This window comes from Acartia tonsa, chromosome 8 (assembly GCF_053477335.1).
Source record: "Acartia tonsa isolate MP-2025a chromosome 8, ASM5347733v1, whole genome shotgun sequence".
Classification (NCBI taxonomy): domain Eukaryota; kingdom Metazoa; phylum Arthropoda; class Copepoda; order Calanoida; family Acartiidae; genus Acartia; species Acartia tonsa.
In genome coordinates this window covers 7,990,519-8,119,377 of record NC_137267.1, presented here as the reverse complement: position 1 = coordinate 8,119,377, position 128,859 = coordinate 7,990,519, and the positions used below count along the sequence as shown (strand labels likewise).

The following is a 128,859-nucleotide window of genomic DNA, read 5'->3' as shown; positions in this document are numbered from 1 at the left end:
ATGATTATCTCTACTGTAGATTAAAATTATTGGTTGAAACATTTGGACACTAAGCGCAGACAACAGAAAGAAATGCCTCGTAGGATTTAAACAGAGTATACAACTTAGGAATTAAAAATTTTGAAATAATCATTTTAGCCATTTGTATAATGTCTAATAAAGCTCTAAAAAGATGCATTTATTAATATACAGCAAAAAACGATTTAAGATTATTTATTTTTCTTCTAAAAAAGCGAAATAATTAAATAAATAGTTGCATACTCTGTTTAAATCCTATGAGGCATTTCTTTGTGTTGTCTGCGCTTAAATCAATCAATAACTTTATGAAAACCCATCTCTGTTTTAAAGTCTTAGAACACACACCCTTACGGTTAATAATCATAAAATACTTCCCCACCCCCTTTATTGATTTTTAGTGACATTTTTAAGAGCGAAGCTTTCCTATGATAGGGCCTGTCCGTCCATCCGAGACGGATAGCTCTTTTCGATGATTTAGGCATGTTAAAAATGTCCTATAGATTTCAAACTTTGCATGGTGATTCCTGTAGTAGTTAGTAGTACCATTTAGTGTTATTGTTCGTTTGTCCTACCGTTTCAGAGCTTTTTATGGATGTTGTCTTCCTTGTTTATAGGTTTTTCCATTATGTCTACGAAAACCCATTTGTAATAACCGTTGGATTAGTACTGCTTATATAAATTATGTATTGTATCCTATTATACGCAGTTCTCTACGAATAATAAAATAAATATAATACCAGTTAAGTTGGCCCGGCCGAAACTTGAATTAATTAAATTTTTTTTTATATTTTACTATCCGTCGTAAACTATCTATAATACGAGGCGATAATAACTATTCACACTTACTTCAGGTTCTTTCATAGTTATTTCTCGCATCGTACTATAAACAGCTTTCCACGGATATAAAATGTAAAATTTTGGTAACTCGGGGATAAAAAAAAACTGGTTTTAATCTTATGAATGTACATTTTTAAATTCGTAGAAAACTGGACATATTTTTTTTGTGTGGATGAGAACCGGTTCTAATCCAGCGGATATTAATCGGTTTCGAATGAATAGAGAATAGTTATTTCTTTCATCGTATTATAAACAGCTTTCTACAGATATAAAAATGTACAATTATGATATTAAAACCAGTTTATTATACTCGTAGAAAGCTGGATATAATACGATACTAGACATAGTTTTTTTTTCTTATGGATGAGAACCGGTTCCTATCCACCGGATTCGAATGAATACGAAAAAAGTACTTCTATTTCCCTGGAATCCAAAACGCTTTTAATATTGTTCAAGTTTGAAATGAAAACAAGAATTAGAACATCCATCACGTACATAAAAATTAAACACAAAACACTACAGAGCTGGATCTTTAAATCATTTTAGTGGTGAGCCAGATCGGGGTGAGCCAACTTTCCACCAATGAGAGCACAGCCTTTTATGAAATGCCGCGCTGTGATTGGCTGAAATTCGGCGCACCCCGATCTGGCTTACCACTAAATGATTTAAAGATCCAGCTCACGGATGATGGTGGCTTAGACCCCCCCCCCCCCACTCAACATAAACTTGTATGTTGACATAAGAAAAAAAGAAAGGGGAAATTTAAGAAACCTTCCTAGAACCTACTAGAAGCTACATTATAATGGAGAACCATATCGGTCAGCAAGGTCCTTAAACTATTTCTTTTTAATACGGATAAAGAAAAGCCTTACTCTGAAAGAAGAGAAAAGAAAAACGGTAAAAGTTTTATTCTTCTATTGTTAACTTCCAATAAGCAGAAGTGCTATAACAGTGTTCAAATCAAACAGCTATAAAAAATCGAAATGTTTTATATCCTACTACCCCTAAAAAAAATTAGCCTAAAACCACCACAGGACCAGTAGGTATATTCCCTGAAGAGTAGAATCCGTCCAAACGGTTCAGTGGTTACCGAGATCTTAAGGGACAGACGGACGGACGGACAGACATACATCGTTCTACTTTGTAGTATTTTAAATATTTATTTTGGTCGATTTTTAGAACGCAGCCCCATTTAGCTATTTTATTTTTTGGGAGCAAAATCGAAATTAAATAGCCTTTCCGTAGTAATCTTATACAACTGCTGGAAATCGCAGCCGTCTAGTCATCCATTAAGCTACAACTAAATCCCTAGCGCCTTAAAAGTTTGGCGGTTACCGAGATCTTTTGCAGTTAAATGAGGATTTCTTATCTATAGATGAAATGTAAATTAACAAAATGGATATAGAATATACTTAGATTGCTAACATGGACATCATTTATTAGACAGTTGGAGAAGAGGGGATGGGGTAACGTGGGTGGATGGATTGTTATTTTAGCCAGCTACAAGTTTCACTTTATTAGAGTACATTATAATGTGGTGTAACATCCAAGTAATAACAAATCCATTGTTAGCAACATCCAGGAAATGAATTTTACCAGAAGTGAAGAGTTTCAATTTTAATAGGAAATTCATTGGAAATTTAAATTTGTTTGCTATAAAGAACAGAAAGACAGGGCTCAGTAGCCGCGCGGCAGCCGCCTGAAAGCCTTTGGTGAATCATCATATTATAACCTTAAAATATTGCTGAATGTCTTAACCTTTTCCTAAACATACACAATCCATCTTTTCCTAATTTTATTTTTTTTTTTTGCCAAAAAGTGAGGCTTATGCGCGGCTATCGAGCACTGGAGAAAAGGGTTGTTACAGCAGAGGGTTTTGTGGGACATCCCCGTCCCCAACCACAACCATTCGAGGAGACCAACAACTCGAGCAACATCTGCTACACCAAAGCTCCAGAAGGAGCAGATGAATCACTTCAGCCAGGAGTTCTTCAATCTTTTTAATTTACTCGACAAGGAAGTATGCTAGTCGGAAGCTACTTCTGCTATTGCTTATCATCGCCGGCATCGAGCAGAACCCTGGACCTTGGACATGCCCACCTTGTACCAAGAACATCACAAGAGCTCACTATTCAGTTCAATGTACCTGCTGTTTATCCTGGCTTCACCTTAAATGTTCCCAACTTAAATCATTAAGAGCAAGGAAGGCTCTTAAGCAGTGGAAAGGCCCTTGCTGCACCCCCCTCCCACCTCCACCCCCTTCTTCCACACCCTCACCACCATCCTCACCATCAACTACACCCCCCACACATCATCAACAACAACCCACCAGCAGTGAACAAGAACTGAATATATGCCAAGTCAACATCAACGGCATCAAGAGCAAGAATACAGAACTGATGCACCTCATGACAACAGAGAACATCCATGTTGCCATGGTGCAAGAGACCAAGCTGACAGATAAATCTAAAGACATCAAAACACCAGGTTATACTCTTATCAGGGAGGACAGACGGAAAGACAAGGGAGGCGGCCTTGCCTTCCTTGTGAAGGAAAACATCCCTTTCCACAGCAACACCATCCCCAACAGCATCAAGAACAACGATGATGTTGAATTCCAGAGTATCTCCATCATAGGGAAAAAGGTCAACATCACCTTAAACAACATCTACATCCCTCCAGTCTCTAGCTGTCAGCATGGCTCCAATCTTCCACTCCAGGATATCCTCTCCCACACCTCTGGCAACAGCCTCACCATCACAGGCGGGGACTTCAATGCCCACCATGCCAACTGGTACTCCAAGGGGGAAGAAGATGCCCGGGGACGCAAATTGGCTGATGAAATCAACGACTCTGACATGGGTATTCTTAACGAAGACCAGGACACCAGAGTCACCAGCCAAAACAACAGCTCCCCTGACATCACATTGGCAACATCATCCATCCTGCCATACACATCCTGGAGAGTGACATCCAGTCTTAACTCAGACCATCTACCAATCATAATCAAGCTTAGAGCAGACATCTCCACCAACTCCAAGTCTGACGACAAAGTTTACATTAACTTTGCCAAAGCTGATTGGACTGGATTCACCAAGTTTACTGAGACTAAGTTTTCCAGACTCCCTAACCCCACGTCATCGATAAAGGGGGAGAAAGCGTTCACTAAGATCATCAACAGGGCGGCCAGGAAGTTTATTCCCAAAGGTCGTATTGTTGATGTACATCACAACATCCCTTCCAGCACCGCAAACAAAATCAAGGAACGTGACGAGCTCCGTGTGCGCCAGCCAAATAGTGATCGCTTTCACCAGCTCAACAGGGAAATCCAACAAGAGATCAATGAACACCGGAAAACACAATGGCGAGACCACCTTGATAATTGTGAAGCAGGATCTCAAAAGCTCTGGAAAACCATTAAAGGCATCAGCCAGCCGCAGAAAACACCTACCAACACAGCTATTAAGTTCAATGGTAGGATAGTCTCAGCAAACGGAAAGATTGTAAACCTTCTCAATCGGCAGTACACCCCTGCAGCCTCTAAACTACCATCCAAAAAATTTCGCCGGACCATCAGGCAAATCAAGAAATTAAAGGCTGACAAAGTGTACAAATACACCCCTCAACAAGTCAAAGAGGCCATTAAAGCCTCTAAGAGCTCCAAGGCCATTGGACCTGACGGAATCTCTCCTGTCATGCTCAAACACCTTGGGGACAAGGGTGTAGAATATCTTGCCCTACTCTTTAACACCACCATCAACACTTCCATCATACCATCCATCTGGAAGACAGGCAAGATCATCCCGCTACTCAAGCCGGGTAAACCGATTGATGAAGGCAAATCCTATCGGCCAATCTCCCTCCTGTCTCCAGCTGCAAAGATCTTAGAAAAGCTCATCCTTCCTGAGCTCTCAGCAGCTGTAGACCTGCAAGATCATCAACATGGCTTCAGAAAGCACAGATCAACAGTGACAGCTTTACAGGAAGTAAACCATCACATTGCCAGCAACCTGAACAGACGGAAACCCTGTCACCGGACCATCCTGGTTGCAATCGACCTGTCCCGTGCCTTCGACACTGTTGATCATGAGTTGCTCCTGAATGATATCTTGCACCTCGAGTTGTCTGGCACCCTGATCAGATTCCTCTGCAGTTATCTACGCGGCAGACAACAATATACCGTCTTCCGTAACTGTAGAAGTAAATTCAGGGCTGTCAGACAAGGAGTACCTCAAGGAGGTGTACTTTCTCCCCTCCTTTTCAATCTTTACATGAGCACCCTGCCTACACCACCAGGCAACATCAAGCTCATTTCCTATGCAGACGACTGCCAGGTACTCAACTCGGGGCCCCTCATTGACCCAACCTGCCATGAAATAAACCCCTACCTGGACCAACTTGCCACCTGGTTCAAGGGCCGCAGTCTTGAAATCTCCCCGGAGAAATCAACGGCCACAGTCTTCACCACTTTCAGCAATGAAATGAGTGTCACCCTCCCTATCACCATCCAAGGGAAAGACGTGCCGACTGTCAAGCATCCAACCATCCTTGGAGTCACCTTCGACCCGATGCACAACTTCGGGCAGCACGCCATCAAAACCAAGAAGAAGGTACAGCAGCGCACTAACGTGCTAAAATGCTTGGCAGGGACTGACTGGGGTAAGTCAAAGGAGATTATTGTAAATACTTACAAGGCCATAGGTAGATCAGTTCTGAACTACGGATCACCGGTCTGGACGCCATCTCTGAGTAAGACGAACTGGGACGAGCTGCAAAGAGCACAGAACAGTGCTCTGAGAGTAGCAACTGGTTGTATTAAAATGTCACAGGTTAGTCATCTTCACCAGGAAACCAACATCCTCCCTGTGAAAGAACACAATGACATGCTAACGAACCAGTTCCTTCTCTCCATGCACCGCCCAGTTCACCCTAATCACCACCTTCTACATGAACCAATCATGCCTAGAGACAAGAGAAAGACCATCATCAACAATGTACCTCTTGTCAAACCCTATCTCAGAGATGGTGAACCGGTTGAACGCAACTACAAGAAACGGCTAAAGAAGATTCATGACGACGCTCACAGAGACTGTAGAAATAAATATCCTGCAAACAAAGTTTTAAACTCTCGACCCCCTGTAATTAATGTCCAGGAAGAAAAAGGCCTCACACGTATGACGCGGTGCACACTTGCCCAACTAAGATCAGGATATAGTTCTTTTCTACGGTCTACAACAAGCAGATTTGACACAGCACAGAGCATACGATGCCCAGATTGTAAATTAAATGACCACACAACTGAGCATCTATTTAACTGTACAGCTAAGAACACCACACTCACCCCCTCTGACCTCTGGACGCAGCCCAAAAAGTGCGCAGAATTCCTTGGCATATGAAGTGACAACATCTGACCTCCAGATGGCTAACAACAACAACAACTGGAGAAAAGGATCTAAAAGAAACAGTGAGTGGCATTTAATTAAATCCTACAGGTTTTACACAAGAACAATTGAATACATAGTCCGAAAGAGGCAGTGTAAAGGGTGTGGTGTTAGTTGTTTTATTTAAACGATATCCCCCCAAACTTTTATCATAATCTTTTGCTTAATCAAACTTTGACTTTTGAGAATATTAAATAACTTAGGAATATTTATTTAAAAAGTCAGTTACAAGAAAGCCACTATTTAAATTGATAAAATATATTTAGCAATGTAAACAATGTAGCGAAGCTCAAAAATTATGGTTAGAAATCCGAAAAAATGAACTATAGAGCTGGGTAATAATAATTATACTAGAATAAATCATGAAACCTTTTAAAATGTATAATGAGAAAATCATGAAAATTTAAAAATCTAGTAATCGAACTAGCACCCCAACCAATAAGCAAATCTCAATGAAACTTAATAAAAGAATATGAATTTATTTAATCCCTAAAAATTACAGCCGTCTATTTTGAATAGGAGTTGAGAAAATCATGAAAACTTAAAAATCTAGGATTCGATCTAGCACCACAATTAATTGTCCAATCTTAATGAAACTTCGTGAAAATCACGCTTCCCCAAAAAAGTTAGAGACATACATACGGATGGACATTTCAAATTCTAGAGTAGCTTCGCTACTAAAAATAGTCAGGATTTGATATGAAAGTTATATTAAAGAAAAATGTTTCTGTAAAAATAGGTTAGGTTATAATTATGGGTTGCCTTGATCCTAGCTAAAGCCCTATAGTTGCAGATCATAGCACTCCACAGATGCTAAATACAAGTTTTATGAAAACTAATGTTAGTCACATTACTATTAGAGTAAAACACTAGAGAGGGAAGGGGTTAAATAACTGTATGTCCTCATTCCAAGGACCTTGTGCTGACTCTCAATTGGGTCGGTGGAAATAGTGCCGAGAATATTAACACAGCCAAATTGCAGAAAATAATTTAATCAGACAAATGAGATCCTTGAGAAAAGAGAACAGGTAGTATACATCTATACTATAGATCTAATGCATTACTACAACTTAAGAGGTGGAGGGGGGCAGAACTTTTTACCATGCAAAATTTTGGATTATTGTAATTTTACGTTTGAAAATTTTCTAAAAATGTTCTAAACAAAGACGTCATAAGCATTACTGTTGGAATTATGACGTCACCGTATGAATGAATATTCTGATGACGTCATAACCAGTAATGTTGGAATTATGAAGTCACTATATGAATGAATATAACGATGACGTCATAACCAGTAATGTTGGAATTATGAAGTCACTATATGAATGAATATTCTGATGACGTCATAACCAGTAATGTTGGAATTATGACGTCACTGTATGAATGAATATTCTGATGACGTCATAACCAGTAATGTTGGAATTATGACGTCACTGTATGAATGAATATTCTGATGACGTCATAACCAGTAATGTTGGAATATTGACGTCACTGTATGAATGAATATTCTGATGACGTCATAACCAGTAATGTTGGAATGTTAACGTCACTGTATGAATGAATATTCTGATGACGTCATAACCAGTAATGTTGGAATTATGACGTCACTGTATGAATGAATATTCTGATGATGTCATAACCAGTAATGTTGGAATTATGACGTCACTGCAAGAATAAATATTCTGATGACGTCATAACCAGTAATGTTGGAATATTGACGTCACTGTATGAATGTATATTCTGATGACGTCATAACCAGTAATGTTGGAATGATAATGTCACTGTATGAATGAATATTCTGATGACGTCATAACCAGTAATGTTGGAATTATGACGTCACTGTATGAATGAATATTTTGATGACGTCAAAACCAGTAATGTTGGAATGTTGACGTCACTGCATGAATAAATATTCTGATGACGTCATAACCAGTAATGTTGGAATTATGACATCACTGTATGAATGAATATTCTGATGACGTCATAACCACTAATGTTGGAATGTTGACGTCACTGTATGAATGAATGTTCTGATACATGAATATAAAAATCACATGGATCTAAAGGGATAAGACAATGAATGATAAATTATAATATATTCCAATGAATGACAAAAAAGATAACTTCATTTCTAGATAAAAATTATAGGTTGAAAAGTTTGGAACTAAAAAATCAAAACTCAATTAAAGTACCCAAAGTTTTAGTGGTTATAAAACTTTGGGTACCGTTAAAATTTACAGTTCAATGTCCCCTCCCTATTACAAAATCTTTTTTTTGCGATTATAAAAACTTTTTCCCAGCTAAACATGTATTTTTTTCTGTATCATCATTTTTAGATGGAAAAAAATGTTATATGTATGTAGATAAATCATCTTTATATGTTAATGTAATTTTTATAAAAAGGTTTTTCTACATGTGATATATTAGATTTTTTTTTTAAAAGAAAAAAATCGTAGCTAATTAGAAGGGAATTATATTTTACAAATTTCTTCCCATAAACAGCAAGCTTAACTTGGTATACAATAGTATGGAATCCCCCCCCCCTTCTTTTTTTGAACAAGTATTATGCCCGGTAAATTTACTTTAAAATTTCTAAGCCACCCTTATAGTGATCATTGCATCAGTCCGATTCAAGATACCTCGCTTTTAGCTTGAGAAATGACTGAAACACCACCCTTTTTAGGTTTTTTAATGAGCAAAAATTTTGAAAAATTTTCTAAGATATTAAAGATATATATGAAATCGGACTTTGATTATAAAACTATGTATTATACTTGCCTTTCTTTTTCAGCAGATAGCATTGACTTGATCAAATTCAGATAGTCCAAAGCTTCGTATTCGTCCATCTATAACAAAACAAGGATGACATCCATAAGTAGCGAAGCTCAAATATTATGAATGGATATCGGGAAAATTTAATATACAGCAGTGTCATACAATAATTATTAAAATTGATAAAATAGGTAAATCAAAAAGCCTTTAAAATCACTCAATCTTTTAATTACAAAAACTTAAAAATCTAGGAATCAATCTAGCACCACAATTAATAGACAAATCTTAATAGCGTTACGGACGGACTGATTAACGGACGGGCGGACGGACGGACGGACTGATAGACAATTGAAATAGCTAATCTATAAAGTCGGTCTGCATTTTGGTGGTAGGTCTCTAATGTAGAGGTGGTTATTAAGAATTATAGAGGGAGAATTGTTAACCTTGTGCATCCCTCATATTGGGCAATTGAAAATCAAACAATTGTGTCGCTTATATTAACACAGACAAGTAGCAGAAAATAATTTAGAAGCAGACGAAGAAAGGGAGGTAGTTGTCTGTATATACATCTATAATACTATAGATCTGTTGGCGTAGAACCCCCATCCACCCGCTTGTTTTAAATAATTGGAGGGGGGGGGGGGAAGTAGCTTTTCTTTTTTGTTAATTACTTTATGACATGTTAGGATAGGTTATATCGAGTACTTAGTAGTTCTGAAGGGTTAGGACACAGCAGGTAAAGGCCCAGCAGGGTTAAATACCCATGCAAGGGTTATGCATAGGCAAAAAACTAACAAAATTTAAAACAATTAAATGCCATGTCAAAGAGGGAGGGGAAATTGGACTTTTAATTTTTCTGTTTGTTAAGAATACAATCTCTATAATACAAAGTAGAATGTTGTCTGTCCGTCCCTTAAGATCTCAGTATCCACTGAACCGATCGAATTCTTCTATTCAGGGTATATACCTATTGGTCCTGTGGTGGTTTTAAGCTATATTCCTGGGGGGTGAGACACCCCCAACCCCCCAAAAAATGAAAATTCCCCCCTCCCCAAAAAAAATTGTTTTTAGGCAGTTACTTCACCATTATAAACTTCACTTTATAAACATAAATATATGGTTTGATCATATCCTGATTAGTTGGTTTAAACAACAGTTAATACTAATTTAAATCTGAAATGATAACGTACATCAGTTTATTGTTCATTGTCTTATCCCTTAAGACCCCTGCATTTGTTGTTCAACTGCTTAGGTGAGGTCAGTTGAATTTGAATTGCCGAATGTGTACAAAGTTTACTCTGTGTTTCCTCATCCTATCTCAATATTTACTATTAGCTATAAAAGTTTAAACTTCCCCCCCAAAAAATTGGAAAAATTTAAATTTTGAATGTTTAATGTATAAATCGTCTATTCATTCAATTTTTTAAAGTTTGAAGTTTTGTAGCTAGTATTAAATATTGAGATAGGATGAGGAAACACCGAGAAGAATGTGGTCACATTCGGCAATTTAAATTCAACTGACCTTAGGTGAGTCTAGACACACGATAAAGTGATTTGAAACGGAGCTTTATATGTATAATAACAGGGATCTAAAGGGATAAGACGATGGCCGATAAATTAAAGCATATCCCTAATTATGATACACAAAACTACCCCTTCTGTAGATTACAATTAGTGGTTGAAACATTTGGACACTCAATTAAATGAACCAATTAATCAAAAGTTTCTAAAGTTGTTAAACCAAAAAATAAGAAAACATTTTTATAAAACTAATAAAAAAAAGAAAACATTTTTATAAAACTAAAAAAAAAAGAAAACATTTTTATAAAACTATGGGGACTAGAGCAATGTCCCCTTCCACCCTGGTATAATCCACACAAATTGAAACATTAAAGACCTGTCAGTTTTACCTTTTATTTAGTGTTCCATCAAAACATCTAAACATATATTCTCAAAATATTGACAAAAAATCAATGCAGCCTACAAATTAAACAAATTGAGCCAAAGCACTGTGGGGCAAGTCAATAAAAATATAGGAAACTATTCTTAGGCTTATTTTAGGGTTAAATTATTATTTTTTAAAACCTAAAAACATCTGAGCTCCTGTATTAGTCACTTTTTTCTACAAATTGAAGAAAAAAGCTGTAAAGTATTTTTTGTCTATAAATGAAGGTTTAAATCAAATATTTTTTTTTCTTCAAATTCTTTTTTAATGTAATACGTTTTAGAAAACCTTAAAAATTATTATTTAAATAGATTTTTTATAACATATTTTTCCATTGTTAGCAGATATTGGGGAATCTTATTCTAGCCAGCAGTAAGTATCACTGGTGTAATATCAAATCAAGCATATATCGAATGTCCTCATCACAGCTTATCATTGCCATTGGATTTTCCTATTATTTTTTGTTGCAAAAATGCCAAAATACCATTTTTTTCTACCAATATAAAAGGAATTACATTTACACTTTTTTATTCTAGATCTCTGGAGATCAATTTAGCACCATTGTTTTTCTTAATTTGTTTTCTCTGTAATTTGTAAATTCATTAGTTTTAAATTAAAACAAGGATGACACCATCCATAAGTAGCAAAGCTAGAAAAATATGGATGAACATCTGAAAAAAAGTGTCATAAAAAGTGTAGATATCGAGCTAGCACCCCAACCATTTTGCAAAGCTCCATGAAATTTGATAGAAGTAGGCAGAATTGGGACTTACTCAATCCCTGAAAATTTCAGCCGTCTTTCTTGAATAGGAGTTGAGTATTTCATGAAAACTCAAAAATCCAGGAATCGATCTAGCACCCCAAGCAATTGACGAATCTTAACAAAATTTAGTGAATATATGAACTTATTTAAACCCTGAAAATTTCAGGCGTATATCTTAAAAAGAAGCCGAGAAAATCACGTTTTCCCCAAAACAGTTTCAGACGTACAAACGGACATTTCAAATTATAGAGTAGCTTTACTTCTAAAAACAAGGGAATTTACGTTCAATAGATAGACGGTTTAAAATGTATGCGATTCTTGGTTCGTTATATCCCATTTAATACACATCAACACAGCTAAGTGGTTCTTTTAGGACGTCGATGTTAAAACATTCCATTACTAACAGACAGACAGACGGACAGACACAAGGACGTAAAAGCTTTTTTTTTTGGGGGGGGGGGGGTAGACAAAATCTCAATAGGGGAGAATAAGTGGGGAGGTATAAGGAATTAATACTAAAAACCTGATTCTAATATTGACATATTGTTATTGTCTGTTGATAAAATTGCAGAATAAAGTGAACTGTGCAGAGGGCAAAAATACCGATCTCTCCCATCCCCCTCCTTTATCCCCTTACCTTCTACTAGATAAACGGCCCGACCAATAAATGCGAGGGGATAATGCAACCTAAATTAACGACAATTTTTCTCCTGTCATAATATCCAAGTATATTCTACATCCATAGTAAAACGTGAATTTCTAATATTTTCATTATTCTCTCATCCTTTTCTTGTTTCATTAAACATTCATTTCTTTTTTCTCATCTGTTAGGAAAACAAGTTTTCATACAGAATCTAGTTGTGCAATCACACCCGAAAAACTTGAAAACTGTCAAATAGTTAAAAATTAATAAAATCGTGGCAGTTATGTCTGTAGCAAGCCAGGGATCTAAAGGGATACACAATGGCGGATAAATTGATGTGTATCTCCCATGATGATACCCTAAATTACCCCTTTTGTACATTAAAATTAGTGGTTGAAACGTTTGGACACTCAGCTTAATTTATTAACCAATCAAATTCATTAGTCTTCAAAGTTATTATTTCACCGAATAAGAAATCGTTAATACAAAACGTTGGGGACCAGCGTAATACAACCCAATGTCTCCTCCCTCACTGTCAACTACCTGTCTCAAGTGGCGGAAACCCTTTTTTCGTCTGCTAGCCAATTTATTTTTGTAAAGACTCAGCTGTGTTTATATTTCCGGTGCTATTAGCTGACTTCAAAGACTTAATACAAAATCGAGACAGGGTCTCCGCCCTGTGGGCAAAGTCACATTTAGATCATGCCCCCTCTATTCCTTTACTTTAATGGTACTCTCTGTCTGTCTGTCTGCCTGTCTGTCTGTCTGTCTGTCTGTCTGTCTGTCTCTCTCTCTCTCTCTCTCCTCCATTTTCCATTAAATTTGTTTAAAAAACAAGACATTTTGCGAAAGTAATATAACACTCAAAATGTCATTTCTCCTCTTATCTTTATTCATGATGAAACATACTTTCTGTGCAGGGATCTAAAGGAATAAGACAATGGCCGATGAATTTATATACATCCCCAATGATGTTACACATAATTACCCCTTCTGTAGACTGAATTAAAATATAGCTGTAGGACGTCTAATGGGGGGTTAAAGGGGTGATTTCCCCCTTCCAAAAGGAATTTTGAATTTTACCCTCCCCCCCTCCCCAAGTGAAAAATTTTAATCCTTTAAAAAAACGTTTCGGACATTTGTCATTTTGGTGTAGCTTTGGGACTAAAAGAAAATTTTCATTTTATTCATTCATTTTGAACTTTAGGAAGTTTTAAATTATTAAATTGAGTAAAACTCATCAATTATGGATATTGGTTTTAAACAGGGCTCGACAGCCGCACACCAGCTGCGTGCTAGCCATTGTGGTAATGATGACGAATTTTTATGTCATCAGTACTGCAGTTACTCCTTTTATTGCTTTCTAATTTAAGTCTTGTGTTTTATGTCATAGAGTGTGGACCTCGTCCTGCTGGGATTTGACACAGAGACTACTGTTGCTGATATTTGTTGTGGATCAAGTATGAGTGGTTATCAGACTTTATTTTATTGTATTTTATATTAATCCTATTTATCCATATTTACTCTCATATTATTAATTGTCATTATAAATAAACTTGAAGTAATTTGTAACATTTGTTTGTTGATTGGATGCGACACCATAATGAAAACGTCATATTAAAAATTCAAAATTCACATTGATGTCTAAACTTGTTCCTAAATGGAAATCCATCTTTTCAGAAGTTTAGTTTTGGCACACAAGCGGTTATAAATTTAAGTCATATGTGTGGCTGAGGCGCGGCTGCCGAGCCCTTGTTAAATCATGAATGCATAGAACTATTCAAGTTAATAAATGTACAGTTCAATAAGACAAGATTAGTTGTTATGAAAACTTCTGCAATGAGAATAGAATAATCAAACTGTTACTTCATTTATTTATTTTAATCTCTGATATCTACAAAAAAAATTGAGAATCAGATAAAAAAGGTAAAGCAAATTTTTCCGTTAAAGATTTCATCATTGTCATAGATTAATTTTGAAAAATATTGAAAGATTTAATTGGTTTAAAACTACTTTACAAAAAGCTTATAAAAAAAATTAAAAATCGGAGCTGAGAGGGGTAAAACAAAACTTTCAAGGTAGTTTTAAGCCATAAACGACACAAAAGAATATTTTTATGTTTTAAAACTAAATCTTACAAGCTTTCCTCACCAAATAGTGTTAATATTTTTTTTTGGGAGGTCATTTTTTAATGTGTGTGTGTAGGGAGGGGGGGGGGGGTTAGTCTTTGGTTAGGTTCGGGCCCCCTCAGCTTTAAACCACCGCAGGAATACAACCTGAGATGCCCAACCCCATCGGTTCAGTTATTATCGAAATCTTAAGCTTCAGAAAAACAGACAGGCGTATGGGCAGACATCGTTCTACTTTGTATTATAGATGATCTACCTGGCCCTCCAGAATTAGTTGCTGGAAATAGTTGGCCACCCCCTCCTCGTCTCCTGTGGACAGGATGTATCTTGTTAACTCCTCAGCTGTTGATACTTTGTCCTCTTCAACCTGAAGAACATCAAGTCAATTAAACATTCAGAAATTGAGCTCCCTTTCAAACATCAGAGGTGTGTAGGGGGTGTATCCACCCATCTGGCAAAGTCCATCCCCTACCCCCCCCCCCTAAAACAGTTAAGGTGGGTGCCAGGGTAAAAATTCTCACCCTTCAAAATTTTAGGAGGGTGGGGGGGGAAAAAGGTGTGAAACAAATTTTGTTCAAGTGGGTTTTAAAAATCTTAAGGGGATCTCGAAATTTTCAGGTGCGCTTCGCGCAACCCCCTAACAAAATCCTGTGCATGCCATTGCTTTTAAATAATACTCTTTTGTTCAATATTTACAATCTATCTATGGCTTTAGCTAGATCCAATTATAATTTTCCTTCTTTTATAACAGTATAACCATACAAGAATGATACAAAAACAAAATCCTCACCTGATTACGTTTCTGAATCTCATTGGCTGCCTCAAACTGAAGAGCTTTCTCATTGGCCAGGGGCATGTAGTTGTACAAAGACTCAAGCTCATTGGCTGGTGCGAACTGGTGAGCTCTAATGCTATTGGCCGCTCCGAACAATGGGGCTGGCTCCTGATTGGCTGCGTTAAACTGCGCCGGGCTCAGGTTGGCTGGATTGTATTGGGCTGAGTTGTCATTGGCCTGAATATGTTAAATTTTCACAGCAGCTGTATGGCCAGGCAGGTGACATTGATGGCAAAGAATAGGAAATATTTTAGGGGGACAAAGTGTATAAAAGAATCTGCCATGTGACGTCATAAAAATGAGGGATTATTCATCTCTTTTTTAGGGGTTTTCTTTCCCACTTCTTCTCTCACCTCCCTCATTTTCATGACGTCACACGGCTTATTTTTGAGGCACTTTGTCTTCCTACAAATATTTTCTTGCCTTGAGCTATTTAAAAAATACATTTAGAACTTCCTGACAAATGTTATTCAATCAAAGGTTTAGTTTGGCCAACTATTTGTAATACCTGATCAAATTGGAAGGTTTTTCCGTTCTTGTTAAAAATCTTCTTGTGGATATTTTCGTTGGGGATGTCCAATTCAGTCAGTTCCTGAAAAACATACAAATTTGATAATAGTTATTTCTCGCATCGTATTATAAACGGCTTTCCGCTTTCGGCACCTCGGGGCTAAAAAAACTGGTTTTAATCTTATGATTGTAAATTTCTATATTCGTAGAATGCTGGATATAATACGATGCTTGACATAGTTTTTTAGTATGGATGAGAACCGGTTCCTATCCACCGGATTCGAATGAATACGAGAAAATGAAATCAAATTAACTTTGCTTATGTTAATACAAAGTTATGTGAATATGATGATAAACCTACAATCAATTAACCTAAAAGAATATTATAAAGTAGCTTTCTTTCTAAAACTGAAAAAGGAAGACATGTTCATAAAACAAAGTAATATTTTTTTTCGTATTCATTCGAAACCTAAAACCAATTAATATTCAGTGGATTAGAACCAGTTCTATAATTCATACGAAAAAATTATACAGTTTTCTACGAATATAAAAAATCATAGATTAAATCCATTTTTTTTAACCCATGCCTATCTCGTGGCTTAAAAAACTGGTTTTAATCTTGTAATTCTAAATTTTATATCTGCGGAAAGCTGTTTATAATACGATGCGAGAAATAACTATTAAAATATGTACAACAAGGGGGTGAATTTTTGTTTTTAACTTTTTAAAAACTTTTCATGAGTGCTGCCGTAATGCTGTGTGAGTATAACAAAGCAGTTACCTAAAAGGATAAGACAATGGACGATAAAATGATGTACAGCCCCAATGATGATACACAAAATTACCCCTTCTGTAAATTACAATTCGTTGTTAAAACTTTGGGACGCCAAGTTAATGAACAAACCATTAGATTTTTTTAATAGTCCCAAAATTTTTTGAGCCAACGAATAAAGAAGAGTTCCTATAAATCTTTGGGAATTTTCTTAAAAAACAGCCCAATGAACGAATGGAATACCTAATTATAGGACAGCCGTAGTACCAAAAAAGCTTTTTTTTATTTCATGAAGGAAACTATATGATAAAAAAAGTATAAAAAGTTTGCTACCCTCCCAGAATATCTATTCTGTGCGCATTTTCAAACAAGGATGACAATATTCATAGAAGCAAGGCGTCAAGGTAGACAATCTGGTATACAAATATAAACAACAAAAAAGAGCTGCTTGTAATAGTTCTCGGAATCATCATTAAAAAAATAGGATAAAATAAATCAAATAAAAATTGCGTGTCAAAATAGGCAAAGAAATCTACAAGTTTTAAATGAGTGAACAGACTTTCTAGTAAAAATATAGAGTTGCTACGCTCTTAAGATTTCTTATTGCGACAGACAGGCATCCCCGGACCCCAGGCTAGGACGATTCTAACAATCCGAAATTATGATTATATTTATATTATCATATGGAATAGTTATTTCTCGTATCGTATTATAAACGGCTTTCCGCGGATATAGAATGTACAATTATAAGATTAAAACTAGTTTTTTTTAGACCCGAGGTGCCGCACCGGCTAAAAAAACTAGTTTTAATCTTATGATTGTACATTTCTATATTCGTAGAAAACTGGATATAATACAATGCTAGACATAGGTTTTTTGTATGGATGAGAACCGGTTCCTATCCACCGGATTCGAATGAATACGAGAAAGAATTTTTCCCTTCCCTAGTTTGGCTTCGAAACCGATTAATATCTTCTAGATTACAACAGGTTCTCGGCTATGTTGAAAAATCATTTAAAGCATTGCATTGTGTTACAATTTACCACGAATATTACAATAAAACATAAAATTAAAACAAATTTTGTAAGACTAGGCCTTCGGCCCCTCGGGGATAAAAAAACTGGTTTTAATCGTTTTAATATCCGCGGAAAGCTGTCTATAATACGAGGCGATAAATAACTTTTCTATATTGATGAACGAACAGAGAGTATTTACTAAAAGCCGAGCTTCAAATAAAGCTTAACTCTGTATGAGAAAAAACTGCAACTTTTATACACGTTAAAAGAATTTTAACTATCCCAGGAATAAAGAGTTGTAGATTCAAACAGAGTATAAATAAATTGTAAAAACGAATTTTTAGTAGGTATTGTAAGCGGGACAAAGTGTCTCAATAAACAAGCCATGTGACGTCAAAAAAATGAGGGATTATCCATATCTTTTATACGGGTTTTCTTTCCCACTTCTCCCTGATTTTTATGACGTCACCTGGCTGATTTTTATGAATATTTTGCGGAATTTACGTTGCTAATGCCGCTAATCAACAGCCTGGGGATGGGAATAAAATATATATAATTTTTATGATTTAATTTCATATCTCGCGATAAAAAAGATTGGATTACGTTACAATTCATGATTTTTTATTATGTCTCACAACTGGTTTTAGTCCAGCGGAAATAAAACTAGTCATTAAGAAAGAATACAGAAATTAAAAATCCTAATTCCATTTTCCCTAGGTTTTATACTATGCATTGAGTAGATAGATCTATTTTAAACATTGTTTTCAGTTTAATACATTTTTCCTGTTTAAGTAGTAAAAATAGTACGTCCAGTACAAATTGTATTTAGAAGCAAAGTTACTCTATGTTTTGAATGTATGTACGTCCTTCTGTATGTCTATAGACGTCCAAGGGGGGGGGTAATGGGGCGATTACCCCCCCCCCCAAACGATTTTGGGGGTGCCTATGGCACCCCCAAAATTTTTTTCATTTTATCCCCCCCCCATTTAAAATTTACCCCTACCATTTAGGAGGGGGTATTTACCCCCCCCAAACAATTTGGGGGGGGTAAATACCCCCCCCCCCCAAAATAAAAAAAACTCATATAAAAAAAAATTTTGCGCGCTTCGCGCGCATTTTTAATACTATATATTCAGTAAAATTAAATATTTAGTACATTTTGGGGGGGGTAAACTAAATTTACCCCTGCCAACAGATTTCATGGGGGGTGTTTATCCCCCCAAGCAAATTTTACCCCCGGGGTAAAAATTTTGGGGGGGGGGTAAAAAAAATTTGCGGCGCGCTTCGCGAGCCATTTTACCCCCCCCCCCCCCAAAAAAAAAAAGAATTACCCCCCCCAAAAAAATTGTTTACCCCCCCCCCCCAAAAAAAAAAAGCTTGGACGCCCCTGTGTATGTCCGTCTGATTTTCTCAGATCCTATAAAAGTTAGACGACTGAAACTTCTTGTCAACATTCCCAAAATTATAGAATACTAGTGACAAAGCGGCCTTAGGCCGCCTTAGGGTCCGAGTTATTAGAAAAAAAACAGAGGGACATTTCAAATTATAGAGTAGCTTCTCTACTAAAAAATATTTTAGCAGAAAATCTTACATAACTTTATATGTCTGTCTGGTACACAATCAGAATTATGATTTACTTTAAAATAAAAATAGAAAGCAAATTTGTCTGTGAAGATTTCGCTGACTAAAAAGCATCATATATTCAATTATCTTTGTCAGTCAGTCCGTCCATTATGCTAAAGTTTTAGTAAATAGATTTTATGGTTTTAGAGATGTATGTTTAAAGTTTACTGTATATATTTCTATTGAAATATAATATTTTAACCACATTGTCTATCTTATTAGATTTTTATTAAGTTCACTAAGTTTATGGATGTTATCATATGTTTCTTTGTACTCTAATTGAAATGTCTGTCTGTCAGTAAGAAACCGTAAAGGAGTAATTGTGAATTTCTCTTCAGTTATTAAAGATAAATGACTGGAATTAAAAAAAAACATCCCCATACTGATGAACATCCAGTATATAACTTACTTTGTCCGTCCGTCTGTTGGAAAGCTTTGATATGCATCTACTATCAAAGATTTTGTATAAATCTATTGTAAACCTTTCCATGTTTTTTAGCTTTACTAAAGACTTATAAATAATGTTATCCTTTTAAGCTTTAAAATTTCTTAGAAATTCTTATCCTTATCCTATCAAGAGTAAAGGCACATCAAGTGTAAACCTTGGTGGGTTAGGGCCCCTTGCAAGAATTAGGCTTATGGTAAAAGCCTATCCCTTCTAATTTACAATCCTATTATATAAAGTAGTAAGCGTTTTTTGTCTGTCCCAAAGGATCTCGCTAACCACTGAACCGATATTGTTCTCCTTTACAGTGAAGCTTCTTATAGGTCCTGGGAAGGTTTTAAACTATTTTTGGGGAGGGTGTCTTCACCCCCCCCCCCCACAAAAAAAATAATCTTTTTTTTACTTAAATTTAAAATGAGACGAGGTCGACTTTTCCCCCTCCTACCTTAAGTGCCACTAGAGGCTTCTAGGGGCGTAGCCGCTAGTCTTTATAATAAAGTAACAGGATATACATTCTACATGTGTCTGTGTGTACTAAGGGATCTCACTGACCACTGAAACGATATGGTTCTCCTTTACATTGTAGCTTCTCATAGGAACTGGTAAGGTTTATAACTATTTTGGGGGAGAGTACCACAACCGCCCTAGGAGAAATCACCCCTAGAAAATAATAAACCCCTCTCAAAATTTTTTTTTACTTTTTCTTTAAAAAACTGTACTTGAAAGAGGTGGTTTGACTCCCCCCTAACCCAAGGGTCCCTGGATGCCTCTAGGGGCATAGCCGCTGCTAGTTTATCTATAATACAAAGTCTATAATACAAAGTAGAACGATGTCTGTCTGTTTGTAGCAAAGGATCTTGCTAACCGCTCAACCGATCGGGTTCTCCTTTACAGGCTCCTCATAGGTCCCGGGAAGGTTTATATCTATTTTCTTGGGGGGTGGGACACCCCAAACTCCCCAAAAAAATGTAAAATACCCCCCCCCCAAAAAAAAAATATTTTTTTTTCTTTTTAAAACTAAAATTAAAATAGTGGGGTCAACTTCCCCCCCCCCAAAAAAAAAAAAAAATACGAAAAATTGGTTTGATTAAACCTCTTGGGGCGAAGCCGCTAGTTTATAAAATATGGAAGTGTATTTTCAATGCTTGATATGTACTCGATATGGGAAAGCACCCTAAACATCACTTGCTTAATTATTATTAAATATATTTTTTACACGAAGCACCTCTATAATTAGAAATGTCCGTCTGAGGGTAAAACATAATTCTTCATCTGCTATTAAAGATAGACGGCTTTAATTATAAATTAAAAATGTATTTTTCCACTTTATATGCCGTCGGTCTGTCAGTATAGCTTTTAGTATTTCCAGGGAAGACTTTATTATCGTATCTTATCTTCTATTCAAGTTTTGTATGATTTACAACATACAACAATAAATAACTAATAAAAATATTTTTATTTGTAAATACATTGTCAATTTGATTTCAATGTCTCATTCTTAATATCTAATCTACTTAACTGATTGGGTTCTCTATTTTATATAAACTTAACATCGGTCCCGTGATGGTTTTAGGCTATTTAATTTTTAGATTTAAGTCTTGGGATAGGTTTAAGCTTTTTTTCTAGTCCGTAGATGATAAAGGGGCAAACGCTAATAATATATAAAGTTTTTTTGTCTGAAGGTTAAAATCTCAATAACTACTAAAGCAATTGGGTTCTCAGTTTTAGGTAAGCTTCAAATAGGTCCCATGGGGGCATTAGGTTATTTCATTTTTAAATGGTTTTAAGCTATTTTTTCTAGCCTGTTTCTGCCCCTTTAATTACAGAGCCCCTGGATGCTAGGTATGCAGCCGCTAGGTATGCATTTTTTTATTCAGAATTCATCATCATTGCCTTTTAGTTCTCGGCAGAACGTAGGCCATGCACAATGGTTCTCCAATCTTCCTTTGTTTGGGCACGTTTTGAGGCAGTGCTGAAAGATGGAATTTTCTTATCTTTCAGTTCACTTAAGAGTTCCCTCCTCCAAGTTGTTTTTGGTCTACCTGGTTTCCTCTTTCCTATGTGGGGGTTCCAAGTCAAGGCTTGATTGGTTATATCATCATGCCCTTTCCTTAGAGTGTGCCCCAACCATCTCCATTTTCTCTGTTTTATTGTCAGTTTAATGTCTGACATATCACTGCGCTCTAGAAGCTCAGCATTTGTGATCTTATTTGGCCAAAAGATCTTGTGGATTCTCCTGAGACATTTATTGACATATGTCTGTAGCTTGGAGACCACTGCTGTGTTTAGAAACCAAGTTTCAGCCCCATACAGCAAAACAGAGAGAACATTTGACTTGAACAGTCTTAACTTAGTCTTTATGGAGATGTTGTTGGAATTCCAAATTTTGTTCAGGCTGGCAAAGGCTGTCCTAGATTTGTTAATTCTAGCTTTAACATCTGTTAAAGTGCCTCCAGCTTCATCAATTTTACTTCCAAGATACTCAAAACAATCTACATCCTCAAGAATTTGGTCTCCAATAGTAATTGGTTCTTGGGAATTTGCATTTAATCTGAGTATTTTGGTTTTAGGAACATTTATTTCTAGTCCAATTTTCTTGGAGGTTTCAGCTATCCTGTTAGTCCTTCTTTGCATTTGACTTCTATTGCTTGTTAACAAAGCAATATCATCAGCAAAGTCCAGATCTCCTAAATATTTGGGATTGCCAAATAGCTCCCAGCGAATGCCATCATTACTTTCACAGTTCTTCATGATCCAGTCAATGGCAAGGAGGAAAAGGAAGGGAGAAAGAAGGCATCCTTGTCTGACGCCTGTTACAATCTCAAAAAAGGTTGATAGTTTACCTTTATACATTACATTTCCACCTCCTTTATGATAGATAGCTTTAATGATATTGATTATCTTTTCTGGAATGCCATAGTGTCGGCAGATTTTCCAGAGAGATCTTCTGTCTAAAGAATCAAATGCTTTTTTGTAGTCAATGAAGTTTACAAAAAGCTCAGAGTTCCATTCCTTGGATTGCTCTATGATGATTCTTAGAGAGGTTATCTGATCAATAGTGGAACGGTTTGGTCTAAATCCAGCCTGATTAGGTCTTAGCTTTTCATTAACCTTCTTCTTTATTCTATTAAGAAGAATCTTACTAAGGATACGGCCAGGTACTGAAAGGAGCATTATCCCTCTGTAGTTTCCACATTGGGTCAAGTCTCCTTTTTTGGCTAGTATTGAGATATGTCCATTCTTCCAGTCCTCTGGGCATAACTCATCATTCCATATCTTTGTGATCAAAGGTAGGAATGCCTCAGCAGACGTATCTAGGTCTGCTTTTATGACCTCAGCTGGGATGTTATCAGGTCCAGCGGCCTTGTTATTTTTCAAACTTTTAATGGCCTCCTTGATTTCTAATAGATTTGGCGCTCGACAGTCAATGTCAAGTGCATCTGAGGGTGGAATCTCAGTTTCTTCCTCTGGAACTGGAAGATTCAGCAGTTCAGTGAAGTGCTCTGCCCATCTATTTAGAATATCTTCATCAGTTTTAAGGAGTGAACCATCCTTGTCCCTGATATGTGATCCTGATTTGTGTACTTTACCTGCAATGCTCTTAGTAATCTCATAGACATCTTTCATTCTATTTTGATTAGCAGCATTTTCTGCTTGCATAGCAAGGTTTTCCAAGTGTTCTTTTTTGTCAATTCTGACACTTCTTTGGATTTCCCTGCTAAGCATCTTATACAGGTCTTTATCTTCTGGAGAGTTTCTAGAGAGTGTCTTTTGTCTTACCTCTCTTCTTTGATCCATGAGATCAATGGATCTTTGAGTGATCCACGGCTTTTGGTTAGCCTTTTTGAAACCTAATTTTTCTTGGCTAGTATCATTATAAACTTTTTTAATACCTTGCCAAATATCTTCAACTCCATCATCCTCTTGAAGAGTCAACAACTCAAATCTGTTCTTTAGAGTGAGCTTAAACTCTTGTAGCTTTTCAGAGTTTTGAAGGGTTGTTAAGTTATATTTTTTCCTGGGGTTAGGCTTTGTGTCCTGCTTTTTAAATCTAAGCCGAACTTTAGAAGATAGAAGATAATGGTCTGAATTAACATCAGGTCCTCTTTCAACCCTGACATCAAGGAGAGACCCTTTAAAACGTCTAGATATACAGATGTGGTCTATCTGATTAAAGGTTCTTTGATCTGGTGATCTCAGATTTATTCAGAATTAGAAGTATTGATTTTGTTAAAATTTCCCTGACAATTCTATGCCCGTTTTTCTTTGGGGGGGGGGGGGAGTGGCCGGGGGGTCACTGTATATTCACAGGGGAAATATTAGAAAATAAATATAAATATATTAACTTGCACATAAAGATTACTTCAAGTTCAACTATTTACGTTAGAATTTCTGTCTGGCTGATTTCAGTTATTTATTTTATAATAAAAGCCTTTGATACTATGAACGTAATAACATTCTGCCTTAGCGTTTTCTTTTTTTTAAAACCTCTCTCTCACACTTGCTTTTTCTTCCATTTTTCTTTTGATTTCTTTATTTGATCTTCAGATACGTATTTATAATAATGCTTTTTTCATTCTTTCAAAAATGAAATTTGAATTAAGGAATTTATTTTCCAATATATATTTTTTTATATAACCGTCACGAAAGGGTTAAAATGTTTTTAATTTTTGTTTGTAAATCTGAACACATTAAAAGTGGCGCTAGAATCAATTTGTTTTAAAACTAAGTTTTCTTAAATTTACTATATTATGAATTTAAATTTTCTGTTTTAAGAATAGTAATTAAATACTTCAACATTATGTAAATAGCAACATGAAATAAAAAAGATGAATTTATTCTTAATAAAGTAAAATATTGGGTCTTATCGTTCTGGGCAATGAGAGTTTATTATGGATTATTGGAGCACTATGAGTTTTAAACATTTATCCCTTGGAAGACTTGAGCTCATATATAGACATTTATTTCCTATATAGATCTGTCATGGATCTTGATGCAATAAAGCAGGCTGTTTTGTAAATGTTAAAAATTGGAAGATTTCATTAAATAAAAGTAATCGCAAATATACTTAGTAAATAAGATAATATATAAACTGTTTAAGTATCTTGGGTCGAAAAAGGTCCGTTTTGAAAGCATTTTTGAAAAATTTATGGCCAAATACTTGTGATGTTATGATCGAACATATAAAAAAACTTACAGACTTTACAAGTAGTTGTATGTTGTGTCAAGTGGCTAATCAATGCAATGATTTGTTCAACTTTATGTAAATTTGTTTTCCACAGGTGGGGCAAAAAAAGGAATAAAATTTTATTTTTCTAGCTGAATTTTTATTTTTAATACACTTCGTTAAAAAAAAAAAACTATTATTCATTTTTACCAAAAATGTGTTTTTTCTATTTCTATTCACATATAATGATTCCTATAATGATTTATACTTGAAAACCACTTCTTATACAAGGGGCCATCAAAAAGGGCAACAAGGATGACAACATCCATAGATGTTTTAATAGTCAGTTAAGATTTATAACGATGGAAATACTGGTATTAGAGTAAAACACTAGAGGGAGAAAGGGTTAAATAACTGTATCTCCCAATCGCATCAACCTTGTGCAACCTTTCTATTGGGTCATTGAAAATCAACCAATGGCATCGCTTATATTACACAGCGAAGTAGCAAAAAATAATTTAGAAGCAGACGAAAAGGGTCTTTGAAAAAGGAAGGGAGGTAGTTGTTTGTATATACATCTATACTATAGATCTGTTTTATTGGTAAGAAGTTTTTGCCTTCTATTTCAAATAACAGCCGAAAAACATTTTCCCTATAGTGTTACAAACTGACTGAGGGACTAACGGACGGACAGACTGTGTGAATTATAGAATAGATTCCCTTATAAAAATACGAGCATTTATTTCAGGGCTCGGCAGGCAGCCACAAAAAAATTTAGTAGTATCAGCCAGTATAAATTAGAACAAGTAGCACGGTACTCCAGGGATCTAAAGGGATAAGACAATAGCCGATAAATTGACGTACATTTCCAATGTTAATACACAAAATTAAAACTTTTGTAGATTACACTTAGTGGTTGAAACGTTTGGACACTCAACTTTATGAACCAACCAATCAAAATTCAATAAAATCCTCAAAGTTATAAAGTCAGAGAATAAGAAACCGTAAAACTTTGTGGGCCAGTGTAATAAACAGCCCAATGTCCCCTCCCTCCCTCCCCGATCAGCCAGTCTACCTATATTTATTTATCCAAACATTGTAATAAGAAAAAAATTTTCTTCAAATATACGTTCTGGCAAAAAAAAACACTTAAAATTCATAAATATTTATGTGACTTTTCAAGTTGTTCAAAACAACTTTATTTTCTAGATGTTTTGAGTTTAACTCAATTTTGAGAAAATAACTAAAGCCCAGCAATAATTATTAACTTGTTTTAATTTCTATTTTTACCTCATTTTGTAATTAAGCTAGACGTCTTTAATCTTTGTTGTAACATACAATGAGCAACTACTCTATAAGTTAACTTTTTATACTTGATTTAAACCTATATTGATTTATGCAGCTACTATCCTAGATACTAGCAGGTACGCCCCTAGAGGCCTGTAGTAGCACGTAAAATGTAATTATGTTAAGATCAGCTGTTTACTAAAATTATTTGAGGTCCGCTAGGCGGCGCTAGCTAAATTTAATTGTTTTTAGTAATTTTTCTTGGGAGGGTAGTGGTATCCTCCACTAAAATAGCTATAAACCTGCCCAGGATCTATGAGAAGCTACATTATAAAGAAGAACCATATCGGTTCAGCGGTTAGCGAGATCCTGTTACTTTATTATAAGGATTGCAATACTAAGCAAAGATCCTCAACTTATTTTGTCCGTTTATCTTTGGATTTATTTTTCTAGTTAGTTTTAAAATGGACTAAAACAGCCTAATGTACTTTAAAATTAGCAACAAGGATGACAACATCCATAAACGTGAAGCACTGAAACGGTAGGACAAACGGCCATTAGCACTTGTATAGTGTCAGAACTGAATTATCAAAATATAAAAGTATAAGAGTCGAGGCAAAATGGACGTACTTACATTTTTAGGACTTGATAATAGAGTTGCTTTGCTTATGATATTGTACTTTGTTGTCCCAGAAATTAATATACCAAAAATCAGATCAATCAGATGATTAGATCACATAAAAAAATTTGTTGTTAAACAAGAAGAAAAATCAACATGTTTAAAATGAACGTGCGGATATTCTAGAAATGATTATAGAGTTGCTACGCTTTCTAAATCGTACCTAACTACTACAGGAATCACCATGCAAAGTTTGAAATCGATAGGACAATTCTAACATGCCTACATTAACGAAAAAAAGCTATCTGTCTCGGACGGACCCTAATTATAGAAAAGCTCCACTTTTTAAAATCGTGTATATTTGATGTACTATTGTAGGAATATACATTATCTTTTTATTTCCTACAAGTATAATTATATTTTCCTATAAACTAATCATCTCCTTATCACGAAATTAGATATATAACAAGAATGACAACCCCCATATGTAGCGGAGCACAAAACAATCTTGGAATGGACAAACGGACAAAGTGGGTTATAGAGCAGATGCTCAGTTTTCATAACAAAGAAAAGAAAGGGAGAATATGCAAAGGCTTAAAGAAAATCACGAAACCTTGAAAAAATAAGCATTCTTAAGCATGATAGACAGACAAAACAATATACAGGCTAGATGCGCATATATCAGAGGATTCTTTCATAAAAATTTCAGCAGTATATCTTAAATAGCAAGCGAAAAAAATAGCATAGCTTTTTCGGACTGACATTGTAGCTTCGCCGCGCTACTAAAAAAAATTAGTAACATTAAAATGATGACGTTTACATTATTCTAAATATTATAATGAGTTTATAATTACTTGGATCTTTCACCAGATTATTATGTACACTAATAAAGTGAAACCTGTAGCTGGCTAAAATAACAACCCCCTCCCCCCTCCTCTCCTTCTAGCCAATCCCCTCCCCTCCCACTTAATATACGAACGAACCAAGGGATAAGACAATGAATGATAAATTGATTTATTTCCCCAATTATGATAGACAAGATAACCCCTAATAAAGATTAAAATTATTGGTTGAAACATTTGGACAACCAGCAGGGGCATCATCTAAATTTCATTTTTTACGGAGGGGTCGTTCTTGATAGACATTTTGAGAAAACGGACCAGTACCCTTAAAAATTTATACAGAGCTGGATCTTTAAATCATTTTAGTGGTGAGCCGGATCGGGGTGCGCCAGAGGTGGTCAGGAGGTGGGCCAAAGGTGAGCCACAGCCACGGCTAAAAAACATTGATCTTTAAAAGATTTTTGGCGCATGTTGCCATATTGCTGGCAACACTCAATAAAATATCGTTCTGCGCCGGTACAACTTTATAACTTATGCCAGGTCAGTACGGTATTTTATATAAAACAATATGTCAATATATGATTTATTTTTAAAAATAATTATAAAAATGTTTTCATGAAAAAAAAATTAATTAAAGAAATACGGCTCACCCTGATCCGGCGCAGTGGCTACACCAAACGAGTGTAACTGGTGCGCCAGTGGTGCGCCACTTGGTGGGCCGGATTGCCAATGCCATTTTGATTTAAAGATTGAAATAAGGTGCACCAATCTGGACCACCTCTGGCGCACCCTGATCTGGCCCACCACTAAATGATTTAAAGATCCAGCTCAGATTTAATGGATAATGGCCGACATATTTTAAAATGCATGATAATCACATAATATTTATATGATTTTCCTTATTAAAAAAATATTTGAATTTCAACATCTAACATTAAATTCAATCAAATTTAAGAGTGGAAATCTTTTTCAAAATTTGATTAAGCTAGAAATTAATATGTATTATGATACGCCAACTTTTTTTAAAAAAAATTAATTCCTTTTTTCTACAACTTAAAATGGATTTTTAAAGATTTTAATATTTTTTCAAGTTTGTGGTAATTCCATTACGATTTAATTATTTGGTCTAGGATGTAATGGGATAAGACATTGGCCGATAAATTGATGTATATTCCCAATGTTAATACACTAAATAACCCAATACGTAGATTACATTTAGCAGTTGCAAAAACATTTGGACACTCAACTTAATAAACCAACCAATTAAAATCCATTAAAAGTCCCCAAAATTGTTAGGCCAACGAACAAGAAAATGTTATTATACTACTGTGGGGACTAGTGTAATAAACAGACCAAGTGTCTCCTCTCTCTCTCTCTGAGATTTAAAAATCGCCCCCGCCCCCGCAAAAAATTGAAATATTAAATTAATCCGTCTAATTTTAATCTGTTGAAACATATTTGGTTAAGTGCTCTACATCATGGAGTAAGGGAGGGGACAATGGGCAATTAATCCAATTTTAGAGTTTTCGCTGAAAGGCCATGAAATCCAGATTTATCCTGAAAATTTGAAGGAAATTGTAAAGGATGTGTTAATAAAATTTAGAAAACTATAAAATAAGAAAAAAGTTCCAAGAAAAAAAACATTCATTTGAAAATTAGATTACCAGTATATCAGACTGACATAATCATTCTGTAATTAATTACTAGAAAAATCGCCCTGGAACTTGTTCAACCTAGATTTTAATGCCAATATATACAGGGTGCGCCACATAAAACTGGACTTTTTCTAAATTGTAAACAAATTAACATAAAGTCGTCAATTTTAAAGATTTTATTAAATTTTAAAAACTGGGAAGCAAACTAGGTATATGACTATTAGATCATTGAATAAAATCGCCGCCAGCATCAATCACCGCCTCTACCCGCCTCCTCAACCGCCGGCAGTCCCAGGTCAAAATGTACCTGTCCAAGCTGGCGAAGTTCTCCGTGATAGTGGCAATGAGGGAGGTCTTTGTGGTATGAGCACGTCTATTGGTGCATGCTTCAAAGTAGCTCCAGGCCCAAAAGACCATTGAATTAAGATCGGGCTGCTGGGAGGCCACATTACCTTAGGATTGTGAGTAACCACAGGATCCAAATTCACCCAACTTTCAAGCTACCCTTTGACACGAAGGCCTTTATTTAGACCAATGTTGAGCTAGAACGACGTTCTATAACTTTTTGGAAATGGCATGAAGATTTAGCTATGGTTGTCAGCGCAATCCATAGTCTAAAATGAGTTTTTAAGTTTCATATGGGTCTTTAACGTCGAGAACCGAGAAATTTTCACGATTTTACACGATTTTTTGACGTTTTTGACATCTCTAAATCTGCCACGTTTCACTTTGCCGGAGTACTACAGCCAAACTATTTTAGATATAGAGCTCTAGTCTTTTCAAGTGTCTTACTTATGTATCTAACAGTATCCCCAGCAAGTTGCATAACTCTACCTCATCTACAAATGGGCTGAGGTCCGATTTAGTGGGCCCTAGTCGAGAATCCAGATTATATCACCAGCGCATTTCGAATCTGCCTTGTTGAACATAAGCGCGGCCAGCTCGGAGTATGAGCCCATCTTCGTCCAAAGATTTTTTTGTGCTTAAAGGTCATTACCTAAGCTTTAAATAGTGGGGTCAAACGTCCTGATTGGTCAAGTAGTTTTGACGCTATGACCGTTTTAAAAAAGTCCGGTTTTATGTGGCGCACCCTGTACAAGAATTAAATATATGTTGTTAGATAGTTTATTACACAAATATCACAATAATGTTTTTGTCTTTGAAATAATATTTTTTGGAGAAATTTTTTTTAAAACCAGCTATATCATAACAAATTCTTCCGTCTGCTATATTCAAAACTAACTCAGCGAATTAGCTGCATTTGATGCGCTAGTACACAATCTCAGTCAGAAACTGCTAAATTCGTGCCAGACCCAAAGTCTGTGACTCCTAAAAAATGAATTTTAGATCCATTGTCCCCTCCCTTACTCCCTTGCTCTACATATATATTAACAAGGTGTGCATTTAAATCACATTATTAAAGCATCAAAAGTAAACCGCTCATTTTATGATATACATAGAATAGCACAAACTGAAAATCGCATAATTAAATAATAAGCTATTTGTTAATGTGTTTTTTTTATGTGAATACAAAACTGTATGCGGGGCTAGGCATCGCTTCTTCTGAACTTGAACATACTCTGCGCACGAATTGCAGTGTTACACGCGCAATTGCTCAGTGTATTGTGTAAGGTAACAATGAACAGACAACCAACTCTTTGATTGCACGACCTTTTGTCTGAAAGTCCTAACTTTGCATGGTAATAAGTTGCACCTGTATTTGGCCAAAGCACCCCCCCCCCCCTTACACTAACTCTTAATGTCGCGCATCTGACACAACAGCAGTAGAATCAATTTTTAACGTCTTTATTTCTGATGCGGTGTTGAGCCGAGACTCGTTCAATCACCTCCCCTATGACGAGCAAATGTGATGAACTAAACGGGCGCGAGAATGCGAATATGATACTATGGGTAATTGATTGGACACCAATTTAACAGAATTAAGGTTTGCAAATTATATTTAATTTTATTTTAAATTAAATGCAAGGACAAAGGATAGTCTTTCTGGGCAACAATTCTAGGAAAATCACGAAACCTACTCTAAAAACCTTATAGGGTACAGAGCAAAAGAGAAGGTGCAACATACTTGTATTTTGTAGTATTGTTCAATTCAGAAAGTATAAATCATAAGCTATCACCAAACCTCACCTCATTAACCGTCTGTTTTTAGAATCAAAACAAAGGCTTCTTACTAAACAATTTAGAATTAGGGAGATTTAAAAAATATTTTATAATACTTCCTGAAATTAAAATCTTTACATTTTTTTCTTATTCATGATATTTGTAACTGTTTACAAACAAAAACAAAATATTTCAACAAATTTTTAAACAAAAGCACTTTGATTAACACCTTGATAAACCCATCAAGGCAGGTTAAAGCAAAAGTTTCAAAATGATTCAATAACTAAAAAATATCTCACTATATAAATCTATTAAAAAAGAAATTGGACAAATTCAACCCTAACGAATTGGATCTTTACAGAAAAATTGAAAATAATTAGAAAATAATCTAACTTATGCATAAAGCTTAAAATTAAATTAATTGTTCATTACTTATTAAACAAGGATGACACCATCTATGAGAACAAAGCTCTGAAACAGTAGGACAAATGGACATTAACACTTGTAGAGTGTCAGAACTGAATAATCAGAATATAAATGTATAAGAGTCGAAGCAAAATTGTAAGTAAAAACTGCTTGATAAAGGATAATGTTTATGGACATACTTACATTTCTGGGACATGATTATAGAGTTGCTTCGCTTATAATAATGTACTTTGTTGTCACAGGAATCATATAAAAATTTGTCCATGTTTAAAATGGACATACGGACACTCTGGTAACGATTATGGAGTTGCTACGCTTGCTAAATCATACCTACTACAGGAATCACCTGCAAAGTTTTAAAATGATTGGACAATTCTAACATGCCTATGGACTGACCAATCCTAATTATAGAAAAGCTTCTCTTTGAAAAAAATAACCCTAAAATATAAAATACTAAATTCTATTTGAAGATCTAAGACTTAATCTAAAATAAGCATAAAAAAGCATATATTGGGGCTTTACCACAAAGTTGCCTATCAAGCACTGTTCCCCTCCTTTTTAATTTTTTTTGGTTACCTCTGCTATACCAAAAGGAGTAGTTCCCCTTTGATCGTTTTCAATTTGCTTTACATTAATGGTAGGGAAATGGTGGGGCTCTGTGCTCTACAAGGCACTTTGGGGGAAATTACCCATATTTTAAATGATTAAAAAAGTTTGTAAGTTGTAATATTTAGAGAAGATTAGTAGTTTTTAGGTTTAATTATTGCAGTACTTAATAAATCATGATTTCAGGGAAGCTTTTTTATTTTACTTCCCTAATTCGCCACTTTCCTCCAACGTGTTTAGCCATTAGATACAAGAAGTTGCCAAGAAAGTCAAAATTAAACTACAACAAATATCATAAAATGTATGATTGTGAAAATACATAGCTATGTAGTTCAGAATTTTATTGCTAGGTGTCGTAAAAACCTTTGGGTATAGTCCTTTCCACGACATCCCTCCATAAGGGGCGATTCTTCGTATTTTTCACAGTAAGTTTTCTCCTATTTCTAGCCCCTGCGGGGGGCTCTAACCCTGCGGGGCCAATTACCTAACCCTGTGGGGCAATCACCTAACCCAATATAACCTAACCTAACCTAAAATAACCTATAAAAAGCCATTTTCAAAATACGACAAATCGCCCCTTATGGAGGGATGTCGTGGAAAGGACTATACCCAAACCTTTTTTGAATTTAAATTTGTAAATGAGATAAATATTTAAACAATCTTTAATATTTTTAAAAGTATTACAGCTTTCCACTCTTAAGAATTTTTAATAAATTTATTCACTATTTAACATGTAATTTACGAGTAGTTTATGATTTAGATAAAATACCTAAAAGTTGTAAATAAAGCATTAAGTCTGCTCATACATCTTTAACTGAATGTGCAGACAAACTCTGACAATCCTTTTAGCATGGCTTTTAGTAAACAGAGCAAAAAGTATTAAAATAATGCTTGAGTTTCTTATCAAATTCTGCTTAAAGTTGCTTTATCTCATCATCAAGTTTAAACTGGAAATCTAAGAAATCAGCTCTAAAGCATTGTTTGCCAGAATAGCCTTCCCTTGTCCCTGATTAAATGTAATTAACAAGAATTTATTCTTAAAATCCTAGGTCGAATTCAGTTAATACTACAAAACTAAGGGGGGGGGGGAGGCGAGTCCACTCAGGGCTGGCAAATATCCTGATTTTTTAAAGAAAACTACGTGGACAATTGAAATGTCCGGTTTTAACTGGTTAAATCGTGAAAAAAACAGAGTTTTCAAAACATTTGTATATTCTAATGTTTTATACTGTGTGTACAGGTGCTTTCAGAAAAAAAAAGAATAGTAATTTAGGACGTTTTTGGATGCGAAAATAGCATTTTTTTCAAGGTGGACTTTTGCTATGGAGTTTTGTTGGTTGTTAAAACCGGAAAAAAAACCATGTAGTTTTAACTGCCTTGGACTTTTCTTGCCAACTCCAAAAACACCCCCCCCCCCGGCCCCCCCACTTTTAGTAATCTGGAAGCTTCTATGGGCGAACCCATATCATGCTCAATCATATTTTCTTTGAAAGCCATCATGCTCCAAATGGAAACAGGAACTTTCTGTTATTGATTACAGAGTAGCTACATTTTTAAAATTGTACAGAACTGTTATAGGAATCATTATGACAAGTTCGACATAGAAAGGACTTCATTCCCATATTGACGATAACAGCAATCCGTTACGGACAGACCGATCTATCCTCCTATATAGAAAAGCTTCGCTTTGATAATTATTTATCGTACCATATCACAGGCAGTTTCCGAGGATATTATAATAAAAAATATAAGATTGAAACCAGTTTTGTTAGCCCCTATAGGCCTTCTAACACATCATGTATCAATTTTATGATTTTTGTTTTAAAATTAGTGGGAAATTATCTGTAATAAAATGCTATACATAATTTTTCAGTATGGCTGAGAACCGATTCTAATCCAGAGGATATTAATCGGTTTCCAAGCTATACTGGAATAATAATTACATACCTGGTGGGTTGGCAGTTGTCCGAGGTCTGCCTGCTCCATCTTGGCATTGTGGTAGGCTGCCATCAGGTTACCATTCTCGCTGGCTACAAAATACAAAAAAGGTAGGTATGATTTAAGGTATATCTAACACACGATCAACTGTTCCATAGCATGACTTTTGTCTGAAGCTAAAAAATTTTGATATCGGAAAAAATTATTCAATCCCTGAAAATTTCATCCGTCTATCTTGAATAGGAGTCGAGAAAATTATGAAAACTTATTATTGTACATTATTAACCACAAAACATTTTCTTTATTTCATTTTTAGGGAATAGTCCCTTAAGGGGCGATTCGTAGTATTTTTAAAATGGCTTTTTATAGGTTATTTTAGGTTAGGTTATATTGGGTTAGGTGATTGCCCCACAGGGTTTGGTGATTGTCCCACAGGGTTAGGCAATTGGCCCCGCAGGGTTAGAGCCCCCCACACCCCCACAGGGCTAAAAATAGAAGAAAAGCTACTGTGAAAAATTCGAAGAATCGCCCATTAAGGTGCGTTGCCACAAAAGGGACTATACCCCATTTTTGATTTATTTTCACTGAATGAAACAATCCATCCTCACAATACATCATAAAAATTAAGTTAAACTGTATATTCTAATTTAGTGCTGAGAAAGCAAGGATGTAAACATCCATAAAAGCGAAGCTCTGTAACGGTATGACAGACGAACATTAATTCTATCAGATTGTCAGAATGGAATAATCAGAATATAAATGTATAAGAGTCAAAGCAAAATTGTAAGTAAATTTTTTAGGTATTGCTTGATGCAGATAATGTTTAAGGACATACTTACATTTTTAGGACTTGATTACAGATATGCTTCGCTTATAATATATTACCTTGTTATAATAGTAATCAGTATTCAGAGAATCAGATGAATCGGATAATTAGAACACACAAAATTTGTTGTTAAAAAAGTAAAAAATAAGCTTGTTTTAAATGGACGTACGGACTTTCTGGTAGCAATTATAGAGTTGCTTCGCTTTCTAAATCGTACCTAACTACTAGAGGAATCATCATACAAAGTTTGAAATCGATAGGACAATTCTATCATGCCTAAATTAACGGAAAAAGCTATCCGCTATGGACGTTAGGACGGACGGACCTACCCTAATTATAGAAAAGCTTCGCTTTTAATAAGGATATAATTTTTTTTAAAGTGACATGTCTTTTTGGCCGTCTGTATTACTAGATTTGTATTTCTCTATAATTAGGGTAGCTTCGTCGGTCCATCCGTAACGGTTAGCTCTTTACATTAATTTAGACACTAAAGAATTGTCTTATAGATTACAAACTTTGCATGATGATTCCTATAACAGTTAGGTACGATTTAAGAAGCGTAGCAACTTTATAATCGTTAACAGAAAGTCCCTACGTCCATTTAAAAAATGCTAATTTTTGTTATTTCTTTGAGAATAACTTTTTGTATCATCCTATTTTTCTAAATTTTTTAATAATGTTTCCTAGGACAACAAGGTACAATATTATAAGCAGGGCATCTCTATGATCAATTCTTTAAAATGAAAGTATGTCCTTTTACTGTATTATGCATTTACTCAATTTTATGTACAATTTTGTTTAGACTTAAAAGTTAATGTTTCAATTACTGAGTTCTGACAATCTACATGAGTTATTTATTATTTGTTTTTGTCCTCTGATTGAAAAGCTTCGCTTTAATGGATGTTGTCATCCTTTTTTCCTATAATAGAATAGTATTATAAACGGCTTTCCGCGGATATAGAATGTACAATTATAAGATTAAAACCAGTTTTTTAGCCCCGAGGTGCCTAAGGCACGGGCTAAAAAGACTGGTTTTAATCTTATGAAAATACATTTTTATATTCGTAGAAAGCTGGATATAATACGAAGCTAGACATAGTTTTTTCGTATGGATGAGAACCAGTTCCTATTCACCGGATTCGAATGAATACGAGAAAGGTAAGTTGTAAACCATTATCTATTCAACACAACTTTCATTCATTCTTTATTTTCTAGGCATAACTTTTCTACAATTCTTTGATTCCCTAACATTTTATTCACCAAAACATTTTTTTTGAAAAGAATCTGAAGTAGTCTGTTGTATGCTTTTATGTATGTTTATAAGTGTTCAGTTAGATCTCTTAAACGTCTATACCCATTAATCAATGTTCCCCCAATTCTCTTTAAAACAAGGATGACAACATCCATAAAAGCGAAGCTCTGAAACGATATGACAGACGAACATTAACTTTTGTTGAGTGTCAGAACTGAATATACAAAATATGAAAATATAAGGTTTGACAAAATTATACGTAAATTTGTTGCAAAACTTCTTAAATACAGATTTCTGTTTAAGGACATACTGGCATTTTAATACTTGATTATAGAGATGCTTCGCTCATAATATTGTACCTTATTGTAATAGGAATCAGTAATCAAAATATCAGATCAATCGGATGATTTTATCACATAAAAAATTGTTATTAAAAAAGTAAAAAAATCAACATGTTTAAAATGTACGTACGGACATTCTGGTAACGATTATAGAGTTGCTTCGCTTTCTAAATCGTACCTAACTACTACAGGAATCACCATGCAAAGTTTGAAATTGATAGGACAAGTCTAACATGCCTAAATTAACGAATAAAAGCTAACTATCTCAGACGGACGGATGGACCGACCCTAATTATAGAAAAGCTTCGCTTTTTAAAATTATTTTTAAGTTTCATAAAGTTTTTCTTTGTAAGTTATTTCTCCTAGTTTATATGCCTCAATTTGTCACACTTATTTATATATATGGAACATATAGCCAATGTCACTCTAAGCACCAAGTGGGGCATACCAAACCCCCCCCCCCCCCCCGACCCCCAAGACGTCCAAGAGTTTTTTTTTGGCGGAGTAAAAATTTCAAAAGGAAAAAGACGCTACTTTTCTCCTTGGCTTTTTACCCTAGGGTAGGGGGGAAGGGGGAATTAACCTCTTTCCTCCTAATTTTGGTAAATTAAATGTCTAAAATTAAAGAATATTAAAGTTGGTTTTTCTAAAATAAGCCTTTGGGACGGGGGGTGTTTGTGGTCTACTCTACGTTTAACGGAAAACTACGGAAACATTTTATAACTTTTTATTTTGCGGCTATTTTTAGATTTAACACTATATTGACACGAATAAAGAGTGTGATATATACACACATACACACACACACACACACACACACACACACACACACACAACACACACACACACACACACACACACACACACACACACACACACACACACACACACACACACACACACACACACACACACACATACACACATACTCATAAAACACATAAAAATACACAAACGCAAATTTTATTGCTTTGTTTCTTTTGATCTTGACAAAAATAGATTTTTAGAATATCAAATCTCACATAAAAGTTTTCTTTTTTTAACTATCTTGTGAAGAATGTCTTTTTAAAAAAATGACTAGAAAGTTAAAGAATAGTTATTTCTCGCATCGTTTTATAAACAGCTTTCCGCGGATATAAGATGTGCAATTATAAGATTAAAACCAATTTTTTAGACACGATATGTCGCGCGAAGGCAAGGGGTATAAAAACTTACGATTGTACATTTTGATGTTCATAGAAAACTGGATATAATACAATGCAAGACATAATTTTTTCGTATGAATGAGAACCGGTTCTAATCCACTGGTTATTAATTGGTTATGAATGAATACGAAAATTACGAATTTGTATTTTTACCTTTATGCTGTTGATCAGACTTGGAGAGAACATTTCCATTAATGTTAGAATACTGGCTTACAGAGGAATGCTGCTCAGAAAAGCTTTGAACTCCGGGGGCCGACCTGTAATTACTAATATTAGAATCCTATGTATATAGAAGTCACCCTGTATTACACATAAATTTTAACTATTAGGGTAATGTGTCTCTAAAAAGAGTACAATCTCAAATAAAATTCTGAATTTGAATATGTACAAGTCACCCTGTATAATTCATTGAACTCCATTAGCCACCCTGTAATTACTAATATTAGAATTTTATATATATAGAAGTCACCCTGTATTTTACATAACTTTTGGAATATCTGCTATATTTTGTTAACAAACCCCTAGATATTGTTATCAAATGCTTTGCTAATGTTAAACATACACAAATTATTTTATATGTACATTTAAGCAAATTGATAAATAAGGTTTTTTATTTCCTTTAATCAAAGTACATAGACGTGACAATCTATGTATATAAAACCTAAACTAAAGATACATATGTATTGAGGTTCATTTAAGTAAAATAATTATTATTATCAAAAATTCAAATAATACTTAATCCTCGGTTGTTGATGTTCCAACTGTTTCCTATAAGGATGGTATGGTTGTTGTTGTTGTGGTTGTTGATGTTCCAACTGTTTCCTATAGGGGTCGTATGATTATGTTACCTTTTATCAGGTTGTTGTTGATGTGGTTGTTGATGTTCCAACTGTTTCCTATAGGGATGGTATGATTATGTTACCTTTTATCTGGTTGTTGTTGTGGTTGTTGTTGATGTTCCATCTGTTTACTACAGGGATGGTATGATTATGTTACCTTTTATCTGGTTGTTGTTGTGGTTGTTGTTGATATTCCAACTGTTTCCTATAGTGATAATATGATTATGTTACCTTTTATCTGGTTGATGTTGTGGTTGTTGTTGATGTTCCAACTGTTTCCTATAGGGATAATATGATTATGTTACCTTTTATCTGGTTGTTGTTGTTGTTGATGTTCCAACTGTTTCCTATAAGGGTCGTATGATTATGTTACCTTTTATCTGGTTGTTGTTGTGGTTGTTGTTGATGTTCCAACTGTTTCCTATAGGGATGGTATGATTATGTTACCTTTTATCTGGTTGTTGTTGTGGTTGTTGTTGATGTTCCAACTGTTTCCTGAAGGGATGGTATGATAATGTTACCTTTTATCTGGTTGTTGTTGCTGTTGATGTTCCAACTGTTTCCTATAGGGATAATATGATTATGTTACCTTTTATCTGGTTGTTGTTGTGGTTGTTGTTGATGTCCCAACTGTTTCCTATAGGGATGGTATGATTATGTTACCTTTTATCTGGTTGTGGTTGTTGTTGTTCCAACTGTTTCCTATAGGAATGGTATGATTATGTTACCTTTTATCTGGTTGTTGTTGTTGTTGATGTTCCAACTGTTTCCTATAAGGGTCGTATGATTATGTTACCTTTTATCTGGTTGTTGTTGTGGTTGTTGTTGATGTTCCAACTGTTTCCTATAGGGATGGTATGATTATGTTACCTTTTATCTGGTTGTTGTTGTGGTTGTTGTTGATGTTCCAACTGTTTCCTGAAGGGATGGTATGATAATGTTACCTTTTATCTGGTTGTTGTTGCTGTTGATGTTCCAACTGTTTCCTATAGGGATAATATGATTATGTTACCTTTTATCTGGTTGTTGTTGTGGTTGTTGTTGATGTCCCAACTGTTTCCTATAGTGATGGTATGATTATGTTACCTTTTATCTGGTTGTTGTTGCGGTTGTTGATGTTTCAACTGTTTCCTATAGTGATGGTATGATTATGTTACCTTTTATCTGGTTGTTGTTGTGGTTGTTGATGTTCCAACTGTTTCCTATAGTGATGGTATGATTATGTTACCTTTTATCTGGTTGTTGTTGTGGTTGTTGATGTTCCAACTGTTTCCTATAGAGTTGGTATGATTATGTTACCTTTTATCTGGTTGTTGTTGTTGATGTTCTAACTGTTTCCTGTAGAGATGGTATGATTATGTCACCTTTTATCAGGTTGTTGTTGATGTTCCAACTGATTCCTGTAGGGATGGTATGATTATGTTACCTTTTATCAGGTTGCTGTTGTTGTTGTTGATGTTCCAACTGTTTCCTATAGGGATGGTCAGGTCCAAAGGCTTCAATCTGCTTAACCTAAAATAATAAAATCTAGTAAAATAACAAGAACTGGAGCATTAGGGCGAAGTCTCTAATTAAATCACTCTGATTATAGAGAAGCTTCCCTGCTAAGAACGTAGTAGGAAATAGTTATTTCTAAGAAATTTGAGAGAATATTCTAGAAATGATCAGTAGCTAAGATATTTCTGTTTAATTTCAGCTAAGCTCATCAGTTTTAAGAAGTATTATTGAGATTATGTAAATATAGGGATACATACATATATATTAATATGTAATGTACTATTGTGTATTATTTGAAGTAGTAAGGTTTTTTTGTCTGATGCTTAAGATTTTAATAATTACTAAACTGATTGAGTTCTCCTTGTTAGAAAAGCTTTGCATAGGTCCTAGTTTTGTTTTAGGGTATTTATTTCTACATTCATAACTTTCGATTGTTTTAGGCTTTTTTCTTTCAACTTAGAAAACAGAGTCTCTTGATGCAAGTATTATATAAAGTAATAGGTTTTTTTTCTAAAGCTTAAGATCTTCAAAACTGCTGGTCCGAATAGGTTGTAGGCTATTTTATTTTCAAATTTAAGTCATAGGATGGTATTTGGCTATTTCTATGTCATTTTTTCCCCTGATTATTCAAGTATTGAATATTATAATGTATATAATTCCATTCTTTTAAATCTAAAAAAAAATAAATTTCAGCAAAGATCAAATAACAAAAATTTGATATATTTCCATTTTTGATAAAACTTATGAAACAATTTGAATTAGAATTAAACATTACAAGTTTCTATCATTAATTATCAAAAAGGATAATTATTTTTTTATCTTTAAAAGAAACATTATTTAATGAAAAAAGTGTACTTTATACATAGTTGATGGTTTTTATGAATAAATTATTTATTGAATTTCTTTCAGTTATGACAAATTAATTATTATCATTTTTTTATTTAGCTTTATTCATTTATAAGGTATAATCCCTTTCGTGGCAACGCCCCTAAAATTACTTTTGATAGGTTATTTTATGTTAGGTTAGGTTATATTGGGTTAGGTGATTGCCCCACAGGGTTAGAGCCTCCCACTGGGGCTAGAAATAGGAGAAAAGCTACTGTGAAAGTAGGATGCGTTGTCACGAAAGGGACTATACCCCATTTTTTTTATTGATCATTTATTGTTTGTTAAGAAAGTTTTTAAGGTCCAGACTGACAGACAATAGGACAGATTCGTAGAAACAGAAAAACAGGCACAATAATGATATTCTACTATCCTATGATATATAGAAGATTTTTTTCTCTGCAGCTGAAGATCTCGGAAATTACTTGTCCAAATGGGTTGTACTGTTCAGGAAAGCTATTGCAAACTCATGTTTTTTTTTAACTATTTTGGATTATTCTAAAACTTTTGTCTAATAAAAGTGCTAATGTTAATATTTACGCCTTTATTGATGTACTATCTATTAGTTTCTAGAATAGAGGGGTGGGAGTTGTATGTATTTTTATATTTATTGGATTTTTTAATTTGAAGAGGGATTCAGGAATGTGCAATTGTTATTTTTTTGCATTTTATTTCAAATATTGGGGTTAGAAAGCCGAGAAAGCAAATATCTTAAAGTAAAAAGTCTACAATACTCTTCAAGCAATAAAGTTAGAGTATAGAGGGGTCGATGGTATATGAGTATATAGAACTAAGGCAAAGACCTACAAACACATTCATATAGCTCGAGAAATTTGACAGCTTGGACCCAAGAATGGCCGAGTTTTATACAGTATTTTTCATTTTTAGAAACAATGCCCTAACTATAAAATTAAACATGTATTTGTGTTTGTACTAAATAAATAATGGATATATCTTAAAATTAATAAAGTAAACAAAACAATTTAAGTGTTGTCAAAAAATAATAAAAACCGTAAAAATCTGGACTTTCTGTAAGATATTTTCACTGCATGCTGCTTACAAATACAATCATTTCGGAAAGTAGATTTCATTACCAATTTTTAAAAATGGCAATATTAAGTTTCAAATTAAAAGCAATATAGGTTTAAATTGTTTTTAAAATAATTTCCTTATGAGGGGGCTTTAAAATTTTTATCCCAGTACTAGAAAGATAACTTTCTTCCTTTCCCCTTTCCGAAATATTAGAACTGTCCGTAGCTCCTACGTAAATCTTCTGCGATTGTCTGTTTATATGTTATATTAAGTAGTGAAGCTACTCTATAATTCACTTTATCAGTAAGTCCGGATTATTTTTTCAATGAATTTGTAAATAAATAATATTCTGTATTTGCCTTTTATAAAAGGATTTTACATCCTAACAATATGTAATATGTGAATTATTTTATATTTTAGCTCTTTTATGACTATATACATGCCTTTCTCTGCTTTTTACACCAGCAACCAAATGTATGTAATTATTTTCAATTCCTGAAAATCATAAAAATCTGTACATTGCTATATTTTCAATATTTTATTCATTAAATCAACTGATTTTAGAAAGACAATTTTTTTAAAATGCTGCTACACTTGATATTGACGTGTAGTAATAATAGGAATAAACAGCTAAATATTCTAATAATGTGTATTAATTCAAAAACATATAAAATAGATATTAATAATATTACAATGTAATCACTTTAGGTTCGTGCCGAATCGCAGAGCAAAAGACTTGCTCCGAGAAAGGTGACACAAGAACTAAAGCTTAATATATCAAATACATATAATGCTCTCAAGACAGAGAGAAATGTACTTTATATCACAATATTATCATCCTTGTTATAATGTATTATAGAATTTGAATAAAAGAATTATTATTTTTTGTCAAAACTTTTTAAGCTAGCTTTGTAATAATGACGTTTAAATTCTGTTAAATTTACTGATAATTATCATCTAATAATTCATCGCTTATTTTCAAGGCCTTACTATTCTAATTATATATACATTATTATGTTTAATAAGAAAATTCCGACATTCGTTCCAGTTTATTATTTTAAAAAATTAGCTGTCTTTGAATTAAATATTCAAATAAAATAACACAGAACAAACTGGTTTTGAATACAAAACACAAACAAATTAATGAAAAATATGCTCTAAATTTTTACAAAAACTAGGCAAAACATTTATTTTTTGTTGTTGATAGCAATATCTTATTCTTATAGTCCTATTTATAAATAGCTTTACACTAAAATCTTTTGATTTAATTGTTTCAACTCTTGTACAATTGGTCAGATGACTTTAATTAATAATAAAGGTCCCCCAAATCCTTATACCAACAAGTTGGTGATTTTGATTATTTCTTCAAACCTTATTCCAATGACAGCATATGAGCTTTCTAGCAGCTAAGTGAGAAAGCAAAATTTATATCGATAAACAACCTTCTGCAATGGGTTAGGTCTTTGAATAAAGAATGTTTGGTGCTATCTGTTTATACATCTATACTCTAAATTTATTAATAGATCAATAAAAAACTGCCTAATATTTTTCATGTGAAAATTATTTGGTCAAACTTACTCTTATGAATCAATTTATTATTACTTGGATGTTGCACCAGATATTAATGTCCTCTGAAAAGTGATGCTTGCAGCTGGCTAAATTAACATTTCTCCCATTCCACCCTCACCCCTCTTTCTGGATGAACGAACTAACCATTAAATTATCCACGTATATTCAATGTATATTCTTTTAAGATATTTATAGGAGGTGTTATGCATGTAATGACCATTTTTAATGGAATTACATTCCCTTTATTTATAATATGAATAAAAGAGGTTTAAAAGTACTGATAATAATATAATAACAACAATTACTTAACACTTCAAATTCATGAATAGATTTTGAAGTGTAATAATATTCAGGGAGTAAGGGAGGGGACAATGGATCAAATATTCAGTTTTTAGGAGTCTTAGACTTTGGGTACTGGCTTAAAGGGAATGTGCAAGAATTTAGCAGCTTCTGACTGACTTTGGGTACTAGCGCACAGAATGCTGCTAACTCGTTTGTTAATTTTGAATATTTGCAGACAAGTATTAATAAACTTAATTTGTTATGATGAATAATATTATGTAATATGCAGGGAAAAGGGAATGATATTCTGACAAACAATTCTAAAGGAAAATTTCCCCACAACTCCCTTCCCCTTTTCCTCAACTTCTTACCCACCCCTCCTCAGTTAAATGAAAAAAAAACCAGCTTACTTCCAAAGGTTTCGTGATTTAATGTAGAATTGATTATTGTAGAATATGTATCATTATATAATAGACAAATCTAGATGTTTCATCTGACTTCAAAACTTGAAATGGTATTCCACCAGTAGACAAACACTTTTTTTATTTTATGAATTCAAGTAATAAGACGACAAAATTTGTCTAGGATATAATTTTTAGCAAGCTAACTTTATTCTATGGGAATCAACTATTCATTATAGGTTTTGTCATTTGCCTCACACTATACTAGAAAATAAATTTTTACTAGATAATTTACCAAAGAAATGCGACTATCTATAGCTGACTCATTATAAGAATAAAATGAAAGAAAATAGCCTTTCCTTCCATAATGTGTACACAATATCAACCAATACCATGGCAAGGTTGTTCCTTAACGTATTGGCTGATTTAGAAAGATTATCTATATTTATTATATTTAGGAAATCTCTCTCTTCAGATTAACCCTTAACGGTCGGGGGGGGGGGGGCGTTGAACGCCCCCCCATCCGGTTTTTTCTATCTCATTTTCTGTGTGTGAAAGATGAAGAGCCCAAACTGCTTGACTTTTTAAGTATGGGTATGACACATAACTGAGAGTTGGAATTTTTTGAATATCTCCATCCTGGCGGGCACAGGATGCCAGCAAACCTGGCAGGGTCATCCAGGTAAAGAGCAAAAATATTTTTTTGACTAAAACAAAGCATTTTATCATACCAAAATACTAAAAAATCTTCTAGTAGTACATCCTTATATAAAATACAGGTGTTCAAGTCACTTTCAGGTTCCAGGTATGATCCTGCAGGTCCTGATCCTCCAGGTCTCCAGAAATCTTTAAAAGGCTCCTGTGGCCGCAATTTTTGACTTAGAGACTTCAAATTTTAAACTTAAGCTTTTCTTACATGTTTACATAACGTATTAAAATTTCATGAATATCCGCCGCCGTTTTCCCGCCGCCCGCCGACTGCGGCGGCTGGCAGCTGCCAAGTACAGCTGCGGCCGCTGAAATTTATATTTTGATATTTCTAATGTAAAATTTACATAAATATAAACATTTTCTGGAAAAAAAATTTTCTTCTAGCTTCAAAAATAAGAAAATTACAGCCATTTGAAATTTTTAAGTAAAAAAGGACCTTAAAACAAAGGTTGTTAAATAAAAGGGTGAAGGAAGCGAAAATTGACTTAGACTTATAAAAGGTCGGAAATTTATTATCAAACAGGGGACTTGCACAAAAAAATTTAGCCCTCTAGCTCTAAAAGGAACTGAGATAATAAGGGGGGGCGTTGAACGCCCCCCCCCCCCCCCGACTGATTAAGGTGCGGCAAGGGGCCCGACTGTAAAGGGTTAAGGTTAATTTAACAGAGATTAAACACATTTTCTGTGCATATGACGTCAATCTTACAAGAGAATATATAATACTGTAACAGGATATCTATTTGTCTGTGTGTTTGTATGTTTGTACCAAAGGATCTCGCTAACCGCTGAACCGATCGAGTTTGCCTTAACAGAGTAACCACTCATAGGTCCCAGGAAGGTTTATAACTATTTTGGGGTTGGGTATCACCACCTTTCCGAGAGAAATCGCCCCCCCCCCCAAAAAAAAAATTTCTTTTTCTTTTAAAATCTAAAATATGAAATTGGGTTATCAAATTCGACTCTCCTCTCCTCAAGCGCCCCTTAGAGGCCTCTAGGGGCGTAGCCGCTAGTTTATATATATTCTTTTAGAGAAGAATGCACATAATAAATTAAACAAAAATACATCATACATACTAATTAATCATCAAGGAAACAAGAACTATAACAACCATTAAAGCACATCAAAACAAAGATTTGAATAATAAGGATGACAACATACATAAAAGCGAAGCTCGGAAATGGAAGAACAACACTTGTAGACTGTCAGAACTGAACCAGCAGAATATTAATGCATAAGTCTTAACAAAAGTAAAATTGATGCAAGATTGGCTAAATACATGATACACTGTTTAAGGACATACTTACATTTTTATGGCTTGATTATAGAGATGCTTCGCTTATAACAATTGTACCTCGTTGTAATAGGAATCAGTAATCCAAAAATCCTATGAATCGGATAATTTTAACATACAAAAAAGTAAATACGTACGGACTTTCTGATAACGGTTATAGAGTTGCTTCGCTTTCTAAGTCGTACCTAACTGTTATAGTAATCATCATGCAAAGTTTGAAATCTACAGGACAATTCTAACCTGTTCAAATTAACGAAAAGAGCTAACCGTAACGGACTGACGGACCGACCCTAATTATGGAAAAGCTTCGCTTTTAAAAATGGAGAAAGTAAAAAATAGAATAGTTTTATTCTGAACAAAAATTCAAAGCTTATCTGTCAAAACATTAGTATAATTACGTTTATAGCATTGTTCCAAATTGTAAAAGGAATCGCCATTTACAATTCAAATTAATGGGATGATTTTAATTATCTTTTAACAAGGATTGGGACAAACATATATTAATACTTGTAGAGTGTTAGCTTCTAATATTCTTAATAAAAAAACAAGGTCATGGAAAGAAAACGAAGTTGCGGTTTTCGTCGCATTTTCACTGTAGCTTTTGAAATGTAATTTTAGGTTAGGTTAGGTAAGTGCTAATGATTGTCTTGCAGGGTTAGAGCCCCCCGCAGGGGCTAGAAATAGGAGAAAAGCTACTGTGAAAATGCAACGGAACCCGAATTCTTTATAGAAATACCTCGATTACAACATTACGTTGTTGTCTTAAGAATCAGGATAATCATGTCATATAAAAATACATGGTTTAAATAGACCTACAGACCTTTTCTTAACGATTAAAGAGTTGCTACGCTTTCTAAATCGTACCTAACTGTTGTAAGAATGATCATACCAAGTTTAAAATCAATATTAGAGTTTAAACATTCCTAAATTAATGATAAGAAATATCCTTTAGGGGCGGACGGTCTTTGATTATAGAAATTCTTTTTAAAATATTTTGTACCAACTTTTGTTTGATACGTGAATGTATGGGAGGAAAAGAAATATATATTTTGTATGAGCATGTAAAGGTACTAAAATCAATCAAACCCACACACACACACACACACAAACACACAAAATCATTCATATTCTTTAATGAGAAATTCATAATATTTGTATTGTTTAGATTGGTGTAATCTCCTTACAAGTTTTTTTAGTAGCGAAGCTACTCTATAATCCAATGTGTTTTACCGTCCATCAGTCAGTTCGTAACGCTATGTGATTTTCTCAGCTAAAGATAGACAGCTGATTTTTTGCAATTATTCCCTATACCTTTTCTGTCAGTATAAATTTTAAAAAAATATATAAATACTGGCGGCTTCGCCCCTACCCTCTAGGAGCTTTTTTCCCCATAAGGTAATTAAAAGAAATAAATAAAAAATATTGATAGGAATTTTTTAGTTTTTTTAAGGGATGGTTGGGGGTATTCCAACCCCAAGAAAATAGATGAAAACCACCATAGGACCAGTAGGTATATTTCCTGAAGAGTAGAATCTGCTCGGTTCAGTGGTTACCGAGATCTTAAGGGACAGACCGCCGGACAGACAGTCGGACAGACAGACATCGTTCTACTTTGTATTATAGATGTGAGAAAGGTTTCATGATTCTTGATTTCAATAAATACTCGTTAAATCTCCTAATGCGTATTCCAATCAATGTTTTTATGCTTTGCTACTTATGGATATTGTTATCCATGCTAAAAAAAAGAACTCATATTGCTATTTTAAACTCTTATTGCTATTAAAAAGGCTTTTGTTGTTCGTATTGTCTTAGGGCATCATCAAACATTACTAAAACTAGCTCTAAATCGGAAATGTCAGTAAAACATAGAGTATCTAAATTTCAGAACATAGCATGGACAGCTGTCTTTATTAAACATGCTTTTAAAGTCAAACTAACACAAATTTAATAAAAACATTTCTGCAGAATTGAAGCAATACTTTTAATACTACTAGAAAAAAAGAAAGGTCTTGTAAAATTTAAATATGCAGGAATAGTTCCTCTCCTCTTAAGGGGCGATTCGTCGTATTTTCAAAATGGCTTTTGATAGGTTATTTTAGGTTAGGTTAGTTTATATTTGGTTAGGTGATTGTCCCGCAATTAGTCCCGCAGGGTTAGAGCCCTCCGCAGGATCTAGAAATAAGAGAACAGCTACTTTGAAAATATGAAGAAACGCCCCTTAAGGGGCGTTCCCACGAAAGGGACTATGCCCAAATATGCTATTGTATTGTAAATTTATAATGGAAAATAACAGAGCATTTTATTATGCCTTATCTTTGCAGAAAAAAAAATATTTTCGTTGATATAGAAATGATAGCATGATAGAATGTTTGGGATAGACAAGGAATAATCTAGAATATGCAAAAGTATATAGAAAAGTTTCTTCTTAGAACATTTATATTTGAAAAAAGGTTAAAAAGCTAAAAGTTTTTAAACATAAGGGTAACAAGAGAGGGAGATAGAACAAGAGGGAGAAATAGAAAAGAGAAAGCAGGCAGCATTGTGGAGACAGAGCCGTTATTTTTATTCAAAAAAAAAAAATTGGGTTTGCTAAAAACAGAGATTTTTTACTAATCATAATTTGGTAACTCTGTTGTGTCGTGTGTAAATGCCCCTTTTAAGTCCATTTTTATCAAAAATTGAACTTTTAAAACCTTCAAAAGTCTAAAATAGACTTGATTTTAGAGTGGAGTCGAAGCTTGATCCGCTTGATCCGTTATTTTCACAGTCGTCTCAGCGGATCCGGAGCCGCACCAAAATCAAACGGCTCCGCAAAGCTGGCAGACAGACAGACAGACAGACATAGTCACTAAATAGAATAGTATCGTCATGAAAAAAACTGAATGAAAATTGATTTTTCCCTAATGGAAAAACAATGTCTAACATCCAAATAAAACTACCTACTCAACATAATATTACATCTAGACGAATAATTTCATTACACTTATAAATAGCGCGACTACTCTACAATTATGCTACGCGCTCTATATACACAATAGTTTGTTGCCGCCAGGTCCCAGGAGGCCTCTAGTGGCACATAAGGAGTGTGTGGCTAGTGTAAGGGTAGGAAGTTGGTAAATCGGACATTTTTATTTAAGCTTTAAAAAGAATAAATAAATTTGGGGAGGGAGGGACAACTCATCTTGAAAGGTAGGAGGTACTCTTCCCCAAAATAGTTATCAACCTTCGCCTTGGCATACAAAGCTTGTGGCTGCTTTGTCGTGACCGTTCTAGATTCCCAAGGATTTTATTGAGATATTTTTAAATAAAATTGTTTTTAACAACACAAACGCTCTTGTTAGTTCACATTAATTTTTACATCTCTAGTCTATTTTTGTTCCAATTAAACCAGTAAAATACAGGCTTAGATCACTGTCTTTTAGTAATGCTATATTTTTACACTTGCAGCTACGCCTCTAGAGGCCTTTGTGCTAAGGAGGGGGGGAGGAAGTCGTTGCCTCTCCAATTATATATTTTTTTTTTGGGAGGGGGGGGGGGTTCAGGCAATTTTCAATATCCGGCCGGTTACCAGATATATAACTATCCGGTTACCGGGTATCTGGCTGGTTTCTAATGCCGGTTATCCGGCCGGATATCCCGTAATTTGCCGGATATCGAACGTTGGCCAGATATCCGGCCCAAGCCTAATTGTGACCTCTTTCAAAACACCAAAATTCATTGATATGCCTAACTGTTAAAACTAAAAATACTCAATTTCTAAGAAAATAACGATTATTTTATTTTCAACAAATTAATTAGAACAAACCTAAAGCTTAAGTTATAAATATTCTAATTACATATATTATACTAGCGGTTACGCCCCCTAGAGGCCTCTAGGGGCACTTGAGGAGAGGGAGTTTAATTCAATAACCATTTTTTAAATTTTTAGGGGAGGGGATTAGTGTGTACTCTTAGGAGGGTGGTTGTACCCTCCCCCAAAATAGTTATGAACCTTCCCAGGACATATGAGAAGCTACCCTGTAAACGAGAACGTGATCGGTGCAGCGTTTAGCTAGATCCTTCGGTACAAACACGTTAACAAGCAGACATCCTGTTAATTTATTATAAGGATACTTGCAAAGTTTTGACATAGATTAAAGATTAAATGTAAAATTATGGGAAATGCCTTGGCCGATAAACAGGTGCAACTCGTAGGGACAGCAGTCTTGCCCATACAAAAAAATTGACAAGGTATTAATTGGTACAGTGCAAAAATAGCAATCATTTTTAACGTCTTAAGTTATGACACTGTCCGGGCCAAGACTCAAAACTTATCTATTCCCAGATGGCCCTTGGACAAACGCAGGAGTGTCAAACGTCGGAGTGGACAATTAACCTAAGCTAACCTATTTTAAACCATCTTCTAGGTTTTTTTTTAAATGCCTAACCACTGCGGGGGACTTAAACTATCTTGAACTAACCTAACCTATATAAAAATAAATAATTAACCTAATATATTAGACACTCCTGCGTTTGTCCACTCCGACGTTTGTCACTCCTGCGTTTATCCGGGACTCTCCCAGATCACTCATATGGCTTTACAAAGTTTTTTTAAAAATCAGCCATGTGACGTCCTAAAAATGAGGCATGAAAGAAGGGGGAAAGAAACCCCCTAAAAAAGAGATGGATAATTCCTCATTTTTATGACGTCACATGGCTGATTTACGTTGATTTATTGACAATACTCACAATAACTTCTTGTTTTGGCCATCTCTTTTGTTTCAACATCTTCAAGCTCTCCACATCCTCATCTCCAGAAATCTAAATAACAAACAAGCGATGGAATTATCCTATTGTTTTTAAATTTGAGTTGTAATTTTATTGGTTTTCCCCCCTAAATCGGTCAATTCTAGCCCCTGTGGTGGCACTAAAGAAGGATGACAACAGTAGCAAAGCAAGGTCTTGAACATTAAAATAGAATAGCAAATCAAATGATTGAAAATAATAATTTTGGCGTAATAGAATTTGAATTTTTTAAGGATGATTTGTATGAAATGATGAATACAGTTTTGAGTCGAGCGTAGCAACACTGTAATCAGGTAGTAAATATTAATAATCAAAAAGTCAAAAAGTCTCTGATACTTATAGTTATTTATTAAAATACAAGCGGCTTCGCCCCTAGCCTCTAGGGGCTCTGCCCCCAGAGGGTGGAGAAAAAAAATTTTCTTTGGGGGGCGATTTTTTATTTTTTTTGGGGGGGGAGTATTTTTCATTTTTTTTGCGGGGGGTTGGGGGTGTTCCAACCCCCCCAGAAAATAGTTATAAACCTTCCCGGGACCTATGAGAAGCTACCCTGTAAAGGAGAACCCGATCGGTTCAGCGGTTAGCGAGATCCTTCGCTACAAACAAACAAACAGCCAGACAGACAGACAAACAAACATCGTTCTACTTTGTATTATAGATATTTCGGTGAACATGGAACCCTCTTCAGTCTAAATGACATAAATCATATAAATTTGATTTGTATATTAAAAGATGAGAAATTTGTGAAACTATAAAGGCAGAAAAGAAATAAAAGTTTTAACAATATGATAAACCTTGTACTTTAGCTGGATGTTGAATGTAAACTGATGGAATTTTACTAAGAGACAAAAATCACCAGGGGAGGGGGAGAGGGGGGAGTTAAAAAATATACAGTAATATACATACATGAATATTAATATTTTAACATTTTTAAATAAAAAAATTCTTTGTCTTTAATCAAATTATCTTTCAAAATCGGTCAAACAGTTTATCTATAATACAAAGTAGCTTGATGTCTGTCTGTCTGTCTGTCTGTCCGTCTGTCTGTCCGTCTGAAGCTTAAGATCTCAGTAACCGCTGAACCGATTGGGCTCTACTTTTCAGGGATTATACCTACTGGTCCTGTGATGGTTTTAAGCTATTTTTTTGCAGGAGATTTCCTTGGATCTTTTACGAGTTTCACCTTAATTTTTTTTATCACCTCTTGGGGCAAAGCCTCTAGAGGCTAGGGGCGAAGCCGCTAGTATTTTATACACTGTTAATGTTCGTTTGTCTGTGAGTCAAGTTTCTTCTAAGTTCTGCCTTTTTAATTTAGATTTAAAAAATAAAGAAGTCCTATTACGTTATTAGGGAAAACTAAATGAATAAACTCCACTTTCAAACTTTCAAACATAATTACCTTCAATTTTGGTAACTGAATTACCAAGTTTGGAGCTAGCTTATTCAATTTTCTACTTTAGAGGTAGTTTAGTAATGCAGTTATGTAACTAAAGTATGGGGGGGGGGGGGGTATAAAGGGAGAATTTACCTTAAAGTAAGGGGAAAACAAGGATGACAACATCCATATAAGCGAAGCACTGAAACGGTAGGACAAACCGAACATTAACACAATAATAATTAGAATATAAATGTATTAGCGTCGAAGCAAAATTGTAATTAAATTTGTTGAAAAACTGCCTTATACAGGATAATGTTTATGGACATACATAAATTTTTAGGACTTGATTATAGAGTTGCTTCGCTTCGAGGAATCAATATACCAAAAATCAGATCACATAAAAATTGGTTGATAAAAAAGTAGAAAAATCAACATGCTTAAAATGGACGTACGGACATTCTGGTTATGGTTATAGAGTTGCTACGCTTTCTAAATCGTACCTAACTACTACAAGAATCACCATGCAAATTTTAAAATTATAACATGCCTAAACTAACGAAAAAACTATCCGTCTAGGACGGACGGACGTACGGACCTACCCTAACTATAGAAATGCTTTGCTTTGAAAAATTTTTAATCATACTAATTACTAACCAACAGAACTTTAAGCTTAAAACAATATTGGGCTTTTTCCCGTGGCTCAAATTTTTGTTTGCTTTTGTATTATTTTGGTTCAGGTTTTGGTTAGGTTATTTTAGGTACTGGGTAGCCCTGCAGTTATAGGAAAACCCTCAAGGGTAAAAAACTTTACAGGATAAATTACGTAACATGAGGGCAGAATGGAAACATTATTGTATAACCGACAGATAAACCGACCCGGTGAGTGAATTGTAGAGTATTTTCACCCAGGGCTCGACAGCCGTGCATCAGCCGTCTATAAATCAGCTGGATGTCTAAATCAGACCGAAATATGGCAAAACCTCTTTTTTAAAAAGATTTCTTAAGCACCCAAAAGTGTTTAGAATTGAGGATTTGTCGCGCGGCTGCCGAGCCCTGGTCTCCCCACTTCAAATCTTACCACTGGAAGATTACTGGCTCTTAGTAGTTTCAGCCAGGGCTCGGCAGCCGTGCATCAGCCGTCTGTAAGTCTCAGGAAAAAAAACCCACTTATTTGGAATATTTGTTAAGCACCCAAACTGGTTTAGAATTGAGGATTAGTCGCGAGGCTGCCGAGCCCTGGTCTCCCCACTACAAATCTTACCACTGGAAGGTTGCTGGCTCTTTTCTTGACAGAAATCCTGTCGCCCGCAGGGTTGCCAAAGCTTGCTCTGAAATATTTTTATTCTATTATATAAAGTACTAGCGGCTGTGTCCCTATCATCTAGGGGCTCTATATTCGAAGGAATGTGAAAGGGTAGAAAAATAGCCTAAAGCTATACCAACAATTATTTTTCAAACTGAAATACCCTAAACAATCTCAGGACCTATAGCAAGCTTCACTGTTCCTTCGCTACAGACAAAAAAAACTTACTACTTTATATAATAGAAAGAATATAAAGTTTTCTTTGTCTGAAGCTTAAGATATAAATAACTTAAACTAATTTGAATACTCCTTTTAAAGAAAGCTTTACATTGGTCCCGGGCTGGTTTTAGGTCATTTTGTCTTTAGATTTAAACCTTGGAATGGTTTTAGGCTATTTTACACCCATTTCTTACCCCTTTCAATTCAACAATTCAAAGCTTCTAGATGATAGGGGCGCAACCGCTATTTTATATTAAAACAGATCCTTTTTAAGTAACGCATCAATAATACCAACATTAAAAAAAACTATCTATAATACCTAGTAGTACGATGTCTGTCTGTCTGTCCGTCTGTCTGAGGTTTAGATCTCAGTAACCACTGACCCGATTGGGCTTTACTCTTCAGGGAATATACCTACTGATCCTGTGATGGTTTTAAGCTATTTTCTTGAGGGGTGGGGCAACCAAAAACCCCCAAAAAATAAAAAAAATATCCCCCCCTCAATTTTTTTAAAATTTTTCTTTTTAAATTTAGATAAAACAAAAATAGGTTGATTAAACCGCAAGTAAGTGATAAATTAAAAAGTTTTGTTTTAAAATTTATGTCAGAATAATTTAATGGTTTTTTAAGGTTGGATGGAAAAAATTTTAGACAATGGGCTGTTTATTACATTAGTCCCCAAAGTTTTTATTTTTTTTTATTCGTTGGCTTAACAACTTTGGGGACTTGCGTGAATTTTGATTGGTAGTTTCAAAAAGTTGAGTGTTCAAACGTTTATACAACTAATTTCAGTCTACAGACCGGGTAATTTTGTGTATTGGGGATGTAAAACAATTTATCGGGTTTTGTCTTATCCCTTTAGATCGCTGAGTTAAATGAATATCTGTAATACAAATAATACTAGGGCGAAGCAGCTAGTTTAATATTTGTTTTCCGATTGTGTTAAACTGTTCTGTTTCGCCCCAAAGGATGTTATCATCCTTGTTAAAAGAGAAGCTTTTCTATAATTAGGGTCGGTCCGTCCGTCAGTCCGTCACGGTTAGTTCTTTTCGTTAATCTAGGCATGTTAGAATTATCCTATCGATTTCAAACTTAGCATTGTGATTCATGTAGTAGTTAGGTACTATTTAGAAAGCGTAGCAACTCTATAGTCATTACCAAAATTTAAACATGTTGATTTTTTACTTTTTTGACATCAAATTTGTGTATGTTAGAATTATCCGATTCATCTGATTTTTGGAATACTGATTCCTATTACAACAAGTTACAATGTTATAAGCGAAGCATCTCTATAATTAGGTCATAAAAATGTAAGTATGTCCTTAAATAGTATTATGTATTTAACCCTTACAGATCGGGGGGGGGGGGTCATATTGACCCCCCCCCTCTATTTTATCAATGTCATTTTTTTGTAGGTAAGATAGAGAGTTGTGACTTCATGACTTTTTAAGTTTAGTAATTATACGTCGGCAAGAGTTGATTTTATTAAGATATCTGGTCTGTGTCGGTCGTGGTGTCCGGTCAAAGTCGGTTGGGTAGCACCAAAATAAAAAAAAAATTCTAACTAATCTTAATTTCTACATTATGACTTTGTGTATAAGGTAGAAACCTAAATTTTTTTGGTGAATGAGAAAAGTGGTGTTATGACCGTTTGACCGCACCCTGACCGACTTTATGACCGATTTTTGTCCGGCTTTTACTGCAGACATATATCATAAATATCGTGGCTTCTATTACAGCTAGAGACCTATACATTTTTTTGGTAAATCCTTGAGCAATAATTAACAGATAAAAATATTAATTGGCGCCGCCAACCGCCGTTTTACCGCCGTAACCGCCGAAAATGGCGGTTTCCGTTATTTGCCGTTTTTTGGCGATGATCAGAAAAAGTAATTTTTTTGTTATGAAAAATAAAAGTTCGTCCTAAAATTTGGTCATCCTTGCTGCAAAATTGGCCGCTCTACAGCTGTTTTAAAATTTAGCGGCTGGCCGCTAAAAAGCGGCTAAGGAGCGGCCTGATCGCTATGACTAGAAAAAGTAATTTTCTTTAAAAATACACATGAACCACCAGAAAAAAATTTTACCACTTTATCTGTAACAGAAGCCGAGATAGAGGGGGGGGGGCCGGGGGGGTCAATATTAAGGTGGGAATAGGGGCCCGATCTGTAAGGGTTAAGAAATTTTGCAACAAACTTAAGTATATTTTTGTCAAAACTAATATATTTTTATTTGTTTATTCAGTTCCGACACTCTACAAGAGTTAATGTTCGTTTGTCCTTCAATTTCAGAGCTTCGCTTTATGGATGTTGTCATCCTTGTTAATGTTAAAAGAAACTATATACAAAAAAATTATCAATAACATGTTCTTTTAATATATTACAGGGATTTATTAAATAGAAACTTTTGACGTCGTGACTATAAATTAATCGTTTTATTATTCTTTCTTTTCTTTTTTTATAATAACAGGATGTTGTTCAGTTTACTAATCTATACATTTTTTAAAACGACTTTTTGACTCCAGTGAATTTATAGAAAGCTACTGAAGGTTCTTCAACATGAGAACCAAATTAGCTCAGCGGTTAGTGAGATTTTAAGCTACAGGCATAATACCAAGCTACTTTTTATAGGATACAGTTGATCTCTTACAAATTAATTCATTTGTGTATCCTTAATACTGATATCAACAAGGATGACAACATCCATAAGTAGCGAAGCACAAAAAATCGTAGATGGGAATATGTACAGGTAGATTTAAAAGGTTTTTACTAAAATCAAGAATAGATTTATTAGATAAATAAAATAAACATGAAACCTTGTTTTATTTTGTATGATGACGATGGTAAAAGTAAATTAAATTAAAGATGCTCATAACAATGGGAAAATTATTTTGATACTGATATCCCATAAAAGTTTGAAAATTGGATCAAAATAGACAAAGATATGGAGAAAAATGTGAAAAATATAAAAATAGCCTAAAACCTGCTAAAAATCGGTCCGACCGCCAATGATGTTTTATAGTTAATTGTGCTCCTTAATGGTGGAAATGTTGTCAAAAAATTTCAGCATTCTATCTTTTATAGGAGCTGAGTAAATCCCATTTCCCCCATAGCGTTACGGACGGACTGACTGACGGACAAAGTGAATTATAGAGTAGCTTCGCTACTAAAAAAAGTCCCTAAGTCAAGAAAGGTGATAATAGCTTTCGCAAAATTCCGTAAAGTTGTGAGTAAGATTCCAGTCAAATGCGCTTATTATGTCAAACTGTTTTCAAATATGCGTTTGATTATACTATGACTTTGGTCAACATTAAGAACAGTTAGATTTAATAAAGGCATTTGACTGGAAGCTTGCTCACAATTTTACGGAATTTTGCGAAAGCTACTATTCTCTTTCTCCATTTTCTTCTATCTTTTCTATTTATTCTTTAATAGTTATTTCTCGCATCGTATTATAAACGGGTTTCCGCGGATATAGAATGTACAAAGGCACCGGCTAAAAAAACTGGTTTTAATCTTTTGATTGTACATTTTTATATTCGTAGAAAGCAGGATATAATACGATGCTAGACATAGTTTTTTCGTATGGATGAGAACCGGTTCCTATCCACCTGATTGGAATGAATACGAAAAAAACCTTTACACTTCATGATGACATTTACATGTTAGAACTTATAGAAAAGGTTATCTTAATCATGTAAATACATGTTTAATATTATTCATAGAAATTATAATTGAAAATAATTGATATATGTGACTGATTAGATATACATACACACATATATATATAGAGAAGTTCAATAATAGAAAATAAGATATAGGGGGAGGGGGGGGGGGGTTATGCAACCATCTCGTAATCAATGTATAAATGGCACTTAGAATTCGAATTTCGATCTGAAATTTTGCATTAGTAATCCTTGGTAGGTCTATTTTCCCTAAATCGAACAAAAAGTTGAAAAAATAAAAATGTTTTCAAACGGTTCTAGCCGGTAGTTGCTGGTACTAGAAATCTGAAAATGTTGTTTTTATATTTAGAGCAAAAATATGTTTCAAAAAGTTGATTTCTACGTAATTTATGACAGATTTGCCCTAAAAATAGCCAAAAAACGGCTAAACGGCTGAGCCGTTAGCCGTTACTTTTTCAACTTTTTTGTTCGATTTAGGGAAAATAGACCTACCAAGGATTACTCATGCACAATTTTAGATCGAAATTCGAATTCTAAGTGCCATTTATACATTGATTACGAGATGGTTGCATTAAACCCCCCCCCCTTAATTGTATTAATCATTGTTTATAGGGAAAGGAAAATTGACAATAATTTCTGTCATTTGCAGCTACTTAACTATTATTATGAGAAAAATTGTGGATTAATTCTTTAAGAGAAACTAGCTTCTGCGCCGCTAGCATATTTTTAGGGATCTGGAAGGGCAGAACCTAAAACCATACCAAGGCTTACTTATAAAAAAATGAAATAGCCTAAAACCACCTATGGACCAATAAGAAGCTTCACTGTAAAGGAAAACCATATCAGTTCAGTGGTTAGCGAGATCCTTCGCTACAGACAGAACAAAAGCTTACTACTTTATATAATAGGATGATACCTTTAATGATATATTTTTTTGTTTTTTTAAACTAAAATAAAAAGTTGTAAGTCTCTCCCCTCCCCTTTTTCCCACACTATAAAGAAGTAAAGCTTTTTGCCTATAGCTTAAGATTTTGTAAACTGCTGAACCGATAGAGTTCTCCATTTTAGGGAATCTTAATATTTGCCTTTTGCATTTCCCTATCCCTTTAAATTCAAAGCCCCTAAATGCTAGGGGCGCTTCCGCTAGTGATAAACAAATAAATAAATGTAACACTATACTAGTAGTAGAGTAGCTGCGCATTCGGTTGATATTAAAAAAAAAACTTGGATCATGGAAAGAAAACAAAGTCATTCCTAAATTAGGACAGAAGTCACCTTCCTAGGAAGGACATAAGTAGCCTTCCTCAAGTGAGAATTTGTTAGATGAAGGGCATAACATGCCTCCCTTAACAAAGATTTTGCAAGATTGAGGACATAAGTAGCCTCCCTTCACCTCACAAAACCTAGCTTTTTGATCCTTCACATAGCAAAATCTGGCATAAAATTGGTTTTTGGTCCATCACATAGCAAAATATTAGAAAACTTAGCTTTCCTGTCCTTCACATAGCTAATTCTGGCAAAACATAGCAAATTCTTACAAAACATAGCAAATTCTTGCAAAACATTGCAAATTCTTGCAAAACATAGCAAATTCTTACAAAACATAGCTAATTCTTGCAAAACATAGCAAATTCTTGCAAAACATAGCAAATTATTGCAAAACATAGCAAATTATTGCAAAACATAGCAAATTCTTGCAAAACATAGCAAATTCTTGCAAAACATAGCAAATTCTTACAAAACATAGCAAATTCTTGGAAAACTTAGCTTTTCTGTCCTTCACATAGCTAATTCTGGCAAAACATAGCAAATTCTTGCAAAACATTGCAAATTCTTGCAAAACATAGCAAATTCTTACAAAACATAGCTAATTCTTGCAAAACATAGCAAATTCTTGCAAAACATAGCAAATTCTTGGAAAACCTAGCTTTTCTGTCCTTCACATAGCTAATTCTTGCAAAACATAGCAAATTCTTACAAAACATAGCAAATTCTTGGAAAACTTAGCTTTTCTGTCCTTCACATAGCTAATTCTTGCAAAACATAGCAAATTCTTGCAAAACATAGCAAATTCTTACAAAACATAGCAAATTCTTGGAAAACTTAGCTTTTCTGTCCTTCACATAGCTAATTCTTGCAAAACATATCAAATTCTTACAAAACATAGCAAATTCTTACAAAACATAGCAAATTCTTACAAAACGTAGCAAATTCTTGCAAAACATAGCAAATTCTTCCAATAAGGGTCCCAAACTCAAAAACAAATTTTCAGTGTCAAAAAATTTTTGGACTTAGCCAAATTTACTAAGGTTTCGAACCATTTCCCAAATCTTACAGTCAGTACCAAGGACACCAGGTCACCGTATCTTGAGAACCGGTGGTCGGATCGCGCTGAAAATTCGTTTTTGAGTTTGGGACACTTATTGCTATGAATTTGCTATGTATTGCAAGAATTTGCTATGTTTTGTAAGAATTTGCAATGTTTTGCAAGAATTTGCTATGTTTTGTAAGAATTTGCAATGTTTTGCAAGAATTTGCTATGTTATGTAAGAATTTGCTATAATTTGCAAGAATTAGCTATGTTTTGTAAGAATTTGCAATGTTTTGCAAGAATTTGCTATGTTTTGTAAGAATTTGTTATGTTTTGCAAGAATTAGCTATGTGAAGGACTGAAAAGCTAAGTTTTCCAAGAATTTGCTATGTTTTGTAAGAATTTGCTATGTTTTGTAAGAATTTGCTATGTTTTGCAAGAATTTGCTATGTTTTGTAAGAATTTGCTATGTTTTGCAAGAATTTGCTATGTTTTGTAAGAATTTGCAATGTTTTGCAAGAATTTGCTATGTTTTGCAAGAATTTGCTATGTTTTGCAAGAATTTGCTATGTTTTGCAAGAATTTGCTATGTTTTGCAAGAATTTGCTATGTTTTGCAAGAATTTGCTATGTTTTACAAGAATTTGCTATGTTTTGCAAGAATTTGCTATGTTTTGCAAGAATTTGCTATGTTTTGTAAGAATTTGCTATGTTTTGCAAGAATTTGCTATGTTTTGTAAGAATTTGCAATGTTTTGCAAGAATTTGCTATGTTTTGTAAGAATTTGCTATGTTTTGCAAGAATTTGCTATGTTTTGTAAGAATTTGCAATGTTTTGCAAGAATTTGCTATGTTTTGTAAGAATTTGCTATGTTTTGCAAGAATTAGCTATGTGAAGGACAGAAAAGCTAAGTTTTCCAAGAATTTGCTATGTTTTGTAAGAATTTGCTATGTTTTGTAAGAATTTGCTATGTTTTGCAAGAATTTGCTATGTTTTGTAAGAATTTGCTATGTTTGCAAGAATTTGCTATGTTTTGTAAGAATTTGCAATGTTTTGCAAGAATTTGCTATGTTTTGTAAGAATTTGCTATGTTTTGCAAGAATTAGCTATGTGAAGGACAGAAAGGCTAAGTTTTCCAAGAATTTGCTATGTTTTGTAAGAATTTGCTATGTTTTGCAAGAATTTGATATGTTTTGTAAGAATTTGCAATGTTTTGCAAGAATTTGCTATGTTTTGTAAGAATTTGCTATGTTTTGCAAGAATTAGCTATGTGAAGGACAGAAAAGCTAAGTTTTCCAAGAATTTGCTATGTTTTGCAAGAATTAGCTATGTGAAGGACAGAAAAGCTAAGTTTTCCAAGAATTTGCTATGTTTTGCAAGAATTTGCTATGTTTTGCAAGATGAAGGACATAAGCAGCCTTCCTAATGTAAGAATTTGTCAGACAAAGGACATAAGTCACCTCCCTTAAGTTAGATTTTGTTAGATGAAGGACATAAGTAGCCTTCCTTAGATCAATTTCCAGTGACTTCTGTCCTAATTAGGAATGACTTTGTTTTCTTTCCATGATCCAAAAACTTTTACTTTGTAAATAAGTTTTATTAATATTTTTTATATTCGTGGAAAATTGTCTGTAATACGATTGACATGATTTTGTAGTATGGTTGAAAACCGGTTCAAATCCAGCGGATATTGATCGGTATCGAAGCCATCCTGGAAAATGAATAAAAACCAACTCACCCAATAAAGAGAAGAAAAACCAGATGAATTCTGAGCATCTCCTCCTACAAATTCAATGGATATAAGATATAATCCTTATACTAGTAAGTAACAGGATGTTTGTTTGTCTGTATGTCTGTACCGAAGGATCTCGCTAACCGCTGAACCGATCTGGTTCTCCTTAACAGGGTAGCTTCTCATAGGTCCCGGGAAGGTTTATAACTATTTTGGGGGAAGGTACCACCACCCTCCCAAGAGAAATCACAATAAAATAAAAAAAATTAAATATTTCCGCCGCATAGTGTTGCTAGCGTAGTCCCGCTGCGTAGAGACATGAATTTAACAGCTGATAACATAGACAAATAATTTCTCAAATTAGATATTTAAAATAAAATAAAAACATTGAAGATATGATACGTGGATATATTAACAGGGGAAAATTTGTCGTCTATTTGGGTTGCTAATATGGACCTCATTTATTGGTCAGTTCGTTCAACCAGAATATGGGGAGGGGATGGGGTAAAGGTGATGGTTGCAAGCATTAGATAATCTGGTGTAACATCCAAGTAATATTGATTTAGAATTCATAATTAACAATAATTAAAAAGTCATAGATACGTAAATGTTTTTAAAATACAGTGTGTTTTTTTTATGACAACTTTTTTGAAAGCAATTTTACCCCACTTATAGTTATCAGAATTTAATGATTAACGGCTTATTTTCTTCGTTTTTTATAACCATTTTTAGAACATCAAAAAAATATTTCAGTTTTTTATTTAAAAAGTACAGTAAAATCAAAAATTCAAAACTAAGGTGTCAATTCTAAAAAAGGTTTTAGCGCATTTTTCTTAAGCTCAAATCTTCTACCCTTTGCAAGAAAAAAATTGGATTTTCAGTAGTCCACTTTGGGGGGCCAGTACTCCCTCCCTGGTTGAGATATGGCCTGCAAACTTTAATATGTTCTAGTACATGTCCCCAAAAGAATTTGTATCAATTCTGTATCTCAACTTTGAAGCGTTTTGCAGCCATTCTTGCAAAGGGTAAAAGATTTGAGCATGAGAAAAAAACGCTAAAACCATTTTTAGATGTTGACACCTAGGTTTTGAATTTTATATTTTACTCTACTTTTTTAATAAAAACTGAAATATTTTTTTTGATGTGTTATAAATGGTTATAAAAAAACGAAGAAAATAAGCCATTATTCATTAAATTCTGATAACTATAAGTGAGGTAAAATTTCTTTCAAAAAAGTTCTCTTAAAAAAAACACAATGTATAAGTATATGTTTTAGAATAAAATGAATAATGCGTATTAAATATATTTAATTTTTAAAAATTGTTAGTCAAACACCTTCTTTATGTCTAAAATAATAAAATAACCAAAACTGGATTTATTATTACTTGGATCTTGGATTAGATTTTCATGTTTTATAATAATAAAGTGAACCACGCAGTAGGCAAAATATCAATTAAACCCTTTAACCCTCCCCTCCTACTGTATTAACAAAAACTGATTAATAAATGACAGGGAAAATAGCAACCTAAATTCAAAATTGGCGACAATTTTTTCTTTGTGTTAATATCCACTTATATTCACGTACATCCATTGAAACAATATATTTGCAAGTCTCATAAATCAAAATTATATTGTTTCGTGTTTTAAAATAAATATTAATACTTTTTATGATTTCAAGCTACTTTCATATACTGAACAATCTTTGTTTAGAGAACTTTAAGTAACTTAGGCAGCGTTGCGGAGCCGTTTGATTTTGGTGCGGCTCCGACCTAAAATCAAGAAAAAACTCGACATACTTTTTTTCCAAGTCTATTTTTGACTTTTTGAAGGTTTTAAAAGTTCAATTGCTGATAAAAATGGACTTGAAAAACTTAATAGGGGCATTTGCACATGACAAAACAGAGTTACCAAATTATAATTTATAAAAAATCTCTTTATTTATCTAGTCCGGAGCCGGAGCCGTTTTTTTAAAAAAAAAATACGACTCCGGCTCTAGCAAAATATGGCGGCTCCACGGCTCCCGGCTCCGCAACACAGAACATAGGAGTAAATAAATAAAAGTTTTATCTTAAGTTGAACAGCACTTCCTAAATTAAGGATGATTTCTGAACTACGAGCCTTTGGCAGTATTAGTGTTTACACCTATGCTGCTAACAACTTGGCCAGTAGTAATCATATTTTGTCTATAGCGAAGGATCTCGCTAACCGCTAAACCGATTTAGTTCTTCTTTCTAGTAAAGTTTCTTACAGGTCCAGAGTAGTTTATTTACTATTTGGGGGGGGGGGGGGGAGGAGGAAATTTCCAGCCTCCCAATAAAAAATGACCACCCCCCCCCCCTTAAAAAAATTCATTTTCTTTTTCTTTTTTTAAACTCAAATTTAAAAAGGATGGGGACGTTTCCTTCTCCCACCTTGAGTGCCCCTAGAGGCCTCTAGGGGGGGTTCATAGCCGCTAGTAAACAGTTTTCTGTATTCCCGACTTGGTCCCAAGTAACTAATCTATTTCCAATAAAAGTTTGAAACTCCTACCACACTGCTTATTTGACTAGTTTTCCAATCATGGGTTATCTATAATACAAAGTAGCTTAATGTCTGTCCGTCCGTCTGAAGCTTAAGATCTCGGTAACCACTGAACCGATCGGATTCTACTCTTAAGGGAATATACCTACTGGTCCTGTGGTGGTTTTAAGCTATTTTCTTGGGGGGTGGGACACCCCCAACCCCCCCAAAAACCAAAAAATCCCCTCATTTTTTTTGTAGGAGATATCCTTATTTTGATATTCTTATTTTTTTTTTTTTTTACAAATTTCACCATAACTTTTTTTTATCATCTCTTAGGGCAAAGCCCCTAGAGGCTAGGGGCGAAGCCGCTATTCTATAATACAAAGTAGCTTGATGTCTGTCCATGAAACGTGGATAAAAATAAAAAAAATATTTGACTAAACCCAATTTTATTAGCCCCGAGGGCTAAAAAACTGGTTTTAATCTTAAGATTGTACATTTTTATATTTGTTGAAAACTGGATATAATAAGATGCTAGACATAGTTTTTTCGTATAGATGAGAACCGTTCTAATCACGCGCAGGGGCGTCCAAGCTTTTTTATTTGGGGGGGGGGGGGGATAAAATTTTTTTTTAAGTGGGGAGTAATTTGTTTGTTTTATTTTGTTAGGGATTATTTATTTGGGAGGAGGGGGGGGGGTAAATACCCCCTCCTATATGGTTGGTGGTGCGTACGGCACCCCTAAAGTAGGGGTAAATTTTAAATGGGGGGAGGGTGTGTATGTGTATTTACCCCCCCCCCCCCCCCAATGCAAGGTCAAATTTAAAAAAAAACCTTAGGTTTGTTTTAAAAGTGAGACTCAAATTAAATAGAATTTAGTATTTACAAAATCTACGTGATAAAAAGTGATCAAATAAAAAGCACTTTTTAGACAGTGACTGTTAAGAAAACTACGAAGTTTCGAATAAAAAATGAAAATATACAGAAAAGCAAAACAAATGAGTCAGTCCTTAAATTTAAACATTTAGATTCAAAATATAAAAAAAAACAAATATACTTTACTCAGTAAAATAAACCTATTTTTCACCACAATTATATACGTTTTTTTGTAACAAAATCAATATACAAAACAAAACCAGCATCGTTTTATTATATGATAAATTAAATAGATGTTAATGCAAGTAGTTTGTTATACCTTTCTTAGTTTTGTCCTAGGAGGCTAAGCTAAAACTAATATATATACACTGGGTTAGAAATGGTTAGAAAGAGGAGAGAGAGAGAGAGAGAGAGAGAGAGAGAAGAGAGAGAATAAATATTTCTCGCATTGTATTATAGACAGCTTTCCGCGGATATCAAAATGGAACATTATAAGATTAAAATAATTTTGTTTGTCCCAAAGGTGGTATTGATTTTATTTTAATATATGTGGAAAATTGTCTGTAATACTATACTATAAATAATATTTTAGTGTGGCTTATAACCGGTTCTAATCAAGCGGATATTGATCGGTTTCGAGGCCGTACTGGAAAGGTGATGGTTACACTTGGATTGATGGAGAGTATATATTATATGCTGTTTCTATAGTAATAATATTATAATATCACACAAGAATTTTAGACTTATTTGATCTCCATTTTTGCTGTGATTGAACAATATTTCTCATTTTACAAACCGCCTACAGTTAAGGGCAATTGAGGGGGTTGGAAGCAACGGGTGGCGGCTCTTTGGCCTCCGTCTTTGAAAGAGAGAATGTGGTGTTTTCTCAATAAAGTTAATAAAAGATTATTAGAAGAGCAAGAATACCTCCACACCAACAGATCTAAAGTATAGATGTATATTCAGAAAACAACCTCCCTTTATTTTTCAAAGACCTCTTTCGTCTGCTTCTAAATTATTTTCTGCTACTTAGCTGTGTTTATATAAGCGACACCATTGGTTGATTTTCAATGACCCAATAGGAAGGTTGCACAAGATGGTTGCGATGAGGAGATACAGTTATTTAACCCTTTCTCCCTCTAATGAGATCTTAAACTTCAGACAAAAAAAACATTACTAATTTATATCATAGGAATACAAATTGTAGAACATAAAGCAATTTGTTACAAAAAAGGATAAAAATAAGCTGAGAACTCGATTACCTATAGTGGCAGTTTTACATACAGGGTGCGCCACATAAATCCGGACTTTTTTTAAACGGCCATAGCGCCAAAACTACTTGACCAATCAGGACGTTTGACCCCACTATAAAAAGCTTAGGTAATGACCTTTTTGCCCATGAAAATCTTTGGACGATAGAGGACGTGTACGCCAAGCTGGCCGCGCATATATTCAACAAGGCAGATTCGAATCGCGCAGATAAATTACCGTGGATTTATGACTTCGGCCAACTAAATTTGACCTCATCCCATCTGTAGGTGAGATGGACTAATGAAACTTGCTGGAGATACTCTCAGATACCTAGTGAAAACACTAGAAAAGACTAAAGCTCTCTATCCCAGCTGACTTAGCTGTAGTACTCCGACAAAGTGGATCGTGGTAGATTTTAAGATGTCAAAAACATCAAAAATCTTGAAAATTTCTCGGTTCTTGACTTCAGGGGCCCATATGGAACCTTGAAACTCGTTTTAGACTATGTATCGCGCTGATAACCCTATCTTAATCTTCGTGCCATTATTAAAAAGGTATAAAACATTGTTCTAGCTTAACTGTGGCCCAAATGATAGCCGCCGTGTCAAAGGGTAGCTTTAAAGTTGGGTTAATTTGGATCCTGCTGTTACTCACTCTTTAAGGAGATGTGGCTTCCCAGCAGCCCAATTCTTAATCCAATGGACTTTTGGGCCTGGAGCGCAGTTAAAGCATGAACCAATAGACGCGCCTATATAAAAAAGACCTCTCTCATTGCTCCTATTATGGAGAACTTCGCCTGCTTGAACAGGGACATGGTGACCAGGGTTGGCGGGCGGTTCAGGGGGCGGATAGAGGCGGTGATTGAGGCTGGTGGCGATTTTATTAAATAATCTGATAGTCATATACCTAGGTTCCTTCCCAGTTTTTAAAATTCAATCAAATCTTTAAAATTGACGATTTTATGTTTATTTGTTTAAAAATAAGAAAAAGTCCGGATTTATGTGGTGCACCCTGTAAATAGTGTTAGAATAGTCCGTTCACTCCGTTGTCGTCGGAGGTTTAATTTGAATTCACACAACATCCACACTGGACTAAAACCCCTTTTGCTGTTGTTGAAGGCTTAATTTGAATTTATATATTATCCACAGTGGTCTTAAAACCATTCTATTTTCGTCACAGAATTAATTTGAATTTACACAATATTCACAGTGCAGTGGGTTAAAAACCATTAATTTGTTGTTGGAGGTTTAATTTGAATTTACACAATATCCACAGTCAGTGGACTAAAAACTATTCTGTGTGGTTGGAGGATTAATTTAAATTTACACAATATCCACAGTGGACTAAAAACTATTCTGTTGGAGTCAGTGGTCAAATTTGAATTTACACAATATCCACAGTGAACTAAAAACTATCCTGTGTGGTTGGAGGATTAATTTAAATTTACACAATATCCACAGTGGACTAAAAACTATTCTGTTGGAGTCAGTGGTCAAATTTGAATTTACACAATATCCACAGTGGACTAAAAACTATTCTGTTGGAGTCAGTGGTCAAATTTGAATTTACACAATATCCACAGTGGACTAAAAACTATTCTGTTGGAGTCAGTAGTCAAATTTGAATTTACACAATATCCACAGTGGACTGAAAACTATTCTGTTGGAGTCAGTGGTCAAATTTTATTTACACAATATCCACAGTGGACTAAAACCATTCTGTTGTTGATGGAGATTTAGTTGGAGGTTTTATTTGAATAATTTTAATCTTATAAAACAGTTTTTAACCCATTGTGTCACAGTAACTTTATAAAGTTAAACTTCACAGCAAGTAAAATAAAGAGAAAATGATCTTTTTGGTCCAATTATGGTATCCTTACAAAACAAAAAATATTCTAAAATAATAAAAGTTTATCTACATTGTGTAAACACCAAAGATATGTAAAAGGAGAGAAATGACCAACCATACTAGAATAAAAGTTTAACTACATTGTGTAAACACCAAAGATATGTAAAAGGAGAGAAATGACCAACCATACCAGAATAAAAGTTTATCTACATTGTGTAAACACCAAAGATATGTAAAAGGAGAGAAATGACCAACCATACTAGAATAAAAGTTTATCTACATTGTGTAAACACCAAAGATATGTAAAAGGAGAGAAATGACCACCTAAAAGAAAAGTGAGTATAATCTTCTAGTAAAATTATATCGGTAGAGAAATACAACAAGGCAAAAATTCTATAATATAAAGTAGTAGAATGTCTTCTTGTCTGTCCGCTAAGATCTCGTATAACTATACAGCTGGACTATTATTTTCAGGCAAGTTTAGTATTAGTCCAGGACAAGTCATTAACATTTCAACGAAAGATATAACAATTGCCCCGAAGAAAAAATTGCCCAGCTTAAAATAAAAGCTGGGTAGGGAACACCACAAAACTTGAGGCTAGGGGCGCAGCCACTTAATTAAAATTACAATACGCAATTACAAAACGTTTCCACAGTTGGTATTGCTCCGAATAAGATTTATTTCTGTAATTTTCTACGTATTTTTATGATTTTTTTCTTCAAAAACTACGTTTTAACAGAAAAATTATATAGAAATTATAAACCTTTCCAGGGACCTATGAGAAGCTACCGTGTTATTGAAAACCCAATAGGTTCAGCGGTTAGCGAGATCCATTGGTACAAACAAACAGACAGACATCTTTGTACTTTGTATTTTAGATAGATATAAATCAAGTTTGAACTCTGCAAGTTAAGAATTAACCAATCAAAATTAAAAAGTACCCAAAGTTTTACAGCCACCGAATATAATAAGAATTATAAAACTTTGGGTACCAGTTTTTTTTGATATCCTATTTGTATAGTCTGTGGGGTGATCAAAGTTTTAAAGCCAACGAATATGATAAGAACTTGAAACTTTTACCATTTTTAAAAGCGAAGCTTTTCTATAATTAGGGTCCGTACGTACGTCTGTAACGGATAGCTTTTTTCGTTTGTTTAGGCATGTTAGAATTGTCCTATCGATTTTAAACTTTGTATAGTGATTCCTTAATAGTTAGGTACGATTTGGAAAGCGTAGCAACTCTATAATCACTACCAGAATGTCCGTACGTCAATTTTAAACATGTTGATTTTTTTTTACTTTTTTAACATCAAATTCGTATGTGATCTAATTATCCGATTGATCTGATTTTTGGTTTACTGATTCCTGGGACAACAAAGTATTATATTATAAGCAAAGCAACCCTATAATCAAGTCATAATAATGTAAGTATGTCCATAAACATTATCCTGTTTTTTAACAAATTTACTTACAATTTTGCTTCGACTCTTATACATTATATTATGATTATTCAGTTCTGACATTATACAAGTGTTTATGTTCGTTTGTCTACAGTTTCAGAGCTTTGCTTTTATGGATGTTGTCATTCTTGGTTTGTGTACAGTTGACAGTCCCCTCCTTCACTGGTTATCCTCTCTAATCTGTGAGAGCAACTCTACAGATGGTGATCAAAGTTTTAGAGTCAAAATTTTGGGTAACAGCTTTTTGTAGAATTGTAAGTCCCCTCCTTCCCTGAGCTGGATCTTTAAATCATTTCAATGGTGCGCAGGGTGATTTAGCGCACCATTGAAATGATTTAAAGATCCAGCTCGGGTTATCCTCTCTAATCTGTGAGAGCAACTCTACAGATTGTGATTAAAGTTTTAGAGTAAAAATATATGATTAATGTGTTATAAAACTTTGGGTACCAGCTTTTTCTACAGTTGACAGTCCCCTCCTTCATTGGTTATCCTCTCTAGTCTATGAGATAAATACTACAGTTAGTTCTCAAAGTTTTAGAGTCAAAATATATGATAAAGATTTATAAAACTTTGGGTACCACCTTTTTTTTACACATGAAAATCCCCTCCTTCCCTGTATGTCCTCTCTATCTGTAAGAGAAACTCTACAGATGGTGTTCAAAGTTTAAGAGTCAAAATATATTATAAAGGTGTTATAAAACTTTGGGTACCAGCTTTATGTAGAATTGACAGTCCCCTCCTTCCCTGTATGTCCTCTCTAGTCTATGAGATAAATGCTATAGTTAGTTCTCAAAGCTTTAGAGTCAAAATATATGATTAATGTGTTATAAAACTTTGGGTACCAGCTTTTTCTACAGTTGACAGTCCCCTCCTTCCCTGTATGTCCTCTCTAGTCTATGAGATAAATGCTATAGTTAGTTCTCATAAATTAAATTTATATGATTATAAAACATTGGGTACCAGCTTTATGTAGAATTGTAAGTCCCATCCATCCCTGGCAATCCTCTCTTTCTGTAAGAGGAACTCTACAGGTGGTGCTTTCCATCAATCAATCTTAGTAAATGGCTGCCGGAGGCTTTCACAGAGAAGAATAGGTGTAGGAAATCTTTATAATAAAGTAACTGGATGTGTGTTTGACCGAAGGATCTCGCTAACCGCTGAACCGATCGGGTTCTCCTTAACAGGGCATTTTCTCATAGGTCCCGGTAAGGTTTATAACTATTTTGGGTTAGGGTACAACCACCCTCCCAAGTAAAATCGACAAAAATAAAAAAAACGCCGCTATGCGGACATTTTTGCAATTAGCTAAAAACATAACTAATACCATATATCGCCAAAAAAATATTTTCGGTAAATAACTGATTTTCAAATAGATTGAAAAGAAACCATTTTACGTGTCCCTAGAGGAAACTAGGGGCGTAGCCGCTAGTACATTAATATTGTGCCAGGAGACTAATTGCCAATTTAGCGTGAATTTCAGAGAAGAGGATGATAAATTAGATAATTATCGCATCGTGTTATACTGCTTGGGGTATGGTCGGACCTCCACGTGGTCCAAGCGGAAACATTCATCCGGATGGCTAACCGACAAGGAGGCCAGAGGAGACAAAACTGTAATGTACAGGGCAACCTGCAGCCGTCTTTTTTTGGCAACGGAGGGGGAGATCAGTAGCCGAGTTCTCTCTCTTCTTAAAAACATGTAGGCCAGACACTGTTAGTGCAAACGCACGAGCAGTAGGCAGTGTACTATCGGTACAGAACGCCCTAGAAGAAGAAGATCATGTTATACTGCTTTCCGCGGATATTAAAATTAAAAGTTGTAAGATTAATTGCAGTTTTGTTACCTTCCAAAAGCCACAGGCCCTGCCTAACAAAACTGGAATAAATGTTATGATTTTATTTTAAAATATTCGTAGAAATTTAATATGATACAATACGATAATTGATTTATCAGTAAGCTCACCACCAGTTCTAGTCTAGCAGACATTAATAAGATTCGAAGCCCTATTGAAAAATATTTTTTAGCACTAATATCTCTTAATTATATTCTGGACAGGATAAATTATGTTTCGGAAGTTATAATTTTCAAACGAATACATAAATTGTATGTTTAATCGGATATTTACTGCTGAGGGCAATTAAGTTTTACAGTTTTTCTCTTGGGAAAGTGAGGGTAGCCTTCTCCAATATAATCATTCCTTAAACCTATAAGAAGCTTCACTGTTAAGTCGGTTAGAAAAACCTTATAAAAAAACATACAGGCATTCAGTTACTTCTATAAGTAATAGCGGCTTCGCCCCTAGCCTGTAGGGGCTTTGCCCCAAAAGGTTTGATCAAACTAATTTTTCGTAATTTGGATTTAAAAGAAAAATAAAATTTTTTTTTGGTGGGGGGAGTTAGTCGACCCACTATTTTAATTTTAGTCTTTAAATTTTTTTATATTTATTTTGGGGGGGGGGGTATTATCGAGGGTACTTAGCTGTGTAGAGTTGGCTACGCTTTCTAAATTGTACCCAACTCTTATAGGAATCATCATGCAAAGTTTGAAATCGATAGGACAATTCTAACGTGTCTAAATTAACGAAAAAAGCTGACCGTTCCGGACAGACCGATCCTAATTATAGAAAAGCTTAGCTCTTAAAAATTTGTTTATTTAAAATAAAAGTATATACTTTTTAGTTAAGAATATATAGTTCATAAAATTGTTCTTTAATAATCCAGTAATCTAGTAAAAAGCCGTCTTGGTCTGGTCATTTAAAACAGAAAATGAGTAATCAAACAAAAACTGTTATCCAACTATAAAACTGTATTCAAAGTTTAAAGATCTTGGGTTACAAAAATACAAATCTATCACATTGTGTTCTGTTAAAAAAATTTTAATTAGAAAAATATCAAAATAGAAAATTTAAAAACATCCAAAAATATATAAATTGCGCGATTTAAAGTTAGTAAAAAATATTAAATTATGCTCTTTGCAATTATATCAAAATTAAATAAATTTAGTTAGTAATCTTAAAACTCTCATAATTTGAATTTCAAAATAAACAATCTTTAAATTGTTTTTATTTTTAAAAAGTAAAAAGTTTAATACTTAAGATTAGATAAAAATATAAAAGAGATTCTAAATAATATAAATAACAGTTTCATATTACTAAAAAATTAGAAGAAAAAAAATTTCAAATATGGCGTATCATTAAAACCAGGAGAGTTGTTAATAAGTTTGATGCCGCATTCAATTTTAAATTTTGGCGCGCGCGCGGGAATGTGATGAAGTTTATTGTGTGCGCGGTTTTTTTTATAGTCCACCATTTCCGGCGAGGCCGCTGTTGACTGGATCAACAAGATTGCGGTAACGGCAGGCAACAACTCCGCCAATCAGCTGAAAATAAAAAAAATACTTTAAAATAAATAATATTCCGAAAAAACTTTTAATTGAAATAAAAAAATTATGTGACATAGAGAAAGTCAAGTAGGATATTAATTTTAACGCAGGGGTATATATTTTCTGAAATTGCCTCTACTTAGGGTAGAAGGAAAGAAAATAGAAAAAGGGAGAGGTAAGTTTCGGGTAAAATCCGTAAAGGTTATGTGTTGTAAGTTAAAAATAGTATTAGAACGATAAAAATTTATGTTAACTTTAAAAAAAAAAATTTGTTTATAGTTCTTTTCAATAAGAAATACACATATTTAGTGAATATTATCATTCTACTACTATTTTTAAGCCTTAAAACACACACCTTTACGGATTTTACCCGAAACCTACCTCTCCCTTTCACGTATTTTTAGATACTATATAAATTTTGAAAGTGGTGTAAGTTTGGAAAATACACACCCCCTTTGTGAACTTTAAACCAAAAATCAAGTCAGTGGTCCATACAAGTATTTTTATCCTTTAAAATCCATTTGAATTATCAGAAATACAATAATTATGTACACTACATATTAAAAAAGTCAAAAAAAAATCTAATCTACTTTTCCGGCTAAGACAAAAATAATCTAGAATTTACCGATTTTGATTCATAATGCTATGAAAAAAATTATATCATTAACCAATATCCCATTATTTTATAAGTGGACCACCCTAGACCCATGAACCAAGCAAACCCGGTTTTTTAAAAATAACCCAACCCATTGGGTTTTATTAATAAAATCCGTTTTTTTGGGGTTATATTATTTTCTAATGATTATTACCTGGGAATTTTAAGATATAAGGTTAAATCATTTTTATTAAGTAACAGGATGTTTGTCTGTACCATAGTATCTCGCTAACCGCTCTCCTGTACAGGGTAGCTTTTCAAAGGTCCAGGGAAGGTTTATTCCAATTTTGGGGGAGGGCACCACAAATCTCCTAAGAGAAAAGTACCCCCCCCCCCCCAAATTAGTTAAAAACCTTCAACGGACCCGTGAGAAGCTAATTGTAATTGAGAACTATATCGGTTCAGTGGTTAGGGAGTTATTTAGTATATAGGGACAGACATTCTGTTACTTATATATAAAAATAAGCAGTTAAAATGCAGTTATACAATAATTAAAATAAAATGTTTTTATAATATCAATTGTTTGTTTGAAAATAGTACTCCTTATAAGTCAAAATAGAGTTAACATTATCGACAAAAGGTACATTTTGTTTTTTTTTGAGTTAAAAAAAACAATAAAACCCAACTTGGGTTTTTTATGCTAACCCTGGAACCAAGGGATAATGAATCTGAGAAAAAATTTTTTAAAACAAATTTTAGCCAGTCAAAAATTACAAAGAGAGGGGCAGGTTTCTGGTAGAATCCGTAATGGTGTGTGTTTTAAGGTTTAAAAATAGTAGTAGAACGATAATATTCACTAAATATGTGTGTTTCTTATTGAAAAGAACTATAGACAAAAATTTCTTTTAAAAAGTTAACACCTTTACGGATTTTACCCGAAACCCACCTCTCCCTTTTTAAAATGTACTTTGGAGGGTAGGTAGGGATTGTCCACTAGTAAAAAATGTATCCTTCCGATAATTCTTCTCATCCTACATGAAAATCTTTTTGCAAGTATTGATATCATCTTGAAAATACTATTTCTCAATATTCTATTCTTAGAAAGATATTGGGAAAATATCTATACAATCAATAACAAATCATGATTATAAAAAAATGAATTAATTAAGATTTTAGTAATTTAAATCTAAAATATTTTTGTTTATTTTTTGTTCCTTAAAAAATAGATATAATAAATGTGGATATTATGGCAGAGGAAATTTTGTTGTCAATCTAGGTTGCTACTGTAGTCCTCATTTAATGGTCAGTACTTTCCTCCAGTAGGAGGGAGGGATGGAGGTAAAAGGGTGGATGGGTGGTGCCGTTCTATTATCCAGCTGAAATGACTATTTTATTAGATCAGGCGAAAATATTGTAAAATATTATATCCAAGCAATTATAGGTATAGTGATTCGGATCGAGGAAAGAAAATGAATAAGCAGGTTACGTCGCATTTTTACAGTAGCTTTTCTCCCCTGCATGAGGAGCTAACCCTGCGGGGCAATCATTAATAATTACCTAACCTATCAAAAGCTATCGAATAAAATACGATGAAACCCTCTACTTCGGTTTCTTTCCACGATCCATTGATTTTAAGAAAGGTACCCCAAAACCACTAAAATCCACACAAAAATGTTTAGCGCTTCGCGCCATAATTAAAAGAAGACAACTTTCTTACATATAAGTAAAGTCTAGAAGCCAGGGTTCCGGAGCCGGAAACGTGAGCAGCAACATTTTTGGTGGAGCCGGAGCCGGAGCCGTATTTTTCGTTAAAAACGGCTCCGGCTCCGGACTAGCTAAAACTGATTTTTTAAAGTAATATTATAATTTGGCAACGGTCTATTTCCATATAATAAACTGAAAAACTATTGTTACTTAACAAATAGACACACATCTTTCTACTTTTATATAGTGTGGTATTCGGCAACCGTGAGCCATGCCTATGGCACCCCTGATCTAGGATTCGGTGGAGGGTCAATGGCCCTCCCCCGAGTCCTGGGAAGGGGTCTAGCGACCCCCTCCCTATGCTTAAAATTAATGATTGAATCTGTCATGTTTATTATGGTTAACTGTATTCTTAATTCTCCCCCACCCTTTTCAGGGATGGGGGATCATTATTGCCCAAACTGACCATTGTATATGTATTATGATGCTTTTATGTTATGATTATTTATTCCTATCCATGTAATTATTGTTTGTTGTATATAACTTCAGTATCTTTTAAACCTTCAATAAAGTGACAACTGAAATAGATGTTGATCATTATCTAGTGAATGCTAGAGAAGCGTAGCTTCTCTATAGTAAGGTGTCCACGTCTGTTACACTGCCGTAATCTAATTGAACTCCGGTGTCTGCCATTTATCCTCGGCGGATACCACAACTTTGGTGACAGCTGTGTGAGATTACGGCGAACCACAAGTGTAGAGCAGACGCGCATCTGAGGCTAAGGTACTCCCAGCAGTGAATCTGGCAAAACTGACGCAAGCAACCTGAATTACTCACCCTGGACAGCAAAGTTTAACTCTGCATCCGGCAGTTGTGGAAGCGAGACAGCGAAATTTGACGAATAACCGCGAGCAGCGCTGATATCTAACGGAGAATTGAGCGCCAAAAGGGCTGAAACAGGCCTGCGGACCGGCTGAAACAAGCCAAATAAGTGTAAACGGCTGGAAATAGGCCAACTTTACTGCAAGAAATAGCAGGATCCGAACCAGTGGCGCTAGCAGGACGGGACATTCCCTGCCGCCATCAGCCGGATTTGGATCAGCGGCGCTAGCAGGACGGGACATTCCCTGCCGCCGATAGGCTGAAACATGCCACATAGCTGCAAACTGCGAGCTAACATACGAGTGTAGTGCACCAGAACAGAGAAAAACTACGTCAACTCCAAGTATCCTGAGAGGCTACAACGCAGCCACCCATCTAGAAAAACAGATATTATGTTACATTGCAGGGATTACCACCCTGGTGTGATGGCTAAACAATAGATTTATGAGCAAAGCTTGGCAAACAAATTGTTGTGTTGTGATAAATCTAAGAATAGAACAGGCTTGGATTTATTGTGTATTGTGATAACAGCTAAAAATAGAACAGAGTTGGTAAACAAATCTGTTATGCAATTGTGATAAGGACAAAAATAGAAGCTAGATGTAATATAAAGACCCTGATATACAATCAAAACATCTCAAGCCCACAGCACAACAACAATACACCCCTTATTCCAAGGGAAAGGGAGGAGCCCCTCTCCATTGAAGGCAAATACAATCAGGGTGATATAATAGATAAGCCTAGGATTAAGAAGAAAGGGCACTATTATACCAGCACACAGTTACCTCCCTCCCTCACAGGGGAAACGGACGGAGTTACCCCCGTCCCCTCACGCGCTTCCCCCTTCCTACCCACACTAGACTAAGTCCGTCTGTAGTGTGGGGCTAGCGATCGGACACACAGAGCGCCATTCACGGGTAGCGCAACAGAGTGCGGAAAATATCATAAATCCAACGGACGAAGCGGACCAATGAGAGAGCGAGTTGAGGGGTGAGAGCGCGTTTTCCCCGTGTGCGCGGATTTGACGGTGCGGACGCGCGTTGCAAGGACAGGAGATTTCACGCACACACACACACACCGGAGCGGAGCTACTCCAGAGCATTTAACAGGGGTATTTTTAGCAAATAAAGAATTACAAGCTTCTCTCCTTCTAGCTCTAGTGTGATAAAGGAAAACCCAATCAGTTCCTGACAGCAGTTCAGACCCTCAACATCTATCTACCCCTACCAGCCTACCCTACAACCTCAGCACCTAACTAGTGATAAGTACAGCTAAATTATATCTTTGCAACTAAACTACCAACCTAGTGATACAAACAGTGTTGGCTGTTAGGCTAGAAAGCCTCAAGTGACAAACCATTCATTTTAGTACTGTATAACTTTGTGCCCGCCGTTGAACCGTTGACCCAATGGACCAGCAGCAAGCCCCAGGAGGTGACCAAGCCCCAGGATGGCTCCAGGATGACCCTCAGCCGGCCCCAGCCGAGTACCGCAAGCTGATGCTGAGCAATCTGCCGGAGTATAGAGGGCCGCCCAAGCAATCCTGGTCGGCACATATCCGCAGACTCGAGATGTCATGGGCGGCTTACCGCGTGCCACCTCATGATTCCCTCAACCGCCGCAACGCCCTCCTACTGTCACTGGTAGGGCAAGCGGCGGAAATGGCGTCCCATCTGTTTGGCGAGGCAGGCCAAGCCTTGACCTACGAACAGGTCAAGGTCGAGTGTGAATTGCTATTTCGCCCTGCTTTTGAATCCCAAACGCTTAAACAAGCGTTTAGGGATTACAAGCAACACTCGACAGAACCTATACAAGCGTACATATCAACTAAGTGCGCCTTGTATAGGGACGCCTACAACCATGAGGATCTTGAGTTGTTGGTGGACGAATTGAATCGTGGAATTCGTAACGCCAATGTAAAACGCCTCATGATGAACCATGAAATTACGAGTGTACCTGAGTACACTCGTAAGGCCATGTTCACCGTCACCATGGTTACTAAGCAACTGAAGGAAGGTGTATGCTTAGTGGACTCGACCGAAGGGCTGACTGGATCTGCTTGCATTCAGTTGCCCCAATATGACGAGTCGGAGCCAATGGAGATTGGCTCCTTGGCTCCGGGTCTCCACCAGATGGGGAAGGTCGCTCCAGATGACAAGGTCCCAGGTCGCTGCTTCCGCTGCCAGGGGAGAGGCCACCGAGCTCGAGACTGCCCAACGCCTGTGGAAGTTAGCCTAGAGGAGAGACGCACCCAGCCACGCCGTGACCGTTCTGCCAAGTGTGAGCGTTGCCACTATGACGGTCACACGGCGGCTGACTGTAGAGCTGACTGGGCCCAGGTGGCCAGCCGCAGGCGCACCGCCGACAAGGGTGCCCCTCCAGGGAAGCCCAGCAGAGTGGCCCACATGGAAGGGAGCGCGCCCCCAGCACCACAACAGCAAGCAGCCGCCCCCAGAGCTGCGGACCGAGCCGATGGGATGCCGCAGTTTGGGACTGTCCCAGCTAGGATCAACGTACTGGGCGGCGCGGCTGAACCCAACCGGGTTGGCCTAGGCTTCAGTCTTAACCATCTGGGACCAGAGCTGATACAATCCAACAACATAGCCGAGCCAGAGGTGCTGAGGCCCCAGCCTTTTAGCCTCAACATGATGGAACCTGCCCGACTGAGCCTACCCAGCAAGAGTGGAGGGGCGCTGCCCAGCGTCCCTGAGACGGTGTATGGGGAGGCCCTGGCAGCCGCCGAACGAGAGAGGCAGGAGGTGCTAGCCAGCGCCTCTGCATCGATGTATGGGACGCCACCCGGCGTCGCCACCTGGGATGATGGGGGGGTGCTATCCAGCGCCTCCCACCTGGTGCCTGGGGCAACAACCGTCGCCGCCACCGAGATACCTGGATCCTGGAACGAGCCAGCCTCCAACCTGATGTCTGGGGCGACAACCGTCGCCGCCACCGAGAGACCTGAGTCCTGGAACGAGCTAGCGGTCCCAGAGGAAGGGGTGACACCCGTCACCCCCAGTCAGCCAGCGCCACCAGCCTGTAGGGAGAGCCCAGCTACATGCCATCCAGAGCCCCCTGCCAGCCAGAGGAACCCAGCTGCTCAACATCAGGATAAGTTGAATTTGTTAAATGTGTTGTATCCAAGATATTGTAAAAACCCAGCCTTGCCTGTGCCCCCTGCACCAGAGGCTGGGGAGATTGAAATTCGGGAAAATAAGGACTTGCCTGTGCCACATGCACCTGAGTTCCTAGGGCAGGGGAGGGAAGTGAGTAAGGGCGAGCCTGTGCCACATGCACTTCAGCCCCATGCCACTGGGCATGCTTTGGACAAGGGAAGGGAGCACTTGGGGCTAGGGGAGCCGACACCCAGGCAAGTGCCAGTCGCTTGCCAGTCTGTCATTGGGGAGGGTATCGGGGTGCCTCGGCCGCATACAGATAACGCTCAATGGAAACTTGTATCTAGCCAGGAGCAGCCCAGCCGTGTCCAGTCCCAAGAAGCAGCCGTGACCAGAGCTGAAGATCCCCAGCCGCGTGTACGAGGAAGATGGTTGCCTGGAAGCCTCTCCCATTGGTGGATGGTCCTGTGGGGCCTCCTGCTGGCAGCCGTGTGGCCTACAACCAGCTACGTCCTGGTGGGATGGGACTGTGCCAACCCCACCCATGTCACATCCTACAATAAAGAAAAGATGTGTAACACGGAGCCCCTACACCAGGAGGTGCCCCTGGGCCATGAAGTACACGTCCTGCAGCAAGTCAAGGTGAGGGAAACCACCGGGTACAGTTGTCAGCTCACCGTGTCCCAGTGGACATTCAGGTGTGGAGTATGGGGTCACCTCAAGGTGACCTCGGTCCCCACCCTCATGAGGCCAACCAAGATAGACCCAGAAGCGTGCCGAGACCTGGCCAGGAACCGAGTCTACACGTTGCCAGGCAAGACCCAGCCACTGACGTTCCAGCTGAACCATCCCCTGTTCTTCACCATCGATATGGTGGGCGCCCTCGTCAACAGCCCCGAGGGGGTGGGTTGTGAAGGGGAGGACGTCCACTTCGAGGGCCAGCTATACCGCAACGAATTAGTGCTCCAGGAGCGACGGCTGCTGGTCAAGGAGGAGACCTATGTGGTGGAGGATGGACGGGTGGAGTCCCAGTCTGACCACCTGACCCTAGAGTGTCCCCATTCTGAGCTGTCCTGCATCACTGGGGAAGCAACCTACGTGTGGGACCACCTGGGAAGAGATTGCCCCTTGAGGCTGATCCGCAGCCTCCAGCCCAGCCTGGTGATGGATGCATATCTGGTTGACCATCAGGCCCAGTTTTTCATCAACATGACCAACCCCACCTCGATTGTGAACTGCGACTTCGAGGCCCATGCCACAAACCATCCAGCGTTGTTCGTGGCAGCTGACCCAGCCGCGGCTGCGCTGCCCAGAGTGTCGGCCAGGGATGTTGACGTTCCCCTTCAAGCACAAATACATGCAGGTTATATTGGGTTTACCCTGGAAACGCGCATGAAAAGCACCGCAGCAGAAGAAGTAGCGGCCAACTGCTGGAAGCTCCAGCAACTAGACCCGGCCCACCCGGTGCGTGTCCAGGGGAGCACGTTCTCGGTACTGAGGGGAGACATCCTGCTGCAGCTGACCTGCCAATGTCATAAATACGTTGTCCGCGAACACAAGGAGTGTTGGGACAAAGTGCCAGTAGAGCCCACAGGTTTTGTAGACGCTGTGACACGGGTATATAGTGAACACGCCACCAAGATACCCTGCTCCTCCACCTACCCCCTGACTGTGCACGCGGAGGAAGGCTGGATAGAGTTAACCCCCGCTCCCAAGAAAAGGCCACCCCCGCTGGATACGCCTAAGCAATTGTTGACAGAACCCTTAGATGACTTCAGTTCAGGTGGCTTGTATTCGCAGGCTGAGTTGAACGACTGGCAACAACTGCTGGCGTTCCCAGCATACAAGAGTGCCATGCTGACCGGCCTATCCTATGGCTCCTGCGTTCAGCAAGGCAGCTGTTCGGCCACAGGAGACCATGGGATAGTGTCCTACAACATTGACCGACTGGCGGAGGAAGGAGAGGCAGCCCTGGATGTCTGGGCTGGATTTAGACAAGCCATCCACGAGTGGGGAGATGGCGCAGCCATACTGTGTTTGCTGTTGTTGATCCTCAAACTGCTGGGGGACCTAACCATCATTTCCCTGGCAGCAGCACAAGGAGGAGTCCGGGCAGCCCTGAATGCGATATCACAAGTGTTCCTGTACCATCCAGCTTTGTATAGGAAAGCGCTGGCTAGAGCCAGGCTCAACCATGCCAAGTCCCGGGACTTTTCAGTGGACTGGGATGCCATTCCCATCGGCAGGGAAGCAGCCGAGGAAATGGTGTCTATGAAATCAACTGACAGCGGGCATGACCGCCCAGGTAGGCCAGGACCGCCCTCTGGCCGACCCCGCGGCCCCTCAGGAGGACAGGCCGCTGCTCAGACGATTAACCTGGCAGCCAGCGCCCCAGCCGCTGCCAACAACAACCAGCAGGCCCCACTGCTGACCGTTCCAGCAACAACTGTGCCACCAGCAAACCTGATACCTGCCGGCGCTGACCAACGTGTCCAACCCAAGCCAGCCTCTGCCTTCTACCCCACATTGGGAGCCCATCAACCCTAAGAAGACACTCACCACTAGGATTCCATTGAATCATTATCGTTTGTATATATATATTAGCCCTAAGGAGCGGACCGAAGGCCTCAACCACTGTCGGAAGTCTGGTAGGGAAATCATCTCCCAGCCTTCCGAGGGGAGAGTTGTGGTATTCGGCAACCGTGAGCCATGCCTATGGCACCCCTGATCTAGGATTCGGTGGAGGGTCAATGGCCCTCCCCCGAGTCCTGGGGAAGGGGTCTAGCGACCCCCTCCCTATGCTTAAAATTAATGATTGAATCTGTCATGTTTATTATGGTTAACTGTATTCTTAATTCTCCCCCACCCTTTTCAGGGATGGGGGATCATTATTGCCCAAACTGACCATTGTATATGTATTATGATGCTTTTATGTTATGATTATTTATTCCTATCCATGTAATTATTGTTTGTTGTATATAACTTCAGTATCTTTTAAACCTTCAATAAAGTGACAACTGAAATAGATGTTGATCATTATCTAGTGAATGCTAGAGAAGCGTAGCTTCTCTATAGTAAGGTGTCCACGTCTGTTACACTGCCGTAATCTAATTGAACTCCGGTGTCTGCCATTTATCCTCGGCGGATACCACAATAGCTTTAATCAAATAAAAGCAAAATATTTTATATTATTTATTTTATTTTATCAAATTCAATAATGAAAAAAAATTGATATATTAATTTTAAGGTAGGAGGCGGAGCTGGAGCCGGAGCCACATCAAAATTATACGGCTCCGACACCCTGCTAGAAGCAGTATAATTAAACAACCTTGTTCCATATTAAATTATACAGCTGAAATAAGATTGTTAAAAACAAATAAAAATCTGTTACTGACACGTAAGTAAGTCCCAACATATATTATGTAAACACCAATATATCAAATATCAAACAAAAAAAATCTGTTTAAATAAAATCATGCAAAACACAAATTATATCCACGCATAAAATAGTAAATACAAGGAGAGGACACCTTCCATAAGTAGCGCAGCACAAAAATAAACATGGAATGGAAAATAGACAAAGTGAGATTGCAGAGCTGGATCTTTAAATCATTTTAGAGGTGAGCCAGCTCGGGGTTAGCCAGATCGGTTCAGCTCACCTCGATCTGGCTCACCACTAAATTATTTAAAGATCCAGCTCAATTGTTCTGTTGCCATTACAAAGAGAGAGATTATGTTATCACGAAACCTTTAAAAAGTAGGGTTTATGTCTTTTGAGGCATTGCCGATAGTCATGAACAAAACAATATATTAGGGTTGGCAATCCCCGTATCCGAATCCGCCCAATTTTTAGCCAATTTAGAAATCCGAATCCGGAATCCGTTTTTTAATAGCGGATTCGGTTTCTTAATTGGTAGGCTAAAATTAGCATCTTGAGTTTTTTCTTTCAACTCCGCCTTTAAGAAGTCAAAGATTATCATCATTATATCTTTTAAAATATGGTTATATTCTCGGAAGTGAATTATCTAGATAACACCAAGAACATTAATTTTTAGGACATCATATGTAGCACTTAATTTTTTTTAAATTTTAGAAAAAAGCCTTTAAAAATATTGCTAGAAGTAGAATCCGGAATACCAATCTGGAATCCGCCAAAAATAATAATCCAAAATCCGCGGGAATCCGCCTTTTGTTTGGACGGATTCTTGAAAGAATCCAAATCCAGTTCAAAAATTTGACGGATTGCCATCCCTACAATATATAGACTAGATTGACATATGTCGTAGGAATCACTTCAAACTTTAGCTGTCTCGAGAAAATCACATTTACCCTATTGGTCCGGGCTAACTGACGGACATACGCAGGTAAAGTATAGAGTAGCTTCGCTACTAAAAACCAAGGATAATTCAAAAATAAAATCTGATGTCTTTAACTATGTACAAAGGATCATTTAAGCCACACAATTACTTTGAGTGATATTCACAGAAAAATTTTCTGATGAGTATAACAAGGTTTGTGCTGATTCCTAAACCGTGCGGCAAGCCTCATACCAATAAACTAAATAACACAAAATCAAAAAAGGATTTTTAAAAGTAAACATTTTTCTCGTATTCATTCGAATCCGGTTCTCAACCATACGAAAAAACTATGTCTAGCATCGTATTATATCCATCTTTCTACGAATATAAAAATGTACAATCATAAGATTAAAACCTGTTTTTTTAACCCGCGCTTTCGGCACCTCGAGGCCAAAAAACTGGTTTTAATCTTATAATTGTACATTCTATATCCGCGGAAAGCTGTTTATAATACGATGCGAGAAATAACTATTACTATAATAAGGCATTACAGCTACTCAATGTTTCAGATTACGAGATTTTCCATTGGTAAAACAGCAAGAAAATAAAAAAAATATAACAACCAGAAGATATTCAAATGGCCTTCTTACAGGACTTTTGTGATGATAACAAAGGGTGGAAGGCATTTTTCACCAATTGTTAAAATCATCCATGTTACCAAAGTTACACAAAGATTGAGAAAGAAACTTTTTATTTAACACATAGTGCCAGGTGATCACTCATAAACCAACCCTCTTATTTTTAAATAAATAAAAATTAAAGGGGTAGTGGGGCGCCCTAAATCTGTCTGCATGGATAACCAGCAACCAATATAAACTAACCAGAAGAACCTAAAATAATAATAATAAACAAAAAAACTACCCCCCTCCCCATTATTTTCAATTCATTTAAAATAAGGGAGAAGGGGAATATCAGTGCTCAACTGAGTGCTTTGTGTGAAAGCGCCAAAGTAAATTACAAAGAACGTGTCCTAACTTTTGTGATTTTTTCTTAACCCATTCGTGGAGGCTCCAAAAGTTCAAAGTTTTGATTAAACCGAGGTTAAAAAAGGTTTTTTTTCATTAATTACTAAACAGAATTAAAAAAATAAGGTGTCAAATTAAAGATCTTACTATATTTGTTTATAATGGCAATTTATTCTTTCTTTGTTGCGTTTTAATACTTTCAAACCAACTTAATTTTAAAAAAAATTACTTAAAAAATAAGAGGTTTACAAAAAAATATTTAATTTCTATGGATCATTTTACATCTACTAGGTACTTACTAAAAGCACCGACTAGCTATTTTTTTTTTAAATCACAAAAGTTAGGACACGTTCTTTGAAATTTTACTTAGAATCTCAAATAAGTTTTTTTTTTTTGGTGTTTTGTATTAAAAAATGTATCTCAATTACAAAAGATGTAAAATCTCACTAATTTGTGTAATTTAAACAATGATTTATCTGTGAAAAGGACTTTTGAATATCTAAATCCTAAAACCAATATGCCAACACTCATTCATCATACCAGAGTTGTTTACTCAATAAGATCTCTGATCTGCATCCTGAATCTATGAGTTATCAGCAAACCATACAACTAAATAAACATTATTTTTTTCTAGTGAAAATGTTTAAATCAAATGCGGCTGGGCCTCTAGAATCTAAGGGCTCTTCTAAAAGTATAAGAAGGAAGGGTAGAAAAATAGCCAATTGCAATGGTTTAAAAAAAAACCAATTGAATTCAACCTCTATTTAGAAAAACTCAATCAGTGCAGTTGTTCTTAGATTTTTAGATAAAAATCTTAATCTATGTTAGGACTAGCGACTATGTCCCCAAAAGGCCTCTAGGGGCAGTTGAGGTGGGGGAGGGAGTCGACCACTGCCAATTTTTAATTTTAAACAGCAAAAGTAAACAATTTCGGATGAGGTCATTATTTTCTAGTGGCAATTTCTCTTTTGGGGTTATAAATAGTTATAAACATTCCCGGGACCTAGGAGAAGCTACACTGTAAAGGAGACGGACACTCACACACACAAGAAAAACATCCTGTTACTTTTATCTATAATACAAAGTAGAACGATGTTTGTTTGTCTGTTTGTTTGTAGCGAAGGATCTCACTAACCGCTGAACCGATCGGGTTCTCCTTTACAGGGTAGCTTCTCATAGGTCCCGGGAAGGTTTAAAACTATTTTCTTGGGGGGTGGGACACCCCCAACCCCCCAAAAATGAAAAATACCCCCCCCAAAAAAATATTTTCTTTATTTTTAAAACTACAATTAAAATAGTGGGGTCGACTACCCCCCCCCCCAAAAAAAATTCCCCCAATTTTATTTTTTTTTAAATTTCTTTAAAATAAAAAATACGAAAAATTGGTTTGATTAAACCTCTTGGTTTAAAGCCGCTAGTGTAAGTATATAAGGATATACTGTATAATAAGTCGTATATATGTAGAATTTCACTTTAGATCTATAATAATGAAAAATTCTAAAAATTGAAATCCTATTATAATTAGGTATTTTATCAAGTAAAATAAGACATCAGATAGGTAAACTAAGAATTTTCCTATTTATTTTTTCATAATGAAAATCAATTCAATAATAATAGTTTCAGACAAACACAACTATATTTTTTAAGCGTTTTACCTCCTTTATTCTAGACATTTTGTTAATTTTTAATAAACTAGAGGCTATTCCCAAAGAAGCCTCTAGAGGCAATTAGGTTGGGGGGAGGAGGGGGTTAGTTTATCCCCACCCACCCATATTTTCAATTTAAGTTTTAAAAAGAAAACTTTTGTCATTTTTGTTGGTTTGAAACCTCCCCCAAAATATTTGAAAACCTTCCCTGGACTTGTAACAAGTTACAAGCTGAAGGAAAACCATATCGGTTCAGCAGTTACCAAGATCCTTACTACTTATAATTGGATATTAAAATTCATTCAATTAAAATACTTGAGATCAAAGTACCAACCTCAGTGAAAGAGAAGAAAAGTCCAAGTCCTCCAATATAGTTGAAAGCAGCGCCAACCTTGTCCTGGTTAATTCAATAGTTTTTCATAATTTGAAATGTCAGTCTGTCATTCAGTCCTTATCTTAAGGGGGGGTTTGGGGGTTACTTGGTCGGTCAATCTGACAGTAATGCTCTTAAGGTCATTTAATTTCTTTAGATAGGTTCATTTTCTAGGATGTTATTTAAGATATTTTTTTGTGCAGATTCTCCTTAACAATCCGCATCTTCCCTAACCTCAGTTGGTCCGTCAGTCTGTCTTAATACAGAAAAAAGACAAAACTTACCCATTAAAAATGCTAATTACAACCTATTATTTGCACAAAATCTATGGTCGAATTTTAACAAAATAGATTTTTAAAAATTAACAATGAATCTAGGTATAGTTTTGAACTTTACGGTGAACAACACGAGGTTGATTCATTAAAAAAAACTTTTTGGCACATTGCCTCACTAAAATTAGTGAGGCTCGCCAAAATGTTTGTGAAAAATCCTCCAAAATCGCAAAAAAATCTAAAAAAATTTAATAAAATCATAAAAGGGTTATTAACATAAGATTTTGTTTCATTTTTATAGATTTTGAATGTCATTTGAAGGATTTTCACAACAAATTTTTTTTAAAGAATCCACCTCAGTCTAAAAAATGTAACTAGAAGATTGATAAAAAAAAAATGGAAATATTATTGGGAGAGACAGATACCCATCCTAAAATTTCATAATTTTGTAGAGATGATTAACGTGAAAAACTATTCCTCTATCTTCTCGAAGCAGGGTTTACAATCAGACTGAATGAAATATAATTAAACTTTCATTTTATGTTTTTTCAGAAATTTTGGTCTAAGGAAGGTTTCTAAATATTTTGGGGAGATTACCCTCCCAAGAAAACTCAACCCTATAAATTTTTTTACGTTTACTTTATAGTTTTTAAAATTCGAGGGTCTTGGCTTCTCCCATATGGAGTAGCTGAGTTAGTAGTTTTTATTATTACACACAGAGTTTATTTTTAAAAAATGTAATAGGTTTCTAATATGGCTTCTAAACCAATTGAAATCAGCTGGATTATAACCGGTTCTCAGCCATACTGAAAAATCATGAATAGCAACGTATTAAAGACTATTTTCGACGAATATTGATTGGTATTGATCGATATTAAATCTGGTGTTAATCAAACTAGGTACCTACCATTTTAATATCCGCGGAAAGTTGTCTATAATACAATGAGATAAATTATTCTTACTTTCATGGTTTTGTAGCATGCCAATTGATTGCACTCCAAACCAGTTGTGTTCTGATCAGCCAGGTGCAAGCCACAGCAGTCAAACAGTTTCTCAGCGCTAATTTTCACTTCATCGCTAACTTTGTTCCATCCCTGAAGTGAAGATTAAAATTATTAGTGAAAAAGTTTATACTAATTACACTTTTACTTGATTACCTATTAAGCATTAAGACCCCAATAATTCTGATTTTTATACGACCATGTGTAAAACATTAAAGTACAAGAATAAAGGGGGGCATGTAAAATTAGGAGCTTTGCCCACAGAATAATAGCGTCGGAAACATAAACATGGTCAAGTCCCTACAAAAGTCGAAGAGCAATTTGCTAACAGACAAAAAGGATCTCCAACACTTTGGCCAATTAGTTATCTGGTTTATACATCTATACATTATACATTTATTGTTTAACCAAACTGTGTATTATCATTGGGGATGTACTACATCAATTTATCGACCATTGTCTTAGCCCTTTAGATTCCTGACGTCACTTATATCTAGGACGAGGGACTTTAATTCAATTTTGATTGATTGGTCCATTGATTGAGTGTCCAAACGTTTCAACAACTATTTGTAATCTAGATAAGGAAAAATTTAGTGTATTATCATTGGGGATGTAATACATCAATTTATCAACCATTGCTTTATCCATTTCTTTAGATTCCTGACATCACTTACATCTTCGACGAGAGCCTTCTCCGTTTCAACGCTGGTGCCCAGGGCCGCACAGGACACGGAGAACTGGATGATAAAGATGATGAACAGGATCACCATGTACACAAACAGAGACACCTAGACAACAATAATAAAATTACAAGACAACATATCACTATATACACTAACAGAGACACCAAGACAAACAAATATAAATTAACAAGAATTACAACATCACAAAGCACAAAAAGTAGTGGTGGTGGACTTTAGCTTCATAAAAAATTGTTACATCTTTAATTTTCATTATTTTTACAGATTATAATAATACCTAGGTAAAATTTATAAATGCTAGTATCAAAACAAGATAGGTAGCAACGTATTTAGCTTCTAGAAAGAGATGAATAGTGAATCTTGAAAGAAAAATATTATTTTTACATGTAAAAAGAGAATTCTTATAAACAAGGATGAAAACATTACTAAATTGGACAAACGAACAGCATAGCAACATGTTAAGTTATGCAATGCATTTAACATTGTACCTTGTATTTTTAAAAGCGAAGCTTTTCTATAATTAGGGTCGGTCCGTCAGTAACGGATAGCTTTTTTCGTTGATTTAGGCATGTTAGAATTGTCCAATCGATTTCAAACTTTGCATAGTGATTCCTTTAGTAGTTAGATACGATTTAGATAGCGTAGCAACTCTATAATCATTGCCAAAATGTCTGTACGTCCATTTTAAACATGTTGATTTTTTTTACTTTTTTTTACAACAAATTTTTATGTGATCTATTCATCCGATTGATCTTAATTTTTTTATATGTCTTGATTCCTAGGACAACAAAATATAATGTTATAAGCGAAGCAACTCGATAGTCAAGTCCTAAAAATGAAAGTATGTCCATAAACATTATCCTGTATCAAGCAGTTTTTGAACAAATTTACTTACAGTTTTGCTTTGACTCTTTTACATTTATATTCTGATTATTCAGTTCTGACACTATACAAGTGTTAATGTCCGTTTGTCCTACCGTTTCAGTGCTTCGCTTTTATAGATGTTGGCATCCTTGTTTTTCTTTTAAGAAACGCCCTTCTAATGAAAAATTTGATTATAGTTATTTCTCGCATCGTATTATAAACGGCTTTCCGCGGATATAGAAAGTACTATTATAAGATTAAAATTAGTTTTTTTAGCCCCGAGGTGCCGAAGGCACCGGCTAAAAAAACTGGTTTAAATCTTATGATTGTACATTACTATATTCGTAGAAAGCTGGATATAATACGATGCTAGACATAGTTTTTTCGTATGGATGAGAACCGGTTCCTATCCACCGGATTCGAATGAATACGAGAAAATGATATAATATCATAAAAATGTCAAAATAGCACAAAAATATACTGGGAGGAAGGGGACATTGGACTGTAAATTACACTGGTAACCAAAATTTTATAGACATGCTCACAGATTTGTAGGCTCAAAAAATTTGGGAACTTCATTGAATTTTGATTGGTTGGTCCTAAACTAGCAATGGCAAAACTACTAATTTTCATCTACAGGAGGAGTAATTTTGTCCATCATCATTGGGGAGTTACATTAATTTACAGTCCAATGTCTTAACCCTTTAAATAGAATGGTTAATTTTAGAGTTGGGCCGGATAATTTTTTGGCCCGATACCGGATATCCGGCTTATTTCTAATACCGTATCTCCAGTTCCGGCCAGATATCTAGTTAACGTTCGATATCCGGCAAATTACCGGATATCATAAATTAAAAATCAGCTGGATATCCGGATAGTTTTAATATCCAGTATCCGGCCGGATATTGAAAATGGCCGGATATCCGGCCCAAACCTAGTTATTTTTTAAGGCTTATAACTACGCCCACAGCTATTCGCTGCGAACATACGAACACACCATAAATTTAGAAACGCTACGCAGTGAAAAATAATATTACGGCTGACATGTTGTGATTTATTAAACTTGGAATTTTTTCTTTTTTTCATTTTAGGAGTAAAAAATGTTGTAAGTAAAAACTTTTCTATTTTTTAGAAGCATACCTAGCTATTCTAAAAATAGGTATTTTCGGTAGGGTTAGGCCGGATATCTGTTCCTATTGTTTCGAAACTGATTCAATATCCACTGGTTATATCAGCCAAATTGAAAAATCATGATTCATGTATCTTCAAATAGAAATGATCCCATTTAGTAACCGACACACACAAACACACAGACATCCAACTACTTTAATAGTATGGATTATTAGAATAAAACAATAGAGGGGTAAGGGGTTAAATAACTGTAAGTCCCCTCTCCCGAGGACTCTGTGTCGACTTTCAATTTGTTCTTTGAAAATCAACCAATAACGTCGGTAATATTATCACAGCCAAGTCGCTACAAAAGAGCAGAAAGGAATTTGCTAGCAGACGAAAAAGGTTCACATCAGGGGGATCCAGGTGGTTATATATCTATATTTAGGTATAGATTTATTTTTAGAGTACCTGGTGATGTTTGAGGGCACCCCACAAGCCCAGAATAGAAACCCCGAGTAGGAAGACCCCGCAGGCGGTGATACCACCAATGATGGGAGCATTCACCACCACTCCGGATACTTTTTCTAAACAAACAAGGATAATTATGTCCTTAAGATCCGCAGCGTAGCATATTCAAACTAATAATTTTTGTGCTATCCCACTACGTAGACCTTTAACCTAAAACTTTCCCCCACACCATTACTTTTCAAAATAACCCAGTAATATATTTAACCCAACCTGAAAAATATCCCTTTTTCGAACAGCCTTATGTACTCAACATTTATTACAGAAAGAAAATCCTATTATATTAAGTTAAATGTATATGTCAAGTATCTCTTAAAAGTTACACAGTTTTTACTAAAGTTAAGGCCAATAGACGATGGAGGGGCTTCTTTTATAATTACAAAGAATTCACCCCTAGCACAGTTATGGAATCTCGACGACAAAGATTTTTTTATCCAATCTTGACAAGTGAGATATTTTTGGAAAGAGGAATATATATAGAAACGCCTATGAAAATTAGAAAATCCGCAGAAATCATATTTGCAAGTTATTTGCAAAAATCTGCAATGTTAATTTGCAAAATTAATTTCATGCCTTAAATGACTTATTTAAAAAGAAATCTTTTTATGAAATGTGTTTATCTATAAGTTTAGAACATACTTAAGGCAAAAAAAAATTCTTCAGTGTTACTTTTTTCACCTTATATATGAAAAAAGCAGTTTCTCACATTTTGTGATAAAAAAAGGTATAGGAACAAAAAATATGTTTTTTCTTGTTGTAAACACAATAATTGGCATAAAATCTATCATCCTAAATGTAAAAATCAGATATAGAATCCTTTTTGGAGCAAAAATAGTGCAAAACGTAACCAAGACATTTTTGCAAAGTATGAAAATCTGAAGAAAATAGTTCTTTTTGATTTTGATATACATATCAGATAAATGTATATAAAATTAGTGATCAAAAACTATAAAACAAGTTATAACTTTTTCAACCCTATCATTGATTAAAATGCACTTTTAGGTTTACTTATTACCAAAGTAGCACATAAAAACACTTTTTATTAAGTTATTAAACAAAATAAATTCAAATCAACAATTAGGCGTTTTTTATAATGCAGTAGACCATTTTGTAGTTGGTTTTTTGGCATTTATTTTGTTTAATAACATCATAAAAAGAGTTTTTATGCACTACTTTGGTAATTCTTAAACCTAAAAGTGCAATTTAATCAATGACAGTGTTGAAAAAACTTATAACATGTTTTATAGTTTTTAATCACTAATTTTATATACATTTATCTGATATGTATATCAAAAGCAAAAAGAACCATTTTCTTCAGATTTTCATACTTTGCAAAAATGTCTTGGTTACTTTTTGCACTATATTAGCTCTAAAAAAGGAGTCTATATCTGATTTTTACATTTAGAATGATAGATTTTATGCCAATTATTGTGTTTACATCAAGAAAAATCATATTTTTTGTTCCTATACCTTTTTTATCACAAAATGTGAGAAACTGCTTTTTTCATATATAAGGTGAAAAAAGTAACATTATAGAATTTTTTTTGGCCATAAGTATGTTCTAAACTTATAAATAAACACATTTCATAAAAAGATTTTTTCTAAATAAGTCATTTAAGGCATGAAATTAATTTTGCAAATTAGCATTGCAGATTTTTGCAAATAACTTGCAAATATGATTTCTGCGGATTTTCTAATTTTCATAGGCGTTTTCTATATATATTCCTCTTTCCAAAAATACCTCACTTGTCAAGATTGGATAAAAAAATCTTTGTCGTTGAGATTCCATAACTGTGCTAGAGGCTAAAGAGAAGTAGTAACTATTATAACAAGAACTGGAAAAACCAGAGTTGGATTCTTAAAAAACTTTTTGGCTCACTGCCTCACTAAAATTAGTAAGGCTCACTAAAAAGTTATCCAAAATCGCATTAAAAATTTACAAAATTTAACAAAATATGTTAATAACTCTTTTATGATTTTATTTAATTTTTGTACATTTTTTATGCGATTTTGGAGGATTTTTAACAAAAATGTTTAGCAAGCCACACTAATTTTAGTGAGGCCGTGAGCCAAACAGTTTTTTAAGAATCTACTTCAGATATATAAAATATGTAATAAAAAGAAATAAATAATTGAAAGGAAATTAGCAAATAATCAGAATAACAGCCAATTTCCCATTTAATGTTAGTGGACAACATAAATACTTTTGAGAAAAAAAAACAAGCTTGTTTGTGATGTTTAAGAAAAGAAGAGGACGCTCTTACACAAGTATCCTATACCACATATATTTTAAAAATGAATTTAAATAAAGGGGTACGGGGATAGGGGTAGTTGAACGAAATGCATTTAAACTTGATTTAGTGACCTGCATATTTTATCCTGTTGAATAGTTTAAATTAAACTATATTTATAGGGCATATATTTGAAAGAATTTAAATTTTCTTCCATGTATGTAGTTTAAAAGATATCAAGACTTGAAAATCATATTCTTGTGATATATACAATTTATATAGCTGGCTTATTTTTACAAAAAAAAACAGCATGGCGACGAAGGGTTATGACCCGTTGGCGGGGTTGAGAAAGAAAATAAAAAAACTATCCTCCCCCTTGATATTATTTCAAAAATATGGGGAAGGGTAACAGTGCTTTAGTAGCAACACCGTGGAGACAACCTGAATAGGATAAATGTTTAAAATAAAGGGTGGTAGGGGGTCCACTAGGCTATATAAAGGATTTTATCCAGTAACTTCTCATATTACTCGTCTTGACATATATAACTGGAGATATTTGAGTAGATTAATGTTTACTTAATCTGCTTTAATATTTCTTTATTTTCCATAATATTTGTAGGTTTTAATGATTAAGCATAAATACAATCTTTTTTAAAAAGGAGGGAAAGGTGATTATATTAAAAGAATGAAAATAAAATTTTGAGTTTCTTACCCCCCCCCACCCCAACAAAATTGCCTAAAACCACCACAGGACCAATATCTATATTTCCTGAAGAGGAGAGCCCGATCGGTTCAGTGGTTACTAAGATATTAAGCTTTAGACAGACGACATCATTCTACTTTGTATCATAGACTAGTAGTAGTAGAAAAACACAGCACGATCGGTATCCTTATTTCCTAAGAAGCACACCGGTTGTCGGTTCACCGGTTACCGAGATATTAAGCTTCAGACGGACGGGTATTAATAGCTCTATATCATGCGGGTATACTAATTACCAGATATCAGGCATTATAAGTCAGCCGGATATCCGAATAGTTTCAATATCCAGTATCCGGCCGGATATTGAAAATAGCCGGATATCCGGCCCAACCCTACTATATAACCCACCTTTAACGGCAGCACCAATAAGGATAAAGGAGACAATCATATAACAAACATTGATAATAACCAAGGTATTCTTGGAACATGAGTAACCACCGCACATTTTGTGTGTCTGAAATAACAAAAAAAATTAACAAGTGCAAAATATTAGTTGGATACGCGAATGAAATACTATGTAATGGAATAGTTATTTCTCGCATCGTATTGTGGGCAGCTTTCCGGTGGATATAAACTGGGCAATTATAAGATTAAAACCAGATTGCCCCGAGATGATGAAGGCACGGGCTAAAAAAATTGGTTTTAATCTAAAGATTGTACTTTTTTATTTAATATTCGTAGAAAACTGGATATTATACGATGCTAGACATATTTTTTTCATATGGATGAGAACCGGTGCTAATTCACCGGATATTAATCGGTTTTATATGAATGTGAGAAAAGCTCATATCATATATTTTCCTTTACTGTAACAGTGAACAGCATAATTTGAACATTATTTTAAAAATATATGCGTTAAACATTTAAAAACGCAAAAGAAAGCATGATTATAATTTGTAGCTTCTTAAAAAAATTCTTTTACTTATCCAGGACATTAAAATTATTGCTAAAATCGGTAGGTAGGTTTCTAACTTAATGTACAGGGAAGTATTAAAATATTTACACATCCAAAACATAGCAATCTATTCAAGTATCTAACTGTCAGAATCAGGTACATAGTAATCAAATTCACAGCTTAATTTTCAACATTTGGGGATGAAGTTTTTTTCTTCTTTCTTCGTTTCTTTTTAATTTTGTTGTCCTGGTTAACTTTCTGAATATCATTATTACCCTTCTTCTTTTTACTTTTAAGACAGGACAACGGGTTGGCACCCTTGGGGCCTTTACGCTTTTTACGCTTTTGCGCCTCCACAACTTCGTCTCCGAAAGTTTTCTTTTTTAGCTCCTCGATAATTTTTTGTTGGTGGCTGGATAAATCAGTTTTTCCGTCTGCTATTCTGAAGGGAAAAAAATGTTTAATATTTTAGTAAAGCTTTGTTGTATGTATGAGGAAGAAGGTTTTTTTTAAGTGCTGTAAAATGATTTAATTTCAATGTTTTGTTTTCAAGCTCAAAGACCGAAAAAAATATTATGGGGAGGAGGGGGGGAATTCTGACATTTTTGCTTTTTCCTTTCACTTTAAAGTCAAAGCGAATAATCACTTTTTACCCAATAGAGTCAGAGCTTCCCCCCACCCTAATAACATAATTACTAGGTATACAAAAACATTAACTTCTTTGGCGGGGTGTTGAAAAAAAATCAAAAAATAAATTGAAATAAAAGTACCTTTCAAGAGCTATAATATGCTAATTCTAAATATACCATATTTCAACCATATACGACGTAATCTTTATTTTTCAGAACATAGAATTGACGTAATTCGATTCTTATTATCTATGACAACTATCGAAAATATCAGACGACGAGAGATTTAATCTTTTTTTTTAGCGAAGCTACTCTATAATTCTAATTTTCTATCTGTCTGTCCTTCTGTATTTAACTGTATAATGTTAACGTGATTTCCCCACTATTAAGTTACAATTAAGTAATGTGTAAAAAAAAACTCTAGTGCTTAAAGAGACATTAAATTTCTATGAGAAAAAATTAAATTAGCTCACTGTAATTTTGGTTATTTTCATACTTGATTGTTACCCAACTTTTTTTGATGAAATAGAGAACAAACCTCAAAGTTAAAATCCGGAGTTAAGGTCACAAATAATGGATATAGAATGTACGTGAAATTTGTCGTCAATTTAGGTTGCTAACAAAAACATCATTTATTGGTAACACCCAAGGATATTAGGTTAAGTAACCTCAATCAGACAACCAACCCTTTGATTGCAAGACCTTTGTCTGAGAAGTCCTAACTGTGCATGGTTGTGAGTAGCGCCTGTTAATGGGCCAAGGCATTCCCTCCTACTCTTACTATTTAAGTCGCGCACCACCTGACATAGCAGCAGTAGGAACCATTTTAAACGTCTTTAGTTATGACGCGCTGTCAGACCGAGATTCGAACCTATCACCTTCCCGACGACGACGAGCGGATGCGCTACGTGTTGAGCCACGATCTCAAGTTTTACCTTTCAGTTAGGGACGCTGTCGTACGGCTTGGCTTTTCTAACACAGGGGCACTGCCGTGCAGGTATACAAGAGGTATTCCAGGAATATTTCTCAACTCGTTTCTTTAAAAAAATAAAGGATTTAGGATATATTGAGAAGTTTAGCAATTTTTTTAGTTTAATAAAATATTCAAAGAGATATTAATAGTTGCAAAAAGAAAAATATGAAAAGTAATAAAAATTTTATTACATGCTGAAAAAAATCTTTATTTTAGTCATATTTTAATATATTATTATTAAAGAATGATTTATTTCTAATTAATATATCATTCTAATAGCAACAAATCAAATATGATCAATATCAATCTTAAACTGTTGGTCATATGAAACAAAAAATCCGTATTCATTTTTTTCCCCTTTAAACAAATTCTTCTGTTTAAATCTTTATTATTTAAATCAAATTCTTATAAAAAAGTAATAGTTAAACTTGTTACCTAAAGGAGTGACGTATGGTCAAAATAAAGCTTTATAAAAGCTGCGCTCCTAATAAAGTGAGAGTATTGGCAAATAAAAAGTTACAACAATTTTGACGAAATTTCAAAGCGAATTGTTTAAATATTTAAACTTAAATATATAAAATTTTTCTTTATATCTAGATCTTATTTGAGTAAAAATTTAATTTAACTTATTTTTTTTACAAATCTTTAATTCAAATAGGTATACAAATTAGTCTTTAATTCAAATAGGTATACAAAGTAGTAAGGTTTTTTTTCTGAAGATAAAGATTTTAAGAACTCTTTTATTAAATAAAAGAAAGTTTCACAGAGGTTTCAGGATGGTTTTAGGCTATTTTATTTTAAGATTTAAGTCTTTTGAGGGGTTTAAGCTATTTTCTGTGCCTATCTCTGCCACCCCAAGAGTCCCTAGATATATTAACCTTATAATAAAGTAACAGGATGTTTGTACCGAAGAATCTCGCGGCGTTATCTTAAATTTTTTTTTCAATTTTGAAAATTTAAAAAATTGGATTTCAAAAATATGTTATTTAATCTTATTTTCAAATTCTAGATATTTTTTCTATTTATTTTACAGAAAACTACATTTTATCAATGAAATTTGAAAATATCAAAGATCAAGATTAAACCAGTATTATTACTCAATAAATCTTTCACTTAGGTATAAAAATCACTTTTTTTTCTTTGTTTTTAGAGAAAAAAAAACATTCTTTGTTTAAATTGAATCACTGCACTATATATCTTTAAAATAACTGATGAGTAAGCAAGTGGTACAAGGTGACACCACCCCTGCACCACCAGACACAGGCAGCAGCAGTAGGACTAAATAAACACTTGTGTTGTGGCGAGTGTAAGGACTTTGACATTTGTGTTGTGGAAGTTATCAGCTGTTGGCGAGATTTTTTCCAACCATGCGCAGTCCAGGCACAGGTGGTAGAAGCTGACTTCTCGCGCATTTTTTTTATAATACACAAAATCCAGAAAATTTCTTAAAATATTCCATTCAATTTTGAGTAAATAGAAAAAAAAGCTAACTTTTATTTAAAAGAGCGAAAAAGTTCGTGATCTAAAATGGATTTTAATGTTATAATAGAGTTAAATAAGAGTACTAAGACTTTCTTTTCAATTGTAAAAATGACTATAAAAGTACAAAGATATTATACCGCACTTGATTGGTCTAATTTGTATAATTTTCTTAAAAGTTAAAAGAAGCCGAAAAAAATTAAGGGTATAAAGTACAATAAAAGTACCAATAGTACATGATAAAAACCAGTTTCGGCTAGGTCTAGAAACCCAACTATTCAACACGTCTCATATATTACATACGTGACTGAAGGTTCTTTATTGATATTATAACATTGGACTAGTTTTAGCCAGGCAATCAGAGACGGGATAATGGATGAAAAATAATATTTTCCGCAATAGGCTTAAGTCTATACATTATTCTCTCAGATTATACATTATCTATTTGATGAAATCGTATTTTTTTTTCTCAGATATAAAAGAAAATTTAAAAAATAATAATAACCTAAGTAAGAAGTTAAGGCGTTATCCTCTTTAGAAATATTTTTTCAATTTTGAAATTTTTTATTCTTTTTACTTAGATAATTTAACAAAATAATCCATTTCCCTAAAGTTAATATTACATGCATATACTAGCGGCTACGCCCCTAGAGGCCTCTGATGGCACTATAAATGTTTTTTTTAATAATACGATACCTATCTATGTTGCTTTCAAGTCTCTACGATACCTTGCAATGTTGCGTTCAAGTCTCTAATAGGTAAAAAAAAACCACCCTCAAAATAGTTAAAAAACCTTCCAAGGACCTATGACTGAGAAGCTACCCTGTAAAGGCGAATCATATCGGTTCAGCGGTTAGCGAGATCCTTCGGTACAAACATACAAACACACAGAAAAACAGACATCCTGTTACTTTAGTATAAGGATAGGGAATTTTTTTAATACAAACAATGTTTTTAGATAAATCTTAAGAGATAAGACAATAGATTAACAAACATCCCCAATGATGATAAATAATATCACCCATTAAGTTTATTTGTTAAACCGTTAAGATAATTCGAGTTGATAAAACAACCAATCAAAGAATAAAAATACCTAACGTTTTTAGACAGAAATTTTCAAGACAAAAAAAAACCTTACTACTTTTTTGAAAGAAATTGACAAGTAATATTTCTATCGTAACTAACAACATTAAATCCCAATGATTATCCTTTGGACTGTAATTTAAACTGTTTTTAACCTATTTTTAAAACGTATATAAAAAATATACTATGACACCAGTAAAATCAGACTGCAGAGCCTAAATTTGAATTAAGTCCCCAATAAACTTTTTTGGGGGGATTTAAATCTTAATTTTTACTGTTGCCGTAGTCATTTTGATCAAAGCAAAAGGTCTTTTTTTTATTTGGGTAAAATTCGTAGCTTTTAGAGTGTTTTGCTTCATAAATATTGTATTCTGGTATAGAGTAAAATTAGGCCTTATGATTTTACTATAAAAATTCACTAAAAAGTTAAATCTTTACAATATACCAATGAATTAACATTAACATGTTTGTGTTCGTTCACCTATTTTAAACACATAAAAATTGGCTGTAAAGGGTTAAATTTGATGTCAACATGACAAGATGTCAACAAATGTTTATGCAATACAACAAAATTATTTTTGACACATATACAAATATGATATAAAATAAGATTATTCAAACTTATTTTTTTAAAATATTTTTAAAAATTATGTATCTTTTACGTGTATAGTTTTCATTCTTTTCATTTTAATTAAATAAAAATTATTTAACTACATTGTAAATAAGTCACTTTGTGAAAACACTCTTTCGGAAATCATAAAAAATTGAAATGAAACAAGAAATCTTATTGGTTTAACTTTAGCAAATGTGTTTTATTGTATTATGTTAAATTTTTTACTGAAATTGATTGTTTTAGAAAAAAAATTATTTCCATCGAACAGAGTAGAGTTTTTTTATTATTGTATTGATATAAACTGAATCATATAAAATTGTTCTGTAAGAAACAATTTAACCCCAAACTAAAAGTTGCTTTTGCTTCCGTCAAAATGATCACAGCAACATATAAAATTAATTTTTAAATCCCCCCAAAAAAGTTTATTGGGGACTTAATTCAAATTTGGGCTCTGCAGTCTGTTTCTACTGGTGTCATAGTATATTTTTTATATAAGAATAAAAAATAGGTTAAAAACAGTTTAATACCTACTTTAAATGATGAACTGAATTTTAATTTCTAAATGTGTACACAGTTTCCTCATCCTATATCAATATTTACTACTAGCTAAAAAAGCTTCAAACTTCCAAAATAAAAATAAAAACTTTTAAAGTTTGGAAGTTTGAAGCTTTTTTTACTAGTAGTAAATATTAAGATAGAATGAGGAAACACCGAGGAAACTGTGTACACATTTGGAAATTGAAATTCAGTTCATACTTTAAATACGTGGCAAGTGAATCATTACTAGTAGAGACTAACTTCCTGTCCTAATTATAGAATAGCGGAACTACTATAGAATTAAGGTATATCAGTCCGTTCTATATACATTAAGTTAATCATACATAAACACTTGTGAATAAATTTAGAACTTCTCAATTAATCTTTTAGTCAAACTATACAGAAAAAATAATACTAATTAAAAAAATTTCAACGAGAATAACACCGTCCATAAAAGCGAAGATCTGAAACAAGCATTTTTTGGTACACTATCATCAAATGCTTTGTTAAGTTCAAAGGACAAAATATAATAAAAGCAACAAATGCTGTAAGTTGTTGAAGTACATTAATTAAACTGTTTAAAATATTACAAGCTACCAATCCTTTTTCTTAATACATATACATTTTTAATCAAAATAATATACTTTTGTGTCAAAGCTTTTAAACAACAGTTTGAACTCATCAAATAATGTGATGATATTGCACTAAAAGATGCTTAACATTTCAATGTTTTTTCCATATAATACTATGGTGAAACCTAACTTTTTAGTCGACAAAGCAAATATTAAACATAAACCTAGTATATTCACAAAAAAATGCTATGGATCAATGCTGGAAGGTGCTTAGAATCACTTGCTCTTGTTCGTGGATAGTCAACTTTAAATGTATAAGTTTTAACAAAATTATACGAAGATTTTTTGCAATACTGTAAAATACAGGACATAGATATAGAGTTGCTACGTTTTCTAATTCATACCTAACTGTTAAAGGAATGATCATGCAAAGTTAGAAATCAATAGAACAATTCAAACATGTCCAAATTAACCAAAAGAACTAACCGTTACTTATACAATTTGGACTGACGGAAGGACGGACCAACCCTAATTATTGAAAAGTTGTGTTAAAAAAATCGTTATTTGCAGATTGTCCATCCACAGATAACTAGAGAGGACCCAAACATGGGAATAATTTATTACCTTAGGTTATCATCTTGTGTGGCTACAATGAGATGATGAGGGTTGCCATCTGCAAGCAAACTTTTGATACAGTCACCAGCACTCAGGGCCTTCTTGTGGTCACACCTGCAATAAAGAAGAAGTCAACTTACTTACTAAACAACTTTGGGGACTTTAGTGAATTTTGATTGGTTGATTCGTTCAGTTGGGTGTTCAATCGTTTCAACCACTAATCATCTTAATCTACAGCAGGGGGTATTTCTATGTATCATCATAGGGGACTTGCATCAATTTATTGGACATTGTCTTATCCCTTTAGATCCCTGCAACTCGCGACTGTGGCGTAACTCGTAGTTGCATGTACAATGGATTCATTAATACTTGGAGCTTATACCAGATTTTCATATTCTCTAATAAGGTGAAACTTGTAGCTGGCTAGAACAACGATCTCCACAATCAACCCCTGTACCCCATCACCTTCCCTCCTAATGGATGAAAGAACTTATCAATAAATGACAGGGGAATTGAAATAGCAACCTAAATAGACGAAAATTTTAACCTTTCATACAGGGTGTTTCAATAGAAACGGTTTTTTTAAAATCTTAAATAGGTAGGTATGCATAGAAAATAAAATATTTATATAAAATGCTATGTATTTTTGGAAAACCTGTTCTGGGACATTTATTTTCAAATATTTAAAAATGATTTTTTCACCAATTATGCCTGAAAAACCGGTTTATCCAAAGGCCTTACATTTAAAGATTTATGGATTGTTGTGAAAAAAATGCATACCGGTAGAATTGTCATAAACTCTAGTTTTTGGAAATATAAGTACAATATTTGTGCTATTTTTAGTTTAGGAGCTACGTTGAAAAATGATGAAAAGTTTTGAGTATGTTGGAACATTTTACCACGTAGCTTCTATACTATTTGTAGCACTTTAATGGTTTTTATTTATCCAAAAACTAGAGCCTGGGGTGGGGGGTAAATATGTAGGTAGGGGAATATTCTAAATGGGTGGGGTAAAATTAAAAATACATCCTTGCATTGTCCTCTCTAGTAACTTAAAAAATATGTATGAATATTGATTCATTGAATGTTTCATTTCTGATAATATATATATTCTTTATAAATTCTTCTCTTACACTTTAATATTGACCTCAATGTAACAAGGATTAAAAGAGCCAAAAAGGCAAAAGTCAACAAATGTTATATTTATAACTAGCGGCTACGCCCCTAGCGGCCTCTTGGAGCTTTTAGGGAGTGGGGAGTTGAATCCTAAACCCCAATATAATATTTTTTTTGGAGGGGTAATTTTTTTTCTAGGAGTTTTTTCTCTTGGGAGGATGATGGTACCCTCTCCAAAATAGTTATAAACCTTCCCGAGACCTATGAGAAGCTACCCTACTTAGATGAAAAAAAATTAATGGTCTTTAACAGCTAATCGTCAATGATGACAATCAACTTATTGTTTACAAAAGCTGCGCAAATCAAAAGAAATATGAATGTTAAGTTTTATTGATTTTAAATTCTAGTTCGCAGCACAGCTATTCTATAACTAGGTAGCTTAACAGTTCATGAAATAAGAGCCATTTTCTCCAGGGAGGGAGGGGACATTGGGCTGTTTATTACACTAGTCCCCAAAGTTTTACAAAAAAAATTCTTTGTCGTTGGCTTAACAACTGTGGGGACTTTCATTAAATTTTGATTGGTTGGATCATTAAAATGAGTGTCAAAACATTTCAACCACTGGTTGTTATCATAAGGGGTAATTTTGCGCACCAATATTAATGATGTAAATTAATTTATTGGCCATTGTCTTATCCCTTTAGATCCCTGCATTTTCACTCAAATTATTATTATATGAATAACAGATAGAAATTTTTTTCTGGTGGTTTATGTGCATTTTTAGAGAAAGTTACTTTTTCTATTCATAGCAGTCAGACCGCTCCTTAGCCGCTATTTAGAGGTCAGCCGCTTCATATTAAAACAGCTGTAGAGCGGCCAATTTTAAAACTAGGTATACCAAATTTTAAATGGATTTTTAATTTTTCATAACAAAAAAATTATTTTTTTTCTGACCATCGCCGAAAAACGGCAAATAACGTAAAACGCCATTCTCGGCCGTTACGGCAGCGGCGCCAATTAATATTTTTATCTGATTCTGATCACAATAAAAGACTATATTTAGGTTAAATTAGGTTCAACTAATCTAATAAAGATAACTTTTATTGATGCGTGCATGCCACGTAATCTCTCAAATAGTATATAACACTATAACATAATTCTAACAGAACAGTGCTACTTCTGGCCATTTATGTTCCTGATATAACAAAATGATTATCACACCCACACATACATTTACATAAACCTCTCTATTATTCAAAATATTATAATCCATGGCGGAGGGGACATTGATCCAGCAAAATTATGTAAAAACGTGTTCTTATTCGTTGGAATAACAAAGTTTGGGCCTTTAATGAATTTTGGTTGGTTGGTTCATTAAGTATAGTATCCAAACGTTTTAACCACTTAGTTTAATCTAAAGATCGGTTAATTTTGTCTATCATAATAAAATTTATCCCTTATAGTCTTATCCCTTTAGATCCCTGATAGTTATCGCTCTGTGAGTGTGCAATAACTCCCGCACAAATATCAACAACAACATTTTCATACTACGGCCAAAATAATAATTTAATTTAATTTAGACATGTTAGAATTGTCCTATCGACTTCAAACTTTGCATGGTGATTCCTGTAGCAGTTAGGTACGATTTAGAAAGCATAGCAACTCTATAATCATTACCAGAATTTCCCTACGTCCTATTTAAACATGACAATTTTTAACTACAAGTTTTTATATAATATAATTATCCGATTGATCTGATTTTTGGAATATTGATTCCTAGGACAACAAAGTACAATGTTATAAGCGAAGCATCTCTATAATCAAGTACTAAAAATGTAAGTATGTCCTTAAAAATTTATGTTCTGATTATTTAGTTCAAAGGGGCGCCGTGGCACAGTGGTAACACACTGAGCTATGGTGGTGAGAGTTCGAGTTCAATTTTTCGTGTGTTGACTTGAATTTCTCATTTGCAATAATGATCACGCAACTTCCCCTGGTTGTGTTAGAAGGGGATTATTGAGTGAGTTTGGATACTCAATAGTCAAGTACATTATATCAGTACTACCCTTATCCCAAGCTCCTCTGCGGAAAGCGTCATTCATTACGGTCACTTAATTTGGGACACCTGCCATATTCGGCGAGGGTGAGGTAATAATGAGTAGCTCTCATGAGACAGCGGGTCAAGTCATAATGTGCTTGAACGTGGAGCTTGATAGCCCTATTGGCTAGACAAAAGTGTCTCAGCCTACTCCATGACTACTTAGGCCCAAACCCTAAGAAACTATGGCTAATCAATCAATCAATCAATCACTCCCGTTTCAGAGCTTCTCTTTTATAGATGTTGTCATCTTTGTTACGTTTGTGGATGTATTTAACTTTGTCGTATTGAGATTCTGTTTCTGGCATTTTTTATTTAATGGGATTTAATGGAAAGTGAGTACCCACCATCCATAGGCGTCCAAGGGGGGGGGGGGTAATGGGGCGATTACCCCCCCCCCCAAACGAATTTGGAGGTGCCCCCAAATTTTTTTTCATTTTACCCCCCCCCCCCCCCCCCATTTAAAATTTACCCCTACCCTGGGGGTGCCGTAGGCACCCCCAACCATTTAGGAGGGGGTATTTACCCCCCCCCCCCATAAAAGAAAATCTCTAACAAAAAAATTTTTGCGCGCTTCGCGCGTTTTTTTAATACTAAATTTTTAATAAAATTTAAATTACCCCCCCCAAAAAATTTTTACCCCGGGGGTAAATTTTGGGGGGGGGTAAACAAATCTTACCCCTGCCAACAGATTTCAGGGGGGGGTAATTAACCCCCCCAAGCAATTTTTACCCCCGGGGTAAAAATTTTTGGGGGGGGTAAAAAAAATTTGCTTCGCGCGCCATTTTACCCCCCCCAAAACCAAATTACCCCTCCCTTAAAAAATTTTACCCCCCCCCAAATAAAAAGTTTGGACGCCCCTGCCACCATCGTTTTAATATTGATTTATTTCATTCACGTCATGTCGGTAGAAGCTAGGTAAATTGGTTTCTTTAAAAAATAACTAAAAATAATAACAAAGTCTGAACAGCCAGCAAAAGAATTTGGTATCTATAATACTAAGTAGAATGATGTCTGTCCGTCCGTCTGTCTGTCCGTCTGTCGCTTAAGATCTCAGTAACCACTAAACCGATCGGATTCTACTCTTCAGGGAATATTTATACCTACTGGTGCTGTGGTGGTTTTAGGCTATTTTCTTGGGGGGTGGGACACCCCCAACCTCCCCAAAAACAAACCCCCCCCCCACCAATTTCTTTTTAATTATTTAAAATAGTGGTGGAGTGGGGGCATCTTCAGGTAATAAAAGATGTAATTATATCTCTTGGGGCAAAGACCCTATAGGTCAGGGGCGAAGCCGCTAGTACAAGCATATAAAATGCGATCTTTTTATAAAATAGCAGGATAACTATCTGTCTGTTTGTACCAAAGAATCTTGCTGACCGCTAAACCGATATGGTTCTCCTTTACAGTGTAGCTATCATAGGTACTGGGCACCACAACCCATCCAAGAGAAATCGCTCATAGAAAAAAAAAATTAAAAGGGTGAAGGTGACGAGTTACTCCCCCCCCCTAACAGGATATGTGTGGGCAACGAAGGATCTCGGTTAACTGATGGTTCTCCTTTACAGTGAAGCTATTTATAGGCCCAGTAGTAAAATTTTATAACTAACTATTTTGAGAGAAACCCTCCCAAGAGAAAATAATAATCTCTAAGTAATCTTTTTTTTCTTTAATGAAAAACTAAAATTGAAAATCGAAATCCCTGCCCCCCTCCCCCCCCGCGCCATCTGCTCCTAGAGGCATCCAGGGGGCGTAGATGCTAGTATTATCATAAATTATCTGTAGTACTAAAAACTTACCTAAATAATGGAAAGCTTTTAAGAATATTTGTTGCATGAAACATCCATCTCATACCTAAAATAAAAGAACTTTGATTTTTCCAACTTTCTGTGTAAGTTCTAACTATTCTTAGTAATAGATTGCTCAAGTACTGTATATATAATGTGTTTTTTCCTATTCTTTTTATTAACGTCACGTACAAGTATGACAAAACAATATTTCTTATTTTAACGTCTTTAGTATGACGCAGTAGGGCCTGTTTCACCCACAAACCTGACTGACGCGTTACACTTTACGTAAAAACTCCCTGAAACGGGTATCCTTATACTAAAGTAACATGATGTTTGTGTGTCTGTTTGTACCAAAGGATCTCGCTAACCGCGAAGCCGATTGGGTTCTCCTTAACAGGGTAGCTTCTCATAGATCCCGGGAAGGTTTATAACTATTTTCTTGGGGGGTGGAACACCCCCAACCCCCCTTAAAAAATGAAAAATCCCCCCCCCAAAAAAAAATTTCACCCCCCCAATTTTTTTTTACTTTTTCGTTAAAATCTAAAATAAGAAATTGGGTTATCGAATTCAACTCCCCCCTCCTCAAGTGCCAATAATAGAGCTCATGTATTAATTGGCAAAACCTTTACTATTTATCTAAGAAAAGCACAAATCAAATTAAGAAAAGGGGGGGGGGGGGGTGAAGTTGCGTGGTAGCACTTTTTAACAAAAAGAGTTAACACTTGCCATGTACATTGTACATACCCCACTGTGCTTGATCATCAATTCAATTCAATTCATATTAAACGGTTTAAAAATCCTGTGGACGCGCTTGTTCTTCAAGATCTTAAGGTATACAAAATAATACTTATTTGTCTGTTTGTCTGAATGTCTGTGTGTTTGTACGTACCAAAGGATCTCGCTAACCGCTGAACCGATCGGGTTCTCCTTAACAGGATAGCTTCTCATAGGTCCAGGGAAGTTTTATAACTATTTTGGGGGAGGGTACCACCACCCTCCCAAGAGATATCGCCTCTAGAAAAAAATTACCCACCCCCCCCCCCCAAAAAAAATATCTTATCCCAACCCCCCAAAATTTTTTTAAATTTTTTTTTAAAACCTAGAATAATAAATTGGAATATCAAATTCGACCTTCCCCTCCTTAAGTGTCCTTAGAGACCTCTAGGGGCGTAGCCGCTAGTCTTTTAAAAATAATAGTACCTATTTCTTCTAGTTCAGTTATACAGCAACCTGTAGTTACAATCTTAACTTCATTTGAGAAGTACCTAAAAAATAAGATTATTACAAAAAAACAAGGATGACAACATCCATAAAAGCAAAGATCTGAAACGGTGAGAATGACGAACATTCACATTTTTAGAGTGTCAGAACTGAAAAAGCAGATTATTATTGCATAAGTAAGTATAAACAAAATTGTAAGTAAATTTGTTGCAAAACTGCATAAATACATAATATTTAAGGACATACTTACATTCTTAGGACTTGATTATAGAGATGATTGTACCTTGTGGTAATAGGAATCAGTATTCCAAAAATTAAGTTGAATCGGATAATTCTGACATACAAAAATTTGATGTCAAAAAAGTAAAAAAAATCAACATGTTTAAAATGGACATCGTGACGTTTTGGTAATGACTAATACTATAGAGTTGCTACGATTTCTAAATAGTACCTAACTACTACAGGAATCACCATGCAAAGTAAATCGATAGGATAATTCTAACATGTCTAAATTGACGAAAAGAGCTAATCCGTAACGGACTGACGGACCCTAATTATAGTAAAGCTTTTCTATAATTAGGGTAGGCCCGTCCGTCCGTATCGGATAGCTTTTTTTGTTAATTTAGGCATGTTAGAATTGTCCCAACGATTTCAAACTTTGCATGATAATATTCCAATAGCAGATAGGTACGATTTAAAAAGCATAGCAACTCTATAATCGTTACCAGAATTTTTTTAAAACACCAAACATTTAAAGTGCCACTAGAGGCGTAGCCGCTAGTAAAGTAATAACAAAGTAACAGGATGTTTGTTTGTAGCGCAGGATCTCACTAACCGCTGAACCGATATGGTTTTCCTTTACAGAGTAGCTTCTCATAGGTCCTGGGAAGGTTTATAAGGTTTTTTGGGGGAGGGTACCACCACCCTACCAAGAAAAATCGCAAGAAAAACATATGTAAAAAAAGCCTTAAGAAGATTTTTGGTACTAGCGGAAAAAAATATTTTTGGTAAATAGCTGATTTTAACATAGATTGACAAAAACAATTTTACATGTCCCTAGAGGCCTCTAGGGGCGTGGCCGCTAGTCCTTATATAAAGTAACAGGATGTTTGTCTGTCTGCTCCGAAGGGGTATAGCCACTAGTATAAATGGATTTATTTTTACTTGGATCTTCCAGATATTATCATTTAATCAAATAGAGTGAAGTTTGTACCAGGCTAAAATAACAAACTTCCCCATACCCTCCAATAAACGAACTGTACCTACAATAATATCCATGGTTGCAAGCTAAATTGACGAAATATCCACGTATATCCTATATTCATTCAAAAGTACCTTTAAATGCATATTATGAAAATATCCTTCTGATTTACGCAAATATTTACAGGGGCGTATATTCTGCAAATTTGACCCTACTAACCAACTAAAAGAATATGTGGAAAGGGGGATAATAAGAATAAATTATAGCCCTGAAAATATTTTTTCATTTTTTCCTATCTGGAAAAAACTGGGAGAGGAAAAAATTTGCAGCAGGGGAAAAAATCAATCTGGTGCAAAATATACACCCCTGAATATTTATGTTGTACTTACGTTTTTAATGCCTCTGAAAGATTACCCCTAAAAACTTTATCTTTATCACAGGCTTTATTACATATCGTGCCATCGACCAACATATTATATGGACGTCGGAACCCAAAATTCAGCTCGAAAAATTTCATCGTTTTCGACATCCGTTTTTTCTGTTCCACTTTCATTGTGATTTTTTTCCTTCTGAAATATTATAAACTAAAAAGCATCAACTGTTAAAATAAAAAAAAACGTAAAACTAAATTTAAAAAAGAGTTAGCTACCTATGGAAAAATCTATTGAGAACATTAACTGAATAAATTCGGAAAAATATTTAGAAAGGGGTAGTTTCACGAACTGCATTTGAACCTTATTTAGTGAACCGCATATTTTATCCTGATTAAATGGTTAAACTACATTTATATGGCATATATTTGAAAGAATTTCAATTTTCTACCACGTAGTTTTTAACATATCAAGACTTGGAAATAGTCTTTTTAAATTGCATATATCACAAAAAGACAATTTTCAAGTCTTGATATTTTAAAAACTGCATGGTAGAAAATTGAATTTATTTCAAATATATGCTAAATAAATGTAGTTTAACCCATTAACTGGGAAAAAATATGCGGTTTACTAAATTAAGTTCATTTGCATTTCGTGAAATTATCCCTTTCAGCTGATTTGGGGGGGCTACCGTAGTATTTAAAATACTAGTCCCCCAAAAACAGATGAAATAATCCAATATTTGTCCGAATTAATTAAGTTGTTGGTTATACCTATTACTTAAATAAATTGTTTTAAAAAATAAAAACTTTGTTTTCCAAAAATAGAATGTAAAAAATGAAATAGGTATCTATCCAATTCAAATGTGTAGATATAAATGAAATTAATAAACAACCAAAAATATAAGAAAAACATATTTAAAAAAAGGAAAAATGTAGACTAAATTTTCTAATAGATATATTTTATTTATAGTATAAAAAATGAATACTTTATATTTATAAATGAATAAATTAGGATTGCCCAACACCGGAAATAAATTAACTGAAGGGGGAATTATTGTAGAAATATCGTAATTATGGTAGTTAGAGCAATAAAAATATCACAAAAAAGTTATAAATTCATATAAAACTTCCAATGAAGATTTTTTCATGAAGGGAGTAGTAGGTTGTGCTAAAATTCCGTAAAGGTGTGAGTTTTAAGGCCTAAAAATAGTAGTAAAACGATAAGATTCACTAAATATGTGTATTTCTTATTGAAATGAACTATAGACAATTTTTTCTTTAAAAGTAAACATAAATTTTATTGGTCTAATACTGTTTTAAGTCTTAAAACACACACCTTTACGAAATTTTAGCACAACCTTCCTCCCCCCTTTATGCCTCTCTTTAATATTTTAAGTTTACTTTTTACTAGAATTACGAGATAGCTACAATGTCCCCCCTCCAAAATTATTACTTATTATTTCATTCACATAGTGTATAGTAAGCCAGCAAATTTAGAGTCTTTTTGAGAAAAAAATACCTATTGAAAAATATTTTAAGTAGGTATACATCTTAGGGTTGGGCCGGATATACGGCCATTTTCAATATCCGGCAGGATACCGGATATTCAAACTATCCAGATACCGGATATCCGGCTGATTTCTAATGGAGGATATCAAACGTTGGCCAGATATCCGGCCGGATACCGGATATCCGGCATTAGAAATCAGCCGGATATCCGCTAATTCGCAGGATATCGAACGTTGACCAGACATCCGGCCCAACCCTAATATATATAAGATGTTGTATGAAAAGGTAAAAACCCCAAATGAGCCAGCTTAGTGTATTTATAATAAAGTTTCTTTTGTTATCATAATTAATCAAAATTAAATTAAACATTTTTTTTCATTTCTGTATTTAAAGTTGAGAAGAAAAATCAATATATTTCAAGTAATTCCTGTTGAAATTTAGAAAAAGACATCTGTCATATGAAAATTAAGCAAAAGTGAATAACAGGTGTTTTTAATTAAAAACTCATCCAATACTAAATAATAATTAACTTTAATCAACAAAGTTCAGCACACAACATAATAAAAAACTTGATCACATAATTACAATCATGAAAGAGGAGTAGGGGACAATTTTTTTTTGTGGGTGGGGGATTGGTTAATAAATCACAATAGGTGGGGGTTATCAAATGTGTTTTTTAAGAGGGGGGGGGGGGGTAGATAACACATCCCCCCTCTCTTGGGCGTCCCTGTTACAATCTATTCTTATTTTGCAAATATGAATAAATGACTTAGAAAAAGAGTAAATTAGAACCTATGTCAAACAAAAAATTGCCCATACATCAATGAAAAGGATTAATTTCTTTTCATTGATTAGCAATAAGTTTCTAATTTTATCTTGATTCTAAGTGTAATATATTCACATGTCACATGTAAAATAAAGAGGATGTTGTGCAATGCCCCCCTCCTCCTTCTTTCTTAATATACTAAATCTACTCTATTGAAAAGCAAAGTCTTTCAGAAAAAAGACAATCTCTTATTTTAGATAGGTTTCATTACAATATAAATATAAATTTAATTTTCAAAAAAATTTGCACGGCCACAAAATTTCAAAATCTGTTTATGAAAAGATATTTTGGCTAGATGAAAAGTATCACATATAAAAACCAAGGGTGGGCCGGATATCCGGCTATTTTCAATATCTGTCCGGATACCGAACATTGAAACTATCCGGATACCGGAAATCCGGCTGATTTTTAATGCCGGATATCCGGCCGGATATCGAACGTTGGCCATATATTCGGCCCAACCCTAATAACACGATAAATTTCAAATGCATTTTAGATTCAACTTTGACTTAATTTTTGTAAAAATTAATCTATGATAAATAGTTATTAAATTTTAAATTACATACCTAACCAGTTGAAGTAGAACAAATATTCAAAAAGCAGCCAAAAAAATATGTTTATGAATTAGCCTTAGACTCAAATAAACTTTACTTGAAAAGTAAAAAGAAAATTTAGTATCAAATGCAATTTTTTAGAAGTACGATAAACAAATACCACTTTCTACAGTACTTTTTCTTGGTTATTTATGAACAAGACAATAAAATCTTAAATTAAGATTCTGTTCTTGTTTTATATTTATAGGAATTTTGGAATAAGGCATTTTTAAAACTTTTGTTAAAAAAAAATAATTTTCTTTAAGCCTAACATTTTACATGTAGAAACCTAAAAAAATTTCAATATGTGTACCAAAAAAAAAAATTTATCTATTAGGACCAAATCCCAAATTATCCTTATACTAAAGTAAGAAGATGTTTGTACCGAAGGATTTCGCTAACCGCTGAACCGGTATGATTCTCCTTTACAGGGTAGCTTATCATAGGTCCCGGGAAGGATTATATCTATTTTTAGGGAGGGTACCAGATCCACCACCCTACCAAGAGAAATCACAAATAAAAATAAAAATTTGTTTACCTACAGAGACTTGAACGCAACATTGCAAGGTATTGTATTATTTTAAAAACAAACATTTAAAGTGCCACAAGAGGCCTCTAGGGGCGTAGCCGCTAGTGTGATAGTAATTGATTGTATAACATTTGTTGGTGTGTGTTTATTTGATGAAGGCGGCAAAGACTGACCACATGAGCTCGTTGGTGCCCTGTTTGCAGGCCTCCGCCTCCATGTCAAGGTCCAGCAGGTCTCTGAAATTATTTTTATTCATAAGGATCAGGCATACTATTAATCAAAGGACGTGAAGAAAAATGTTTTAAGTCCGCACTTGCCAATGATCAATTATGAGGATAATGGAAAGAAAACGAAGTAGAGGGTTTCGTCGTAATTTCACAGTAGCTTTTCTCCTATTTCTAGCCACTGCGGGGGGCTTTAATCCCTGCGGGACCAATTTCCTAAACCTGTGGGGGCAATTATTTACATTTACCTAACCTAAAATAACCAATAAAAAAGTACTGTGAAAATACGACAAAACCCGCTACTTCATTTTCTTTCCATGATCCTTTTATTATATGGATTAAAACTATGTAATAACCTAAGAGAGAAGTTGCAGGGGCAACCTTTTCAAAACAAGCCTTAGAAACCTAAAAATATCATAAAAAACCCTGTTATATGAAGAATATATTCTAACTCTGGAAAAGTACATTTGTAATAATGAATATAACAAGGATGACTACAGACAAACGGGCAAATTAAGTTATATAGCAGATATTCATTTGTGAGTTGTCATAAAAAAAAAAATAGAAACAGAGAATATGTGATAAAGGGAGGGGACGCGGCTGTGACACTTTTTGAAACCAAAACTACAGGAATTCAACTTAAAAAAGAGCTACAGCAGTGAAATTTAAAATGACAGTCGCTTTAAAGAGGTACAATGTAGAACTGTAAAGAAAAGTTGGCGAAACAACCGCTACCGCCGTTTCCCGCCAAAAAAAAAAAACAATTTGGCGAAAGCGGCTGTTCCGCCGCCGTTTCTTCACAGTTCCACATTTTACCTCTTTAAAGCAACTGCCATGCAAAATTTCAGAGCTGTAACTCTTTTTTAAAAGCGAAGCTTTTCTATAATTAGGGTCGGTCCGTCCGTCCGTCCGTCCGTACGTCCGTCCGTACGTCCGTCCGTCCGTCCGTCCGAGATAGATAGCTTTTATTCGTTAATTTAGGCATCTTAGAATTGTCCTATCGATTTCAAACTTTGCATGATGATTCCTGTAGTAGTTGGGTACGATTTAGAAAGCGTAGCAACTCTATAATCATTACCAGAATGTCCGTACGTCCATTTTAAACATGTTGATTTTTCTACTTTTTTAACAACAAATTTTCAAGTGTTTTAATTATCCGTTTGATCTGATTTTTGATATATTGATTCCTGGGACAACAAAGAACAATATTATAAGCGAAGCAACTCTATAATCAAGTCCAAAAATGTAAGTATGTCCATAAACATTATCTAGTTTTTAAGCAGTTTTTCAACAAATTTACCTACAATTTTGATTCGACATTTATACATTTATGTTCCGATTTTTCAGTTCAGATACTATACAAGTGTTAATGTCCGTTTGTCCTACCGTTTCAGTGCTTCGCTTTTATGGATGTTGTCATCCTTGTTTTTAGTTGAGTTCCTTTGACTTTTAGTTTTGGAATCAAAAAGAGTCACCAACGCCTCCCCCTTTTAAACAAAAACACGAAACCTTAAAAATATATAAGTATTTATGACTTTCTAAGCATGACCGACAGACTGACGGACCAAGAATACAAGAATGGATGCTCATTGGTACAAAAATCTTCACAAAAATTAGGGTTGGGCTGGACTTTTTTGGCCGGATACCGGATATCCGGCTGATTTCTAAACCAGGATATCCAATTCAGGCCGGATATCTGGCCAACGTTCGACATTCGGCAAATTACCGGATATCCGGCGTCAAAAATCAGCCGGATATCATGTAAACGGATAGTTTTAATATCCAGTATCCGACTGAATATTGAAAATGACCGGATATCCGGCCTGATGACCGGCCAGACCGGATATCCGGCCCAACCCTAATACTGACGGACCAAGAATACAAGAATGGATGCTCATTGGTACAGAAAATCTTCACAAAAATTCAGCTGTCTTTCTTAAATAGCAGCCGAGATAATCACATTTCCTCTACAGATTTACAGACGTACAGACAAAATTAATCAATACAGTAGCATCGCAACAAAACTATTACATAAGTTGTTTTAAAGAAATGATAATATTCTTCACATGAATGCTATGGTTACGTTAATGTTAATAAATATTTAATAATATATTTAAGAAGAAACAATAATCAATAAACCATTCATATTTTATCTTATAACGATTATCGATTTCTATAATGACCTTTTAGATTTAAGACTACTTTAATAAAAGATTTAACTTAGGGTTTTTTACGGGAAAAACCAACTTAAAAGAAACTTTAAGAATAGTCCCTTTCGTGGCAACGCCCCTTAAGGGGGCGATTAGTCGTATTTTTAAAATGGCTTTTTATATGTTATTTTAGGTTAAATTGGGTTATATGTTTGCCCCACAGGGTTAGGCAATTGGCCCCGCAGGGTTACAGCCCTCCGCTAGGGCTAGAAATAGGAGAAAAGCTACTGTGAAAAATACGAATAATCGCCCCTTAAGGTGCGTTGCCACGAAAGGGACTATACCCGAAACTTTAGTAGGTGTAGACTAGGTAAGTATTTTATGAAGAGTGTTTTAAAAAGGGGGGGAGGGGTTAATGCAACCATCTCGTAATCAGTGAGCAAATGGCACTTAGAATTCGAATTTTGATCTGGAATTTTGCATGAGTAATCCTTGGTAGGTCTATTTTCCCTAAATTGAACAAAAAGTTGTAAAAGTAACGGCTAACGGCTGGCGGCTCAGCAGTTTAGCCATTTTTAAAACTATTTTCAAGGGAAATCATCACGAAACCTATCTACACATAATACTCTATGCTGCTCCAAAACGTTTTCAAGCGGTTCTAGCCGCTAGTTGCTGGTACTAGAAATCTAAAATGAGTTTTTTTTGTATCATTTCACATGATTTAAAGCAAAAATTTGTTTTAAAAAGTTGATTCCTACATAATTTATGGCAGATTTGCCCTAAAAATAGTCAAAAAACGGCTAAACGGCTGAGCCATTAGCCGTTACTTTTTCAACTTTTAGTTCGATTTAGGGAAAATAGACCTACCAAGGATTACTCATGCAAAATTTCAGATCTAAATTCGAATTGTAAGTGCCATTTGCTCACTGATTACGAGATGGTTGCATTAACCCCCCCCCCCTTTAGTAAAAAACAGCTAATGTTAAATTAACCAGGATGACAACCTCCATAAAAGCGATACTCTGAAATAAGACGGTAGAACAAACGAACATGAACACTCAACTTGTGTGTCAGAAAACATTATGAGCATAATCTAAAGGTTTAAAGTTTAAAAAAATTGTATAGGTATAAACTAAATGCAAAATTGTTTATTAAAAAAGGATTATGTTTGTGGACATACTTACATTTTTAGGACTTGATTAGCATAAAATATTGTACCTGGTTGTCTTAATAAAGTAGCTACAATGATTAAAATTACTAACCTAACTCTTTTCATAGCAACATCATAATCGTCATCACTAAAATAAAAAAAGATTTAGTAACTATCATCTAAATAAATAATCCTATTATATCAAGTACTAGCGGCTACGCCCCCTAGAAGCCTCTAGTGGCACTTTAAATGTATTTGTTTTTTTTAAATAATACGATAGGTACCTATCTAAGTGGCTTTCAAGTTTCTACGATACCTAGCTATGTTGCGTAGGAGTCTCTAATCGTAAAAAAAATTTCGATTTTTGTGATTTCTTTTGGGAGGGTGGTGGTACCCTCCCCTAAAATAGTTTTAAACCTTCCAGGGACCTATGAAAAATTACCCTCTTAAGTAGAACCCGATCGGTTCAGCGGTTACCGAGATCCTTCTTTATAGACATCCTGTTACTTTATTATAAGGATTGCGGTTTATTTTCAATAGAGTTACTAGGAGGAGAGTATGCAGTTACAGTGAAGCTTCTTTGGGGCCCAGGGAGGTTTATATAACTATTTTGGGAGGTGGGACCACCACTCTTCCAAGAAAAAAACGCCCCTTTATAGAATAAACCCCCAAAATTTTACTGCCTTTTCTTTTCATAACTAAAATTAAATTTAGGGAGCCTAATCCCCCCTTATAGGTTAAGCCACTAAAACAAACTGACAACCAGAAAAATCTGGTAAAAAAATCTTAGTAGAACTTCTTTAAAAACGGTTTAAACTACAACTATTTAATAACCATAAATAAACATATTTGATTTTAAAAGCTATTGATCCATCTCAACCCAAGACTACTTTATCAAACTAACATCTTTGTACAGGCCATATATATATTTCAATAACTAAGGTTATCATTCTCAATCGTCCTCTTGTAGAAGTGAATCAAGCAATATTAGCTTGGTCGTTTTATTTAAAATATCCAATAGTTTAAGTTAAAGAGGACGAACAAGAGCAAGTGATTCTAAGCATCTTCCAGCATTGACCCATTGTATTTTTTTAGTAAATATACTAGGTTTATGTTTAATATTTGCTTTATCGACTAAAAAGTTAGGTTTCACCATGGTTTTATATGAAATGTTAAGCATTGTTTGGTGCAATATCATCGAATGTTTTGATGAGTTCAAACTGTTGTTTAAAAGTTTTGACACAAAAGTATATTATTGTGATTAAAAATGTATATTAAGAAAAAGGGTTGGTAACTTGCAAACAGTTTAATTAATGTACTTTTGCAATTTACAACATTTGATGCTTTTCTGCAGTGTTATTTTATTGTCCTTTGAACTCAACAAAGCATTTGATGATATTGCTTTAAAAATTTATTTACATTTCAAAGTTTTTTTTATATAAAACCATGGTGAAACCTAACTTTTAGTCGATAAAGCAAATATTTAACATAAACCTAGTATATTCACTAAAAAAATACTATGGGTCAATGCTGGAAGATGCTTAGAATCACTTGCTCTGGTTAGTGGATGTTCCTCTTCATCGCAGGACTTGAAATTTCAAACGATAGAGGAGGAAGTATGAATCATCTATTGTACCAAATGAGGGAATCTAACAACTTGTTGTGCATATTAGCAAAGACAAAAATAGAGGATAATCTTGGAATTAGGTTTTCATGATAAAAAAAGGATGAATCTTTATATTTTCCTAATAAAGTAGGAAATTAAAAATGTAATAAGAAAAAAAACCTAGTATTTTTCCCAATTATAAAGTATTAAGGTTTATGTTTGTTCTTTAGCTTTTTAAGAATAACACTGTTTAATATTTGAGAAGAGAAATATTAGAGAATTTTAAATTAAGATAACATTATTTTAAACTAAAATTGGAAGCTAATCTCACCCAAAATAGACAAAAACCTGTAAAAAGGTTTCCTTAAATAGAAATCACTGCGGATAGACAGACAGACATCCAGTTGAAATAGGGTTGGGCCGGATACCGGATATCCAACTGTTCTCTAATGCTTGATATCCGGTATCCGGTAGGATATATGACTAACGTTCGATATCCGGCAAATTACCAGATGATATCCGGCCTAACCCAAGTTTAAAATAAATGAAAATTTTACCTCAGTGGTCCAAATGCATTTTCTAGAACATCTGAGCTGTGTGCGAGGAAAATCAATGACAAAAGTCTTTTGTCCATTCTGAAATAAATAGTCATATTCAAATTCTAACAAATAAAGGGTGTTCAAAAAAAACAAACAATTTCTCAAAATTTGAACCACCATAAGTACTTCAAATCTTGGAGATAGGCCCCTTGTTTAGGGTTATTGATGGTGCATGTAAAAAAACTTTCTATGGACAGCTTAACCAGTTTTCTCACTCAATCCTTACCAATTTGGCATAAAAAAGACAGACCCATCCAACATTGAGGCATTAAGGCATTGATTGTTTATTTCTAGTTCTTGATTTTTGCCAGGTCTTTCTTTTTGATGCCAAATTGGCTAAGATTGTGTTAGAAACCTTGTTAAGGTGTCTATAGAAAGGTCTTTACATGCCACATCAAAAACTAACATTATAGAATCTATCTACAAGATTTCAAGTACTTAACACGGTTTGTTCTTTCCATTAAAATCTATTTAGTTTAACTTCTAGAGTGATAAATTTCTAAAATTCATTTTTTCAATGATGATAATTGCGTTAAAATTAACTAAATTGGTAAGGTTTAGACACTGGTAGTTAGAACCAGCCCACCCAACAAGATTTACTTAAGTACCTAAGTTTTTTTACCCTTTGAATGAGTAATTTGAAATTTCCAGTCCAATGTCTCCCCCCTCCCTGGTGTCCAAACATTACCCCTACGTTTGCTACTTAATATCACGCACCCTCCGACACACAAATGAAAATTTTACCTGTGGGGATCGTTGACCCATTTTGAGAGGACCGAATCCTGCACTTTCTTGACCAATCTGTTCTTTTGTAAATTATCTGTGACCGGGTGGGTGGTCATGTCGAACAATAAGAAGTTTTGCTTCTCTGTAGTTAACACTCCCTAAAAAAAAAGAATAGTTTCATCAAGACTGAAAAATTTTCAATTTTTGGGTCGGGTTTGGATTCTTACAAAAATCCGCCACCCCCCCCCCCCCCAAAAAAAAGCGGATTAATCCGTGGATTGTGGACTATTATTTTTTTTTTAGTGGATTGCGGATTTTCGGATTGTGGATTCTATCAATAGTTTCTTTTTTAAAGTGCAAAAGTCATAAAAATTAACAATCCGAATTTTAGCACAACCGTTTCTTAATTTTAAGTTAATTTCCTTCATTTCTTTGCTAAAATATTGTTTCAAAATATCTTTATTAAATACAAATAAGTTTTATTTACCTTACATACCATTAATACAAATATTTAGTTTTGCTTTTGCACAGGGGTGTATACTGTATATTCTGCACAAGATTCATTTTTTTTCCCCTGCTGCAAAATTTGTTTTTTCCCCTCCTAGTTTTTTTCCAGCAAGGAAGTAAATAAAATGGAAAAATATTTTCAAAACTCTTTATTTTATTCATAGTATCCCCCCTCCCACATATTCTTTTAATTTTTTTCACCAAAAAGGTGAGAAAAATGGAAAAAAAGCTTTCAGTTCTCTTAAATTTAAAATTTTTTCCCCCCAACCACATATTTTTTATTTCCCCCCCCCCCCCCCCCCACCTCAGCAGGGTCAAATTTGAAAATATACACCCCTGTTTTTGCAATAACAATAAAGAATTCAAGCAGTTAAACAAACACTTAAAAATATTTGTTTGCGAGTTTTCATCTTATGATGTTTTAGAAAACTGTAAGACAATGAACAAAAAATGAATATTTACCTATCAGTATGAAAAGAGTACAAACATAACTTTAAAAACTCATTCATCTTTCATTTACCATACCCCCAACCAATCCATATTGTAATAAAATCGATCATCTAGATAAGGAGGAGGTAGGTGTGCTAAAATTCCGTAAATGTGTGAGTTTTAAGAATTTAAAATAGAAGTAGAACTCTAAAATTTGGCATGGCTTTAAAGGGGTATAACGTAGATATTTTCTATATTAGAGTAACTGCCATACAAAATTTATAGTTCTACTTCTATTTTAAATTCTTAAAACTCAAAACTTACGAAATTTTAGCACAACCTACCTCCCCCTTTGTTATTTTATTACCTTTTCAACTAAATTTTTAGCTAGCCTCTCTCTCACATTCTTCAACTGATACCTAAAAGTGAAAACAATTGAACTATACAAACGAAAAAGGAGAAAAATAGTACCTATAATTAAGATACGCCATTACGCTAAATAAATACCTACCTACAATTATAACTAAAACAAGACTTCATATAAAAACTAGAAATTACATTATTAAAAATTATAGAAAATTCGATAAATAAAAGTTTCACAGGAAGGCAAACAAATCAAACATTTTAAATATATTCAAATCTTACAAATGAGAAAATATTTTGAAAATAATTGAAGAGATTATATTATTTTTAAAGTTACCTAAGTTTGAGAGGATTCCAAGTTTCACCACTAAGATATTCTATCCAGGTTTGAACAGTTTCTGGCATGTTTGTTTCCTAAATAAAATATTTTTACACAAAAAAATCCTCTAAATCTTAAAGAAAAATCTTCTAAGTATTATTTAATTTAATGAACATTTGAATGAACCCTATCATATTTGTTTGTCCTTTTAAGATCTTGCCAACTCATTAAGATATTGCAGTCCTTATTTTAGAGAGGCTTCACCACAGAGTGGTTCTTGGACAGAAGGAAATACTTTAGGCGCAGTTGTCCTTGTAATTGAAAAAAAAAAGACCAACCTTAATATGTTTCAAAGCTTCATCCAAAAGCACATCGCCACAAGGGTCAGCATTCTTTAATACAATTTTCCTAAAAATTGGTTTTTATTATTAGGTTAATTTTAATCTTAATACAGTGACATGTATATTGTGTATTAATATGAAGAGCAACTGATATTTTTTCCCAAGCATTTAGGTATTTTTATAGGAAATAGCTTATTAGTCCACGAAAATAGCCAAACTACAACCACTTAAATAATAAATATAAAGCAGTGGCGTGCGGTAGGGGGTTGTAGAGAGGTGTCAAACTCAACACCCTATTAAAATTGGATTTTAAAATGCCTGTAACCCCTTTATTCACCCATTAATGGTTTCACACCCCCCTAGTGAATTGCTGTGCACGCCACTGATTTAAAGTATTAAGTAAGTAGGTAAATAAAATAGACTTACTTCTCTTTTACGATTTTTGAAAAGTAAAAAAGACAAATTGATCTATACTATACTAGCGGCTTCGCCCCTAGCCTCGAGAATTAAGTACCTATGGTGCTGCAACCACCAAATTAAAACAAATGGGGGGGGGGGTGATTTTTTGTTTTTGGGGAGGTTAAGGGTGTTCCAACCCCAAGAAATAGCGTAAAACCACAACAGGACCAGTAGGAATATATCCTGAAGAGTAAAATCCAATCGGTTCAGTGGTTACCGAGATCCTTAGGGACAGACGGACATCGTTCTACTTTGTATTATAGATGTAGTACGCTTGTTATTACTTCACTACTTAGGTATAGAAGTAGGTTTAGTAAAAACACAAAAATAAAGGATCAACTACAGCAAAAATATATGTTGATCTAGAATTTTTTCTATATATTTTTAGGTCTTAAATGAAATATACCTGTTGAGAAGGCCCTTTCTACGCATACCAGACTTCTCCAGTTCTATTCTGCCTCGCAATGACAGCTCAATCAAAATACAACCTTGAAGAGATAATTTAAAGTTAACAAAGAGTGAAGAAACAAATGCTTCATTTAATTTAAATATTGGTCATTTCTAAATGAGAAAATAAAGGGATAGTTGCATGAAGTGCATTTAAAGAGTTTTATTGCATGCAAAAAATACAAAAATGCCGTCTAACATATGAAATTTTGTATTACAATAAATAAGATTCAATTAGGCACCACCTAAAATAGTCATCATGCTATTTTTGTGAAAACAGGATAGCCATTTAAGTTGAATATATTAACAAAAAAATATGATTTTCAAGTAATGATATTTTAAAAACTACCTACCTGGTAGAAAATTGAAATTCTTCAAATATATGTCCTTTAGATGTAGTTTAAACTAAATAACAGAAAAAAATATCCAGTGCACTTCGTGCAACTACCCCCTATAGCTGTATTTTGAAAACATACCTCTAAGGCCAGAGCTAATACAATCATTCCAAAATGATGTGTAACCTTCTTTATCCTAAAAATAAGTTCAAATTAATTTATTGTTCGCTTAATGTATTATTATGTAATATGCTACAATTTTTACGACAATACATATTACATGCCTTTGTATTCGTTTTATTATTTATTGGATGTTGCAAAAGATTTTCAACATTCAACAATAAATGAGGTTCATATTAGCAAGCTAAATTACATAAGTGTCAATCTACCTTGAGTCCTAGAAGCAGGACCTCTTCCATAAGTGTTAATCTTACCTTGAGTCCTAGGAGTAGGACCTCTTCCATAACTGTCAATCTTACCTTGAGTCCTAGGAGTAGGACCTCTTCCATAAGTGTCAATCTTGTGTCTTTGCTATCCCTCTCCTCTTCTTCGACTTCCTGAAATGAAATTAAAAATAGAGTTAATCTAGAGACACGCTCTCTAAATCAGCCAATAGGAAAAGAGTGGAGGAACAACCCGGTCATACTATTAGTTAGAAAGCTGGTATTATTTGAAAGAATTATAAATAACGGTGTATATCTGCTAGATTTTCCTATTCAAGTCTGACGAATTTTGGGGTCAGATGGACCATCTAGATATATTATGTCTATAGATAAATGTAAGGAGATTTTACATTTACCACATTTAGGACTTGTGGACATTAAATCTAGTCCGGCCAAATTGACATTTTATATTTTATAGGTTAGAGGGGATATGTAATTTGAAAAAAAATAAGCGTTTTATGTAAGAAATAAAAGGAGGATGTGAAGGTGCACTAAAATGGTTTGAAAAAATAACATGGTCTCGAATAATTCCAAATTGCCTTATTCCGCGAGAAATGTAAAAAACGGCGGTTTTCGGCGGGAGCGGCGGTCACCGATATTCTTAAAAGTAACTTTGGCCCTACAGAAGCTTAAATTAGAAATTAGCTCACTCTAGCTCTAAGGGTTCTCGAGTAACCCCCCCCCCCCCCGTCCAAACTATTTTAAAGCACATCCTCCTTTTATCTTTTGAAGTATGATTGCTTAATAAGTGTAAATAAAAATATTTTTATTTTGGCCCACCAATACTCAATAATTATAAACAAGACGGGGAACTATGCAAAATATACACCCCTCTGAATGGAAGTCATAACGAAGGTGCAGACCTGTTCATTTCTGTCCTCGTCCTCAACTTCTTGTTTAGGTTGGCGCCTCCGCTGTACCAAGCCATCAGACCTTTCCATTATAGTTCTGTAAAGGTAATGATGATGACAGGGGGCGTATTGACGCTTTCAGCATACTCTGCAGAGATTGACTCTAGGGGCGTGGTGGCGCTTTGGGTACAAGTCCTCTCCACGTCACGTTTGAACATACTTTGCATTTTAAATTAAAATGTAACGCGCTCAAACACCCATCAGACAACCAACCCTTTGATTGCTCGACCTTTGTCTAAGAAGTCCCAACTGTGCATGGTACTAAGGTGGCGCCTGTTTTAAGCCAAGGCATTCCCCCCTACTCTAACTATTTATGTCGAGCATCTGACATAGCAGCAGTAGGAACCAATTTCAACGTCTATAGTTACGACGCGGTTCAGACCGAGATTCGAACCTATTACCTACCCAACGACGAGCGGATGCGCTGTAAAGGATACTACCTACGCAACTTTTAGATAAATCTTATTAATGATCTTAGTATATTTTTTTGATAATTCGGTCCAATATGCCATTACAAATTAAACGACCAAGCTAATATTGCTTAATTCCCTTCTACAAGACACAAAATGAATTGAAAATTATTACTAAACTCGAAATATATCTTCATGTGTTACAATAGTACGTACTTTTTTAAAAAATAGGTTGAAAAACATACTAAGTAGCTAGAAAAATAATAATTAAATGAGAACCATTCCTTTTTATATACTAATAAAATGTACATTTGTTCTGTTTCCAATAGAAAGGGATGGAGGGGACATTGAAATGTTACATACATTGGTAACCAAAGTTTTTTAATGATAACTTTGGGAACTATAAATAATTAAGACATTTGATTATTTATTTTCAAATTGTAGGGCCAAAAATTTTTTACCATGATTTTAATCTATAGAAGGGCAAATTATGTTGATCATCATTAGAAATGGTTTTTAATTCAACTTAAGGTAACCACTGAACCGAATTGGGCTCCACTTTCATAAAAATTGATTTATCACCTCGAGTAAAAAAAACTTTCACCAACTTAATAAAATTTTACACAATTTTCTTCAGACGTTATAATTCCACTAAAATTTTATTAAATAACACCTGTTTATCGATAAATTATACATATTTTCAAATCAATTACATAAAGAGACATCTAAGTATGTATAAAATATTTGGAAAACCTTAAATTTTTGTAAAATAAAATCTTTTATTTACTTGCTGCACCTAAAATTTTGCGTTACAGCTGTTACCACGATTTTTTTTACATTATTTTCTGTTATATTAAAGCTAACTCCAAAATCATATTTTGCAAAATCATTTAATTTTATTACAAAAAAAACGTCAAAAATTTATAAAATGTATTTTTTCTCTTTCGATTATATAAGCTAGCTGTAGAAAGTAGTTAGAAAAAATCTCGTAGCCTTGTGCCAAGTGGAAAATAAAAGGGAAGGGAAGATGGGTAATAATAATAAAGGGGGTGAAACATATTTCATTTGACGAGGCATAAAAAGGGGAAGGCAATACAATTATGGGAAGGACATGCAGGGCATGGGGCGAAGAGAGAGAAAGTTGGTGATAGATGGATAGAGAGGTCAGGTAGAAAGATTGAAGATGACATTTATATTTTTTTGTCTCTTTGTACATGCATGCAGGGGCTGTTATTCAGCCAATTAATTCCATTTGAAATTGCCGAAAATTAAATATTTTGTAGGAGTAAAGTTAGAGTAAAACTTGATTATTTGAAGTAACCGAAAGGGAAGTGGGTAAGAAGGGGGAGAAAAAAGGGAAGGGGTTGGGGGGAAATTTTCACTCAGAATTGTTTGTCATCGAATCACATTCCCTTTTCCCTGGGTACATGTAGGTTTGTTTATGTTAGTCATTTTAGATTTTTTCATGCAGGAATAAAGGGATCATGTTACTTGTAGATGCAGCGCTGCACTTACAAGTATAATGTTTAACTTTGCTATACCTACAAGTAACATGTTAAAGGGAGATAAAAAAAAAGGAGATAGGCAGACAATGTTAGTTATATTTATTGAAAATAAGCTTTTTAGTCATTTCTAAAGAACTTCAAAACCCCAAACAACTTCCTTCATCTTGAACCAAATTAAACCAAAACCTTCTTACAAAGTTATTTGGATGAATACATGTGTGTGGAGGGATCGCTATAATGATAATGAATTTTACCATGTGTGCAACCAGATTGCTATTCAATATCATGTGTAATTATTTAATAATATTTTTGCATATATTCAAAACCATTACTAATAAATGTTTAGCTAACGAATTAATCTTAATTGTTTCTATTTATAATCATATTAGTATCTCTAGAGAATGGAGGGGGGATATTGCTGCACCTAAAAGTAACATGTATGACTTTGCTGCACCTAGAAGTAACATGTGATAAGCGCTGCATCTACAAGTAACATGATCCTTTTAAAGTAGTATGCTTTTTTGTCTGTAGTCAAAGGACCTAGCTGTGGCTAGTTTTGACCTATATGAAGTGTTTTTTCGTAAAAAATAGCCTAAAACCACCCTAAATGCATTTACAAATTTACCATGAATCTAGCATGAGTCAATCAAAATCACTACTTAAAGGACGCCTGCAAGAAATAACACGCTTTAACTGCTGAAAGACTGCCACAAGAAGACCCAATACCCCAAATTTAAAGACTTCAGCTTCAATAACAAAAAAGTTCTAGGCATTTCAAAATAGCATTTTATGTACAATGGAATTTTTGAAAGATTTCCAATGCTCATATAAGAAAAAACAATATTAAATTACGTCGCCTAGACACAAAATTATAACCTTATCTTTGTCAGAAACTTAGATTGCCTGTAACTGATTACATTTTTACAATAAAAACACCACATTTCATAGTCAAAATCTATGAAAAAAATTCGATTTAGATTGCATTTTAAAACAAAAATCATAGCGGAAACAAAGGGGTAAACTAATACAAGCTTAGCTGTGATTGGTTGTTAAGCTAATTCAGCCTTCTGATTGGCTACAGTACATTCGGTACACCGTGTTCCAGAAAAGCCAAAAAATGACAAAAAATCATAGAAAGTGTATATTTTAAAATTTTGATGAAATTTTATTTAAATAGCAATAAGTATCCATATATCTTTCAATATAATGGCGAAATTTTAAATATCTCCATCCTGGCTGGCACAGGATGCCAGCAAACCTGGCAGGGTCATACAGGTAAAGAGCAAAAATATTTTGTTTGCCTTAAACTAAGCATTTTAAGTTACCAAATACTAAAATATCCTATACTAGTACATACCAATATGAAATTTAAGTGTTTAAGTCAATTTTGACCTATAGACTTCAAATTTTAAACACAAGCTTATCTAACAAGTATATATGACCTACTGAAATTATATGAAAATCTGCTGCCGTTTTCCCGCCGATCGCCGCCGCCGAAATTTATTTTTTGAGATTTCTAATCTAAAGTTTACAAACAGATGAGCCTATTTCTTATTTATTTACTGTGTGTATATGTAGGGAGGGGGGGGGGGGACAATGGGCTGTTTATTATAATTGTCCCCAAATTCACAAAATAGCATTTTCTTATTTGTAGGCATAATAATTTGTGGGACTTTTATTGAATTTTGATTGATTGGTTTATTAGTGGAGTGTCCAAACGTTTCAATCACTAATTGTAAATTATAGAAGGGGCAATTTTGTGTATTAGCATTGGGAATGTACATTAATTTCTCGGCCATTGTCTAATCCCTATAAATCTGATATGTAAGGCTTTCATTTTATTTTCAATTTACTTGAAAGGAAGCATTTTCTATCTTAAACAATACAAATTCTACTTGTCTTTTTTTAATAAGTTTGATAAACCTTTGGAAAAAGGTTGCTTAATATAAGGGTGAAGGGAGTAAATAATGCTAACAAATTAAATAAGAATATACATATATTTGAACTAGAAAACCACATAAAATTTTTTAAACTTCTTTTTTTAACTTAATGGGTTCAGATGTGGATATATGTGGGGCATTTCCCCCCCCCCCCCCCCCCCCCAATAAAAAGGTAAAATGGTTCAGATAAGAGCCTAGACATTTAGGGATAATCTTTATTTCAAACTTTTCTTTACTTTTAGTTTAATTGAATAAGTGTTGGAAATAAGTTGAAAAATATTAATATTTTATATCTTAAAAATTGTTATTTTTTTATAGACCCAGTATCTTTAGGGCTTAAAAAAACAAACTTCACATACCTTCGCATACACAGGGTAAAGTTCTCTGATATTATACATACATCTAATATCACCATGTAAGAGGATTTGCTTGCGCTCTTTTGCGCTTAAGAGATCTGGAACCAAACGTAAAATTTTCATTAGAAGAAAATTGTCTATTTTACATAAATCAGGTATGCTAAGAAAACCATCTACAATTACAACGAAAAATGGAGATTTGACTTATTTTAAAAGCTAAACGTATATATTATTACATACTGATTCCAAAAATATATAATACTTAAAAATAGCTTTAAAAATAAAGGGTCCACACTGATTTGAAATATAGTTTAGTTGACCTTAAAAATAGTTGTTTACAATGATGAAAAGGAACTTAATTCCATACCTCTGGTATAATTACACGTAAAATTCTTATTTTTCATAGTAAAGAGCTAATTCTTTCGGCTTTATTTCCAAAAACTTGTGTATATTACTAAACAATTGTTTAAAAGTGTATTTTCCAAAATGTAAAAAACGATTTTTTGTCACTCGTTGGAACATAGTGCGGTACAACGCAAGTAAAACTTAATTTTTTTTAATGATTTTGACTATAAAAATGGGTATTTTTATTGTAAAAATATAATTAGTTACTGGAA

The 128,859-nt window shown here is 34.6% G+C and overlaps 4 protein-coding genes and 2 long non-coding RNA genes across 24 annotated transcripts in view; all 6 read right to left on the bottom strand.

The window, feature by feature from the left end:
• The window catches only part of LOC145325655 (uncharacterized), a 6,955-nt gene extending 6,061 nt beyond the window's left edge, over positions 1–894 (bottom strand). Inside the window, exon 1 of the long non-coding RNA XR_013881540.1 lies at positions 865–894. This is a non-coding gene — a long non-coding RNA (uncharacterized LOC145325655). The remainder of the gene's footprint in view (positions 1–864) is intronic.
• An 8,170-nt stretch (positions 895–9,064) lies between these two features.
• Positions 9,065–65,730, bottom strand: LOC145325654 (uncharacterized). Its single transcript, XM_080168609.1, has 12 exons — positions 65,646–65,730; positions 61,955–61,998; positions 53,964–54,030; positions 51,271–51,342; positions 40,348–40,385; positions 39,744–39,794; positions 38,188–38,291; positions 34,420–34,502; positions 15,892–15,975; positions 15,339–15,560; positions 14,805–14,915; positions 9,065–9,142 (listed from the first exon to the last, which is right to left on the bottom strand). Exons 2-12 carry the CDS (start codon positions 61,990–61,992, stop codon positions 9,065–9,067), a joined length of 948 nt encoding a protein of 315 aa, XP_080024735.1. The 5' UTR covers positions 61,993–61,998; positions 65,646–65,730.
• On the bottom strand, positions 32,614–33,159 carry LOC145325387 (uncharacterized). Its single transcript, XR_013881464.1, has 2 exons — positions 33,088–33,159; positions 32,614–32,835 (listed from the first exon to the last, which is right to left on the bottom strand). It is a non-coding gene; the product is annotated as an uncharacterized LOC145325387 (long non-coding RNA).
• Positions 65,731–72,677: 6,947 nt separating the features above from the next.
• Tsp97E (Tetraspanin 97E) lies at positions 72,678–117,544 on the bottom strand. 8 transcript variants are annotated; one of them, XR_013881677.1, is made up of 10 exons: positions 117,510–117,544; positions 94,719–94,826; positions 91,323–91,438; positions 88,851–88,964; positions 88,138–88,269; positions 87,655–87,685; positions 86,865–86,929; positions 85,425–85,493; positions 84,029–84,118; positions 73,137–73,265 (listed from the first exon to the last, which is right to left on the bottom strand). XR_013881677.1 is itself a non-coding variant. In XM_080168925.1 (9 exons), the coding sequence occupies exons 2-8, from the start codon at positions 94,813–94,815 to the stop codon at positions 85,434–85,436; spliced, it is 615 nt and encodes a 204-aa protein (XP_080025051.1). In that variant the 5' UTR covers positions 94,816–94,826; positions 117,510–117,544; the 3' UTR covers positions 72,678–73,265; positions 85,425–85,433. The 8 variants fall into 8 exon arrangements, 7 of the variants coding, with proteins under 7 accessions (XP_080025051.1, XP_080025050.1, XP_080025049.1 ...); XM_080168925.1 differs by lacking the exon at positions 84,029–84,118 and having other exon boundaries at positions 72,678–73,265; XM_080168924.1 differs by lacking the exon at positions 85,425–85,493 and having other exon boundaries at positions 72,678–73,265.
• Positions 94,824–102,435, bottom strand: LOC145325653 (rRNA-processing protein UTP23 homolog). Its single transcript, XM_080168607.1, has 5 exons — positions 102,422–102,435; positions 101,776–101,880; positions 97,746–97,850; positions 96,830–96,931; positions 94,824–95,707 (listed from the first exon to the last, which is right to left on the bottom strand). The coding sequence occupies exons 1-5, from the start codon at positions 102,433–102,435 to the stop codon at positions 95,446–95,448; spliced, it is 588 nt and encodes a 195-aa protein (XP_080024733.1). The 3' UTR covers positions 94,824–95,445.
• On the bottom strand, positions 110,508–124,116 carry sau (Golgi phosphoprotein 3 homolog sauron). Of its 12 annotated transcripts, none has more exons than XR_013881667.1 (12): positions 123,984–124,116; positions 123,112–123,234; positions 122,819–122,873; positions 122,302–122,383; positions 121,434–121,503; positions 121,114–121,190; positions 120,781–120,832; positions 119,496–119,635; positions 118,710–118,787; positions 116,659–116,694; positions 113,032–113,258; positions 110,508–112,430 (listed from the first exon to the last, which is right to left on the bottom strand). XR_013881667.1 is itself a non-coding variant. In XM_080168921.1 (11 exons), exons 1-11 carry the CDS (start codon positions 124,059–124,061, stop codon positions 113,168–113,170), a joined length of 882 nt encoding a protein of 293 aa, XP_080025047.1. In that variant the 5' UTR covers positions 124,062–124,116; the 3' UTR covers positions 112,630–113,167. The 12 variants fall into 12 exon arrangements, 2 of the variants coding, with proteins under 2 accessions (XP_080025047.1, XP_080025048.1); XR_013881668.1 differs by having other exon boundaries at positions 110,508–112,408; XR_013881675.1 differs by having other exon boundaries at positions 110,508–112,191.
• Positions 124,117–128,859: the final 4,743 nt, after the last annotated feature.

What these genes read in the sequence shown, in the direction of transcription:
- sau (XM_080168921.1), bottom strand. Translation starts at nt 124,061, where the DNA reads ATGGAAAGGTCTGATGGCTTGGTACAGCGGAGGCGCCAACCTAAACAA. An exon ending in TGGAATCCTCTCAAACTTAG is followed by an intron (nt 120,833 to 121,113) that starts GTAACTTTAAAA and finishes TTTCACTTTTAG; the next exon opens with GTATCAGTTGAAGAATGTGA. An exon ending in TGGGTCAACGATCCCCACAG is followed by an intron (nt 118,788 to 119,495) that starts GTAAAATTTTCA and finishes TATTTATTTCAG; the next exon opens with AATGGACAAAAGACTTTTGT.
- LOC145325653 (XM_080168607.1), bottom strand. An exon ending in ACACAAGATGATAACCTAAG is followed by an intron (nt 97,851 to 101,775) that starts GTAATAAATTAT and finishes TAAGATTAAATA; the next exon opens with ACATATTTTTGAAATCCAAT. An exon ending in ACAGCGTCCCTAACTGAAAG is followed by an intron (nt 95,708 to 96,829) that starts GTAAAACTTGAG and finishes TTTTCCCTTCAG; the next exon opens with AATAGCAGACGGAAAAACTG.
- LOC145325654 (XM_080168609.1), bottom strand. Translation starts at nt 61,992, where the DNA reads ATGCTCAGAATTCATCTGGTTTTTCTTCTCTTTATTGG. An exon ending in GACAACTGCCAACCCACCAG is followed by an intron (nt 15,976 to 34,419) that starts GTATGTAATTAT and finishes TATGTTTTTCAG; the next exon opens with GAACTGACTGAATTGGACAT. An exon ending in AGATTCAGAAACGTAATCAG is followed by an intron (nt 14,916 to 15,338) that starts GTGAGGATTTTG and finishes GATGTTCTTCAG; the next exon opens with GTTGAAGAGGACAAAGTATC.
- Tsp97E (XM_080168923.1), bottom strand. Translation starts at nt 94,815, where the DNA reads ATGTGCGGTGGTTACTCATGTTCCAAGAATACCTTGGTTATTATCAAT. An exon ending in TATTGGTGCTGCCGTTAAAG is followed by an intron (nt 91,439 to 94,718) that starts GTGGGTTATATA and finishes TTGTTTGTTTAG; the next exon opens with AAAAAGTATCCGGAGTGGTG. An exon ending in TTTTCTTCTCTTTCACTGAG is followed by an intron (nt 73,266 to 86,864) that starts GTTGGTACTTTG and finishes TTTTATTTTCAG; the next exon opens with CTGATTGGCGGAGTTGTTGC.